The 136,815-nt window shown below is 37.1% G+C and overlaps 2 long non-coding RNA genes across 3 annotated transcripts; both read left to right on the forward strand.

Moving 5' to 3' along the window:
• The first annotated feature begins 29,013 nt into the window (after window positions 1-29,013).
• LOC141742842 (uncharacterized) lies at window positions 29,014-103,352 on the forward strand. 2 transcript variants are annotated; one of them, XR_012586893.1, is made up of 9 exons: window positions 29,014-29,101; window positions 29,589-29,625; window positions 31,769-31,852; window positions 32,374-32,435; window positions 33,183-33,230; window positions 34,117-34,221; window positions 53,396-53,551; window positions 53,989-54,146; window positions 101,439-103,352. It is a non-coding gene; the product is annotated as an uncharacterized LOC141742842 (long non-coding RNA). The 2 variants fall into 2 exon arrangements; XR_012586894.1 differs by lacking the exons at window positions 53,396-53,551; window positions 53,989-54,146; window positions 101,439-103,352 and adding an exon at window positions 49,469-49,604.
• Window positions 103,353-131,657: 28,305 nt separating this feature from the next.
• LOC141742505 (uncharacterized) lies at window positions 131,658-135,569 on the forward strand. Its single transcript, XR_012586730.1, has 3 exons — window positions 131,658-132,032; window positions 135,069-135,229; window positions 135,455-135,569. It is a non-coding gene; the product is annotated as an uncharacterized LOC141742505 (long non-coding RNA).
• The last annotated feature ends 1,246 nt before the right edge of the window (window positions 135,570-136,815 follow it).

A 136,815-nucleotide genomic window follows, 5' to 3' on the forward strand; every position in this document is an offset into this window, starting at 1 on the left:
ATCATCCGTGCACCAAAGTCTGTAGCGTATCTTAGGTCACTACAATACTCAGGCAATAAAAAGAGGCCACGCTCTGGCTTCAAGTACCCATCGGAGAGCTGTGGTTTCAGAGGGAATGGATGTGTCTTCGACATTTTTTCTTTTCCTCCCGAAATATAGGAAATCCTGGAAACAGAGGAGTAGGGAAGGCTAAAACTCACCTACATCGATTTTCTAATCGTTTAAGAAAATAAAACAGGGACAGGTAGTGAGTTTGAGTACCCAGTTCATGTTTATCCCCACCATTTAGTTATTCATTCACTACCTGGCTATGTTTTCGATCTTTACAAATCTGTGCAATACAATTCTGTTATAGAGGGACCTTGTCCTGAGCAGTGAGTTCATCTTAATAAGGCAATCAAACAGCCACGACAAATAATATTTATTGGTGTCCCTTTTCATTGTGAAACAAGAGAAAGAAGAGATACCAATTCATTACTAAGTGCTATTTTCTTGAATAGTCAGATACTTTCTGACTAGTATCCTATTTTATCCTTTTCTTTATCCTTTTTGCATTTTTTGTCATATGTAAATAAATAGCTTCAGATGGTCTTTCACAGGGGAATTCTCTGTGATGGGAATTGATGTTATTAAGAAGTAGCACTTAGAATGTATGTAGAACTGAAACGTTTTATTGCTTTTCTTTAATTTGATAAAGGAAAGTATTCACATCAGGCAGGTTTCTTAACTGAAGTCTTTTTAATGACTGTTAGTATCTTTCCCATTCAATGTAAATGCATTTTTAAAAGTTCAGGCTTAAGGTTTTTCCTAAAAATCTATGCCTACCTGTGTTATGGAGTTCACATATTTTTTTTATTATTTTTTGGCCACATTAAATAAACCTGTTATTTAACTTGATATTACAAGATATTTATATCCTTCTCAAATATCTCATAAGTTTTTATTCGTTAATTGTTCTTTGACAAACTTACGAACCTAAAAAGACTTTGCATGACTAGAGGAATATTAAATTGATTATATTTCACTTACCAGTATCCCCTTACTAATTCCTTTTTAATTCAGGCAGCTCCTACAATTTTCCCTCCATTGTTTTGGCCTAACTGCCATTTGAAAATCTTCTAGGACATAAAGGTTGGGCTATATTGTTGCCTATCAGCTTTGGTAACTGTGACATATCTACGCTTGGGTTTTTTGTATAGGGATTATTTTCAAGTTGTGATTTATTTGAGGTTAAAAATTTGTCATCCATACATAACTTAGTACACCTATTTATGTGCTCAGCTATGGTGAACTAATTCTGTCATATTCTTTCTCATTCTGTCATACTTCTGGTCTTTATTCAGCGTTAGGTCAGTATTTCTTCTGTTTGAGTGACTTGGGCGCAGAGTGTCCATGTTCACAAACAGGATTTCAGTATCCACTAAGTAAATAATATTGAGGGGTAAATTTATAGCTAGACCACCCAGAAGGTTCTTTTGTTCATTGCGTCTCCTGACCACTTCTGAAGGTGCCTTCTCAGTTCAGAACCCAAACTCAGTCTCTTACGTGTCAGAGTCCCAAGTTGATGTGACATGGTCTGCCTTCCTTTGCAAACACATTTTTCGTAGAATACTGCTAAGGTGGAAGTCTATTCTCTATGTTTTTACTCACAAAAACTGTATGCAAATCTGGATTTTAGCAAAGCTTTTAAATGCATCCTCAGCTTTAGTAACTGTTACTTATAGAAGATTCATTTCCTGTATCTTATTTGAGCTCTTCAATGACTATTTTCACCAAGGAGGTCCTGCTTTCCCCAGTACACTCTTTAATAGACTAAAGGAACTACTGTAATTTTATCTGCATCTGATAATAAAAAACTACTCAAAATTACAGGTTTCAAAATATAACTTTGTGTACTTCACCTGAATCTGTCCTGTAGCCACCCAGAGGCTCGAAGGCATGAGAGATATTACTGGACACCCGTGGATTCTGAAAATCCAGAATAAATGCAATGGTGCTCATCAAAGCCGTGTTTGATTGCACAGACTAGATCAGCTGTGAGCTGCAAATCCATGTAATAGGTGGGATTTTGCAGAGCAATCGTGATTTTACTCTCTGAAAATATACTGATGGGCTTTTCCTGTTGGGCTTTTAGTATTGATCTGCCTCCTAAAAATATTGAATGGTCATCACAATGCTTTTGGTGGGAAAAGGATGTTTATTCTATATTCTTTTTATTACTTAGAAATGTTCTGTAGTCTAAGGAAGTGTTATAAATATTTTGAAACACGGATAAAGCTTAATTCCTCTGTGACCTGTGCTAATTCGGCAGGATGGTATAATGATCATGCCTTTTTTCTCCAGTTGTATTAGGCTGAACAAAAAAGCGATTTCAAGTTCTATGTCCATGTAAAGAATATGTCATGTAGTGTTTTTAAATGAAAAGAGAATCATTTTAAAATTAGTGAAGTTTGTAATTTTTAACAATAGTCAAATCTAGACTACAGCTATGCATGCTCTTGAAAACACTTCTAGATGTGAACAGCTTAGCCGATATGAATGTACTCCACTGAGTTCCCTTGTGGAATGACAATATTGTTTGCAGAAACTCTGATTTTTGTTATTAAATCTCAAAGGTGGGAACTTTCTTTAATTAGTTGGACTGGAGTGTAAGAAGTAATCTTAGCTAGGTGAACAAAAATAACATTTTAATTTCTTTTTTTTGCCCGCAAGTCTGAATTGAGATGACTCAACAACTGTGAGTTTTACTCTGTTTTAAACAAGACGAAATAGTACAAAAACATATTAAAGTTCACTTATGTGCTGTTGAGTTTCTGAGCATACTGGTATTTATTCAGAAAACCTTAAAGATAATAGATTTAGAGTGTTATTCCTTACACTTTCATCAAGTGCTCAAATACATTTATTTCATCTCATCTTTAGCCATTTTGTCTTTCTAAAATGAAAATAATATTTACAAATATTACTCGATGGGGAACTCAATGAGATGTGTGAATTCTCTTATAGAAGTACATTTACAAAAGTAAGGTCCAGGGCAACCGTAATGTAGAACTGTGCGGTGGTGATGGTATGGTTTTCCTGAGACAACTAGCAGCCACATCTCTTTTCCCATACATAAATGGCAGTCAGCAATAGCTAGAAACAAAAGACCCCTCTCTCACTCTCTGAATACAGTGACATTCATTCTCAGAGAAGCAGGGGCAGCTTTTTGAAAGCAGACTTCTTCAGTCCAACAATAACACACAATGAGTTATTGACTTGTTTATATATGGAGCTCTTTTCAGTAACTAACTCTGACTCCCCACAGTCTGGACAAATGATTGATTTCGTTGTTAGAAAAAGAGAAAGCTCTTGCACTAAACTCTGTAGTGCAAACTACTTTTTCCCCATTTGTTCCCCCGCTGAATAGGACCTTATTAAAATGCACTTTCCAAAAAATACCTGCAGCTGGCCTTTATAAGCATGTTTTGTATATATAAATAAGTAATTTGTCCCACTCTTTTGTATGGTAACAAACCATTGGAGAATCTTGTCAACATATATATGAAGGTTGAGTGTCATAGGATTTTGGTTAAACGATATTATTTATATTGATATCTATACCAAGCGTAATTTAAAAAGTATTTACAGTAGCTGTTTGCTGTTTTCCTACAAATACTGACTTTTAAATGTTAATAGGTATGATTTTTTTTTATTGAGAAATTCCTATATCCTTTTGATGCCAGTTGTTAAAGTAATATGACACATGCTTTGATAGTTTAGTATATATGACCAACTAAACAAATATTTGCATAACTGTTAATTCATCTAACTTTTGCACATTGTTGTAGCATATAATCTATTATGTTTTATTTTTTGATACACTTTTTGTTAATTCTTCATATACGTATATGCACACCATTTTATTTTAAAGCAAGTGAGTTTTCTTATGTTCTCTTTTATTGCTATGGGTTTTCTTTAGTAAGTAAATAACTATTTGGTTTCTTTTTATAAATTTAAATACTGAGACATATTACTAAAAAATATGCTGCATTTGTCCAACAGCTGCCTTGCAGGAACAATTTTTATATAGCAAAGAAAGGATGCAGAGTTCTACTGAGCCCTGCAATTTGCTGGCTACAAAACATTGTGGGAAGTTAAGTGCTCATTAGGATTTTGCTGAAGGTGTGTTTCCAATGCGTTTTATTAATACATATAGAAATATTATGAAGAATTAATGGAGTTAATACCACATTACTCCTGATTCTCCAAGTTCTTGCACCTGTGAGGTTGTGCTAGCCATGGAACACAGAATGTGAACTAGTAGCATTTTACTGCACCTTGACGTAAACTCTGTTGAAAGCTACTCAAGTTAGAAGGAAATAAGGTGTCACATGCCTTGTGTCCATGTGAATATTCCTTTAGTTTCTTACAAGATTTAATGAAGTGTGGATTTTCGTTTTAGGTTTCTATGGCTATAAAAAGAAAAATGGGAACGTGTAAATTGTGCGTTTCTAATCTGGAACATCAGTCTTGAAACTTGCTGATTTTGTTATTCTAATTCTGTGAGTTAAGCATGTCACACCTTGTTTTTACAATTTCATATTCTGTCCATCTTTTGTGTATGAATTTCTTGTATCTGCTTTCTTTTCATTCTTAATCTTTAATTTGTTTTCCAAACAAAAATATTTTTGCTTGTCATACTTGCTTCCTTTTTCTTTAATTAATGTATTTTTTCTAGCATAGTTTAGCTCCCTTTTGGAGTGCTAGTGCAGATGGGCCACCAGTTTCCACCTCTCATCAATCCTGCGTAGGCAGAATGTGATTCACAAATTATATAATATTAACAGAATTTATGATGTGATATCAGCAATGATATTCTGATGTTCACTAATCCTTGCTAGAACCTAGTTAGAATTAGCAAAGATTTAATTTTTAAAAAAATTCCTAGTGGGTAAGTTGCAAGGGGAAAAAAATTAACTAAACGTCTTTGCCCTTTTCCATTTTCCTATGAACATCAGGGATTAGCATACTTCTTAAAAAGGATGTATAAGCAGAGCAAAGATGACTTGGAAAGAGCTATATTTTGTATAGAAATCCGTGCATAGAGCAGAAATTTGCTGCAGAAATTAATGCCTGTCTTGTTATCTTTAACTTCTATGTATCTTGCTCTGTGCCTTCTGGATGTAGATCAGGCACTCATAGTAGCATCGTTCTTTACTGGATGTATAGGGTCAGGGGAGGAAAAGGAAGAGCTATTCTTCTGTGTAGCTTCTGTAGCCTTTTGTGAAGACCCAGAGATGCATCGGATTTTCCTGTGATCTCAACGTATCCATACTTACAATTGACTCGTCCCTCCCCCTGTGTATCTGAATGTCCTGGGACAGACCCTCAGCTGCAGTGAAGCGATGTCAGTTGAAGTTGGTGGCTTTTTACTCATTTAATTGAGTGACATGCAAACCTGGACTTACGCCTTCTCCACCAAAGCCATTCAGAAAATCTCTGAACAGAAGCTTTGTAGAGCTTTTTAGCTTTTGTCTCTCGTACAGCTTCAGGTGTTACGCAAGGAAACAAGGATGATCAGAAACAGATCCTGGTCTTTGAAAGACATTATGTTGCAATTATTTAAGTGTATTTGTTTTATTGGACAAGTTACACTCATTTGACTGGAGAAACATATCTATTTTCCGTCTGAAATGTAACCAACAGTTTAAATACTTTTTCAGTCAGTATAGTCCCATTTGACAGCAATACGCATGATACAAGAATAAAATTAAAGGTATGCTGAAAAAATAGGACACTGTGTTTATATCTTTCATTTTCATTAAACAGAACTAAAGATGCAGTATGCAAACTTGCGAAGAACTGTGCCTTTAAGCAACTCCTTTGGCTTAAACTTTTGTTCAATTTTTTAGAGGTGTTTTACTATATTTTTAGTTATGCATTAAAATGCAGGTCTATGTGTTCTGAAATCCTTAGCAGTGCCATAGGAATTTGTCAAAATTAAGTTCTCAGATTCTGTGCAAGTGTCCAGGCATTTTCTCATGTATTTAGAGTCAGAATTTTAACAATATTTTTTGTCAAATGGAAGGCATGTCATATATAGCTAACTTTGTTATCCGCTTGCTTGTGCCAGGAAGAAAATGTTTCTGGGATAAGGCTAGTCACAAGCATCTTTAACTTTTATAGTAACTTAAAAGCTTGCCCATCTGCTCCCAGTTCTGTTTTTTCTTTCAGCTGTAATTGCCGAAGACCAGTGGGTGTACTAGTGTCAATCAAATCGCCTTGTGACAGCAGGCATATACAGACCCTTTTTTCCTTTCTAGAGATTTCATTTACCACACTTAGATGGATAGTTTGAATTGTTTCAAACTTTAGGACAGTAGATAAAATCCTGGTTTCATTTAAGTTAATAACGGATCCTCTCATACTCATCCATTCGGACAGGTATCTAGAGGAAGGCAAAAACATCGTGGAGTGCCTACTGGAGGAAAAGTAGTTTTTGGCCTCACAGATGTGAGGCCAATCCCTACCTTAGGTAGGGTACAAGTGTCGTTTAAATAGGACCCCCTCAATGAGTAGCAAACTGAGAGATTTAAAGAACCCACACAAAAGCAATTGACTACCGTCAAATGTAACGTGGTCTGAATTTTTTTTTAACCTCGTCTCTACTGCATATAAATTAGACACTCTTTCCCCAACTTTAAACTACTGACCATTGAAAAATGTATTGGGGATCCACGAAGTTTTTAGGTTATTCATTCTGAAAGGTGGTTTTTTATAATTACATTGCAAGCCAAGCCAACCTTAATAATGTTTTGAATAAATACCTTTTCAAGTTGATGCAGAATAAAAAAGAAGTGTACATAAAAATGCTCATATGAAAATGTATAAGAAAATACCGTATATGTTTGTATGAAAATGCTTCATATGGGTTTTTAATCCATGCGTGTGTACTGTTATTTTTCATTCTTGAGGTGGAGTTTGCTATCATCAATGTTCAGAAGGTAAAAATCATTAGATACTATTTCAATGATAACAGAGGGATTATAAAGTCAGATTAGATAAGTAACTTGTATAAAGTAATTCTGTTGATAAATAAGAGAAAAAAAGACCATAAAGACCATATTTGAAGGCCAGAAAAATTATTTTTTGCAGCTGACTTTAAAGCTCATTTTGATCTCCACATAAAAATGGGACAATTTTCTATCACTATGCTTTTTGATGACCCAGTAGAGGAATTGCCAAAAATAATTTCAGGATACATATTTCTCAATCTTTAGATATACATCTTTTTTCTGTGGAGTATTGTGATCCCCAGATGCAAACAGATAGAGCAAGAGCTGTACTAGGCAAGAGCTAACAACTTGCTATTCTCCTGTGCATTGGCTTTAGGAACACACAAAAAAGTCTCCAGGACACCTATACATGTGTGACCCTATTTTAAACTTAGCCTCTCAGTGGCTTATGATTCAGTTCTACTGATAAATTCAACCATGCTTATCAGAAACAAATATATACCTCGGAAAGTTCTTATCAACACTGACTGGCACAAAAACCTTATTAAAGTGAATAAAGTTTATGAGGAATGATGGCTTTCATGAATAATTTTGTTAAAAAAAAATGGAATGTCTCTGGATATTAGGCATTGGTCACTTTGATAACACTGTATCTGTTAAAACTTGTTAAAACTTGAACTTTGTAAATTTTTTAGGTTAGTAAAGTTGGTGACTGTTTGATTTACTCTTTTCTCTGTGAAGACAACTATTGCATTCCCCCCCCCCATTTTTTTCTTTTCTATCCTCCTAATCCCATATTCAGTGGGTCTGACGTGGACTCTTTAACTTTCTTCTCTTTTCTGTCCCTTTCTATTTTCATGCTTTCTACAGTGTAAAAATACATTGAAGATTAACTTCTAGCTCCAATTAATTCAATGGCCAAACAAAAAATGAATAGTGTCATTAGGACCCATGGTTACAATCAGGTATTCCTTTTTGTTGACATCTAACATTGATTAAAAAAAAGTAAAAGTTGCTAGTTCTGTGTAAGTAGCAGTGCATAACTATCTATTCTGCCCTCTACCAGAATTTTGGCAAGTGCAATTTCATTTCTGTTACCTCATTGTGCCAGAATGGAAATAAATTCCATTGACCCTTTTACTTGCACGGCTGATTCTCCCTCATGACCAGCTTCAGTACCTTTACTTGCATGATGAAAACGTATAGCATGTATGTCCTCTTTCCACTGCCAGCCTACTTTCTGCCAATGGGTTTGGAACAAAAGAAAAATCCCCGGTGGTTGGGTGTTCCCCCTCAAAGGATGGGTGGGAAGCTTGAAATGAGGTAAAAATTCAATATAGCCCAATACATTCAGTGTAGTAGCTGTAAATATGTTTAATGTCATATGTGACTGCAGCACTGAATTTGACATATAGAGGATGGATTCCTCCTTCCTCTAGAGCAAACCTCCCTGACTCCAGTGAGTATGAAAAATTGATCTCATATTCTCAATAGAAGTTTTGGTTTGTGTCATACTGTTTATCAGTTCTGCAAATTTCTAAAGAAATTAGGGCTGTTTTGTTCAAGGTTTTTTTCCTACATTTTTTAATATGCAATTCCTTGTGCTAGTAAAACAAATTTTAAAAAAGATTTTTCACCCTAGCAAAATATTTAGTATTCATTTAGGAGTTTAAGTCTCTGTTTTTGCGAGAACTGTGTTGCTGCTCTAAAGAAAAACATTAAACTCTGCTCTGATCTTTTAGGGGAAAAGCGTAGCTTACAATGTGAAGATTTAGTAAGTGAATCGTAAGCTTGTGCAGGAAATATTATAATGAAAAGCTATTAAATAAAGCATTTTTCTTACAAAATCTCATACTGTGAAGTTGACAGCATATTCTATAAATGAAACATTAATATAACATTGGTGGCAGGTAAAAGTGAAGAATGATTTCCTCATGGGTTTCCAGATGGCAAAAAACCCTTATTCCTTCAAGTATAATAATATTAATACATGCACCTTATTGCAATGCCACCAGGAAATACCTCTTAACATTTAATTTATTGGAATAATTAAAACTGTTTTTAGAACTACCTCAATGATACTTCATTTTCCTACCAATAACTTGTGTTTGACATCATTAGCTGTTTTTCAGTAACATTACTTTTCCTCATTATCTACTGATCTCTAACTCTTTTTTTTTTCTCAAATAAATCAGGCTCACTTACGTGTAGATCTCAGTCTTGAGCTCCTTACTTGGGCAGAAGTGCTAAACTATCTGCCTGAGGTTGGGATGAATAACATTTCCGGTTCCATACGCTTGGTAATTTTGTCTCTGCCTACTGAAAGGCACATACCAAATAAAAAGCTTTTAATGACCCATCACTTATTACCAGAAATGTGGAGACAGATAACAAACATTATTTATAAATGAAAATACTGCCCAGAACCATCCTTGAAATGCTTAAAAAAATAAAAAGGAACAAAAAAATTTATGTAGAGAGAGGGAAATATGTATTAAGTTTACAAAATATAAAACATCTTTTTAGTTTCAGATGCTTAAGATCTTCCAGTACATGTTATTCCATTAAATTACAGACACTAGATTTTCTATTTAAAGCTTGCAAATGAACACCCTGCATATACAAATCCACTTAATTTATTTGACTGTTTGCAAATCACATGCCATAGCCGTTCCAGTTTTTCACTAATCTTCAGCGGGGTGTTTCAACTGTCCTCCTAAAGACTTCAGGCACACTGCAAAGTATGGAAGCGGTGCCGGGTACTGCAACACCCAAGCGCCTACTACAGGAAAGGTCACGCTTCTGTTCGGGTGGGTCCGAGTCTGAAGGGCAGGACTCACCACTACTCCTGTGAGCAGCTTTAACCTGTGTGTGACCAACGATGAGGGAACGAGGAGGAAGTAAGAAGCTACTCTAAGTGGTAGAGCCTGCAAAGTGGTTGCGGGGTGGAATGTAGTCACAGTTCTCTGGTTCTCTTCGGTGGAATTAAAACAGCCATGGCTCAGAGAATGCAAGCCCATTTATTGTGTCTTTTGAATAAATCAATCGGTTTTCAATGTTTCCTGTGTCCTTCGATGTGGCGTTAGCTTTAATATCGCTTGACATTAGCGTGAATACCAATTCAATAATACTACCAGTTAAATGATCCAGCTTTATCTTTAAATAGTCCTTATTTTTATAATTTGTCTAACTAAATAATTTCTTATAAGTGTAATTCGCATAAAAGATGTTATATCTCATTAGTGGGCATGTTAATTATCAACTGTATTATGGAAAATAATGAAACATAGATATAGTTAGTCAATCAAAGATTAGATTTTTATTCACTAACAACTTAATTCAAGGTAGCAAACAATGACCAATTGTTTAACATGATTGGCATCACCGGGGTACATGGTACTTTTCATATTATTTAAAAGGTGCTGAATCTGAACATTTGCATCCGTAGTAAATCAGTAATTGTGGCACAATCACAGCCTTACTCTCAAGTAGTTTTTTCTCTTTTCTGGTTACCTATTGAATAGTCTTGTTTCTGTTTTATGACTAAAGTAATAAAGGTCCATGAAATTTCCATTTCTTACCTTCCTTAACAGTCCTCCTCTGAGATTCCAGAATGTGAGTGCTGTCAAAGCCATATTTGGAAAGCATTTGGGCATATGAAGATGCAGGTAGGTACAGGATGTGATTTTCAAAATCTGGGCAGTATTTCCTTTCTATTGGGAGTGAAAATGTTGGAAACTTTGATGAGGAAGTCATCATTTTGGAGAATTACTTCACTCATTACTTCTTAAGAAAAGCCTTCCTCGTGATCCCTGATGCCATTTGTTTTGCCTGGTTTAGAAATAATTACAGGTGCTGAGCTCAGATCCTAGTATAAATCAATACTGAAGCTGCTGAAGCTTGGCTGATCTATACCAGCTGAGGATTTGTTTCACTAAATGTGAACTCTTATTGCTATTCTTACAATTGTGTATCTCCTGCCCCTTGTTCAGATTTCAATTGACAGGTTCAGTGCAAAGTGGCTTAGAGCACTCTCTGATAACATGAGTGGACTCTGAGTAATGCAGCATTTAAACTGACAGCTGGCTTTACAGTGCCAAACTAAACAGGAGAGGCATGAAGAGATACTGATGATACATGGACTTTACATAGAATCATAATAAAAATTACTGATACTTTTATTTGCTGTGGATTTGCAGTAGCACCAGTAGTCTTTAACTTATAAAATACCTTACAGAGTTGTCTTGAAACCTATGTACTGTATAATCATAAGCAGTTCATTAGACTCTAAGATATTATAACATTATATTATAAATATTTCCCCGTCCAGCTACAAATGACGGAGTCATCCCTCACCTTGGTAGACAGAGTTAATGGAAGAAGAAAATCGTTTTAGAATAGCAAGAAAAACACGCTTCTCTCATAAGGTAGAATTTTGCAAGCCTGCAATGCAGACGGGACCCCAACCTCTCTCACAGCAGCACGGTTACCCTGTTACATGCCAGCCAAGGAGATGCCCCTCCTATATTTTTAGTGAGAAAAGTAGCGTATTCTTTGCCTGTGCTTTTTTTTTGCTACGTTGTGTTCATTTACCATTCCCTCATCCAACTCCTGTACAAGTGTCACTTCCATGATGAGTTTTCCTGGAGAACGAGGAGTAAAATGTGTAGGCTCTCTGTAGCACAATGAAAGCATGCATTTTTTTCAACTTATGCGTACGTAAGCCTTCTTTTGTGAATAAGACTCATAGGGTCAGATAATGTTTAAAGGGAAAGGCTTTATGTCTCTCAGGCCTGCATGTTTCCACATGGATGCTTCTACACACACACAGATTGAATTATGAACAGACCTATTAATGCTGGGATCACAAAAGGTCAAGTTTTGTCTTCTTTTACCTCTATTCAGAATTGCTTTTGAAAGGGGGGAAAAAAGGGATTTGCAGAAAAAAAGATTCATGATGAAGAATTTTACAGGTCTTTTTTTCTGTCCTTTAGCAACATCTGGGAGTTGGAAAAAAAATCTTATTATGTAAAATAGTCCGGGGCTATTGTATTACTAGATTTTAATATATCTCACTTGGGTCACTTGTAGGGTTACCTTATGGAATGACCTGCTACCTAAGTAACAAAAACAATAAAAAGGAACTTGAGCAAATTTTGTCTGCTACTATAGTGCGTATGTTTAACTGAAGAAAAATCGTAAAAATATTCCAAGAAAAAACTTTAGGTGTTTATTTTTTTTATAATAATAGAGGTCTAAACTCTAAAATATTTTCTTAGGAAAATCTTACGTTGAAGCTGAGTTAATCCTTCAGAACCTTCAAACTATTAATTCAAAAAGTTATAATAAACTTCTACATAGAAGTGGATATTACAAATCGCTCTGCCCGATCTCACCGTAAGTAACGTTTGTATTATTTTCACAAATATCTTTGCAAGAGCGAAATCAAATAATATTATTGAAGAGTTTCTACTGCTGTATTTTCATGTTCCATATCCAGCTATGCAGTCATGAAATCACTCTAATACCTAAAAATATTTTCTGCTATATTTTCTACAGAAAACACGGTTGAGAAATGGAGAACTAAGACTGAAATAATAATAGATGCTTTTAAGATGGCAAAAGGTTAACATCATTCCCTAAAGCTCTGCATTACACTTGACATCTTTTTACGTATATATGTTTGCAAGTGTTCATGAGGGAGCGCAAAACTTGCAAGTATGGGTCTCTACAGTGCACCACTGCTCACTTTTTGTAATGCTAAAAATGTATTACTATGTCTTTATGCTTTGTTTATGTCTGCAAAAAATGATACAAAATATCCTGAAGTAGAAAAATACACAAGTGATACAGAATTTTTAAGTGTGATTAAGTCATACAAGTTCAGAGAAACCTAAGAAAGCTAAGGAAACGGGTGTTACGATAACAAATTAAATGCACTAATAGCAAGCGTGATACATATTGGAAAGATTCATTCGCATTATTTATACAATTTAAAAATTACAAATTCAAATATTTATTGTTACTTCTCAGTAAAATCATCTTAGAATCCCTATAGGCTGGATTAAATGAGAGTAATGAAAGGAAATGAACTCTGATACTGTATAAAATTAGGAAAGAAAATGATAGCAAAATATTGTAATGCTGTTATACAAATACTACCATCTGAAATTTCATATTAGGTTTTGGGTATTTTTTCACAGGGATAGGAAAGAAAGCTGTAGTAAAAATACAAGTTGCTTAGTCTTCAAAAAGAGTACAAATACAAACATTTTATTTAAAGTAAGAATTAAAATACTATGGCTCAACTAGGATGAGAATAAAACGAAACATAATAAAAACCCCAGAAAGTTACAACTTGCATAAAATAGATATACCAGATGAGATTCAAAATAAGGCCCATTACTTTTTTTTTTCCTTCGAAGTACTTAATGAAAATCCAGAACTCTCATTTGCGAGATATCATTGAGTCCTGTACCTTTGTTGTTTGAAAATAAGCAAGAATAAACAGATTATCGTTGTACTACTTCAGAAAATCTAAGTTTGCGTAATATGGGGCAAAAATGTGTAATAAATCATTAACTTAGTAGGGCCAATACTTCCATACAGGATGTTTTGTGTCTCTCTGTAGCAAGGGTCAGTGTCAGAGACTCAGCTGAACTGGACTGGACTGGGTTGAGCAGTACGTGGCAATGTTCATATTCTTTTTTAAAATGCATGAATCTGTAGGTCTTCTGTTTTCATAATTGATGTATTTTATTAATAATGGAACAAAATAAGAGATATAATAATCTAGTAATAAGGAAGAAGAATCTGTGTTTGAGCTGTTGGAAAACCTTTTCCCTTCAATATATGTTACGATGTCCTTCAAATAAAAGGCAGAATAAATGAAACTGGAAGATGTCATACAATTCAGGACTTCGTGGCTGCCTTGATAGTGTGAATATGGTTTTCTGTATGTACATACGTACTCTGCAGTAAAATACAATAAGAAAATCATGTGATTGCCCATGCAATACAAAGCTATAACTCTTCAATTGGCATGCACAGTCTGTCCTGGTTATTTCTTCTGAGCCATTAAAACTAATGGTATATGTAATCTAATTTTCTTTAAGTTAGACGCACAATTACATATGAAAAATGAAGTTGGGAACACAAATGGAGACAGCTAGAGGCATCAGCTCAAACATACTGTGGTCCCAGTATTTTATTTGTGTTTGTACATGTAAAGCTTACCTTTTTAAGTAAGATAGGAAGTTTTACGTTTCCATACTGAAAAATAATTCCAGAATTGCAGTCGTATGTTTAAATTACATAACTGGTGTATGACTGGTGAGACTTTGCAAATCTGAAACATGAAATTTCTGAAACCAAAAGGGTTGAGGGAATTTGTGTTGGCTTTCTGGAAGCATCCCTCTTTTTAGCAATCTGCTGATGTTAGCCCTTTCTGAAGGCTAATTTCATTAGCATTTCTTAATGGTTTACAAAATTTAACATTATGATGGTGATGATTACATATTTTACGTAACCAGCTATTTTTAACAGCTCCAAGAATGTAAATCCTAAACTGTAACTACATTGTTACTATGTCCATTGAATATAAATATTTCACCACTTCAAAGGAAATGTGAGGATAATCTTGATTTTTGAATGTATGGCAGGGATGATTTTGACTTTATATAGACTTCCTCTGTAGTTCCTTGATTTGAGACACTCTCTTGTCTTTACCAAATTCATAAAAAATACATATGGTTATTATAGTAATAAAAATATGGCATGAAAGGTGTGTAAACATATTGAAAATATTTTAATGACAGATGGAAGAATATGTGCTAAATGTATTCAAAGAAATATGTATCGCCGATACATATAACTTCTTGGGGAGTTAAAGAATTACATAGTCCTTTTTTATTTTAATGTATGTTATTTATTTGTGAATATGGAGTTTGTAAATTACCAATCATAGAAATAATGAAATTTTTTTTCCAGTTATTAAAGGTCATTATAAGTGTTTAATTACTGGTGATTTATGTGGTTGTCTATGAAATGCAAAATAAAGGGGGAGGAAAACTGTGTTTATTCCTTGCATTTGCCACTCGTGTGTGTGGCTCTGCATACAGTTATGCCTCTTTCTCTAGAGGCGTAAACATATACCTATAGATCTGTATTAGAAATAGGTTGATATGTAGAAATTACACATATGTATTATATGTCCTATCCAACTTGGAACAGTAAAACCCCCATACTTTCTGTAGGTTTGTGAAGGAAAATCTGATACGTGTGACATTAACATCAGCTCTTTCTAGTACCTGTTGTAATTTAAGCGCTCAGGTGAGGGAGCTGATTGATGAATTACAAGCAGCTGCCCACAGCTATAGAGGTCATCTCTCTAAATGTGCTCCACTATTACAGGCTAAGCAGGAACAGTTGTGTCTTTTGTATCTGTATCTACATATAACAGAGCAGTCTACAAATAGAAGTTCATTGCAGGACCTGTATCTGAAGCAGGGTATGTTTCAAGAGTTGTTTGGGGGTTTTTCTGGTCTGCTCTCTTGATTTAAAAAAAAAATTTAGCCTTCTGCTCAGTAACATTTTATATGTCTCTATGAATTCTGAAATGTATTTGCTCAATAGAGTGCTTTTCTCATTGTCTGGGGGAAGTACTGGTTTGTAACAGCCGTTAACCTAAGCCAAAGTTGTTAAAATAAGTAGAAACGGTCAATTCATTTCACCAATTAGTTTTGAAAGTCAGTGAGCAGAACATATATGCACCTAAGCTCCTTTTGTTTTTTGAAAGTTAAGCTTCATGAAACTAAACAACGCTTCCTAGCAGACTTTCCTGGAACATTAAACACCTTAACAGAATTGCTTGAAGATCTACGGTAGTCATGAGAAAAAATACAAATAGAACTGTGAAAATATACTTTAATGCTTAAGTCTGTTCAAAGCTATACTCAATTTTACTTTAACAGATAAATATTCCAGGAAATTGTGATCAGTAGCATATCTGCTTTAGATGTGGATATGGGTATGGATATCCACTTTGACCTAGTGGATAGGCATGTGAGAACTAAAATAATTCAGGATGACTTCGACACAGCAAGGTTTGTTTTACGGTACATAAAGAGTGTTTGGTACCTGTTATGGGATCTACCGAGCTCAAATGAAGAGAATAGGACCCAAACTCTGGGTTTGGGTCAACTTTATGAACAGCTTAGAAACACATTTGGAACTTGCTGACTTAACGTTTTTCAACTTGGTCTGTCCTTACTTCTTTCAGCAGTTTCATCGCTATAGTAATGATAAGTCTAAATCTTGTTTCTTGAATTCTGTTATGCTAACAGTGTAGCTGGTATCTTCTTTCTTTCTTCCTTCTTTCCCAGAAAGAAAGTGGGTGAATATGCAGGTTTCAGTTGTTTATTGTTTCCTATAGCAAGCTGTCTACTGAGTACTGTGGGTCTGTCACACATCTACAGGAAACACATAGACTTCATTGTTATCACTCAAGAAATCAACTTGCCATACGTTTCCAGGAAAGGCTAGTTCTAAACACAGAGGTTTTCCTTTTTGTATTATGGCATTCTGCAATACCATAAACTGTGGTAATTTCAGACTTTGTTTTGGAAAAAAACTTCATATTTTTTACTTCTTTGCCAGAGAAGAAAACAAGAAGTCTTATGCAGGTCAAATTGTGCTGGTGTCATTTGACAGGTATTTCTGGCAAAATCTCTAGAAAGAGTGTATAGTTTGGTTGTACATCGGTGGGGAGATATTACAAAGACTGATGTTTAATATCGAACATTCAGAAAATTAAGAGAACTTTTTTATTTCTGACCATGATGCCCTATCCAGCCTGTAATAGGGAGTGAAATATAATGTGAGGTGTTTCTCCAAGTTAAAATCAATCACAGTTGGGTTTTGGTTTTTTTTTCTATGTTCTGGATGTAAGAAACTTTAGTGAGAATAAGAAAATCTGTGATGGTGCCTGTGAGGGCTAGCCTGGGAATAGTTAGCTTTGAGGACTAGAGCTTGCAGATGTTGCAAGTTAAATATCTTGTTATTTAGTTTGCTTTAGTTCTCTTTGTGCTTGTGAAGTGATTGAGCCTCGTACTACATAGCAGTACAGACTGGGAATTAGATTTATACTTTCCTATTTGGATATTTGTTGCAACTAAACCCAATCCATAATCCCACTTTGTTCTTCAGAGACATTTAGAATGGACTGCTGGCTGAAGCTAAAATACTTGCCTATCAATATAGACATATGTAGTTAACTTCTATGTTTTTCTGAATTGATAAGTAAGAAAATAAGTTTTGATCTTGCAATGTTCAGCTTTATACTATGCAAATCTTCTGGCTTTCTGCAGCTGTTCCCAATGTCTTGTAATCTAACCAGGCAAGAATCAGGGCACCTGTTGCCTGAGGAATTGCAGTACTTCTGGATTATTTTTGTAGGTGGGGCTCTAGGTGCTGCTGGAAACTACATGAAAAGTTTGAGCTTGTGTTTTGTTGTTTTGGAGGTTTTTATGCCACTATTGGAAATTCAGGAACTCTTGAGGCAACTTTAGATATTTTGGGTATTCCATTTGCTTAAAGCAGTATCATTTTTTCAGGTGAGTCATAGTAGGGTGAAAGTAAGCCTCTTCCACTTCTTTGTGTGGTGGAAGTGTCCTGTAGGCAGGTATATTATTGTATACCGCATGTGTATGTTTTCAGTCCGTAATTGTCAGTCATATCAGTTGAATTTTTTGGCTTTCTCAAGCTTTGGTGTTTTTCCTAAATACTTGAAAGAATACATTTTTAGCACTACCTAGGTAGTTTTCATGTATAATGAGTTATATGATTTTGAGAGTTAAGGAAATGTTTTTCCTAACTTGAAGTACATCAATTTGTCACTGAAAATAATTTCTTTTTATTACATTTTAAGAGCAATACTTTCTTGTTAGAGTATATTGGAAGCTTAGGCATCTGTCACAAAGATAACTGCCAACTTGTATAAGTCACTTTTTTAGAGGGGAAAGAAAAAGCCTCCAGTTCTTTAAATTTGGGATGACAGTTGTCTTTAGTGTACCCCTGTTGCACCTGGGCTGAGTATGGCATTAACATTCTTATGAAAATTTTAACACTTTCTGTCAAAAGCTCTCTTTTTTTTTTTTTTTGGTCAGGAGGATTACTTGTAGTTTTAATGTCAGAACTGCGTAAGGAGAGTAACTTTCAACAGCACTTCAGGCAGAAACCTTTTCTTCCCTTTCTTGTTTCCATGAACCATTTTAGTCTTCAGAAGACTTGGTGGGTTTTTCTTGTTGATATTTCAAGCAACACTTCTGATTTTTATTTTAGGACTGTACTCTCTTGAGGTACTTATGATGGATACATTGTAATATGCTCAAATATATTTTCACGTTATGCATAAGAAGCCCAGATGGAATCAAATATATTCCACACAAACATCAGCGCTACACTCGCTAACTTATTCATAAATCACAATAGAACTCTGCTATTGACTTCAGTATGAGCAGGAATAGGGCTTGAATAGCTTTTCTTTGAAACATCATGTATGTGCTCATGTTCAATCAGAACTATACTTCAAATGTATTTCAGTTGTAAATCTTTTCCAACAGACTTGTGTGTTGTAACAATAAGGCTTAATGTGTATTTTTTGTCAATGCTTTTTCCTGATGAGAATTTTTTCACTGCCTCCATAGAAATTAAGAATGCTTCCTTACAAGTCCCTTATAAGGACTCTTCAAGTGGTTAACAACTCACAGGGTCAACTGTTTAATTAAAAAAAAAAAAAAAGGGGGGGGTGAGGGAGGAAAAGTGGTTGCACATAGAGCTGAGTTGCTAAGTGAGATGCTTATTTATTGGTTTTGGTACAATTTTGACCTCTGATTTATGGTTGCTTTTTATTTCATTGTTCTGTGGTTCATGGTTATTTCTTATTAGATTGCAAAATAGATACACGGTAGAAAGTTTGTTTTATTGTGCATTCCCCCAACGCTCCTCCAGTACCCGGTAAATATTGTCTAACCACTTCCACAATGCTGACGCATCTGGCTGTCCACCTTAAATTGTCATTGAATCGAGCATTGTATATGTGCAGACTGACTCTTAATTAAATCATATATAACTAAACCATACTGTAGGTAAAGAAGCATATTCTGTGGCTTAAAAAAAAAAAGATTTGAGATGAATGAAGAGCACAACACACAATGCATTCTTGTCATAAGTGCTGTGCAACACAGTCTGCTTTAATCCTTCTGTGCTTGCACTCACAGGTTAGATTATTCTTAAGTGCCAGTGCTTGCTTCTGTGGAATTCCAAGATATTATGTCATGTGTCTACAGGGAATATAGGTCCTGGTTTGTAGACTAAGGTTGTTTAGCTCTGATTTGCATGCATGATTTTGTATGACATTAAAAGATCTAGCTGCATACATACTGAAATTATAAAAATGACACACTTCAGTGGATTCTGCTGTTTTAGGTGAATTCCAAGCACACAGGTGTCACCTGAGAGTATAGTACCTAATTTTTGTAGCTGTTTGTGTAGCAAGCTTTGCACTGGTTATCTGCCATTTTTCATCAAGAGGTGGCATTATTTCATTGATGGAATTATGCATTGACTATACATTTTGATTAGTGTTTCTTACCAATGGCCTGAATTCTCCTCATGGATTACAGGTGAAAAGTTCAACTTGGAGCATATAGCTGCAAGAATCTAGACTTTCAGTTAAAAGTAGAGTTCAGTTTTTCTAATTTATTTTCTATTGCTAAAATCAAACGCAGATATGCACATATAAATGTGTGTGTATGTGTATTTGTGTGTGGTATGTACTTATTTAAAACAACAAATAAATTCTCTGTATCAAATTCTCATACTTCCCAGTTTGTAAAATGGAAGTTTGTAAACTGCTCTTCAGGCTTGAATTCTCACTTTACCTCTAAAGTTATCACTAAAGCATAAACTTTATGGGTGGTCTGTGTATCTGTTAGGAGTTGTATTGCAACAAGTATGGAAACTTTCTCTCGCACCGCTTGTAGGTAACCGCAGTGTGCTCACAGCACTGGCTTGAATAAAGGGCCATGAGAACTGGAAGCTATAGATGGCAGCTTCTGTATTGGCTCATAACAACTGAGTGAACTGGTTTACTTGAACTGATTGAAGTTAATATTTCTTTAAAAAAAAAAAAACAAACCTAAAACATGAATTCTAAGACTTTGATCTTTAGTTGTGATTTACATACAGACCTTTTTCAGAGAACTAGTCCAATCTGGCCCTTAAACAAGTTTTACTTTAAACCAATTTGTTTTGTAAGAACGGGATTAAACATGTAGTCTTGTACCAAGTAGTCGTTAAAAATATGGAAAATAGTCTAAATATTTTCTGAACAGATTAAGATCTGTCTAGCAGTAAATGAATTCACTTTTATCTAATTTTTGTTCTTAACACATGCTGTAATATGAAAGGAAAATAGAGATGGAGAAAGGAAAGTTTAAATCAGTGGGAATGAACAAATAATTGTTTCCTCTCTCTTAAAAGAATCAGCTTAAATGATAAAGGTTGTAGAGCTTTCTCTATAGATCACTGTAGCAATGACATACTTGTATTTGACTCGAATGGTTTGCTTCAAGCTCCCCAAAAGTCCTCTGCATCTAGTTTTTTAAGAGCTGATCCTTGCGTTTGTTCTGCGAAGTGCAGTAAAACACAGGTTCATCTTTTTTTCATTTCCTCAGTCTTTTGAGTTATCTATCTCTGTTTCTCTTCAACTGGGTGCAAAGTTGCTTTGGCTGTAATATAGGAAACATGTGCTGCCCACTGGGTCTTGGTGTAACACCTACTGTGAGACTTGGCAGAACTCTTTAACAGTTGGTTTAGTGGTGCTGGAAGTGGAACTGGTGTGGGCCATGTGTATTGTCCAGTAGCATCACCCTTTAGGTTCATGATTGGCAACTGACATGACCTTCCCGCTGTTCTTCAGGGATCCTTAGTTCGGCTGCACCGTGGCATCTAAAGACATAGTAGTAATACTTGAGGGGCAATATCAATAGCCTGTTCTTTGTCTTCAAAAAAAGCCAATGACCGTGCACTCAGCCTTTTGGAAAGGAAAGACTTCTCAAAGTGTTTGACCTGACAATTTTTTTTAATGTCATCTCTGTGACTACTCTCATTAATTCCTCTCCTTTCTTTACTTATCTTAAATCCATTGCTCTGTTTATCCTGATGTAGGAAACTGTAGCAATGCTTTCCCTTCAGTACTTAGGATAAAGAATCAAAAAGATATCTTCCAATTAACATTCAGTTTATCAAATCGGTGACTTCATTTTAACTTCTTAACAGTAGGTCATGAAGTACAAATTCTTACTTTCTCTAAGACCCATTTGCTGTGATCCAAGTCTGCAATTCATCTTCATTGTCCTTTACCCATAAGGGTTAAAAGATTGGATCAAAGGAAAACTTTCAGCTGTGCCAGGCATTAAGAACTTTTGTCCTCATTGCTTAGGTGTTTTGAAAGGATTGCCTCCTTAAGTTGTATTCACACTGTTCTTGAGCATGTTGTGGTGCTGGCCACCTGCCACTCTCCCCCATCCACAGGTTGCACAGGCCAAAGACACTTTTTATCAAAACCAAATTTATTGTGAGAGGAAAACTTGTTGCCAGTCTCGGAGGACTATCCTTCATATGTTCTCCTTTAAAGCTGTCAGCATTTATATGCTGATATATGAAGCACAGAGCTCATAGAGAAAGCTCTGAACTCTGTGTTGGCCTTGCATTGCTTCAGTTCTTTTGCTGAAAAGAATATTATGAAGTTCTTTCATATGAAAGAGAAATAGTTGCTCTGAGGCTAAAATACAAGGTATGGAACTTAAAATTTGCAAAATATCTGATAGATTTAAGGAATGTTAGGCTTTATGTAACTGAGATACTTCAGAAAATTTTATCTAAGACTATGAACGGCAATGGACTATATCTTATAAACAAGAAGTCCCTTTATACTGTATTTTTCATGCAGTAGTATAGTACGTTGTAAGTGAACTAAATATTTTAAGGCAAATAGCATCAAAGAAATGCCAGGAGTTTCAGACAGTGTCTTTGACTAGCAAATACTGTGACACAGTGGCTCTAGAGAGCAAAGGAGTGGATGCTTATGGTCCTGCAAACACTTTAAATGCAATTTGGTAGGTTTTACTTGATTAGCTGCTGTGTGGTCTGTAGACCGAATGCCTTATTTGTGATTGGAGAACATCAGATGTGTTGCTGCAGTGCAATGTTCTGCTTAGCTTCGTGCAAAAGGAATCCAGTTCCATGTTCCAAGACTGTGGGGTGAAATGAAATGTGGGAAGCGGGGATGGCTGGGAGATCCGCCTCAAAGGTGCTTCTCTAGATATAAATTGACATGTTAATGTAGATGCACTGAAATGATTACTGAGAGCTGATTGCTGTTTTATTTTGCATCTTTAACTGGCATATATTTGTTCTTCAGCTACATGAAGATGACAAAGGCATATGGGAAGTACTACTTTATTAATGAAAAGTAACTGGGGAAATGACTCTGAGAATCAATCCAGAGGTATTATGAAAAGAGTAAGTAAATGACCACTTTTAATTCAACTATTAGATTGTTCAGAATTAAATGATTTTAGGCTTTTACAGCTCTGATCAGTGACTACTAAGGCTACCACAGGGGATCAATACAAAGGACCCTTCCCACATCAGAGTGGCAGCAATATCCCTTGTGCAGTTGGACACTTGCCAGGTAGAGATGCAGGACTTGCTGTGCTCAGGCATCTGAGATGCAGTCATAACACTGATGCGCAGGAAGAATTCTCAAAGGACGAGTGACAATAGAACTAGAGCCCTGGTACAAGCTTATTCTGGCATTTCTACTCCATAGGTAGTTAATGAACGTAATGGGCTTAGCTTCTATCAATGTGACTTTGAGTGAGAGAGCAGCTGACTTATCTCCTGCCACGTTATCTGAGCTCATTCCTTACACAGCTAGCATATTTTTTTGGTGAAAACAATGTGTACAAAAATATCTTTATTCTATCTGTTGTCTGAACAGGTAGTCATATTGTATCACTTTGTTAATTAAATTTAATTTTGTGTCCAAGCGAACATGTCTAGCTTTGAAAAACATTGCATTTTCTTTTGTGCCCCTTCTGGATAGTGCTTTTACAAAAGTGGCAAATGATTTACACTTTCATGATAACTATAATACTTTCTTACAAGTTGATGGCAACGTGAACTTACAGAGTAGTTCTAATAGTACTCCCTATTCTGTAGCTCAACACTCATGCAGAGAGGTCTTTAAACTACAGATTCATTGTCAATACACTCACGAAGTTGGTCCAACTGCCGTTTCCATGTAAATTTCAATATTTTTTTGGAGGTAGGTGTCTTTCCTTTATCTGGAGTTCATTGTTATATCAGCAAAATAGTCTGGCTCCAGGGGAGTCTGGTAGAACCTACTGCCAGTCTGACCTGTGCTCAAGTATGACTACTGGAAAAAATGGATTTAATGGATCCATTAAAGAATTAAAATTTGAATCAAATTGCTCTGGCATCATCGAAACACCATTATCCATAAAAGCTAGCTAGTGATCGTTCTTGTTATATGTTGAAAATTCATCTGCTCTGAAAGCAGCTGGTAGAACCTGGCTCAATTCCTGGAGCTTTTTATTGAAAATCTCTTTAAGCTAGTGACAAATTTCTCTTTTCTTTCTGAGAGAGTGTTTTTCAGTGGCAATAATTTCTGGCAAACAACAAAAATATGTCCAAAACTTGTTTTTAAATTGCATTCAGGGCTATATCCAATTTCCTATATAAACTAGTTTTGAATATCACTTTTATCAGTAGTTCTGTTTCAAACAGCGTTCTTCTTCAGAATCAAGTGTCTATAGGAATATTTATTGTAGCTGGGTCAAAATACTAATTTGTTACTCCAGCTGACAAAAAGCCCGGATAAACTGAAAACTGTGACAAGTGAGACTTCTACCTCAATTATCATGAACAAAGTGCACTGAACAAAATTTGTTGGGAGGGGAATAATAATCTAATAAACACGTGCTTTAAGATATTTGAAAGCAGCTTCTTGCTGAATTCAACAAAAATGCAATTTGTCTAATCCAAAGTCATCTCTTTCTGTCAGTGTTTCACCAGTGTTGTTTCTATCACTGTTCTTCATTTTGCATCATAGTTTCGCCTATGGTGTTTTACTTTCACTAGGGAAATTCTTAAACTTTGCCACTGTTAATATCAATTCTGCCCTGGCAATACTGGAAACAGTAGAAGTCTAGTCTTGGAAGCCATTAGTGTCAGGCTTGTTTTTAAGTATATCTGCTCAAAGTCATGTTACATGACACATAACATTATGTGCTGGATTGTTACCACCATTGACTGCCAACAGCAGCTGGCTTTGCCGGGGCTGGGTACGACGATGTTAAGGTCTGAACAGAAGCTCACCAAGAGCTCTCAAATGGTTATCATATCTTGGTTGAAGGGCAGTGACAAATAGCTTAGAGCAATTTCAGATTTAATATTCTATCATTTTGGATAGAGTATGTGACTACCTCAGCACAGCGTGCTTATGATGTCATATTGTTATGGTATGTTTGTGAATAAAGATGCCTTTCATGTGAAGAAGCTTTAAGATACTGTTCATCATTTTTAGATGCTCAGTTCTCAGACCAGAAAACCAAGAAGGGCGGCTGTGCTCAGAATTTTGCCTAGTGATTTCTATATAAGTCTTAATGTTTAATTGATCCTTGCCTTGGAAAGATACCAGTCAATTTACAGCTTTTGTGTATTAAAGAATCCATCATATTACTATGTACTTATTTAAAAAAAATAAAATACCTGCTGTTTTGTTTTTCAAATTGCGCCTGATTTGTTCTACTTTTGTCTGCTAGATTAAACATCCCTTTATATAAGGAGTCAATCCACCACTCAATGTCAATGAAACCCACGTTATTTGTAGATGAATGAACCCACATTTTACTGTAGGGGTCTCTGGGGATGGAACCCCTTGCTTCTCTTGTTAAAACAACAGGGATTGCTACCTATAAGCCCTTTTGTTCCTGGAATCTGTGAGTTGATTAAAGTTCAAACGAAGGATTATTTATTTATTTCCTCCACACATAAAAGGCACATAAAACAAGTTGTAAAAATAAAAAAGGACCCCTATGATCTTACTTACACTTTGATCTTTTCTCAATGGCTTCTTGAAGTTCATGTCAGCTTCTTTACTATTCTTTATGTAACATGCTCTATCTTTCCCTGTAAATTTCCTTGCTGGTATATATACTTTTATCGATATACCCTTGATTTCCTCTCACTGTTTGCACAAACTCTTCCTTTTTTTAGCATTTTAATGCTTAGCATCTTCAATCCTAGATTCACAGTGGAAAAAGTATGCTTTTCCTAGCAGAGAGACAAGGAGGCATTTGGCAATCCCCTACTTCCTCCCATTGGGGAGTTATTTCTCCTTCTGTATTTATCATTGGGAAATCGCTTCTTTCTTCCTCCTCTTCACCTCTCTTCAGCCACCTTGTTCACGGCTACAATAATGAATTGGATATGCCTTGGGAGGTTTAAGTGATCTGCTTAGCATGCCAGTCCTCTTCAGCTCAGGTCCTAGTTCCAACCTTGGTAAGCTGCCTGCTAGAGATAAGGGAACATGATTTTGTTCCCAGCTCGGTCAAGGTGCGTAAGGCTTGCAGACCTCTGCCCGTAAGTGCTGGCTGACAAGGCTTCAGTGTCCTCAGACTCAATGGTTCCAAAATCCCAGTGAGGTTTGTGAAGACCTCTATCTCTGTTACTGCTTAAATTTTTGGGCCTGTGGCCACCACCGTAGATGTGTTTGCCATTTCAAATGTCAGTGAAAGGATTTCTAATTGAAATAGTTTGATTAAGGTGGTGGAAGATGTCTAGCTCTTATGGTAGATCTTTCTTATACAGGTGGGGTTTTTTGTTGTTTAGCACAGGGTATTCCTATAGATACTGCCTAGATTTCTCTTGTGCTTGTTTCCTGACTTCATTTTAACCAAAAGAAAACTACCTGGTTTTCCCTTTGGCCTTGCATCTCTAAGAATTAACCTGTCAAAACTTTGATGTGAGAAGGGCTATTCTTATGCCATTCCTATTGTCTCTTCAAGAGTTGGGGTTTTTTTGTTTGTTTGTTGCTGAGACATCTGTAGGCATGGCTATCTCCATGTTAAGATGTGTGGCTGGATGCATTAGAGCCTGTTGTGAGTTTCCTGAGGGTGGGGGACTTGAATAGTATCAGATAAGCTCAACTGGTGGCAAGATGAGGAAGGATGTGGCACAGATGTACTTTGCATGGATACTTCAAAGGCAAAAGCTCCTCATTATTAGATAATGAGGTATGTTGGCAGCCATGATTGTGAACTCTGTTACTCAAAGTGTGGCGTATATGTCTTGTTATTCCAATGTTTTCATTATAATCAAAATATGTAATTTGCATGCAAAAACTTCTTGCACTGAAATTCGTGCTACAATCCTTCTTGTTTAAGACACTGTAATGGCTGGTTGGGTTTTAGTCTCTGCTAATAGCAATGAAGTACCTGATATAAGCTAGTTGTTGAAGCTGTTTATGTTCTCAATGGAGAGAGAGATAGATAATGACGCCAAAGGTCTTGTTTATCCTAAATCCAGTGGGAATTGCCTCAGGTAGGTGCTGGTCTCATCTCTAGATTATAGAAAAACCCTAAACAACTAGCTTTGACTAGATGACTTCTAAAAATCTCATTTCTTCTAAATGAAGCAAGAACTCTTAAACTGGTGGCTGAAATAGCTTCAGGGGTTACTGAAATTTAAATCATCATGCTTCCATTTGTTCTGTAACTGAAACGAGGAAAATGCACTATCCATAGTTTTTACTTTATCTTCTCCTATGTGTGTCTCTGATATGTAAATTAGTGGTTCAATTAAACTTAGAAACATGTTTATAGAAGAACTGAGATCTCAAATAATAAAATGCTTTTTTCATATTGCTACAGACTGTTGAAGAAACATGTTAAGATTAAATGAACAATAAAGGTAACTTCAACTATTAGGGTACTATCTTTATGTTTCTGTGAGTACTCGTTAAATACTTCACAGATTGATTTGACCTGATTAATATTCATTAATTCATAGGTATCTTAATACCAAGGCAATTGGTATAACAGTCTGGAAAACATTGTTTGGTATCTAGTGCTCACTTTCAGTATTTAGTTTCCCACCATCATGTAGCTGGATTACATGTGTGTATATATATAGGCTTCCATATTTTTTCATGTGTGTGTATGTACCCACACACAGAATTCTGGAGCTCAGAACTTTACGTAAATGCATGAATTTTATCTATTGCTCTACCTAGCCGTCTTCCCCTTCCTTTTCTTGTGCTCCTAATGTGCCTCTGCTAGGTGTGAGTAAATGGCAAGTGATGAGCTATGGAGTGTGAGGAGGTAAGACGGGCATGATTAAATATTTACATTTTTCTTCTGGTGAAAAAAATACGTTGAAGTAGTCCCTGTCCTTGGTGCTTCCTCCACATATTAATGCCCCATTTCCCCTTATTTTGAGGAAGAAGGATGAGTTTCCCATCCTGATTTGTCACATGGCTACAGAACCAGTTACACTGTCACAGGTGAAGATGTGAAGGGTTTGGGAACAAATGCACGAGAGTACGTAGAGCAGGAGAAGGGATGGGAGCTTGCACCAGAACTGTGGCTGAGGAAAAACAAAATACAAGTAACCATGCTTCAAGAGTTAGTGTTTGCAGAGAAATTGCTGTTTAGTCAGGAGAGTGGCAAAAAAGAGGACTTGAGATTCAGAATCTTTATGGTGTGATGAAATAGCAAATCATGTATCAGTGCTATGTGCTGGAGAGCTAGATGCCCCGATGGAAGGGGGAAGTCTATAAATGAAATAGAATCATAGAATTGTTAGGGTTGGAAGGGACCTTAAAGACCATCTAGTTCCAACCCCCCCTGCCATGGGCAGGGACACCTCCCATTAGATCAGGTTGCTCAGAGCCCCATCCAGCCTGGCCTTGAACACCTCCAGGGATGGGGCTTCCACCACCTCTCTGGGCAACCTGTTCCAGTGTCTCACCGCCCTCATGGTGAAGAACTTCTTCCTAACGTCCAGTCTGAATCGTCCCATCTCTAGTTTTAATCCATTCCAGTCCTACCATTACCCGACATCCTAAAAAGTCCCTCACCAGCTTTCTTGTAGGCCCCCTTAAGATACTGGTAGGCCACTGTAAGGTCCCCTGGGAGCTGCCTTTTCTCCAGACTGAACAACCCCAACTCCCTCAGCCTGTCCTCATTGGAGAGGTGCTCCAGCACCTCTTCATTGCAAAATACCCTTTGCAATGAAGATTCGCATCGGCTACTGAAAAGCAGATAATGCCATACGCTGTGCCTGAGACTCCCGGGCACTCTCATCAGGGCGACGCTGGGTAGGGCTAGTTAAGAGCCGCAGTTGGAAACTGTTAAATGAAGCTTGCAATATTATTGTCAAAGTATTGATCACCCAGGGCTTGGTGGGAAGGAGAGGAGCCCTCCTGTGCCAAGCTGAGCAAGCTCGGCATGAACACGGGTGAAAGCGTCCCGTGTGGGCGGGCTAGCGGCGGGGCTAGCGGCGGGGCTAGCGGCGGTCCTGCCGCCCCCCCTGCCGGCTAACGGCCTTCCAGCGCCGCGCCCGTTTTTTAGTATTGCGGCTGAATTTCATTGCCGTTGGGTTGGGCTTCTCCGGGTAGGGAGTAAAACCCCTTTCCCATAGATGTTCGCCCTGTTAGTTTATTTATTTTTTTTCACTATTGTTGGCGCGATTTGGGAAAAACTTCGTCGCTTAAGGTGCTTAACCATCTTCCTGCTCACATCTTCGTGCTCATTTTTTTTGATGACTTACAAATAAATCAGAATTACATAAATTACCCCCCTCCCCCCCTTTTTTTTGCCTGCTCTTCAATAAAAATTTTTTAAAAAATGGGTTTCTTCTGGTAGAGACTACAGGTAGGAGCTGAATGTTTGTGGCTGTCGGCAATATCTTCGTTGTCAAACTAACACGAGGGGAAGTTTGATAACCTCCAGGTAAAAGCCCTTTGATTTTTATTTTAAATTCCAATAAAATTTTAGAGGTCTTGTTTGAGGCAGGATTGTTTGTGGAATATGACATCTCTGTCTCTACTTTCTGTCTTAATGCCTTGTCATAGTTCTTGATGTCTGCCTGTCAGCACAGCAAGAGGGATTTTTTCATGTCTGAATAGTCACCTTAATGATAGCAGATGGAAACACCACAGGGGGTCCAAGCCCATCACACTGTCATTGTCACAGACTGCCCTGACCTGTTTCCACTCCTCTATTTTTTTGTCCCTTTTTAAAGGAGAAATGGATGGTAATTGAAAAGGATCTTAAGCAAGACTTAGGAAGCTGCAGACAACATGATTCCCTGCTATCTCTCTCTGTTTTCACAAATAAAGTCTTAACCTCTTAAGCACCAATAAGAGTAGAAAGAAAGCTAAATTGGTAAAGCTTTATAAAGATTGGCCTACCAAAGCTTTTTCTTTTTCCTCCTCAGGATACATCCAAGCTGTGTTACATCCTCATCATGGTTGGTGGGTGTTTAATTCCTTAGATGTATCCTTTTTTGCATAGAATTATTGATTTCCTAATGAAAACTGCGTATGCACTTATCAGTCCATTGCTGTGTTATCCGCTTTGATTGCGTTGAAGTATTGTTATGCACATCAACAGGGAACTTCGAGACTTATGTCTAAAACTAGCTGTGAAGATTTATAAATTCATAGTTGTTTGCATTGGCATTTTAGGATTATTTCTTAAGGTTCCCTAATTTGATTTACAATTGTGTTAAATTGCAAGCAGTTAGACTTTAGGTTTTGGTTTTATAATAATTTTTTTATTAAAAAAACCAAATCTTTACATCATTACAACTTTAAGGAAGTGATATGTTAATGGAATAGTGAAAAAGAATTTTAGTTCTATAGCTTTTGTTTAATATCACATAATAGTTAAATCTCTCTCATATCCCTAGAGGAAAAATCAAAATCTCTGTGTTACTGGATCATAAGTAGCTTCAGAAAGTTAGACTGTGGTGACTTACAGTGAAAGTGTGAGTTCTGAATTCCCAAGAAACCTTTGTACGTGTATTTGAAAGTCCTTTCTGCCATACAGAAATAAAATTCTTTTTCCAATTTTCAGCGTTATAGTAGGTTTAAACTATTTTTCAGCGCAAATATTTTTTCATAATTCTAGTTTCTTAAATGTATGTTTTATCACCCTTGAAACTACTTAACTACATTTTGGCTGGAATATATATATTGCATTCTTAAGTTAAAATAGGGTCATATAGTGATTATCTCTATTCTTACTCAGAAGCTAAATAAAAATGAAGAATAGGATCAAGCTAGGTTAATTTCTTAAAATCTTGGATGAAAACAAGTTCAGGATACAGAAGAAATAGTGAAGTAAATGAAATAATTTTGTGGAGTATTCCATTTAAATGGAAATGGCATGCTATGACAATTACAGGTTTTTAGGTAGCAAAAGGTGAGATCAGACACTTGCTGTTTTTTTTTTTTTTTCAGAATCACCTTGGAAATGCTTACATCCAATTAAATTAAATGTGTTAAGTGACTATGCGCTTTTGAAAAATCTACTAGGCACCTGTCTAAATCCTTAGGCAATGAGTTACCTTCAAAAGTCTGGCTGTGATCTGGAAGTCTGACTGCACCAGTGATCAAGCTAATTGATTATTTTTTTTTAAATGCCTGTGCTAAATCTGTGTTCGGTAACACTCTAGGTAAATTCAGAATTGATCAGAATTGGAAAGTAAGCTAAAAAATACTCAGTGGCAAATCTTCCAGTCATTGTTCAGAAAAGACTGAAACGTGTTATTCCTTTTATCTTATCTTCTTACTTTCTATAAGCCAGTTTGACTGGATTTCATATATCAGAAAATGATTACTTTGGCTATCCTTATATCCATACTCAAAAGTCCAGCTTTAAACCAATAAAATGTACTAGTTCATAATTTAATGGAAAATGGAAGGTGGACTATTACGTGTTTATTAATAATGATTTCAAAGGCAGATTTACTGTTTGCCCCATCTGTGATAGACTTCCTTAGAAGAACGTTAATATATTCTGTAAATAACATGTTTTATTTTATACATTTCATAAATTTTTACTTTACCTTTTTTGGTATGCATTTCTTCTTACTGTGCTATGAAGTTGTATTTCAGTCCATTATAGAGTTTTGATTAGAAGGTGAGCTGGCAACTAATACTGCCTAGTTTCACTGGAGTTGATTAAAAGTGTTTGGTTTTTTAAGTTGAGCTGCCTTCTCCGTACCCTTGCAGTAAAACAGAGCAAATAAACCCAGGGGGAAAAAAAAAGAGGATTGAAAACAAACAAAAAGCCTCCTCCCAAAAAACAAGAAGCCCCCAAACTGTTAACCTTGATTTCTGATTATCTGCCTGAAATACCCAAATTGACAACGGGAAGATAAATGCCGGTGTAGTGGAAACCATTTATGTGCAAAATACTGTAAAGTGTACACAGTGGAAAATGCTGAAAGAGAAAATATGTAAAATTATTTATTTTTAATTTATCTGAATAATACTTATCCTAGCTGTGACTTGTATCTGCAAATAATCAATGAATTTTTAGGACAAGTCTCTTACAGTATCTTTAATTTTAAAAAAAAAATACTTTGTTCCTGCTTTTATTTTCTGACAGGTTGAATGCTTCCAGATATATAACTGTATAATAGATCATCTACCGGTGGTAGTCTTCAATGGATATTTCATCATTGTAGTTCAGGTAAATAATATTAAAGTATGCATAATTTCCTGATATTGTTTTCTAAGACATTTATAATGCTTGTAAATCATGAACAGTAACCAGCCACCACCTTTATCATCAGTGTAAAGACAATCATATAGTTCAAATATTTTTCTTTAAAAACAGTTCTTATTTGTGCCAGTATAAAACCTAGTACTGAGATACCAATCACGTTGAATTATTCCCTATAATTTATAGATTAAAAAAACCCCAAAAAACAAACAAACAAAAAAACCCAAAGAAAAACACAACAGAAGGCTGGCTGCTGAGAGTATCGAAGGTGAAAGTACCTGAACTAATACCAGCAAGTGGCTGTTTGGTTGTTAGTTTTCTGTCCAACATATAAAAATGCAATATAGGTGTTCGCATTTCCGTTCTTAATTCATTCTGCCGAACATTCATTGCTATGTTTACTGCCTATGTATATATAATCTCATTACTGGCTTTGCAGCCATTTGATTTTACTCAAAGGTCAGCTTTGATGTTATTTCTATTTCCAGGCCTCCCTTAAATCGTGTTCTGAGGTTGATCTTTGACAGAGCGACTGCAGCTGAAAACAGTGGTATTCCAAGACTTTTCTGAATCCTAATGTTTATCTGCTGATTGGATGTGACAAGTGAATTAATTCCTGCTTTGTCATAGTTATCTGATATAATAAAATAATTGGGCTTAGAGAAAGAGTGGAGGAAAGGGGGTGGGGGGGAGGCACAGACACATTGAAAAGCTAGCCTTGTGAATCTCCCTAGAAATGTCCTGCCTGATAACAGTGTAGCACAACACTACTTTATCATCAGTTCTTCATGCTTTCAATAGGTACAAAATTTAGGTAATTTATTACATCCTTCTTATAACAGGGTGTGTCCTACAAGGAATAGGAATACCATTTCCATTCCTGCCTGCAAAAGTCTAATAAGTTGTTTCAATTCAGCGCTTACTGGAAAGTGGAAAAAAAAGGATGACACTTGTTTTGAAATTTGCTAAAATGTATCTTAAGTAAAAATTGCCAAAAAGCTAAACAAGAAGCTGCTTAGGCTTCTTAATACCTTATGTGCACTTTTGTCCCCTGTATAATCTTGATCCCGTAAGTGCTTGTGCATCCAAGTTCCCAGTAGTCAACACTATGTATACGAGTAGCTTCATTCAATTTAATGAGAATGCTTATGGGGTCAGAACAGGCAGACATAAACGTATGTGTTCTGCAGAATAAGAATCTATATTTCCATTATCACATGTGCGTATTGATTTTTAAGTACTAGCCAAGAAAGTCTGTTATCTACAACAATAATAACCTAAATTTATCTTTCTCAAGTCTTTCGTTGCTCTTGCTCACTGGCTGGCTCTCTGAAGGATAGTTGAGGTTTGTACAAGCAAGTTCTGTTTTTATACAATTACTTAACATAATGCTCATGTATATCTAAAACAAGTAGTCACAATGTTTGCTTAGTTGAAGTCTTTCTTTTCCATCATCTCTCCCATGCCCAGTTTTTCCAAGGTGCTGTAAGCACAGTTTTTCCCGCGGGAAGGCTCTTGTGTGGGTACAGAATCCACGTGTATTCTATAATGATAAAATCCTCAGGAATATATCTGCCAGCTCAAACTTTATTTCTATTTCTGTAGTGGTAAGGTGTAACACTAACTTTTCACGGGAGAAAGTAGAAACTTCAGGAAACGGAACATATACCACTTGATGTTGGTTACTGATACGGGGGGCAAGCCTGCCTGTCAGTGAAGCTCACAGAAAGATTCTGAGCCTACAAGAAACCTTGTGTTCCCCTGGATATGTGGTGCCAGAAAACTGTTTCACTATCAGCATCTTCCTCTCTAGCGCTTGCAATTTGGGGAAAATATGTCTGGACATTACTATGCTCATAATCCCTGCAGCCAGGATCACTGCGATTGTTTGAAAAAGTTTGAGGACTGTTTCACGCTACATCTGGGGTCAGAGCAAAACGAGAATTAGATGATGATTTCTTTCTTCTTTGTTCCAGTTTAACTGGAAGTATGGCATGGAACTTGTGTCCATTTTTGTTATGGTTTCAGTTTACTTCAGCTTTATGCTGATTATTATTAGTTACACTACCATAAAACACTTCAATTATGTCTTATTGGTACATTTCATTCTGTTTTCTCAATAGTAATATGAGGCCAAAATGGAATTCTTATATGAGAAAGCACTTATTTAAGGAAATACATCCTTGCCAAAGCTCTAAAAATCAATCTCTCTTGCCTTTGCTTACCCTTAGTTGGAAACTTATTCAGAACTCCCAGAAAATTTCTGGTGTACAGACTACCATGCGCTTCACGTCTTGGCCAGGATTGACACGAAAAGCTGTTATACACAGTAGAAGGTCAGTATGTTCATTTTTGTTGCAACATATAAAATGAATCTTACTGAAGAGTTATTTTCTTCCTGTTTTCTTGCAATTTAAGATCTTGATTTTTCCTTGTATGGCCCGTGGATCCGCAGGATCCTGTTACAGTTCTGTTAATTTTTACAGATGTACCATAAGTTCACCTCTTCCGTGGAGTAAAGACTTTACAATATTTGTTTTCAAGTAAGATTTGGAAATGAATGCATATCAAACATATCTATAGGAAAAGGTACTGGAAGCGTATCTTTGTATTTTATTTATATAAAATAAGATTTTAGAATATTAATTTAATACCATAATTTTTTTTACATAAAGGGTCTCAATGCAGAAGTAATTAGCTTATGAAATCAAGTGTATTAATAACTGAATACTCAAGTATTTAGGTACAAATTAAACTTTTTACTCATGTAAAATCAAGAGGCAATTTATCCCTAAGAAGCAGGTACTGAACTAGGATTGATAACCCACTTGGTGTAAAGCTGTTACCTACTCCAAGCTATCTAGACTACCTTTATTTTTAGGTGAGGTGAATAAGTATTTGTAAAGAGCTATTAATTTCATCCTAAAGTAAATTTCCAGACAGAAGCATCAATGGAGTGTAATCCAGGAAATCTTTCTCATGAATGGCTATAGAGATGGATTGCTTCGCATGCAGATATCTGAAGTGAACTGAGATGAACCTCACTTCTCTGGCTATTCCCGACTCAATGATGGACAAGCCACTTGTCTTAGAAGAACTTAAATAATTTTGGTTAGAGGGTCTTTATACAGCAGTTTGCCACTATGATCACTGTAATGCCATCGGTTTTGGATAAATTCCTGATCTGACTCTACTACTGTATACAAACTCAATAGACAACACTGGAACTTAGTTCCCTTTCTTGGTGGGAGGCAGGAATGGTGCACGCAGGAGAAGCTACAAGTGATTAGTCCTTATCTCACTTGAAGGCTTGAGTTTTACCCAACTTCGACCTGGACAGGCTGGAGAGCTGGGCAGAGAAGAACCTAATGAGGTTCAACAAAAGCAAGTGTAGGGTCCTGCACCTGGGAAGGAAGAATGCCAAACACCAGTATAGGTTAGGGGCGGACATGCTGGGAAGCAGCTCTGAGGAGAAGGAGCTGGGGGTCCTGGTAGACAGCAAATTATCCATGAGCCAGCAGTGTGCCCTTGTCGCCAAGAAGGCCAATGGCATCCTGGGCTGCATAGGGAAGACTGTGGCCAGTAGGTCGAGGGAGGTCATTCTCCCCCTCTACTCTGCACTGGTGAGGCCACAACTGGAGTACTGTGTCCAGTTTTGGGCTCCCCAGTTCAAGAGGGACAGGGAACTACTGGAGCGAGTCCAGCGTAGGGCAACCAAGATGATTATGGGACTGGAGCACCTCCCTTATGAGGAAAGGCTGAAAGAGCTGGGACTCTTTAGCCTGGAGAAGAGAAGGTTGAGGGGGGACCAGACTAATGTTTACAAGTATCTAAAGGGTGGGTTTAAGGAGGACGGAGCCAGGCTCTTTTCAATGGTTCCCAGCGACAGGACAAGGGGCAATGGGCACAAGCTAGAACATAGGAAGTTCTGTTCAAATACACGGAAAAACTTCTTTACAGTGAGGGTGACAGAGCACTGGGACAGGCTGCCCAGGGAGGTTGTGGAGTCCCCTTCTCTGGAGATTTTCAAGACCCGCCTGGATGCAGCCCTGAGGGATGTGGTTTAGGCAATCCTGCTCTAGCAGGGGAGTTGGACTAGATGATCTCTAGAGGTCCCTTCCAACTCTGAAGATTCCGTGATTCCGTGATTCATTTAGACAATGGAATAGTAATATGCTTAACTTCTTTTTTTTTTTTTCTTCAAAATAGTCAGCTTAAACAGCGTTTATTCATTATGCAGTGGTTTCATATTTCACCAACTCACAGTGACCTAATATCTCTCAATGGCACTTTATGATCAGGAACATTTGAATCTTAAGGGGGCCTACAAGAAAGCTGGCGAGGGACTTTTTAGGATGTCGGGTAATGGTAGGACTAGGGGGAATAGATTAAAACTAGAGATGGGTCGATTCAGACTGGATGTTAGGAAGAAGTTCTTCACCATGAGGGTGGTGAGACAGTGGAACAGGTTGCCCAGAGAAGTTGTGGCTGCCCCATCCCTGGAGGTATTCAAGGCCAGGCTGGATGGGGCTCTGAGCAACCTGGACTAGTGGGAAGTGTCCAGGTTGGGGTTGGAACTAGATGATCTTTAGGGTCCCTTCCAACCCTAACAACTCTATGATTCTATGAATATTCCTAGTGCAAATATGTTATAAAAATGAAAGGAATAGCTAATACAAACTTAAAAACAGAAATCGTGCTTATATTTTGTGGCTTTGATATCAGAAAACAGGATGAAAGAATCCAACAGTTATGCATCTGGAATTAACACTATATTATAATTTGTAATGTGATATCTTCAAGAGGGAACCTTTAAAGCTAAATTCAAGGTAAAGGTGCCAGATACAGCATTTTTATTTTCTGAATCTTAACGTTCAGCGAGGTGCAGAAAGCACTAAGAAGATTACACTAAGAGGGGAAAAGGCTCAGGTGCATGTTCTGGATGTATATGCTTTAAAAATGTCTTCAGGTCTAGGTATTAGAGCTGAGCCCCTGGCTGTTACTTTTAATCTTTTATTGCCAAGTAAAACCTTTCCAGCAGAGGAGAATTCAGGATGTATAATCCTTGTGCATAAGCCTGGGATTGTAGCTAACCTTGACAATTACAACCTGTTGTTCTTTTATCACTATTGAGAAAGATGATCTATGAACCAGCAAGTTGGGATAGACAACCATCAGCTAATACAATCCCTCAGTGTTCTGTCTGCTGGTTTGGGTTTTGTTTTTTTGTTTTTTTTGGAAGGGGGCTGGGGGAGAGTTGTTGTTGGTTTTTGGTTTTTTTTGACAAATAAATATTGCCCTTGTGGAGTTCAGCAGTCTATTTCTGCTAGGAGTTTTGGAAGAGTTATTATGTACCCCTCTGTGTTCTTGATCTTTTGCAGAATGTGGAACAATTTAAACTTCTCTGCAAAGGTTACTAATTTCTTTCATTCATAGAGGGAAACTTTCAGTATTTTATGGATAATTCAAGTCTGACTTTCCATCATGCTTTTGCATGTTGTGTCTAACCATTCAGTCAAGGTATTTTGAATAGAAGAAAGCACAACAGATGAAAATAATTGAGACTTGCTTGTGAATTAAACACCTTAAGTAGAGCATTAGCCCTTTACTATGAGTATTCTGTGAAACTATAGTTACTAGAATGAATGTTTGTCAATATAAAAAAAAAACATAAGAGGGAAAAACTTATACTACCTATGGTTTTGATTTGACTGCACTGGCATTCTTTATTGAAGTCGTTTCCCCTGCAATATTTTTTTTAATAATACAAACTAACTAAAACTTTTTTTAATTCTCTAATTTACATTTTTTTTGTTTTATTGTATAGCTTTTTATTAGATGCATATTATCTTCTACATTTCTAAGTTTTATAATTTTACTAAAGGGGAATTTGGTATTTTGTCTTATGCTTAAAACTCTGATTAGTGCAATAAAGGCACCTTATCTGTATTGTGTGATATAATAGTTGTGTGGCATGATAAAACAATCAGCGTAACTCTGCTGCTGCTGTTTGCAAACTTTTTGAACTTTGTTTGCAGCTTTGACCGCTCTAACTCAGCTAATGCCTGTCATGGGCTGGTGGTCTTGAACAAACTGTAAAATAAATTGAAAAAGCTTAAGTCCCCAAGAAGAAAGTTAATGGCCAGTCATTTCTATAGATGCTATTTCTTCTGGTTCTGCATTTTTAAACACTTCAAGTGGGATAGGAGGAGCATGATGTTGGCTCTTTTATTGTCACAGCCATGGTGCCTCTTTGCATTCCTGGGATTTGGTCTGTGATCAACCACTAAATGAAATATTAGAAGATTAAAGCCTTTGATCTAAAATTAAATCATTAATATTAGAATGCCTCAGACTTTTCTCCATCCCTTGTGCAAATAGGCCAGTTCAGTAACTCTTGTATAAAGAATATCATATCCACCAGAAGATAGCTTTGCATTATAAGTCCAAAGTGCATTTTTTATTATAGATACACTATGACTTTGTTAGCACAGTAAAATTGTAAGTATAATAACATTAACTTATTTTGATAGGCTTAGGCTGATCCCAAGGTGGTTTGTGCCTTTGCCACTGAGAAAATGATGATGGCACTTCCCAGAGAAAACGCCCTCAGATACCTCAATGGCACCTCAATGGCACCTCAAATTGGTACCGTTGATGTTCTGGCCTCTGGCTAATGTATGACTGCTGACTAGCTATTGTACCTGTAGGCTGTGATACTTCCTTTTGTGACAGTGTGAAAAATCAGCCATGAACATAAATTGTGTGGGTATCTGAACTGGGCTTTGCACTTTGACTTGTTTGTGCGAATGTACAATATTCTTATTTTGTAGGATGATGTTATAAAAGCTTAAAGCTCATCAAGGTTTCATGAGAACTGTATTAGATTTTTTTGGTCTGGTTTCCTCCAAGAACAAGGTGTATCTCCATCTCCCTGTTCCTGTGTTTTTATTTTTAAGATCATGAAGTTATTTCAGTGTAAAATTTAACAGGTAAGATATTTTTTTAAAAAAGGTCTTTCAAGTCTCGTGAAAATATACTGGTTGTTAGAAAGAGCAAGTCTTAGTACCAAGCAATCCACAAAAGAATGACTTGTCTCATGGCTGAGCTGTTGAACTGCAGTTTTTCACCTTGCCTACTTGTACACTGAGAATCCAACTCAAAGTCATAAATCCATAGGAAACTAAGCTTTGTGAACTCTGTTTTCCCGTAACTAGTTGCTCTTTCCTTCTGAAGACTGAATTTCCTCCATACAATACAAATTGCTCCAACTTGTGCTGACCAGCAGAGATTCTGCTACATTTTTGCGACAGCGAACAGGAAATTATCAACCTGAACAGAAATATTGTCCCTTCCATCAGTCTTACAAACACTGATTAATATCACAAGAAGATACAACGAAACATCTGTTGCAATTACATCATTGTGCAAGTGTGTTACTTCTAATGAAGGGTTGTTCTTTTCGTAAAGGACTCTCATCTTCCTGGCATCACAAGATCTTGGGAATATACCATCTCTGCTCCCAACAAGTGTGGAGGAGATGAGAGGAAGGGCAGTCATTCTGATCCTTCTATCCGGTGTGGGCTGTAGAAGGCTTCAAAGTGCCCAGTAAGGAGGGCTGACTCTTCTTTCACTGTATTTGCACCCTCACTGGATTTTGACTTTTTCCCACATGACAACAACAGTGGTTTTGGTACTACTTCAAAGTTGAAGAGGATAGATTGATTTGAATTTCAGAGAGAATTTAATTTTATAACCTGGGAATCTGTCATGCAGGAAAAAATAACCTCTCAGGCTAAACCATAAATGATATATTATAAAAAATATATATATTCCTTAGTTTAATTGTTAGGAGATAATCTCTAGTTTTTTAGTTTTGCCAGTGTAATGATTGCACAAGTCACCAGGAGGAAAAAAATATACTTAAAATGCTTCTAGTGCAAATAAGTGTCTCAGGTTTTTCTTGTGTGTTTTGGTTTTTTTTTGAAGTAAAATATTACAGGGAAATCTGAGCCAGGATTTATGGGGGGAAGGGGCAGGGGAAATTGGCTGTTGTGTTTGGGTTGTTTTCCCCTTTACTATGCTTGGAAGGAGTTATAGTGTCTAAGCCTTGTGGTCACAGAAGCATAAGCTGATGACAGAAAGTAGTCATGAGAAAAGTAAAGACACAGCTGAAAACTTCTAACTAACCTTTCCTTGAAAAAGGCACGGTTGAAAATAATACTAAAATTTAATGCAACATATTGTCCTTATAAATACCTTGTAAATACTGATAAGGAATAGAAAAATAACTGAATATCAGATAATTCCTGAAACAGGAAGTAAGTTATCTATTTGAAATTGTTACCCCTCCTATCTAATTTTAAATTTCATTTACTTAAAATACGCCTTTGCAACTATTCAAACGTTCTGGCAAATCACGTAGGTCAGTAAGTTTGCCTAGAGAAGGTATAAGTCAGTCCAAAGTTCACTTGATTCTAGGCTTTTATTCCAAATCTCTTGTTCAAAATCAGGATTCAACTATTACATTTCAGTTCTAACTTTTTTCCTCTGTGATTTAGCCCTACGTTCCTCTCATTTCATTGGAAAACAAAACAGAGGTTAGATTTTTTTTTTTTTAGATTTTCACATCATTTAGTAGCTGTTTCTCTTATTTCCAGCTTGGAATCTTCCTTACTAGCAAAGTGATATTTTGAAATTTCAGTAACAATAACTTGTTCTCAGCAGGAAACAAGTTATCTGTACAGTTTTAATCATTGTTTTTTATAGTACGAAGATCATCTAATTAGAAATAAATAATATGGACCTCTAAGTTCATGAAACTTTTAGAAAAATACAGTAGAGGTATGTAGTTAAGATTTGTTTTTTTTATGTACTGGATTTTTATTTTTTCTACACCTTTTCACTGCAGGGCGGTGTGGGAGTTTTACTGTGGTAGCAACTTCTATAGTTGCACTTAGACTGCACAACAAAGAATGATACAAGGGAGAGTGAGGAGGGCCACCGAAATGACGCAAGGGCTGGAGTGAGCGCAAAGAGGCGGTGGGAGGTGACCCTGTTCAGCCGGGAGCAGGGAAGCTTTGGGGAGATCTGGTAGCAGCATTCTGATACCTGTGAAGAGGCTGGTGATCCCAGGCTCTTGGGATAATGAAAGACGATTCCATAAAATGAAAGAAGAGATTTAATGATATAGATGAAAAGTATTTCCTTTAAGGATGATTAAGCGTTGAAACAAGGTGGCAAAAGGCTTATGGAATCTCCATCCTTGGAGGGTTTCAAGACCTGAAAGGACTAAGCCCTGAACAACGAGGTTCAAATTCAGTGTTGACCCAGCTCTGAGCAGGATTTTTGGAGTAGATGAACTCCTAAAGTCTCTTCCAACATGAATGATTATGTGACTTAGTCTTTTTTTTTTTCTTTGTCACCAAGCCTTACGAAAGCATTTTCTTGATGAAACGTTTTCTAGAAACAACGGAGCTGACGTGATCCCGTATTTCTCTGTGGCCTTCTATTCTACTCCAACAATGCAAACGGGGTAAAAACAGCTCCCTGTGATGTGTCTTTAACAACTGGACTGCCTTAATAATCAACAATTATTCCTGCTTCTCTGTTCTCTTAACTGACAGCAGAGGGAGCATATTCAAATGAGAGTTCATATTCAGATTCTGGAGAGAAAGTTAGAGACGGTGGCTTTGAGACAGCCAGAACCAAGTTATTGGCTAGCACAGAGTAATAATTTTATCCCTTGGCAAGGGTCCTGTTGGAGGTGATGGAAACTGTGGGGAAAAACTGCTGTTGCTGTCCTGTTCTTGACTCATCCTCACTGATGATAGAGCATAACCTGATGCCATAAATTGCAAATGCAAGCATTTCTATAACTGATTCCTGAAGAAAAGGAGAAAGCTGGTTTTTGCCACTTTGTTGTACGCGTTAATTGAAAACAAATGTATTGAACCTTTAGAAAGCTTAGAAAAGGCTTGGAGTATGCACTTGTGAAGATCAGTACAGCTTGGATAAAATAAAAAAACCTGGAGTATATTTAAAAATTATTTCTATGTGAAAAACAGATGATATTTCTTTATAAAATTAAAATAGTTTTGTGATATGTTTTTTTTAAAGTGTATTACATACCAGTTATTACTAAAGCCTTGCTTAGCCCACAGTCACATGCCAAGAACCAATTATTGATGTTCTGAATATTAATTGCTTCCACCACATTATCTTTGTTATGAAGCTTCACCTCTTGATGAATGTAACTGGTCGCTAAATGCCAAATCAGTCCTATCAAGTTCAAGGCAAAGGTCTGGCAACAGCAGAGCCATTCCACGCTCATCAAGTAGATTAGCACATTGCCGACTTTATTGCTAAATGTGAACTACTTGTACTGCGCAGATTTATCCGAAAGGAGGTGGTGATACTGTAAGTAGCACATCAGTCAGTCAGCAGAAGGAGTATTAGCCGGTTTAGCCTGAGAATAGCGTTATACTGACTATTATTTGGAGGTTTGGTTTCTGTCTAGAGTTGCAGGACAAATTATACAAATAGCTCATTTTGGGGGGGTTATACTTTATGTGCTGAAGTGATTTATAGGGTTTAGTTAAACTCAAACTTGGTTATCTCTGCTATTCAAACATCTTTTTTACAGATCCACTGAAGTGGAAACCTTCTTGTTTACCCGGCATAACTGTGACCATCCAAAATCCATTCCTGAAATCTCAGACTATGCCTTTTCTAAATTTACTATTTTTACTTATAGTTTTCCTGTGGCTTATGGGAGAGATTCACAGTACACTTGAAACATGTAAAAGTAAACTGGATTAGTTTTTAATAATCCTATCAAATCTGAATGTTGATAGACTTCTGAAGTGACCTGAGATCAATCCCTCTGCTTTGCTTTCCTGTAAAGTAAAACGCATGTACTTCAGTATCTAATTATATTGTGGGGCAAAATGAATTGAATGTGTTTTAATAGACCATTTATCTTATATAAATTTGTCTGAATAAGAGTTTGCCTTGTAATGCAAGTCCTTTTGTGGTTCCAAGATACATGATAAACAGCATAATGCCTCAATTAATTCTCCAGCTATATTATCCTTATCACATTTGAGTATGGACCAATGGTCATTGTGTAATGAAAATACTAATATTTGTGAATTACAAGCTTTTTTTTTTTCATTCTTTCAAGACACACATTTCTCCCTTTGCATTTCAATATTCTGCTTAACTGATGTTTACCTGATTTATTATTTTTTTTTGCATGAAAACATTAATCTAATGAGCTGTGAAAAGCAACCCATATATATTAAGCATGTAACTGGAAGCCAAGATTGACACAGGACCCTCAGAAGTTCAGTTAAGTAAGCACAGGGCAGTCTGAAAGCTCTTTTGAATCCACCTAAAATTGCTTTTCTATGGAAAGCTCATGCGACTGGCATTTTTATGATTTCCAGTATTTTTTGTTGCAGTCAAGCCAGCAATTCAGGAAAAAAAACCTATCTCGTGGTGTTTCCATTTCTGGCCTCAGCTAGCAGGAGAAAATGTGAACCTGTGAAATTTCAGATACAAAGCTTTATCAGAACTTAAAATCATTCAGTCCAGTTTTTGGATACGCCCCTGAAACATTTGTTTTCTTACTTAATTGAATGAAATACTGTTTTGCTGACATTCTGCAGTACATAGGTAAACTTCAAGTATCATTTGTTTGTCTATAGCTGTTTTGTAGCATAATGTTGTCTGAAATGTTTTCAGGTACTAAGCTGTATTCATACAGCAGGTTTTTTAATAGAAATGGTAAACCATCTTTGCAGACTGATGTTTTCATAAAGTTAGCTCTTAATCAGCGCTTCAGAATGATGATTTATGGTTGTGCAGAAAGATGTACAAGTAGAAAACACTCATAGAAATACATATAGAAAACATATCAATATTCCCAATATACAATAGTTGTTAGTGGCATTTCTCTGCTCTAATTTGTTAAGAAGGGCTGAAATTTGCAATGATGACAGTCATTGTAACTGACAGGGTCCTTTATAGAACAGCCCTGTCCATTCCTAATTTTTATCTTACCCTATAGCCAGTGTAGTAAAATGTTGCGAACAAAATACTTTACTAATATTATTACTGTAGCCATTGCTATTTTAAAATGGAGTTTAATGAAAACATATTTTTGAGCCATCGGTTTCTAGTAAATCTTTAAGCGATCGGCTTCTGTAGTAGATGCGCACCTTGGAAGCCAAAGCAGTGCAAACGGGACTTTCGGTGTGCTCACCCAGCGTTGTTTCAGACTTGGACTAAAACTTTATATTGGCTCAAAGAATATAGATTTGCTGCAATCTTTGCAGTTCACTGAACTTTTTTTTTTCTGTGCATACATATTTCAAGTAAACTCTCTAGTTATAACAAGTGACACGTTATGGACCCTAAATCGTTGCACTGTGAAATATGCACAGAAAAAGGACAAATGAAGATATCAAGGGTCTGTTCCATTTTGCACTGAACTGTAAAATGCCACCCTTGTTGTACAGAAGATCACTGGTTCTGAGCAGGGCTCATTGACTGCTAAGTTGTGGATAGTGTTTCACTTTCTGCAACTGTTAATATCCTGGGTTATCCAGGCATAATGACCTCTCTATTTGTGACACATTGTTGAATTTTCTGGTTCTTTTAACTTATTCAACAGCCCCCCCCCCACCACCCCCTTTTTTTTTTTTTTTTTTCTTTTTCTCCATTCATGGGAAGGCTGGAAGGATTCTGAATTGAGCTGCGGTACAGAGCTGCCTCGCTGTTGGTCAGCCAATTGCAGTTGCAATCGGTGGTCGTGGCATATCTGTAGGTGAATATAAACTAAAGTATACCAGAAAGGTACTCTATATTTGCACTAGACTTTCTGTATTCAAGGTAATGCATGTTTTGGATAATATTGGAATATCTGCAATATTATTTGGTTTCAGCAGTTGTTAAATCTGATAATAGTAAGTAATCCCAGCTATAATAATCTATATTAAGTTATAGCTGACACTTCTTATATTTAATTTCTGACTGGAAGTGAATTTCAATTTTATTGTCACTGAATTACAATTGAATACTAATACCTTATCTATTAAATATTTTAGGTGCTGATAAAGATTTATATATTTTAAGAACTTTGCAGCTTTAAAACATGAATTTAAAAAAGAGGTTACATGTAGTGTATGACACTTGGTTTCCAGACCTGAATGCTTCCTCTGACCTTGAAAGGATCTGGAGTTAGTGAGGTGTACCATTTTATCTGAGATAGGACCCATGCCTATATTTCTCTTCTTCATTGTTCCCCGCAAGAAAGAGTAGTGTTTATTTTGTTTTTATTTGTGTAGTATATTCTGGATTGCTTCAAGTTTACTCTGGCCCTACAGTGAGTAAGCTGCATTTTGGAGGGCTGTTTTAGCTGCCTCCAACCATAAGGAGAGCGTGTTTCCGTATACATGGAATATGTCAAGTATGTAAACATTTTGCTTATCTTTAGCATTGCTGTCTCTCTTCTATGCTATATTTTCTATGATTTACTCTCTCATAAGATCTGTAAATTTTGCCAAATTTCACTGACATAATAGAAAAAATATTTGCTAATTTCAGAGGGCTTTGAAACCCTGGCTCCATATAGCGAATCATAGAATCGCCTAGGTTGGGAGGGACCTTTCAGATCATCTAGTCCAACCATCAACCTAACTCTGACAAAACCCACCACTAAACCATATCTCTAAGCACTATGTCTGCCCATCTTTTAAATACCTCCAGGGATGGTGCCTCAACCACTTCCCTGGGCAGCCTGTTCTAATGCTTAATAACCCTTTCAGTGTGAAAATTTTTCCTAATATCCAGTCTAAACCTCCCCTGGTGCAACTTGAGGCCGTTTCCTCTTGTCCTATTGCCTGTTACCTGGGAGAAGAGACCATCCCCCACCTCTCTACAGCCTCCTTTCAGGTAGTTGCAGAGAGCGATAAGGTCTCCCCTCAGCCTCCTTTTCTCCAGGCTGAACAACCCCAGCTCCCTCAGCCCTCCTCATAAGACTTGTTCTCCAGACGCCTCACCAGCTTCGTTGTCCTTCTCTGGACATGCTCCTGAGTGGGCCAAAACTGGACACAGTACTCGAGGTGGGGCCTCACCAGTGCCGAGTACAGGGGGATGATCACTTCTCTAGTCCTACTCACCACACTGCTCCTGATACACGCCGGGATGCTAAATAATATGGTGGATCTAATATTCAGTACCAAAGCTTTTTCTCCTAGTATCAATCCATATTTTCATCTCAGTCATTGAAGTGTTCTGATGTTCTCTGTTGGTGAACAGAAGCCTCTATGATGTGATGAGATTGTACCAGAAAACGTATATTTCAAGTTCAGATATTGATGTGTCTTCCACATCCTCCAAGAGCCTTAAAAGAATCCAATTCCATAGTCACTGTCTTTCTATGCGGCTCCTGTAAAAGCACCTGAGTTTTGCTATAACTAGGCCTAGGCCAGCGCAGAAGGATCAGGGGGAAAGATCTCGTCATAGATTATACCTATTAACTTGTTCAGCATGAGAGATGACTTGCTAAGATGGATGTGTTCCCAATGGCATAGCTCCGAGGGTCACCGTGCCTCTTACGCCCGGACTTCGCAGAAAAGAAATGACTGCATAGGATAGGGTGAATGTTTTACTAGACCATTGGGCACATTGATTTTTATTTTCACGGATATGTAGATCAAATTGAAATAACCTAAAGGGGCTGATGTGATACCCTGGGACTGTTAGGGATGTCAAGATTTGTAGTAAGTCTGTATGTTTCTACTTCTTGGTACTCCCTGTAGAAAAATAGCATGGGGTGTCATTGAGATCTGTCACTTGCTGACACTTGGGGGGAAAAATAACCCCTACCTCTGCTAGACATTAACAAGACGTGTCCCAGATGAATAAGATCGTGTACTGAACGCATGATCCTGGCTGGCTGATATATCCTTAAGCTACTGTCTCTATATTGGCATGCGAAGAATTCCTCCTTGCCTGATGTAGGATGCTACTTCAGAAATGTGTTTTTGTAAACACCCTGAAACTACAGAGCAGGAATAGCTTCTATTTCAAGACTTGATAAAATTCCATCTATTTAAGCAACCTCTGTCCAACTGTCACATTAAAAAAAAAAAAAAGGCGCTATTTAGACAACTATAAAATGTCAAAATTAATAGAGAATGAAGAAATACAGAAAACTGAAATTGAGGAAAACAAAACAACATAAACTAATTTGAAATTCAGACTTTTGAATTTGTCAAGAATGTTATACTTTGAATGAATATAAAGTTTTACATGAACATGTTTCCCTAAGCTTGGCAAAAAAACTGTTATATGGGTTGTTTACATCTCGGAAATATGATACTTTCTTATGTATTTATTAAATATTTTATTAATATACTTGTGAAATTAAATGTTACACACACTGATATTAAATGTTACTGATATATATCTTGGGATTCAGAAGGAAAATAATATATCTATATATACGTCTTGAGAAAACTAATGGGGCTACATCTGCCTGGTGACTGGTCACCAGTGATGTTCCTCAGGATTCAACTCTAGGGCCAGTTCTGTTCAATATCTTTATCAATGATCTGGATGCAGAAGTTGAATGTGCCTTTAGTAAGTTTGCTGATGCTACCTAACTGGGAGGTGCTGTTGGCCCTCTTGAGGGACAGGAGGCCTTGCAGAGGGATCTAGATAGACTGGAGCATTGGGAAATCATCAATGGCATGGAATTTAACAAGTCCAAATTCCAGATGTTGCACCTGGGACAGGGTAATGCCAGTAACAAGTATAAATGGGGAGAGGAGTGGCTGGAGAGCCCTGCAGAAAGGGATCCGGGGGTGCTGGTTGACCACAGGCTCAATATGAGTCAGCAGTGTGTCCTGGCAGCCAAGAGGGAGAACCGCATCCTGGAGTAAATTAAATACAGCATCACCAGCCAGTCAAAAGAGGTGACAATCCTGTATTCAGGGGTGGTGTGGCCTAACCTTGGGCACTGTGTGCCACACAGTTTAAGAAGGATGTGAAGGTCCTTGAGTCCATCCAGAGGAGGGCAACAAAGCTGGTGAAAGGGCGAGAAGGCATGTCCTATGGGGAATGGCTAAGGAGTTTAGGTTTGTCTAGTTTGGAGGAAAGGGAGCTGAGGAGCAACCTCATTGCTCTACAGCTTCCTGAGGAAGGGAAGTGGAGAGGGATGTGCTGAGGTCTTCTCCCTAGGTGATATCTCCAGCGATAGGACACGTGAGAACAGTTCAAAGCTGCGCCAGTGGAGGTTTAGCCTGGACGTTAGGAAACATTTCTTTGCTGCGAGGGTGGTCAGGCACTAGAAGAGGCTTCCTAGAGAGGTGGTGGATGCCCCAGGCCTGTCACTGTTTAAGAGGCATTTGGACAATGCCCTTAACAATGGGCTTTAACTTGGTCAACCCTGAATTGGTCAGGCAGTTGGACTAGATGATCATTGTAGGTCCCTTCCAGCTGAAATATTCTATTCTAGATAGAAAAAGTATTTCCAGAAATCTGTTCTCTCTTAATGAATGTGCTTTGGGTTCAAATGCTGTTAAACATTAATGGAACATGTAATAACTTGGAATCCGATTTAAAAATTCCAATGTCCTTGGTATCACATAGAGCTAGAAAACTGTTCTGGTTGAGGTAGCTTTTCTGGTTTAGTTTGCATTATTATAAAAACTAATTCATTCCTTTTCACTTCAAAAAGTCTTAACATATGACTCATTTCCCATTCCTTTTATTCAATAGAATAAGCTGCAGAGGACTTATTATTTCTTTTCCACGTCTTTATTTACTGCATTAGATGCTTATTCATGGTGTTAGTTTCAGATATCAACTGTTTTTTCCTTGTGAAATCATGCTATTTGAAGTGTAAATGCCATTTTCTCTCTTAATTTATTTTTGTGTTTTGGTAAAATGAGACATAACTCCTCGGATTACTCATTTTGTAATGGAAACAAAAGCAGCATCTATCAACAGTGGGTTTAGGATATAATGGCTCCATCTACTGTAAAGTATGGAATTATATCTGTATTTGCTGAATACTGGATTTTGGGGGGGTTTGCTTGTTTCTTACGATGTGTTCCCTTTTCCTATATGAAAACTTCAACAAATTATATTTGCTGTTTTGATGCTGTGATAGCAATATATTATTTCCTGTTCACATTATTTTTATAAATATTTTCTATTTAGAGAATAAATAGAAACATACTGCATTTTATTAAAATGGCTTAAAAATTAATGGAACCAGTTCATGATTTTACTTGTGAGTTTTCATTTTTATTGTTTTTAGTGCCTTTGTTTTTGACTTGTAGTGCACACTTATTTTATTTCAATTACATAATAAAAATAGATCTTATTCTTTAATTAATATAGTAACTCTTGATAACTAGAAGTTAATGTGCTGTTGGGGAGAATTTTAAAATGCAGTCCTTAAGGTTGTTATGGATGAATCTCAATGAGTCTTAATAAATTCCTTTGTCAAAGCAGGTGTCCTAAAAACTAGCACTGAATAGCAACAATTTTTCTTTTTCTCTCCAGGTCTAAGCAGAAATGTCAAATTTCTACTCCCCTCAGTGAAGGAGAAAAAGTAATTGCAGCGGAAGCTTTTTCAAAATAATATTGAATTTCCATTTGGTTGTGCTTACTGTTACGTAGCTAAAGAAAACAGCGCTTTAAAAACAGATTGTTGATTAAACCAAAATATGTTTCCTGGAAAAATATGTTGCTGAGAGGTTCCTTTCTAGTACCTTTGGTCCGACCAAGTGTTTGAGCGATGACAAAGACCAGCATGGTGCGAGAGCACAGATCTTCTGTGCCCAGTGCTGGCAGAGGAGCTGTTCTTCGTTCGTGCTTGTTACGGCCGGGGATCTCGGGCAGCAGCTTGTTTGAAGTGTGATGCTTCGCAGGTCAGCTGGTTCATACAGGTTGCTCTCAGGAATTCATGGAGAGCAATGCAAGGGGTGGTAGAGTACTCAGAAATGTGGGGTTGTCCCCAGCAGCCTTTTCCTCTTCGATTGAATAAGCAGTTTTGCATTAGCGTACCAGTGGGTTATATCCAGTGATTTGCGCCTCTGAAGATTCTTTAAGTTGTACCTTTTTCTGAGCATTTGAACATTTTGAAGACATTCACAGAAGTGTTGGGAACATCTGCAGCGTTATATACCCTTAATCTTGGGAAAACTGCAGAGGACCACTGTCCGGAAGGAAGTCAATACCAGATGCTCCTCTCTAGCACCCACCTTCCTTTTTCATCCTTTTGTCTGGTGATTAGGTTAGATTCTATTGCTCACACAAATCCAACAGTCTGATGAAATGGAGACTGTTCCCGTTGCTTCATCTGTTATCTGGAATTATGCTAGAATGATTCAGATCATCGTTAAATAAAAATACAGTTGTCAGCTGCACTGATCTTTATACGTACTGTTTGTTGTTTACTGGCACATAAAAATTACTGTAGCTTGTATATTATGAGGAGAGAGGTTTCTAAAGTTTCTGAGAGTTAATAACTACAGCACTGTTCAGTTCTAGCCTGTATTTCTGATCAGGAAAAATGCTAATAGCTAGTACTAGATCTCTTTGAAAAATGGTGTATTTCTCTATATATTTCCTATCGCATTCACTTTATCTGTAGTGTCATGTTATTTTAAGTTGCAGCATATGTAGGCCAACAAAAACTGACATAAAGGAAAGCAGCATAATACAATGTAATGATATGTGACACATCATTCAGATTGAGAAGGAAACTCACTTTCTCGGAATTAATACCTACTACTTACTGTGTTTGCCATTAACAGAGTCTCCTCTATGAATACACTCTCCCCTCTGTAATCAAGGTATGGTTTACTTTATTATATCAGAGAGTACTGGCTTGTTCTGAAAAAACCATTAAAATTATCAAGTATTTTTTAAGATGTTGATTCATAATTCAATCCTGATATTGCTTTCCCGTTTCCCAAACTATTCTTATGCAGAAACAACAAATTAATCTTGATATTTTTCCCCTTGCATTTTTAGTTAACAGACTAATGATGTCCATATTTGTGATAGGTCAAATTATATACTTTTATTCATGTAAACCCTTATGGATAATGTAAATAAAATAAAAGTATTAGTAAATAACACTATAAGTCAGTTACAATTCCAGCAAGTAAGCAAGAGAAGCTAACAGTGTTCTTTAACATGCTCTGAGTTTTGAACACGTATTTCCCAACAGATTTCAGCATGCGGTGTGCACTGGAAGCCACATGTATCCTAGACAGGCTGGAATACATTTTAAACTAGAAATAAAACTTTCCAAATATCGTATTGGCTTAAGGGAAGAAACTAGCTGGGAAATTATTTTTCTTGTCCTGGGAAGGCTTGAGGCTTTTGTCGTGTTCTGCACCGTGGGTTTGGTTTGTTTCTTCACTTCCCTGAAAAAGAGAGGTTCCCTGGAATACCTGCAGAAGCTGTTTGGCATAAAGGGGGTGCAGATCTACAGCCCTTGAGCTGGAGCAAGCAGAGGCGGGGACTCCCGCACCAACTTCCGTGCTGCCTGGCATTCTGGCACGAGTGTGCCGGGCAGGGAACTGGATTTGAGTACACATTACGGGTAATAACTATCATTTTACTGTGTTAATTTTAACTTAGGTCACTTCTGTTTGTATTGATTACGCGGCTGCCAAATGCTTTCTTTTGGCACAGAAACAGCGATGGCACGAGGTTGGGCAGAAAAGGTGAAAAGGGAGAGAAAGAAACCAGAATCCCTTTTCTCAGCAGCACTAAGTAAAGTGGGCGTGATGTGCTTGTAGAGAAAGACTTTGTTATTGAAAGAAATGGAATCTTGGCTCGTTATTCATGAAGCCAAGTCTGAAAAATATACCAGGACTCTAAGTTAGTGTATTACATCAGAATTAAAACACAGGTGGAGCTATGAAGAAGAGGAGAAAAGTTTCATAATATATTGTCTATACGAGGTGATAAACAGCAGGGGAGTTAGTATTATTGATTGGTGAAGAATTTCTTCCCCTCAAGAAATAAAAGCATACCACTGTTTGTTGTACTCTTGCTGTTATTGTTAAAATAAAATATAAGTGGTCCTAAACTGAAAATATCTGCACTCATGGGAAAAGTCTGACAAAAGGCTGAAGAAAAAGTGAAGCAACTGAAGCTAAACCCTCAGCTTTATTGTTAAGAACGTCTAGTAAAATTCAAGATCAAAACAACAAAGTATTTTAATATTACAGAGTATTATTAAGATATGAGCAAAAGTCTCAGAACCTGAGGGTAGGTTTCAGTTTTGGTATTCTGCTTTCCACCTGAGCTTAGAAGTTTCACCGAATCTGTGGGATGTCCATGAAGAACTGGCTTTGGAAAATATGCCCAAGTGCTTAAATACTGTAATATTACCTGCCCTATGAAATCGCTTATGTTTATTCACTGATGAGTGGTGGAACAGAAAAAGATGACTATTCTTGTACTTGTGAGGTGTTTCATTCTGTAAAAATAAGGGTTTAATAGATTATTGATTTCAATTTGTTAAAGTATTAAATGTCAAAGTATTTGAGTAGCTCTATATTTACTCTAATTTAGTGCAGTTAATATCTTTACATTTTCTATTAAAAATAGTGCAAGTTCTCACAGAACTTTATACTACAATTTTCTTTATAAATAAAAAACATACTTCACATAAAGGAAGATTCTGCCCACTTCATCACGAGGACAGTGGACAGGCTACTGCTTGAATTGAAGTAGCACGTGAGCAGCTGCAATGCAGTCATTTCACAGGCTGAGCTAAAGAAATTAAACTTATCACGTTACCATGGTACAAGATCTGGGGCTTATGAGGTTAAATAGCTGAGATGTTAATGTCTCAAATTCAACAGAATGTAACTGTTAAGTTGTGATTATTTTTATTTGGGGGGGGTGTGTGTGTGCGTTTTGCCATGTAAGTAAGGATCAAAAGTGGTAAGGAGGCAATTGACTTCAACGATGAATTAAAGCAGTAAATTGTTGTGGTTTTTTTGTTTGTTTGTTTTTTTCAAAACCATCAGGAAAGGCTTTTTCTGCATGTAATGTGTCTTGATTTCAGAATATGTTGTTTTAAATTCTTTTAATATGTTACATTGAAATGCATACCTAAATGTCACCTATACTTAATTAAATTTACCTAAAGACAGGGATACAAAATCTTGTTTCTTCCTTTTTATAGAATTTTCATTTTGAGAGCTGATGGTCTTTATTCTTAAACTGACACATGATGATCAAGTTTTTTACGTGTTTTTCACTTTAGTGCATGCGAAAAGGTCGTTCTTTGACTTTGAAAACTTTGTGAAATACAAAGTTATTTACATGCAGCAACTTCTGTGACATTGAGTAGATCAACACCCGCTTTTCCCATCGTTCCTGGTGTTTAGACCGTTGCGATTCTGCTGATGTAGCTGATGTTTTTCTTCATTATTCCTCTGCCTTTGTCCTTTCCTACAGGCTTACCCTGAGTTTGTCCTGACCTACCTAGAGGAACTAAATGAAAGAGAGGTGACCCAGACAGAAAACCGCATTCACCATGGGGCCTGGTCTGCAGCTCATCAGGAGATAGACAGCAGCTCAGCAGAAGAGGTCACAGCATTAAGCCAGAGGCAGGTCAGAGACAGTCCTTTCAAAAACACGTTTTGAAAAGAGAAATATCAGTGCTGAAGTCAACTTATTTCCTTAAATAAATAACCTCATTTGATTTCTTAATTTAATAAGGTGTTTACGTATTAGACAAATGATAGTTGCATACAGGGTTTTAATGAATAAAAATTTATATGTGTTTGTGTCTCAGAACAGTCTAAGCTTATAGCCCACGTAGGAAAAATTTTTGAAATTTCTTATTTCCTATGTGGAAAAACTCAAAGAAGGGAGGGAAACAAACAAAAAAATCATAGATCTCTAGATTTGTGCTTCTTGATGCGTCTTGACATAGCTATTTGTATTTCTGACATTTTCTGCTAATCAACAGCCTTACTTGAAAAAGTAGCCACACATTATTTTAATTAGCAATATATAAATTACATGGTTGTACTTCCATCTCTTAGGTTCTGAAAAAAAATGTCAGCAACCCCAATCAGAAACAACTTTCAGGACCTTTGGACGCCCATTTAATGCCTGCAGATCCCCTAGGGGAGACTACACAGCTGGCAGTGGCACTGGTGAGGAAACTAGAAGAGAAACATCCTAAGGCCTCAGCTCAAAGGTAAGCCACTGACAGAACTGATATTTATTGTTCAATGACATTAGATGTTTTCCTTCAGTTTCATGTAAGATTGATTTCCTGGATATTATTGAAATATCTCAGAAACCCTCTGGCTGATAAGCAAACGGGGATTTTGACCAAAATTAATGAAAAGGGGTGACATTTATGTGCTTTTTTTTTTTATTTTGAAGATTGATGGGGATGATGTTTGGTAGTAATTGCAAATTTACTTTTTAATTTTTATCTACAAACCTCACATCACACAAATTGCGTAAAGAAATAGGGCTAAACAGGACTTGTATCAACATTGTGACACGTTTTGTGCCACAAGACGTAAGTTGAAAGGGTAAAGGTTTCGTTAGAATAAAGGTTTTGTTAGAAACCTGAAAGTCGTGCTGAGCCAAAATGCTGTGACAGAGTTTCAATATAGGACTGTACTTTAATTTCTGTAAGAGATAAATAGTAGTGTTCTTAATTACTTCTATTTATAACAGGTAGAAGACTTTGCCTTTCTGTAGGTAACTGAATCTCTCCTTTACAAATGGCATTTGGCTAGTTATTTTTGAGTTTTTGGGTACTTTTAGATCAAAACACTTTAAAAATGGACCTCCTATTCAGATGGAAGACCATGAGACTACTTGCTGTTAGAATGAAAGTTGAACTAGTTAATGTTGATGGTACTGCTGGCAGTAAGTCAATAACAGTAATTTACAGGTGACTGCAAGCAACAACCAGATTCAGTTTATCTAGGTTATTTTAACTCTTCCCTTGGATGTATTACCCTCAGAGAACCCATGAATATGCTCCTCTGGTCTTCCTTCAAGGACTAGTACTTCTGGTGTTTCATTTATAATGCTACCGTGCAAATATTTAGCCTGCGAGTATTCAAAATATTTCTCAAATGTGTCTGCAGACTATGACATAACTGAGGTATCTGGAGGTACTAGCTACCAGTAATTTTGGGGGAACTGCATAGCTAGAGGTAGGTTACCTGTATTTTGGGTAATTTTGGTTTTTGATGAATCAAATAACTTAAAAGCTTTGCTAAACATAAATGATTTAACTACTAGTAAATACTGTTGTATGTTTACAACATAAAATAAAGTACTAAAGTTAATATTGATTATATTAGGTCTTTCAAAAGATACCTTCTGCAATGTACGGTGAAGGTTTCTAAAAGATCATTTTTCTCTGCAGTGCTTTGAGTATGAATTGTTATGCTCTAACTACGCAATGTGATGTCAAGGTCATTGCAGAGTATTTCCCTTCGTTTAAGTAGGATGGGATAAGTGAAATTTCTTCAACTAAATGTCCATGCTTTTAGCCTCAGATAACAGTATATAAATACTAAGCTGAAAACGTCAACTTGCAGAACACAGACATTTGATTTAGAAAGCTACCTGCAGTCAAGACAGCCTTTAAGCACTGAATGCTTGACTTTCTCTGTCTTTATGTATCACTTCCCACCAAAAGTGGAGTTACGCAGTCTAAAGTATTTTCCTGAACTAGAATTAAGTACAGAAACAATATACTTTAATACTAAAATAACAGTATTTTACTGTCAGAAACATTTGGCATTAAATAGCAAGGGTAACTAATTCAAAGTTTCTGCAGTTACCTCTGTTATGGAAGGTACTGAGTGATTTAAATTCTCTTTTGCTGCTACTTTTCACTAGACTGTGATAAATACTAATGTATTCTGTTAAATAGCTGCCACATTGCACTCTGTCGTTTGTAGAATGCTTTCAGTGCCTGAAAGGTGAGGTAAGAAACAGGAGACAGGATTTTATTTATCCTTTGTGATTTGAAAAGCTGTTCAATTTCCAAGTAGCAATGGAATTTGCCTTCCTTTACAAAATAACATGAAAAATTGTCATAAGTGAAAACGTGGTATGAATTGTATGCTAATAGAGGAAACTCTGTCTCAGTGTCCTAGAATTTTTGTTTCAGGAGTTGCTCTAGCTATACGGGTTGATAAAGTGAAGGTTGTGATTGCTGTTCCTGCTAAGAAGTTCAACTGGTTTTTATAAAACTTTTTTTGGTTGACTGCCTTGCTCAACACATTTGTGGATTTTTGTAAATTTTTGTCTTACTGAGGTAAGAGAACTGTGGCTCTAAAAGGAGATTTAACTGGCCAGAAATAGGTGTTTAGGGTAATTTTTCGATGTTGAGGGGTAGATCACCAGGCTTCCAGCTGCTTCAGGTTACTGCAAATCTCCTGCCAGCCCTGTGTTGTATCTGTGAGAACTATGCAGATCCTTCGGGTATATTGGCAGTCTCAAATATCACCAAGAGTCTCTTCTTAAGCTGTTGAGTCCTGCCCTGAATGTTTCCTTTTCCAGCTTAGTGTTTTGGAGGAATATGCATCTCAGAGCTGTCCTTCTCCGTGCTTTTCTGGTTTGGTTTCTGAGAGAGCAGTCACACTTTCATGGTGAGCCACAACAGCGTGGTCAGCCCCACGTTGAAACAAGTCATTCTGTAGGATGTTGTAGGAAGAACCTTATGAAAAGGATGAAGTTTGAAAGAATGTGGTTAATTAGATAGCAATTTTGTCTGTTTGCAACAATTTTTATGCTATTAGACTTTCTTACGTAGTTTTGCTGGTTGAAGGCTGCAGTCAGACCCCTTTTTTCACCTGCACATTGTTTATCCAGTTGCACATTATTCGATGATACATGATCGTAAAGGTGACAAGGAAATGGGCTTGTTTGCTTTTTGGGGTTTTTTTGGTCCCCTGTCTTAGTGGTCTCAGCATGTCCTTAGTATCTTTGGAGACATCTTATTTGGTGTTCTTTCCAGTGTTGTTTTTCCAATGCATCTCATACTTTTACTAACATACAGGATGCCGATACGGTATGAAAACCTGAACCTCATCTCTGATTTACCCAACTGAATGCCTGAGTTTCTATGTGAAAGATGAAAAACTCATCCATTCCAGCAAATACTGTTGAGGGAAAAACCCTTTCTAAATGACAAGTATTGCTCCAAACAGACCAAAATCCAATTATAATTTAGCTGCCAGACATGGAGGGTTCAAGTTGCTGAGAAGATGTGGCCTTTAGGGTAAGGATGAGTGGAGAGGTGAGCTGTATGACGGTGATTTATGTACTTCCCTCAGTGCACAAGAACTAATGACTTAACTATAGAACTAATGGCCACTAATTTCCTTCCCATACTTATTCTCATCCTAGCTGTTTGTGTATGGGAAACAGCAAATCCATTGTCTCCTTTCACCCCAAAATGTTTTTTTAAATGGACGCTTGTAGAAAGACATTAGGTAGTATTATCTTTGCCTGGGTCAAGCTAATAACTTAATATTTGGAGTGTTACCTTGTGGAAATGTAACCCCTGTAACTTCTGACAGCATTTTAAATGATTTCTCTCATTCTTACGACCTTACTTGTTGGGCCCAACTAAGAAAGTAAGAATAGTAAGACTTAGAAATCTTACTTAATTCTTAGAAAGACTAAGAATAGTAAGACTAAGAAAGTCTTGTATCATCAACTGTAACAGATTTGTGCTGTCCTAGCAGAACATTCAAATGGTGAATTGTCCCTTTAAAAGGCGCTAGGCATATTACTAAGATTAATTACCTGTTTTAATGTAGTTTTGGTTGCAGGCCTTATTGGATCATTTGCTTCCATAAGTAAGCTTGATTTCACAAGTTTCTGAATATTTTGTCTGCAGTCCAGATACGCTTTTAAGTATGCTCCAAGTTAAGTACATGCTGTGTACAAGCATTCTTGGATCTGGGTCAGAATGCTTATGACCTTGTCATACTTAATACTAAGAAAGATACATCTGGGGCAGTTGGTTTCATTTCATCTTTTTTCTGAATCAGTTGGACAAATTCAGTTATTGCTTTTTTAAAAGACTTATTAGTGTAGGAAAAATGACTAAGGAATACCCCTAAGGAGATGGAAATATTCTCCCGCTTCCATCAATGACAGACCTACGAATTGGTACGATTGTTTGTAATAGCTAAGCAAATGCTTGACCTTGATTCTTTATACACTGTTCATTAATTTTAAATTCCAAGTGGGCAAAACACGGGTAAAAGTCATAAGCTACATCTGTATGGTAAATTGATTACTCCATGAAGGCAAATGAGAATGTATAAAAAAAAATTAATTTGTGACTGGATTATTTTTAAAATCTATTTATATATGTTCCACAAAAAAAAGCTCTTTAGACTCTATTTTCTGCACTTAAAAAGTCTGTATTCAGTTTAAGTACTCCCTCAGATTTCTATTTGTGAAAACTCCTCTATGAGAAAAACATCTTTTCACTGAGTTGCAATGATTCTTCTATGATATATCTGCCACGTAAGCGTTCTAAAGGTTAAAGCTTTGAATTGGTGACAAATTAGCTTTCATTATCTGCTTTAGTCACATCTTGATAAAATTATTCTAATAGCTGTACCTGCTACAGATACAAATCCAGTTTTCTCTGCTCATCATGGAGAGGAAACGTTACATATCCATCTGAAAATGAAGGGAAGGTATAAAAAACATTACATTCCCATTTTCAGAAAGCATTTGAAGATATTTGTTTACATCAATATACCAATTTGAGCGCCTTACCTTTATTTAAATGGAATAAGAACAGAGGGGTGAGGGGGGGTGGGGGAAGACTGTAGCAGCCGACAAAGCATGGTGACCCGGCTTGTCACCCAGTGACCTGTGAGAAGGAAATAATGAACTGTGAGTAGCTGTCATCTTAACTGTTTCTGACAGTTTGGCTATGGGCACATCTGTGTTAGTTGCATGGAAAGGCCTTTGTTGTTTTCCCACTAGTGACTTTGCAGACCGCTGTGGGGTTTGCTGGCTGCCCTGCTCTTACACTTCCCCTCCTTTTTTAGTAGTAAGAGCAGCTGCCGCTGATAGAGCTGACATTTCTTTTAATGATTTACTTGGCATTTATACCATTAAAAACAAGAAATTAAATTGAAATAGAACTTTTGGTTATTATAAGTGAAAATATTCTCTATATTCGTGTAAGATCTGTTGTAAGCATGCCTATAACCGTTCTGTCTTACCTATGTTGCAGCAGTGTTCAATGTCTGTTGGTACCCTTGCTTCTTAATATCTTGTAATACTTAACTCTTTTGATTGAATTATTGAGTCTACTGGTAATAACGTCTTAAATAATCCTGCATAGAGTGAAACTAGGCAGCTTTTCATGGTTAAATGATATATTACAAAACAAACAACCAACCCACCCCTCACTTATTTAGTATTGTAGGAGGCAATTGTTTCCCTTTCCAGATTGACCGAGGTACGTGTGTCTTTCCTGGTACAGTAGTACTAAATCTTGGATAACTTTGCTCATGCTATTATTATCATATTCAGCTAGGAGACTGTTAAATATAGGCATAATAGAGTTGGTTGATTTGTGAAAGATGATTGTTAAGAAAAACTTGAAATCATGACTTATGAAAAATGAATGACTAACACAATAACTTACAAAGTGTAAAGCTATCTATTTTAACAAAGTGTAAATATTTTACACGGTTGATATACCTTATTGCTTTTATGTTATGATATGCTTGGAGTAGGCTATTACAAATTGCTTTGCAGGAGTTGAATATTAAAGACTTCACTCACTAGCCTGAAAGTACAGCATGCTAAAGCTGAAATCTTTTTTGTGCTAACTGTTTTCCTGGTGTAGGTTTTGGGGAACTTAAATTTGCCTTCTCATATTTGCACATTTTGGCTCATTCTCTTTAGATGTTTCATGTTCCAAGTTCGACTTGTACTCAATAAAGTTCACATGCAAGGGAAAATAAATTTGTATTTGAACTCTGAGGACACAGACTTGTGAACCGGTTCCTTTACGGGCTGTGGTACAGCGTCCAACATCATCTAGAATACAGGCCACAGTCACTTGCCTAATTGTGTGGTGACGGAGCCATTAGATATATGGAATAATGAGTCCTATTGCTCCATTTTTGCTATATCACTAGTGCAATCCTCTGTCCTTGATTATTTAAAAGCGGTGCAAAGGCATGTTATGGTGAACAGGAGAAGGTGCAAATGCAGCATGGTTCTCTACTGTGTCATATATAGTTCAGAGAAGTATTGTAGGTGCCTTCTGAATCCATATTTTCACATATGTATACCAAAAAATCCAAATCCAACTTTTTCTTGCATGTCAGTGCTGCTGTTCTAATCACAATGAGATCCACTCTCCTGAGGATGTAGAAAAAGATGGTGTGTTCTCTGAGTAGGTAAGTTATCTCTGTATACCTAAAGCAAGCAAGGGATAGATGGAGAGGATGCTGGTATCGAGCGAGGAGGTGACCTGCCTTGGTTTGGTGAGCAGTGACCAGCGGAGTCAGGGTGCTCCGAAGGGATGCTCTAGTTCCCCGTCTGGTACCTGCTGGACCAGGGTATCTTGGCTGTTTAAAATTCTCTTGTGCCTCCATGTAGCGTGTGTCACCTGGATGCGATGGAAGGGTCAGTGTGCCTTGTACCCCACCCCAGCCGCGTAACTTCCTTCACAAACCGGGAAGTGCAGTGACACTTGCAAATAAACGATTTAAATTATTTATATTTTTTGGGGGGGGGTTAGGTAAATATGCAGGCCAGTCCACAGAAACTTGCAACTTACAGCCTTTCTCTATATAGCGTATGAAGCGGTTAATCAGTTCCGCACCTCTGCATTGAGCTATTCAGCTCTAAAAACCTTTGTGAAAGGAAGGTGAAGGTATTGACAAAAACTTGAAAAAATACTTATTACTTTTCGTGGTGGAAGTAAACAAGATCTGTGCCACCAAGGGCTTTTTTTGAACTCACTGAAGTCTGGTATTTCTCTTAACAAATGTTAATGCCATAGAGAAACTTAAATATTGATTGAAGCCATGGAGTTGCACAGAAACATCCATCAGTTTCTAAAACTTATTCTTTGCAGAGACATTGCCCTGCTATCGTTTATATGTACGTGTATGCATTTAACGCAGCTTTGCAAGGTTAAAGGTGTTCTTTTTCTCACTAAACTATTGTTTAAAAAATAATTGTACGTTAATACATATTACAATGCTGCAAGGATGGTGTGCATCAACTTTTATTTTTAAAAGAATGTTATTGTTTTTATTTGTGCCACTTGCAAAAGCAAAATACATATACAATGTGTTGTCCTCACCACTGAGTGTTAAGGCCAAAAAAAAAAAGGCCTGTGGATCTTAGGACCCCAGCCTGAGACTTTTGGGGATTCAAATACCTCATCAGAGAAGTGATTAATTTGGAATCTTTAACTGGAGAAAAGGGTTTCAAATTCATCAGTCCTCTGGGTACGTTCATCCTCCGCAAAAAGATTTAAGGAGAAGCAGTTAAAAATAAGAACATCCCCTATGGGGTTTTTGTTTCCTTATCCAAGATGAAATTAAGAGAAAATAATCTGCTAGGTAGTTTGCGGTATCTCGGTAAGGATCTTTTCGGTTGGTTAGTTGGTTGCAGATTTTTTGGTTTTCTCTGGTTCTGATGAATTGCTAAACTTGACCCTGGGGAGACGTTTGCAGTATGAAGTGTGCTGGCTGAGCCAGAGGAAGGACGTTGCCTCTATTTAGAAGGTACAGGGGCCCTTGTTGTTGGGAACTGACGGTCTCTGTACAACTCCCCTTGGGTTTCAGCGCGTTCACTATTTTTCTTACAACTTAAGGCTAAAGGGTTCCGTTAACATTAGGATATCTCTGTCAGAAACTTCACTTCAGCAAGAAATTGAATAGTAAATGCGCATTTTGACAGAGTTTCGCTTGGAAGCTGTATCCCTTCTTTTTCAAAACTTCTAAATATTCGTTCGGGTTGCCAGTTCAACAGACTTATGGAAACAAAAAGATGTATTTTAATATGAGCGCTAAACTGTTATGTAGGTAATGAATTTGAAGGAACTGTTATTTGCTGTCTGGTTGGACACTTGCTCGTATAACTTTTATTGCTTGCAATCACTGTCTTAACAGAACACTCATAATTAACCACCAGTTATAAAATATCAGCTGTTTGAAAATTGGTAAATTGATCTTAAATTCCCAAGTGCAACAAGTACCTCTCTTGACAGAGCCTATGAACTATTTAAGCTGATGTTACTGGAGTAATATGTATTTATCAATCAATCTCAAAGGATTTAAAGAAAAAGAAAGTTTTCAAGGAAAAAATAAGGCTACACTTATTTTTCAGAAAAATTGGACAAACTTCTACACATATACACACACATATATTTTTATATAAAATGCTATCTTAAAATTTTTCCTGTGTTTCAAAGAAAATTACGAAGAAGGTAGAATCTGTGGTGCTATAAAACTTTGGAGACTGGAATCATGCAAAACCCCTTGCAATATTTAACAAAATGAAATGTCTTGCTAGGTAATTTATTATGTTTTTACAGATTCAGTTTACCCATAGATAAGTGCATAAGTCTATGTAGACTAAAAGACGACTTGATTTATATGATTTTATCTAAGTAACAATCCAATTTTTTAACTTTCAAAATATATTTTAATGGCATTTTTGTACAGATCTCAATCATGTTCGCAGTTGCTAGTTAACGGATAAATAGTATTATGTACCCTACTTTTCCTTCAAATTAGCTTAAAAAAAGCAAACGAGTTTTTAGGGAAAAAAGTCATCTTTTGTAGGTAGATTGTGCTCGAAAGCATACACCTATCTTCATCCAGGTTCCTGTATTTATCAAGTGCTTATTATCAAGTGATAATAAAAACAAATGGAATGAGTTAATGAACTTGAATGAGCAAGACCCCAGCAGGAACTGAGTCCCTGACAACATAACTACGGTTAGCAAAGCTTGCTGCTTTTTTAATGCTTAACATATTGGAATAGGAGACAGAAGGAAAAAAGGGTTTCCTAGACAGCCAACGTGTGGCAGGTATAAATTGAGCTACTGTTGCAATCCTTAACGGTTTGTCAAAATTGAAGGGGAGGTGCTTTGGTGACTACGGAATAGAAATAAGCTCACAAACAATCTAACCACGGTCTTGTCTTATTTGAGTCACAGCCTCTCAGCCCGTGCCAGTCACGTTTCATTATTTCAGTTTTCTTTCCTCAGTCCATTCTTGTATTTGAGGTAATTCATTAACCAATAACAGCAATATCAAGTTATTAGTTGCATTTAAAGGAATTTGGAGAAATTTATTTATGAAGAAAAATGGGATATAAAGAATACAAAAGAACTAAATAAATAGTAAAGAAACTTAAGAGCAGTGCACAAACACTCTCCTGAGATGGTTTTTTGTCACAAGTAGTAGTTTTTGAGACGGTATTTTTTGTTTGTGGGGTTTTTTTGTGGGTTACTTTTGCTGGTTTGTTGTTTGGGAATTTTACAAGACGTAAGTTTATTTCTGGGTAAAGTGATACACAGGAGTGAAGAGAGAAAAAGAAGCATGTTTATTCTTACCTTATATTTTGAAGTAATCGTATCTCACAATCCAAATACAATTTAATTGATAAAGGATGAGAATTTATCCTAAATTACAGGACAAAGTAATTGATATTAGGTTGCATAATAGTTAAATAATCCTTGTTTCTTGCTAAAAAGTTGGTATATCTGGAAGCCGCAGTGAAACTGTTGTATCCGAGGAATTGTGCTGAATTTCTTTGGAGATCAGCTTTTAAATGCAACGGATGAGGTGGTGTGGGTTTGGGGTTTTTGGTTGGTTCTTATTATTTTTTTTTGGTAGTATGGGGAAATCCTGAGACTTAAGTCTAAGAACGGTTAGAGAAAGTGTCAATGACTCTGAAATGGAGAGAATCTGATGGATTTGTAGTACAGTATGTGACAAAAGGATTGCATAAGAAAGCTTCATGCCAGTAATCCTCACGTCAGTGAAAAGTCTTAGGATATTAAAATTGAGAAATGTTGTTTTACTTACTCATCTCATTATACCCAGCATACACCCCCCTGACAAAGCTAAAACTGACAAATGCGCAGCCGATCTTCCCACTCCCAACAAAAGACAAGCAAATGAGCTCTATGGGCTGTTGGAGTGCAACTCCAGGATGCTGCAACAATAATAGAGATTAATTTGTAATTGTGTGTTGCCCCCTGCTCCTCTAGCCATCTGTAGATGATGGAAATGGTTGTGAATGGCAAGAAACAGGGAGGCTAGCAGGGAGGAAAACCAACGGCAGACTGAGATTTCCCTCCTTGCTATGCGTGGTCTATTCTCTTCCATTCATATTCATAAAATGACAGAAATTAGAGATGGGAAAGATGTAATGGGTGATATTAAAAAAAATCTTTCAACAAGGGCTGTGTTGTTTCCTACAGTATGTTTCTTCTTGTGCATTACCTAATTCATTGTTAAAGGACTGAAGGAACGAGACTTCTGTCACTTCCCTTGGGGGTGTCTTTTCTACAGTATAATAGTCGTCCTCTCTGTTAGGAATATTTTTTCTGACATTCAGCCAAAAAATATCGTCTGCTCAATTTACTCCCATCACTCCCTTTGTACTACACAGGTTTGCACCTTTCCCATATTTTTGACAGGAATTTATCCCACTTGATCCAATGGTGAAGCTTAGTTAAGTCATTCGTGGTTACTTTGCTAGCCTATTTAAATAAGAAATGCATCTTTCTAAATTTCTCACATTACTTTGACTCACTTCAGTTCTAGGGGAATCTTGCACTTCATTGCAAGGGTGCGTACCAGGGAAAAGTTTGTTTTCTGAAATATCTTAACCATTTCTTTTTCTGCACTCCAACTCACGTGCCTTTCTTTATGCTGTTTTATGTTATAAGCCCATTTGAGAGGCAATTCTGGCATTTAAGAGCCTTAACAGCAAGTGGTTTTTTACGAAGCTTATGCTTGGGTTTACAAATATGCATGGAAATGTAGGGTCCAGAATTCAGTGTTCCGAAGCGGCTTCAACACACTTATGCACAGCTTTAATTGAGTTTTCAATAGGGCCAATATACGGTCTTAAATATTTATACTATATTCAAAGTGAAAGGTAAATGGTAAACGCTGGCAAATACTTGTACCACCTCAGCTTTTGGGCTGCAAGCCTTATTCAGGCTGTTGTTGCCCTTCTCATTTTGACTCTTATGCTCTGAGATCACTTTCACTCACTCAACCTGTTTAACTGCAGTTGTTTTTAATAGGCCTGAGCCGATATATTAGTGTTCCAATGCAGTTTAATGTCTTTATGTTAGCAGAAAAAAAAAATCCAGTTAATCTAAAGTTTGTTCTAAACACATCCTGGTTTTCTATCAATATTACTATATATGAGGGTACTATACCGACTAGGACAGTATTCCTCGTGCAAACACATTTATATCAACTCGTTTAGGCTTTGTGTCACCGCAGCAGTGCTTCTCTCTATTTCCCCCCACCCTCGAGTAAAAGGTTATGCTGGTGAAAGCATGTTTTCTGTTTTCATTTCAATGTTGCTGTATTTGTCAAAGATCCTGCCTTTTCTCACTTGTGAGGGCTTGACTGTGCTGGCAGAACCTGGGTAGTGTAGATGTGCTCTTACAGACCACAGGGATCACTGGTCTTGGTACAGCAGGTAGAGAGGTCTAAATAGCCCTTGTCTGACGGTGACCACATATTGAGTCATGGTATTAATCGTAATGGCTTTTCACTCAAAACCACTCAGAAATTATCAAGTCAGTGGATAGATTATTTTGACAGTTTTATTTTTAGAGCACTGAAATTTTCCCTATGTTACACAGAATAAAATTGAGAATAAAATTGTGAGTTTCTTTTCCTTCTATAACATATTGTATTTTCACCAACTTTCTTTCGGGGTTTCAACATTTCTTTTTTTGTTCTTTGTTTTGTTGATTTCGACTTTTTTTTTTTGCTGTTCTGTTTTTATTTGTTTGCTGTCATTTTGTTGGTCATTGCTGTAATAACCAAAATCATTACAGCAGTTTGTAAATGTATTGAAGGTTAAACTGGGCTTTCAGATGCACTTTTATTTGACTGTTAGAATATGGGGGTATTTTTAGAAATAAAAAATTCCAAAAGCCCAACACTAAAGAAGTTGTCCATTTACAAATTTAGCTGTTAAAATAAGTAAGTGTGTATATGTGTTGGCATTTCCGGGTGTATAGTTGAGTGCATATATAAAGGTCCCAGGCCTGTAAACGTTTGTCACAATAGGTGACTTGATTAGCGGGACCTTCCCCCGCCCCCCAAGAAAACCCACAAAAATGAACGCCAAAAATCCCAAAACCTCACTGCAGATGCTCAGAATCTTAGAATCCTGCAGGATGTGGTCCTTCAGTGGCTGATTCCCTGTATTATGTTGTCCCTTTGGAGGCAGTAGCACAGGGACCAGATTTTGTAAGTCTATACCAAAGGAATCTGCAGACTCATACATCTTTATAAGCAAGCAAAGGTTTGTGAATTTAAATTGTAATTTTCTATTCCAGATGTTTTCAATATGGTTACTCACTTCTAGGGTTTTCTGGGATGTATGGGGAAGTGCACATTTCGCAGGATGTAACTGCTATATGTGGCTTCGAAACACTTTCCACCTGAAAAAAACCTTAGATGTCTCATTAAACACAGCCAGTAGGGCATTTTCCAAAATACCATTATGGCACCTGAAGAGGATTGTAAACTTTTCAGGAAACACAGAAAATAAAGATTATAGAAGACTTATCCCTTATAAATAGCACACATCTCACCGTTTCTACTGATCAGATTAATTTTTGTTCTGACTTATTTTCCCGTTAGCTCCGTATCTTCTACACCTAACTGTTGCAGTTCCACCTGAACTATCATGTGCTGCTCCTTCTGGCTGTTGCATATCTTTCCCAAAATATATCAGGAAGAATGATTACTGGTATATTTCCCATTTAATGTATTTCATCCACTTTCTTTTTCTTCTTCCAGCTTAAAATTATGGACTTCAAAATAATGTTAGTTGTTTGCTTTCAGATAAGCTTTGTTCTTAATTTAGTCCTCACTGGATTTTCACTAACAAGTTCATTTTTAGGTATCTTCCACCACACTTTTAAAATAACTTTCTTACAAACAGAAACACTTGTTCACACAAAGACAGTAAGTTAAAAATTTTAAAATGTGACAGCTAAGAGTCCCTCCTGATCTGGTTCCCAAAAGGCAAAAATAAAGGTTACTTAATTTTTACTCAATTATAAACCTCGATTTGAATTAAACAAAGCCACGTGACTTTTAATAACAAACAGGTTTTATATTGTAATTATTTTGATAGGAATTGATAATGACACATGAAATTGACAACAGAAATATTTTTCTTTTACCGGACCTTCATAAATCTTGTAGATAGATGTAAAACAAATTTTCATTAGCTAAATAACAAAACTATCAGAAAAAAATTTATTAGCTAAATAACAAAACTATCAGCACTCTAGCTTTCTTTCTGAACTCTAGGGCAGTCATTTTTAAAACACATTTTTCACAGTGGAGCTTTTATTCCTTTTTCATTTGACTTTGCCAGTAGGGACCTCTGTTCAGTGTTTCATCCAAAGAAGACACCTTTGACAGTGTGGTTGCTCTTCCCCTACGAGCGCTGTGCCTCTGTCATCGCTGAATTAGAGCCTAAGTTTTTATGTTGTCCTTCAACCCCTGACCTTCTGGCCTGAAGGCAAGAATGTTACTAGCACAGCCATGCTGAAACAGAAAGCAGGGAGCAGACAAAGATGAAAGTGTGGAACCAGTAAAAACTAACCGTTTCTGTACATTTTCCTCTTTAAAAAATAAAAAAAAAAAGGCAAAACCTTCTTTCTTTTCTCTTGAAGCTTGAGTCTGACTTTAGGCAGCTTTGGCTTGTTCACTGACCCAGGAACAAGTACCATCATCCTATTAGTACCCTGAACGTGAGATAACCATACCATGACAGTCTCTTGAACTACAGTGTACACACATGTTTTGAGGCCAATGAAGATAATGTATTTGGGTTTTTGAGGGGGTGGTGGTGCTTCTTCATGGTGACAATTATGATTATTCCAGTCCATTAAAAAGAATTTAAAGAAAAAAATCTTATGTAGTATACGTAATGAATCATTCAAAAGAACATTGCAGTAGTGTTTGTTAGAATATATGTTTTTCGATCTGCTTCGTATTGTTGAAATGAACCGTTACAAGGATTTATCAGCATAATGAAGGTACCACAGACTTTTAAAAGCCCAAGAAAAGTTTTACTCCATGACTTTGTTCCAAAAGAATAATCCTTTAGTAGCTACAACATTATATGTCAAGTTATTCCACAAGTTAATTAGATACATAGAGAAATGTTACTTTCTTTGTTCTGAAACCTGTAATGGCTTGCTCCATCCGATGACCTCCTACTTCTTATGTTTAAACAGATGGCAAACAGTCAGGCAGCCATCCTTCAGTCCTTTCTCCACGCTCATCTAGTAGATTTCCATCGTATTCCCTGTCTTCTCCTCCAAACTGAAGAATCATGTTCTAATCTACGTGGCTTTAATCACACTTGGACCTCTTCCCGCTGTTTTCTGGTTTTTCTCTACATTCCTTTTCAGATGGCAAGAACCAGAACTGCTTGTATTTTTTCAAGATGCTGATTCTTCATGGATTTAACAGTCACATTGGGATATTTTCATTTTTGTTCAATGCTCCTTTTCTAATACTGCATAAAATATGATGCACTGTCCTGACACCAATGTACTGTGCAGATGACGTCTCCACAGAGCCTTCTGTTGTTGCAATATCTTGTTCTACAGCAGGGAACTGCAGTTAAGCCATTACAAAATCCGTAGAGAATACTGTAAAGTAATATTCTACAGAAGCATAAGCCTCAGCAAGGAACAAAAAATTTATTTTTGGGGTTTTTTTTTTTGTCCCTTTTACATATGAAGATTTGGTCTAATAAAGAAGACAATGTTTGGTAAACGCTGCAGAAGCATCTCTGCACTGTCCGGTTAAACTAAAACTGTGGTGGCTGTGATATGCAGAGGTGTGATAATGGAAGCTAGGAAGAGGGGTAGTGTGAGGCACTGCTGTAAGTATTCCTTTCTGCTTACAGCCTCTCAGAGACACTGCTCCAGCATTTAGCATTTCGTAAATAAAGATAAGCAGTAGCAGGTTTACAGGACTAGCAGGGCAACCTCCTGGAATCCGAATCCTCCAGCACACCTAAAGTGTAAAGTGTGTAAAGAAAAATTCTAAGATACGTAAGTTAAGGAAGCAGTATTTAAGTAATCAAAATATCTAGACTAAGCTTGTTGTTGGAGTTTTTCAACTGATTGGGAAGGGTTTGTCTGGCTAGAAATGAATAAAGTTAAAATCAGCTATATAAAACAAAGGAGCTGAAGGTTGGAATTCAGATTCAGCCTTAGTTTCCTAACTGTTAGTTGTTTTAATTGAGCGGTCTTATTTTCCAAAATATTTGTTTTTCATGGATTGTAAATGACATTTTACATCAGCGTATGAACTTTGCGAGAATTTAGTGTTATCCTAATAAAATTAAGCCCCAAGACCTTAGTCTTTTTCTTTCTTCTCTAACCTGCTCTGGTACTGCACAACAGTTGTAAAGCTGATGAATTTGGTTTCTGGGGGCTCCCGGCATGACTGGAACACTGAATGCTTGCACCAAAACTGCTCTGGCGTTTTACATTTGTTCTGCAGTGTAGCTTGACCGAATTCAAGGGACTGAGCGTATTTCTTGATTGAAATTGAGAAGTGGCAGTGAGATGGAGAACGATGAGGCCCTTTTCATTTTCCATTCTAACTCTTTTATGCTTAAACACTCCCTATAGCTTTAAGTTAGGGTTAATGTAACAAGACGTTTTCTTCTTCCAAACCCTTGGGAGAGATTCAATTCCTGGGGCATTCCCGTCCTTCTTCCCTGATTCTGGTACTAAGCGTACTTATTTTGGACTTTGCAATATACTTGTGGTAGAAAAGTTTTTTCTTAGAATGCTTATTTCTCAATCTGAAAGAATTTTTACTCATCCTCCCACTAATCTCATCTCTTTGGGGAATGGAAAGTTGGGATGAAAGAGGAGCAGGGAAAGGAAGGTGTCCATTTCACAAGGTCCTGGTTTTCAATAGAGAGAGAAACGTTCACAAGAAAAAAATTGATTCCTTGATTATGTAATTTCAAAAGTGAGATTCATCAGTCATTTAATAGAGACATTTCTCAAATACTTTATATTGCTAATAAGCATTGCTAATAATTAGATGCAAAAGAGCACAGTAACAGGAAAACAAGAAATGTTTCTTTTCACATACGTTTATAAAGATCAGAACAATGCAATTTTCTGAGGAAGAAAAGCAACATATCTAGCACGCTCTGTAGTTCTGTACCTAGATACATATGCTTGCAATAAATAGTGGAATTTATTGTAATTCCAAATTTTCATGAATTTCTTAATTTCTGAGAAGAAATTCCTTTTGCATTTTGTTTAAATGTTCTTTTTAAAGAGCCTTATATATATGTTAAAAAAAAGTTAAGATATGTTCAAAAAAACCTCCTAAATCTAGGGTTTGAATAGATGCAGCACTTGTATGCGTACTTAAAATGAAACAGTTTTAATTTCTTTTTTTTTTTTTTAAATCTAATGCTTAATTAGATTTTTGTTTGTTTTGTATGTAAAGAACAGCTCTATTTTCCACTGTAGTGTTTTCTTCAGACAGGTAATTTCCTGGAATGTTACAATACCTTGCATGCATTCTGTCCAGTTAGTTTAAATGAAAATTCGGTGTATCGTTTACTCTTCTTATTTAAAATGTTGATGGAAATGGCTTGCTCAACTGTTATGACCTTTATCCTTATGAAACGTGTAGTGTCTAAATGATTAATCCATTCTGCATATTTTCTACTGTACATTGTAGCAATGTAAATGCCTGGAGAGGTGTTTCTCTACCGGTCATCATTTTCAATGTAAAACATATCACATGCGCACCGTAAGATTACTTTTCATATGGACTTATACTACATATATGCATTTTTCTAGGAAAAAATATAAAGAGGTGCTTTACTGCAATCCTTACTGCATTTTCCTTAAGAACTCAGTAACACCATATTACTTTCAAGCTTAGTTGGAAATAACGTGTAGCCAACAGATAGAGATATTATTTTTTATGCCTAACAGAAAAATGAAATAGATTAGAAGGAAAATTACCTAGGAAATACAACATGTTCATTTTGTTCCAGTGTGGTTGAATATTTAGCTTACAATGATAGTTCAGCATTTACTGGCAACTTCATAAAAATAATTGTATAAATAAGTTGAATTCTAGGAAAAAACCCTTTTTTACTATGAGCAAGGTAATCTTGCATTTGAAAAATCTTGCTAACCCTAATGCTGCTCTGTGGGCTTCACCTTGTGAAGCTTTTTTGTCAAATATAGTACAGTGTCAGCGTTTTTGTCAAATATAGTACAACCTTTATGCATCTGGTTAATTGAATGGCATTAATGTTTGATTTTTCGGGAGGCTTTTCAGATGCAGGCATTTGCGTCGCTTGATGATGCTGGTTTGCTCGGTACCAAGCACTTTGTGTAGGACTCCCAGCTCTGATTTGTCAGAGTGCAGAACTGCAGTGCAGAAGGAGAGACTCAAACTGCAGGGAACTCCTAACTACAGAAAGCGGTGCCTAGATCTAGTTCTGTTCTCCTTCGTTTGCTTAAATTATAAGGCAGAGCTGCCCCAGGTTACTACTTTCATTGTATTGCTTTTCATTACGGAATGTCAGGAGTCTTGGATCACCCTTCTGCAGAATAAACATTTCTGTCTTTGCTAATTGAGCAAGTTTTTATACATCTCTGTTGGATGTTTGGTGGATTTAACTCTATGTTCGTAGCACTGTCAGTAGAACGGCTGCTGTAGGACTGAGACTATCCTGACTTTCGATTTGTAAGAGCAAGCTTAAAACCTGCCTTTTTCCTGAGTACTGGTAGAACTGAAATAGTTTTTAATGTGTCCATAAGAGAAGCTAACTAGAGTTTTTTCTGTTAACTAACACATGAAAAATCTGATCAGAAATCCTTTTGTGAGAGAGTGTCCCAATATTTTCCTTATTCACAATGGGCTCCTTGGTATGTCAGATGAATATGGAAGTAGGAAGGGGGGGAATTCCATTTTACACTTTTAATACATAATACATCATCATACTGTGTTATAATTTTGTTTTGCTTAAGCTCATAAGAAGCCAGGTAAAAATAACCGAGTTCAGAAGTAGTTTCCTCTGCTTAACAGACTCCAAGGGAGGAATCTCTAAATTAGTTTCTTCCCCCCAAGCAAACACACAGCCCTTTATGTTAGTCCCATTAACGTTCGGTAATAAGTTAGTCTCCAAATATCAATAAGATGATGCGGTCTTGATGGAAGTTAAATGTCCCTAAATCCTATGAATTGATCTGCAGGAGCTGTTTTCCACATGAGCGGCGCCTTCACCCAGGCGTACATCCGCAGAGCAGCGGAGGTCAGGGTGAGGAAGGAGGAGCGGGCTCGGCGGCACACATGCACTCTATTCCTGACAGTGTCTTGCTTCAGCAAAGGGAAGTGAAGCGCGTATACCATGCTCAGTGGCATTTCCAAATGCAGCTCAGCTGGGGGCCTCTGCTTATTGCATCAGTGGCACACACTGAGAAAAAAAGGAAATACATAATTTTGTCAAAGTAGTAGATCACAATCTCCCCCTCCTCCTTCAAAATCATCACCGGCACACACTAATAGCTCTAATAGATACAGATTTTATGCATATTTCAGTCACAGCAGTATTTCTAATGCATATGTGAAAGGGTCCTTAATTTATGTCTACCAACTGTGTGGTGCCCTTCTTTTGGGTAATGTCATCATCCTAATGGTGTTTCTATTATACTCAAAGGTAGCAAATGAGGCTTATTGCAGGAAGGTAATTGATTTTCACTGAGTGAAAATGTAAATAGCCATAAGAAATCCTATGAAAGACAAGCAGTTCAGAATTGCCAGAAAAAAGAATTATTCATATACATTACTTACTGGTGTTAGTACCTGTAAAATGTTTCCTATTATAAGAAACCCACAATGACTGTATTTCACATTATTTTATTTCAAATGGAAGTAAAAATTGGAGAATTTAGATGATTTTGTCTTTACCGGTTTGACTGTGCATTTTATGAAAATTACCATCCTGTTCAGTAAGGGTGCTTCATTTTGTCAGGTTTCTCTCAAGTGGAAGTGAATAAAATTCCCGATATAGACGTGTAAAGAAAAACGGTTCTTTGGGATTTCAGTGGTAAGAGGTAGTCATTTAATGCACCCTCTTTGTGGATTGTCAGTGTGAGCTTTCCTTTGCATCTTGAAGGGTTATCGGGGATGGTGCCGTTTACTCAGACCTCAGGATTCCAGAAGAATGCGTGAGTTAAAAAGAAAACATGCCCTCCATGTTCTGGCTGCATCAGAGCCACCGTTTTAGAGAATTGTTTTAGGTCAGCAAAAATAGCCACCTGTGGTTACAGTCTTTCTGTGTATTTTGCAAAGTGTGTCTTTTTTTTTCTTTTTCTTTCCACTCAGAATATTGTCTTCCCATTATTTTTGCTATCCACAGTGTGCTCCTGATTGCCAAAGTGATACCTGCTACGAAGGGCAAAGATGATTAGATGCGCATTTATCTCCTTTCAATATTGCACTGAGAGTTTAAAGTTCTGTGTGTTTTATGATCAAGGATGGGTGGCAATGGGTTATTTTTCTCCCATGAATAAACTGTTTTTCAGATCTTCCAGTGAGTAAATGACCAGGAAATCCTGCACATTTTAATCCCTGCTGGCTATATCCATTATCTCCTAAGTCATAGTTTTGTCCCAGCATAATTGTTTGGAGGTTTTTGCCATGTAATTATTATTTTCATAACAAAAACCTCACTCTACAAATAATTTATTTTGTTTAGTATTGGAACACTTTTGGCTTCCTCACTAATGAGTATTTATCTTTCCGCAGTTTGCTTGGAGGAAAATAAAAAGCCCAGTAGAGATTTAACTTAAACTATGGAGTTGAGAATGCCCTGAGTTTTAATATGGAATAACAATACTGGTGTTAAAGATGAATGTAAAAGGTCTCATATTCAAAAGGTCTTAGAAAGTTGCAGATGAAATTGTTATTTGTTCCTTTGGCTTTAATTGGCCTCTGCATTTAGTATTTTCCTGTACGTCTATCGTGCGTGTTCTGGCTGGCATACATAAACATAGGTCAGGCTCTGGAACGCATGTAACTGCAAAGCAAATGAGAAAGTTCTCTAATTTTACAACAGCAGAAAACAAAAATTGTGTGGGGTTTTTTAATGTCAAGTACTTGCCTCCAGTTTTATGCAGCCCATTGCTTGACTCTTACTAGTGCCTACAGGTTTTTAAAAAATAAATCCATTATTCTTACGAACAACTTTTCACCTTCTAATAAAAAAAAAATATTACATCTTGACTTTCAGAAACCCTGTAGAATTACCAGTATTGCAGCCGTAACTCTTTCACATTTAGATGTACAAAGTGCCTGCCTGTTATTGCCTGTTTCAATTTGGCATTAATCAATGAAGTTTGAAAACAAAATAAAAATATCATCCATGAATGTTGTTTACATCTTCATGTATGGTGCTTTTTAGAAGTATTTTTACAGTAAGTCTATTTTTTGTCTCTGAAGGAAATCTGCAGATTGTCTGATACACTTGTTTACGGTGCACTTGACGGTCTTTCAATTTGTAGGTCTTCAGATTAAAAAGTAGAGAAGCTTTTTACAAAAAATAAATAAAAGGACCGAGGGAAATGAATCTGAATTGCATGTTCTGTGTCCATACTGTCGGTAGCGTGGACTGTTCAGGCAGATCTCTACTAATAAAGCCATGGAGGGATCGAATACAGAACAAAAGGAAAACTTCTGTTCAGCAGAGAAAACCAACTCAGATAAGCAAATATTTGGCAAAATGCTATATCTGTCCAGGCATTACATAAATATACGGCTGTACTATATGGCGATAGGTTTCATTGTTCTAATTATTGCAATCTAACAATAAAGTTCAACATCATGTATGTTTTTTCTTAAAACCAAAAGGATAGCTGGCAGTGTGTAATTCTGTGGGAGAGATTTGAATCTAGAAACTTGAATACTGGTTAATTGAGAGTATTTGAAACTTGAATCCAAATGCTTTTAAAAAAATCATGCCATTTTGTTGTTTGACACTAATTTTCTACCCAGCATGTATCAGCAATGACTGAAATTAGCTCCCAGTGAATTGTAGTTAAGCTATTTTATGCCATCTGCAGAGTTTCTGACGGCAGCACTATCTGTTGTGTTGGGTTTTTTTAATTTAATTCTCTGAGAATTTAGAGCTCATGGAAGGTGAAGTTGACAGCCTCGTAGACTTCCAGCTTCACAATACCAGTATAGCATGGTTAGTGGAGTTTCCACCGTTCTAGGTCTTAGCCCTGACCTAGAGATACAGATTTAGACTGTAACCTGGTACTAATTCTTACGGCTGCACCGAGCTCGGCTAATTTGATGAACTGGCAGTTTACACCAGGTGAGGGTTTGACCAGCACTTCAAAGTGCAAGCGGGCTTTACGGGGTCATGGGTGAAATCACAACCAGACCAAGATCAATGCGGGTTAGTTAGCCTTTGACTTCTGTGCGACCTTCCAACTGAACTGTTAGCAGTAACAAGATTGTCAATAGTGCCAGGGCTGATGGCGGGTTTCATGATAGAATTCGTCACTAGAAATTGCGCTATTTATCTCACCAAATCTATTCTTTATACTTCACGGACTTTTCTCAGGCAGTATCAAAGTACTTAGGTATTAAAGACTACATGAAAAAAATAACCAGAACTAGATTGCTGCTAGGTTGGTAGTTACGTGCATACCTTCTGTAATTTTATTATATTTTTTTTAGCCCCAGGCATCAGAAGTTTAACATTTCTATAAAATCTACGTGTCCTAAATTATCATGTGTTGGATGATACACGGTGTGCACCCATTTTGAATCATATTGCGTACTACGATCTAATAATTGTCTAATGGATATGAAAAATATCCATATCTCCTGGAAAAGATAATTCTTCGAGCTCTGAACATGCTGGGTTTTATACCAGGAATCTGAAACATTACAGTAAAAAATCACAAAAGTTCTCTGTTTTCAGATCAGGACCTTTATCAGGCAAATGAATTTGCAGTGGTAAGATAAAGGCAGTATTTGACCTCCTCCGCTATTCTCCACCCCTGATAAAGAAAATAAATTATGGTGGCTAGTTATTATTCATAAGAAGTCACCAAAGAGATGATTTGCCTTAGAATAAATATGATTGAATTAGAAATGCACAGTACTGATACCCTGACCTCAAGTAAATGGGTTCCTTATTTATAAAAATGTACTTAGATATACTTCTCTCTTAGTCTGTTAATTATGCCCGTATATTAAGTAAATATGTAATTCAATTCCAAACTTAATTGCAAGGTTTTATATAGGAAGATGAAAGGGGAATGGCAGTTCATTCAGACTTTTGAAGAAACTCATCAGAATACTCTGAAAATTGATGCATATTTGCATTTTAAAATGTGAAATGTGTCTGCTTTTTATAGAGTAGATCTATTATTTTTAGGACTTTAATTAGAAAAAATGATTGCAAATCATTTTGAACTTTAGTAAGGAATTAATGCTGAGCTTTGGCAATGCTGTTTCTTTAATATTGTTCCGCAGTTAACATTTCTAAGCTCTGAAACAACTGATAAAGTAGTTGAAGTAAGTAAATAAGTAATAAAAAGCACATCAAAGTAGTTATGATGAGACAGCCAGATGGCAGAGAATTGCAGTTCTTGCTGTAATTTTATCAAAATTACTATTGTCATGGCATGTTAGTTTTCATAAGAATTTGTACAGTCACTGATCTTATACAGACAAATTAATTTCAGGTTCTCTCATGTGTAGTCACATAACAGCTATACTTGAGCACGCACAAAGGAAAATTAAATAATCATAGTCACATAAACTTGAAAAGCGGCACAATTTAAGTTTACTATTCCAGAACGTCTTGGGATCAGTGATCATTTTTCTTATGGTAGACTCAATTTGATCTACAGCAGTTCTGCCATTATATAGTTTCTGCTGCATTTAATCTTCATTATGAAAAGATATAGTATCATCTAATAGCGTGGAATTAGTAGTAATGCACAAGCATTGTAATAATTCCTAGGAGTTATATCATTTCATGGAGTTTCATACTTTTTCCTCTCTCATAAAGCTACCCTGATGAAAATAATTGAACCATTTAAATTTCATAAATATGTTATCATTACATGTTCTCTTCTTTGGTGAAGGATGTCCTGTGTCCTATAAATGCTTGCAGAGGAGAAAAGATTGAGAATTGCATCCAGTGAAGGTGTAATCCTGGTTTGATCTGAATCCCAGGTAGGATAATGGCAGGCTCGAACCTGCTTGTGTCTCCACCACCATGCGGCCCAGAGGAGGAAGCCCCGTGGCAGATCACGAGGGGGTTCCTCTCCTGAAGCTGGGCTTTTTAGGCAACTGGTTTTTCCTGCTATTTCCATTGCTACGTGTTTCTGTGTGAATCCCCCTCCATTAAGAAAAGGTGGGTAAAAGAGGTGTGTAGGTATATAGCATTTAATCTAGTTGTAAATATTCATGTAGCCTGACCACAGTAGATGTCTACTGTAGCCTTAGTCAATTTAAGGCAGTGTAACTAAAGACTACCATTTTTTTGAGTTGCTAGTCCTGAGGCTTTGGGACTAACTTTTTATAGACTCAATTTCTCTGTGTTGCAACGTGATCTCCTCGATAAAAAAGGCTGAAACACATTATGGAGAAATAATCAGGCTGATCGTTGTAGACCTTTATGGTGCTGGAAGCTCATCAGCTTTCTTAGTAATGCCGAGAAAAACAACAGAAGTAGAGGAAACTGAAATCTCAGTTACCTTTTTACTTTGGTGAAATTTTATTTACTTATTCCAAACTTTTAAGTAAATTGTCTAATATTTATTCTTACTGTAGTGGAATTACTAAATCAAGACTTTCGACCGTTTCTTTAAACATCTGTGTCAGTTAGGTTTTTATGCATATACTCCTTACCTTTATCACTTTCTAAAAGGTACAAAAGCATGTCAGTGCAAGAATCAGTTGTTTGATGGGATGGTCATAGCGGTTGGCCCAGAGGGTAGCACCAATGAATTAAAACTGAGGGTGTCTCAGTATAGACTGTGGTATGCTGAGAGTACGAAGATACAGATGTACCTGCCTCAGAAATCCACGTGGTGTTTGTGCTGCCTTTTTTAGTGTTTTTGGCTAACTCCTATTCCCGTTGCTTCAGAGACATTCTTTATCTACAGATATTATTGGTGGTTTTCTGAGACCTTAGTGTACAAAGGGAAATGATTAAGAGCATCAACACTTCTCTTAGAGAATGATAAATTAAAAAAAATAACAACAGCAGCACTCCAAGTAAGCATGAAATAGTAACTAAAAACAAAAACGTGGTTATCAACAGATTACTCCTCATGGCATTAACATTCGAAATGTACAAGAAATATCTCTCTATATATAGATAAAGACATACGTATTTGAAGGCATAAGAATATATACGTGTATATGAATACATACCTTTAAAATTTTTATTCACGTACATGTAAATGAGAAAATGTTATGCTGTTACTCTAGGTGTAAAATCAGTGTAAGGACACAAATTTAGTGCTGCTCTTTGATCAGGTTTCTTTTTTGCATGCCTTTGTAGCTCCTAAATTTTAAAAACTTCTATCTATGCAAACAGTCAAATTAGGTTCTGAGATCTCAGCCTGTGGTTCTCATGGATGTCAAAATACTCTAAGATGATATTTTAATCACTGAAATTCATTACGTTCTAGTGGCTGTTTAGCGAATGTGTCATCACAAGAATGTAGCAAAATACAACGGAAGCATATTGGAAAATCAAATTATTTCTACATAAACAGTTTATTATCGACACATCTGAGAGTACGTTTGGCATGGGAAATAGTTATTCGTATAATTCCAAGAGCAATCGCAATTTGGTGGGCAGGCTCTTTCGTTTTAGTCCACTTCACTCGTGAAACTGTCTGAGCGACACAAGTTCTGCTGGGCCACTATAATGCGACGGGGCTGGACCTTATTGCTCCCTGGAGTACCACACTGCAGGACGCTTACCTAAGTAGGCTTAGCCTGAAGCCAAAGAATTGGCTACTGAATGGTTTTTCCAACTGCTACGGCACAAAATAGCTTTTATAGACAGCAGCTTTATTTGTCACGTACCTCGTGCAGTTTTTATTCTGCTTGTGGCGTATACTGAACGTGACTATGGTTTCCAGCCTGCGGATCATCTGCAACTTACATGTTGCAGAGAGAGAGAAAGATTATCTGCTACCATTTAGAAACCCACAAGCAAACTCAGAATGGGAGCGAATATCAATGTAATTCTTAAATATAAATTCCTAAATACATTGATTGCAATGAGCTGATGGTATGTTTTCTTGAGATTGTAACCAATAAATAGAAAGCTGAAATTATGCTGTAAAACGAAGCTGTGTTCAGCCACACATTAATCTCATGTATATTTATGAAAAAAAAAAAAATCACTCTAACAGGAATGACAATGATCTGATGAGATTATTTTAATTTAAAATAGCGACGATAAATACGCAAAACCTACCGACATGATGTAAACAAATCCCTGCTTGAGAAATCTACCACGAAATAGAATAGTTGAAAACTAGCACTGAAACACCTGGAGGGAGGGAAGATCGAAAGAGAAAAAGGAAAAATTAAGCAAGTAATAACATGAACAGCTGGAGACAAAAAGAGAAACAAAATAGCAGCTGATGAGGGAAAGAAAAGAAAAAAAAAAAAGAAGCATTTGGTTGAAAACCTATTATTACCAAGAAACAATTTTCAATGTGGCTAAAAATCATGTTTAACAACAAAACCAAGACTTAATTCATTAAATACCCAAAAGCCATGAACCGCTTTTCCTGGAGGTTGGTGAAAATAGTTTTAATCCTGTGCTTTTTTTCTTGTGAAGTTGTGTAAAATTGCAGTAACATTTATTTCAAATAAATGCTTATGTTTATCTGTCATTTGGTGGGTAAGTTATTGGTAGGAATGGAAAATCAACAAAATCAAACAAATAATTGTAGCATATGGGACAGAGTGTCCCCGACATCCTGGGTACTGATTCAGTAAATTTTCACTTGTATAGTCAAGACAAATATACAGCATGTTTTAGTCTATTAATTTAGCTATATTTTTAACAATTGATAATTGAGCTCATGAATACGATCTAAAATAGGATGTGTGCTGCGACTGACTTTCACCTTGTCCCAAAGAATCCTGAAGAAGTCAGGGCAGATCCGTGTTTGAACAGCAGTTCACCTGCAGGACACGCATTACGGTTTAGGTATGTCTCCTTTGCGTTGGCATATATGCTCACTAGTTTGACTATTACTACTAAAGCCTGCTAAAATGACTTTTATATTCCACTTCTCCCTTCTATTCTCTGCATCGTCATGCTGTTGCTCTGAGGCCAAGGATATGCCTGGCTTTGCCTTCTTTAAGGGTAAGGTTGCAGTGCATTGGCACTCCATTTGAAATTATTTGAAACAAAGGCGACAAAAGGGTAGAGTGTATCTGATGTACTTTAGAAGAGCTGAAGTAGACATTTCCTGCTATTTCCTATTGAGTGGCTCCTCACGGAGAATCCATGTCCAGTTTTGAAAACTTCTCAGGGAAGCTTCTTGGCGATTCTTCTCATTTGAAGTATCAAAAAAAAAAAAAAATCCTTTCCGTGCTTTTCTCCCTTTAGGAGTAATTGTGAGTCCTTAGTATGGCTCAGGGTGAGTGGAACATATCTTGTATAATTGAAATATCTTTATGCAGCTTCTTTCATTAGCTTCCTTTTGGTCTTGGATTTTTGTTTCAAACAGTGTCTGCTGAACAAATAAGGGATTCTGGGTTATTGCAAATACCTGACTAGGTGCTGTCTGACTAGCAGCAAAATTTCTCCTAGAAAACATGTAGTTTAGATTAGAACTCTTCTAAAACGTGTATTAAAAAGCAAACAAAAAAACCCACCCAACCAAAAAACCAAAACAAAACCACCACAAAAACCCAACCAACCAAACCAAAATCAGACACAAAGTAAATCTATTGAATGTCCAACGAAAGCAACTGAGATGAAAAATTGATGATAAACAAGGACATGCAGTTTTCCTCGTACAAAAGCTATGTTAGTTCTGTAAATGTTGCGCCGCTCCTGTGTTTCAGGAGGATTTGTGGCCGCCGTTTATGGAAATGGCTTTGTATCTGTAAGTTGTCTTCCCCTCAGCTCTTCCTCCTGGCGGTTCTGAGAGCAGCAGGGCAACTGTCAATGACGATCAAACTTTCTCCAGGAGAGGCCGTGTAGAGAATCTCCTGTTCATAAAAGGAACAGCCGGCCTCTGCCAATGGCCGGTGCCCTGAAGGGCAGCGCGGGAAGGAGCAGCAGATAATGTCAGGGGTAAGGAGGCAAAGCAAACTGCCGAAGGTATGTTTTAGCAATACTGCTTTTTGGCACATTCTATGTCAGAAAAGTATATAAGCAGTTATCTTTATACACAATATATGCTTCTATATGGTGTTTTGCCTTTTACATACAAATATGTATTTCTCTTTAATTTACCAAGCCGAGGGCTAAAAAAGTAATTTAAAATGTTTGGTGGTTGTTTGGGTTTTTTTTAAGCAAAGGACCTCTTCTAGGAAAAAAGCCAAGTTATACAGCTATTTTGTGTCGAAATGACTACCGTTTAGCTGTATGTAGTCACAGTACCCAATACTGATTATTAATTACTGGAATCACCAGTTCCTAACGCAGTAGAGCTTTATGCAGGAGCCAGAGATCATAGCAATGGACAGTGAGATGTAGAGACACAATCCTCAATGTCTCTGTACATTATATTTCATTGGCCTTGTGGCCAGCTACAGAATGCCTGCTTGCTGTTCCTCGGGGAAAAATATTTTTAGATGTGTTAAATGAAGCGTACTAGTGTTGTTTATTTTTTAAAGGACCAGAAGTACACACAGCACTTCACAAATGTGGACCAAAGCAAAGTTCCTGCCCTTGTAAGCACCTGATGCACAAACAAATCCTTTAATTGTATGGACTAACTAGCAACAACTACCTGGAAACAGCAGAGAGAGAGGAGGAAAAAAACCCTTACTATCTTTTATTAGCTACACTAAAACAACACATAGTTCCACTGTGTATGTATTTATCATACTAGTTATCTGTAGCAGGACGAAAGACTCTCTTCTGGTCCTTGTGCTGATTTGGGTTTTTTTTCCCCCACAAATAATAATAGTTAAAAAAATTACTTCTCTAGGCTACGCATGAAATTGGGCATTATATTCTTCGCAACAAGCCTTTATCACCAAATTTAGAGAAAATTCATGTATATTTTCATCTGCAGAGACAACACCCTGAGGGAATCATTTATGAGGAGGCCCATGGCATCCTTAAATAAGATCTTAATGGACAGATATGCACTTTTGAGGACATCTAGAATACACTTTTAAATTTTATTTTAGACTCTCATGCGTACCTGTGCTTGACCCACTTGTGTTCCTTTATAGCTTGTGTGACAACACGACTTCTGGGCCCTTAGGCTATCCCGAGAGAGAGTTCAGACAACTGCTTACCCTTAATTTATGGTCAACAGGGTCTGTTTCCTTAGAAGTCCCCAGTCAGTTGTTTTGGCACTTGGATTCATAAGTTTAGTATTTCTAACTTTGAAAGCAGAATGTGTTTTTTTTGAAAGCGCCAGAGAGGTGTTAACTTCTGACTAGAACTCTCGTTGAAGTACAATGTCCTCTTCGTTTGGAGTCACGAGATAGCTACAACAAAGCACTCCTACTGCTGTGAGGGTATGCAGTAGTGACAATTTCTAAGGAGGAAGGTCATACTCCAAAATCTATACCATGTATTTTTCCCCATGCTTGCAAATTGTTTCTTTAGTTGTTTATGGTTTCATAAAGTAATCATACTTTACTAATAGAACATACCTGCCATTCCTTCCAATGCTTTCTTATTGAGTTTGCAGTGAACGCTAATTGTTTCATCAGATGTTTTAACTAAGAAAAGAAAATGTGTGACTACTTTTAGAAAATCTACAGAATTTAGTATAAACAGATTCAAAAATTTTCTTTCATGCCTTTTAGCCCTTTGGGGTCAACAAAATAGACAAAAGGTCAAGAAAGTAGAGTAATGTTACTGTCAAAATATCCTTTAAGGAGGTGGAAGTTTATGAAAGCACAAAACAGTGGCGACGAGGCTACGATTTCTCAAGTATTTTAAAAGTAGTTAAGTATCAGCACTACGTTCATGTTCATCCTGTAAATGGGATATTTCTCCCAGGCCTAGCCTACTTTCCTCTTATTGGCAAAAAAAGTTATGGAGCTATTAAATTATTGCTTAGAACTTTTCTATTTCTGTTTTGCAAAGAGACAGCCAGATGCTTATTGAAGTATATGTCTCCCTCTTTGTGGTTTCTCTTAAAATTCCCGATAGGATAAATATATATCCTTTGTAGTGTATTTTAATATTGGAAGTAAATTTTAGGAATATACTTTAAAATGAAAATTGCTTTCAAGCTTCTTAACAACTTTTGTCTGTTGCATGCAGGCTTCTCTGTTCTTATATGTAGGGAAGGCTCTTCTTGGAGATCAGTCTTGGATAACCTGATTCTGATTTTGTAGTTCAGAGAATTGAACCTGACAGAGGAAAATATCCGTGGATCTGATAAAACCTGTTGTCTTCCTTTCATTAAAAATTGCTACGTCTATAGGGACTGTAATCGGTGAACATTAGGAAACTTGCTGGATGGAGGTATTCACATAACACACCTATTTCCTTCTGGATTCTAGTGAGCTCCAGTACCGACTTTTCCTTCAAGGCAAAGGCCCTGACCTGAACCTGTCTTTTTGTAGCCAAAGCAAGGAACAATCAGATGGAAACACTTCTCTTCCTGCTTTTATTAGAAGACCATACCTATCGTTAATAAACCGGTTAAGCTTTTGCTGTGTTCAATAAAGGACACTTGTCTACTTCTCTTACCAAATATATATTATCTTTGCTCAACTTCTACAAAATGTTCCCAAACTTGTAGAGACCCTCCCTCAAATATATAAGGACTCGCCTGTGTACAGCTGCCCAATGCTTCTTAAAACTGGTCCTGTGCCTAAGGAGGGATAAACTTACAGCTTTCGTTACGAGGATCAGGATGAGAAAGTGGAAAAGGAGTTAATGTTTGAAGCAGATTTTTCATCCTGCTGTATGTCTGGAGTAGCCTCAGAGTAACTGAGTCACTGGGCTATATTAGTCATTTTCTTTTGTAATCTCTTTGTAATTTTCACTGCTTGTAATTTTCATCCTGCTGTGAACATTGCCTCCCTGGCTAGTCACATTAATCAAGAAGAACTCATGATGTTCAGGCGCTTATGATATAATGATTTCACAGAGACCAGGCAGCTCATTTGATTATAGAAAGAGGAGATGATGATGATGATGATGATTTAAGTCATCCAACCATTCATTTAATCTGAAAGGTCCAAAGCCAAAGTGTCCTCAAGTTCAGGGTCTGCCTGGATGAATTAAACTGTATATCAAGGTTGAGGTACCAGAGTTCTGGAATCATTGAGGTTTTGGTTAATTTTTTTAGGTCTGAGTTTTCATGGTCACTTTCTCAGTACAAAAAAACTATGGAGTTTTTGTTCTTCCCAGTCCCCCACCTTTCAGACTGCTTGTTGATTCCCCTATCAGAGATCCAAAGAGTTTGTCAGAAGGAATGCGGAAATAATTTGTCAGAAGGTATTGCTGTTGCAAATGATGCTTTTTCTCTTCTTGGTTCTTCAGACTTCTTTTAAAGACAGAGAAGTGGGCTGTAGGTCTTTTGTAACCTCAGGCAGGACACTCAAATCTACACACAATGTGCATGACTGGCCCGAAAGCCTAACTGCTTTTAAATTGTTCATAAACTGCATGACACTACTGTTACTGTATCAGGGAGCAGAGACAATAACTTTGAAGGAGTTGACTAAAGCAGCTATAGCATGATAAACCTCCCTGTAATACGCACATTCTTGCTAACTAGACGTTTAAGGACAAATTATTACTGCTACCAAGGAATTTGATTTTCTATAAAATACTTTAGCTTAGAACAGAAGAACATTCCGACAATAAAAATTAATTTCTCTGGGTGGTACGAAGGCTAATAAATGAAATTTATTGTAGAACTGTATAATTGGGTACTACTGCTGGTAATACAGTTCTAATAGCTCTAATCCCTAGAAATATCTATCAGAGACTATTGTAAAAATTAAGTAATTTAGAAAATGATGTAAGTTATAGCGTTGTTCCTGCGTGGAAGGTACTACATCCCCAAGCCACGTAAATTTAATTATGACCAAAGCCAATATGTTAAACAGAAATCAGTGTGTTACACGGTAGGGAATGCTATAAAATCGACTGACTCCAACAAGACACTCAAACATATTTTCCATATTCCACGCCACTAGTTTTCTAGCAGAATCTCAAGTGGAGTGTGTTGCAGTAGTCATTTTAGTAATGGTAAAGGTAGAGATCAATGCTGAAAATCTGCGGTATTAAACAACCATTAATGTCTTTCCTAAAAGGAATGGAAATGTAAAGGAAATCTGGAGTCCAAAATAACTTTAACACAGGGTGAACATGCTCTGTCTGTAGTGTTTGATGCTTCTTTACTTGCTTCTACTCTTTACAATCCTCTCTCTCGTCTGTGGTAATTATGACTGTGTATATCCCATTCTGCTAAAACGAATATTTAGAGATGAATGACTCGTTCACCTTCAGTGTCTTAACGATACCAGAGGGTAAGTGAGCATGCTTCGCGTTCTCCGTTTAATTTTTAAGGTTGGAAAATACTGGTCTTCAGCAAAATAAAGTGGTATTTGCAATGCTAGTCAGTAAAGCCCAGAAACTTCCCTCGGGGTTTTCACGGGCCATTGGGAGCAAATGCCCAGCTTGCAGGTCAAAATCCGCAGCACTGCTAGAACCTACGTACATAAAATCTGACGTGCTCCATTGAACACTGTATTTCTCCTGTCTTGTTTTGACATTACTCACAGTGAAACAGCCAAATCAATCTAGATCAATTCAATCCTTTCTGGGTGGAAAGCAAGAAAAACTGTCTGAATCTGTTACTTTGCAGAGATTTGCAACGCTCAAAAATGCATATAATTTCCTTTAACTTGGAGATCGTGGTTATTGTAGAGGAAGGGCAAAAATTCAGGTTCAAAGCTAATAACCAAATTCTCTGCTAGGATTCAGCTGGTGCATTTCCTCGGAAATTTTGTTTGTTTCTTGCAGTGGACACAATATGGCAATTATAGCCAGGTTTTATCTTTTTGCTAACTTGCCTTTTTAGGATGATGCAACACCTGTAAAGCTTCCACATCGTCACGTGAAGTTTCTCCATGCCCCAATTACATGTTGTGAAACTGACACTTCACGTCTATGAGCAAGTGGGAAGCGTTCAGGAAAAAAAGAACGATTAGGAAAAAAAGCGGGACAATCTTCTGCTACCCCCTAGATAAGCAGTAGAGGTTTCCTAATAACTCCAAAGAGAAAACAAGCACAGAAGAACTTGCTAACCATTGTGCATTGAGCTGTCACCTCCAATGTACCTTTGAAATACTGGCTGTTTCTTAAAGGGGAAGATGGGAAACAGAAAGTGTATAGTTTCATTCGCGTAGACTTTGTCAGAAAGTGCGGCTGTGATATGATTTCTGTCAGAAACAATCTGCTTGAAATTTTTCTGTCTTTACTTTTGAACACGGAGTTGCTTGTCTGCATTCTAACCCTAGGTGATGGGATCTGCTGCCTTGTCAGATAACATTTGAGTTCACTCACTACCTGCTTGTTGACTAGCGCACAGACTCACTGTGGTGGCAGGGAAAGCCTTAAGGCTACTCAGCATCTGTCTCTTCTTGTAATTAGTTGCAGCCTTGTGTACAGAGCAAAACAGAGATTTTGATTTTTTTTGATTTATTTTTTTTTTTCCTGTGAAAGAGTAATGTGCGCAGACAGGAGTTTTTAAACCGCAAAAGAGTTTGCTAGTGTTTGTTGTTGTTCTTCTTTTTCGAGAGGAAATAGCTTTTTACCTACTGAGAATAAAGCGTTGAGATCCTTTTTTCAAATTACACCAAGGGCACACATTTTTGGTAAAGGTAACTCCAATTGTAAATCTGAATAACCAATGCTTCTGCTCTTACATCTGACGGAGCCTGCGTTGGTGGGAGCGCATTGGTGATTATTCTTCCTTAGGCTCCTGACAAAGTGATTTTGTTGTCCCAGGTAAGAGTATGCTTTGCTGGTAGTCTGAGGGTTCGCATACTTTAAGCAACCACCACACGCTGTCATCACTGAATATTTCTCAGAGAGGCTTTCTTAAAGCAAGCTTCAAGAAAAAAAACTTATTAGAAGAAAAAGACAGTTTTGAGTATTTGGATGCGCGTTTCACATACTAAGAAGGCAGTTTCATAAAGTCAGCAAGTAAATGTGTGTGTGCATTCCTGGGATTGATTTTGGTCCTCATATAGTGTCACAATTAATTCCTCACAGAGCTGTTACTTGTGGTAGTTTGATGTGAGAGCAGGAGACATACTTTTTTATGGTTTTTAGAAGGATTTGATCTATTACTGTAGATTTGAATCTCTTGCAGCATCATATTTTCTCTTTTTAATGTAAAAATTATCAAGAAAAAAACCTGTGAATTGTGATAATGCTTAAAATGTATCAAAAGGGTGAGCAGTAGCTTGGTGTAACACACGTAAATCATCATTTTCAGATGTAAACCACCCCTAACTAATCAAGATGGGGGCAAACTTTCTGGAGAGGCAAATCATTCTCTAATTGCTTGTAGCTGAATTCCTTCTGCAGCAACCGTCAGCGGTGGGACTTGGTGGATAAAAGTGTTGCTATGGCAGTTCCTAAATATCAGAATTTTAAAGACCTTATCTGCATCATTAACAGTAATGAGGTTTATGACATTAAAAAGAAAATCATGTTTCTTCTATGTTACACTGTTTGCATTTTTCAGGTTAATCCTATGTGAGCCATAATTTGGGTAATTTCCATTCTTATTTGAATGGACACGAGGCCATTTGGTTTGCACAAGTAATACAAAAACAACTGCATTATTTTAAAAATCTGTTCTCCAGATTAAAATATGTCATAAAGATAGTTCTGACTTTATTTTGTCGAATTCATTTTTCATCTGAGGGCTGAGCTAGACTTTCCAGTTAGAATTTTGAGGAGAGTTAAACTAGATTTTTGATGTGCTGCAGCGAAGACATATTAGATCTCTAGATGGCACTGTTTAGATATCAGATTAAATAATTATTTATACAAGAATAATAAAATGAAAAAGTTTGACGTCCTTTTAAGATAGTAGGTGACATTTTCTAAGTTCCTTAGAATTTAGTGAGTGTTTTCGAAAGTTGGTTTAGGCACATGGGAGCCAAGACTCAAGTCAGTGGGAAACTCTGGAGAGTTTTAATCTGTACCGACTTCTTCCTGTGTTCTGCATTGTGACACTAGCAGCAGCCTGGTTAGATAAATGTGGCTTTGTGATCAGGCCAGTAAGATTCCAAATACCTGGTTGTGATCCCTTGCCTCTCCTATACTGCTAAGTGGATGGGAGACTCACACTAGATGTTCTGGAAAAATGGCTCCCAGCGTGTGGAACGCTGAGGATTACTGAAGTAGTGACATATTTTTCTTTCTTTTGATTGTGTTATTAGCTAAAGCCAAATATTAAAAGTCAATAATTTAATCCAGATTACTTTGGCGATGACTGAATGTTTATTCTTCTAGTTCAGCTCTGTTCGTTATATGAAATTGATTTGGTCTTAATATAGCTTGCGCTGGACAAGTAGAAGAAACAGAGCTCTCGGCAACATGCCAGAAATAGTGCTGACTGACATGGCTGATCGCTCACTCCAGAGGAGGAATGGTATTGTTTTTTCAACCTGTTCATCTCCCTGTCTGATGCCTGCATTCTAGTTTAGTTTCTGTGGCCTTATCCTTTGAAGCACGCACGCTTGCCTTGAGAGCTTCCTACACTTATTAAATTTCATAGAATCATAGAATCATTTAGGTTGGAAAAGACCCTTGGGATCATCGAGTCCAACCATCATCTCCACTCTACAAAGTTCTCCCTTACACCATATCCCCTAACACCACATCTAAACGAGTCCTAAACACATCCAGGGATGGTGACTCCACCACCTCCCTGGGCAGCCTATTCCAGTGTCTGACCACTCTTTCTGTGAAGAACTTTTTCCTAATGTCCAGCCTAGACCTACCCTGCTGCAGCTTGAACCCATTCCCTCTTGCTCTATCGCTAATTACCTGTGAGAAGAGACCAGCACCAACCTCTCCACAATGTCCTTTCAAGTAGTTGTAGAGAGTGATGACGTCTCCCCTCAGCCTCCTCTTCCTCAAACTAAACAGTCCCAGCTCCTTCAATCGCTCCTCGTAAGATTTAGTCTCCAGGCCCTTCACCAGCTTCGTTGCCCTCCTCTGCACTCGCTCCAGCACCTCGATATCTCTCTCATATTGAGGTGCCCAGAAGTGGACACAATGCTCAAGGTGTGGCCTCACCAGTGCTGAGTACAGGGGGACAATCACCTCCCTCCTTCTGCTGGTCACACTATTTCTAATACAAGCCAGGATGCCATTGGCCCTCTTGGCCACCTGGGCACACTGCTGGCTCATGTTCAGCCGCTTGTCAATTAGAACCCCCAGGTCCTTTTCTGCCAGGCAGCTCTCCAGCCACACTGCCACAAGCCTGTAGCGATGCATGGGGTTGGTGTGGCCCAAGTGCAGGACCCGGCACTTGGCCTTGTTGAAGCAAGGTCATGTCATTGCCAGGACATGGTGTTTTTTTAATATTTATACTGAGTTTTGACATTGCCTGTTTCAAGTTGTTGTTGTTCATCATATCTCATGTAGCACTCGGATAATTCTTTGTAGTTGTTACAATCTTTAAGGACTGATAGATTTATGATCCCTTTTGTCAACTCTGCTGAAAGTCTCTGAGGAGCATGAAAAGGATTGAACAGGCAGAAAAAATGAATTTGGTTGTAGTGCCTGCTGATCTGGAGAGACACATGGGCAAATGTTCTGTTATACAGAACTGCCCATCCTGTACCATTTTATGCAACTGTACTTTTTTTTTTAGGTTATATAGTACTGGGTAGAGAGCAATCCAGTGATATCCAGCACCAGAGCATTGATTATTAGCATGAGATGGGTGAGGATCTCAGCCTTTTGGAAGACAGAACATTAGGGCAACGCTATCGAGAGAAATTTTGAGGAAGTGCAAGGAAGCACCCAGACCTTTCTTTTCTCCCTATTCAATGGGTACACCTTAGATTTTCAAAGATTCTTATTTTAAATGTGCACGTATATTCCTACCTTTGATCACAGATTACATTTAAATGAATGATATAGGCTATTTTTATATTTTGACATTTTTAGTCTTTTTAGTTTCAAACTGAAAAAATAGCCTCCTTAGGTAAGGCGATTTTTTCATAACTTGTAATGAAGACCTCAGTCTTCATTCACAAAGTCAGAATCTGTAATGTAATTGTTGCTCATAGTATAGGTAGCCCACTGGGCAACTACTTTATGGATACCAAAGCTTTAAACGTTATATATACTAAGTAGTGGTTTTTATCAAGACAATTGAACCCGAATTTGGTTTTGATGTATCTGGAGTTATTAGAACTTTACAGATGCATTAAATTAACCATAATCCTAAATGCGTCTTGAAGCAGTGCAAATAGAGGACGTGCTACTTGATACAGGACTTGGATTGCACAAATTGCAATAATGTTCGGTATTTTGTTGTCCAATAACTAATTGGAGATATTACAGATTTCCAGGGAAGAGGCAGCTCTGATGCCAAAACTGATTCACGTGTATTCGGAAAGGTAACAGAAACAGTACGTGGCCACTGAAATGCTGAGTCTGAATGTACTGGTTTGTGTATGACTGATTTTATAATAACCAGGAACCTCCTGCTTCCATAACAACCAGGATTCATTTCAAAAAAACCAATGCCAGTAACTGACAGGTACAAGCAGATTTGCATTTCTCGAGTGCAGTTTTAAAGAGGTGTTTAGTCTAGAGGCTGTAATCAGTACACTTGTTTCTACGGATCTTGCTCTTAGAATAACTTTTCCTAGTACTTGCTGCTGAGAAGCTCAGCCATGAAGTTCAACAGGAACTACCATGCAATTTAAATTCAGTCAGCAAGAACCGAGTAAAAGAACGGTAGAGAGAGCAGAGCTAAAAAGCCAGAGAGAGTGAAAAAATGGATACAAGACCAAGCAAAGCAGAAAATGAGTACAGGGAGACAATTAAAACAAAAACCCACACCAAAAAAAACCCCCAATACCACTAAAAAACAATCCATATATAATTCCTTCAATGCTCTGTGCTGGTTGCCATGGTAGCCTACCTCTTCCAGGATGCTGCGTCAGTAGTGGGGACATCCCTTTGACTCACTAAATGGAAAAAGAGGAAATACTAAACCTCAGAGTTGTGTGTGGTTTACTCTGGACTATTTAAATGATTCTTCCTCTTTTTTTTTTTTCCTTTTTTTTTTTGTTAATGTGACTTTCTTTAGAGATTATCTTACCAATATTTTATAGTATGTGCTTTCTGGGCAAAATGATTATATGTGATTATATAGTTAGAAGTAAATATGTAGAAAATGATAAATGTCTACTTTCCCTGACATTCCTTCTCAGTATCATTCCATTTTTAAATATAACCACAGCACTCTTTGCTATGTATTAGCATCTCTCTCCCTCATTTCAAAGAAAATATTTCTGTCATGTTATGAATATTAATTTTATCTTCCTGATATTTTGACAGTAATACTTGGCTTTCAATAGAACTTTTCACTCTATGATTGCAAAGGACTTTACAAATCAAGGTAGTACTTTCTTTTCAGAGGGGAAAACTGAGGCATGGATATATTAAATGATTTATCAAAGGCTAGCAAGAAACAGAATCCATATTTCTTAACTTGGAGCCTAGCAATGAGTACAGACGTCTACATAGAGAAGTCTGCATTTAAATTAGGCTGATTTTCTCTTTCTAATATATTAAATTGTCTGTATTTGACATTTATTCTTCCAAGACTATTTTGATTATAACATGGAGTCCAAGAGTATTCCCTCCATCACTTCAATTGCCAAGATGATTAAGGGACTGGACTATCCCTTCTATGAGGTGGGGCTGTGCAGCCTGGAGAAGAGAAGGCTGAAGAGCACGTCTTATCGATATTTGAAGGGAGGGTGTAAAGATGATGGAGCCAGATTCTCTTCAGTGGTGCCCAGTGACAGGGCAAGAGGCAACAAGCACAAGCGGAAACACAGGAGTTTCCTCCTAAATGTAAGGAAACTCTTACTGTGGGGGTGACAGCACTAGCACAGGCTGCCCAGGGAGGCTGTGGAGTCTCCATCCTTGGAGATATTGAAAAGCCATCTGGGCAGCCAGCTCTAGGTATCCCTGCTTGAGCAGGGTGGTTGGACAAGGTGACCTCCAGAGGTCCCTTCCAGCCTCAGGCATTCTGTCATTCTGTGATTCATGGTTAATAGTAAAGAAATGAAGAATGATATATTTCTTAGTTACTCAGTTATCAATAAATGTTAATAACTCCACCAAAATAAACATTTAAGTTTCCAGGTAACAGCAACAGGAGTTCGGGAAAGTGTGTGAAAGAAGAAAAAGAGAAATAGTTTAGCCAAATAGTTATCTCAGTAAGAATTATATGCAAATATATTTTTTGTCCAGATTCATAAAGTCCCATTTCCAATTTATTCCTGTTTATTTTCTCCAATAAATATTTTCCCGGTTCCAAAATCTTTCTTTTCCACAATACCCATATTATTTCCAGAGCATAAAACCTTACTAAAAGATATTTTTCCTGAGCGTCCAGCCCAGTAAAAGATATTTTAAGGACATTTAAGTTTGGTCCTCTGCTTCTGGGTCACCACGCTTATATCCAGAAAGGAAAGTCTGTTGCTGTCTTCCATGCAGCATTTCCCTCTGAGCATTGTGCTTTTAGTACACGGGCCTAATGCCAAAGGTTGGTACCTCAGCAGCAGAAATGGAGCAACTTGCCACCTGACTTCTGGGAGCAGGGACATGTCACAACAGCATCGCTTTGATTCTTTCCTTTTCTTTTGCTCTTTTACATTAGTTTTTGTAATACCTCTGTCTCCCTGCACTATTAGAATATTTTTATATTTTTCAAAGCTTGGTCCCTGTGCTTGGAGTCCAGCTGTCCCCTCGTGCCCATTCGGCAGTTGAGAGCATCTCTCCAAGCCAAGGGAAGCCGGTGTATTACTGAGGGACATGCTAGGTCTTCTACATTAGGGTGGCAACCGTCTTTGACTTTAAACTGCAGATGAACCAGTTGAAACCACCTCAGCTGAAGCCCTGTTGATGCCAACAGTGTGCCTCAACACAACTGTTAGCAGTTCCTCATCTGCTTCCTAGACTGCCAAAAAAGGGACCTTGTAATCCATATGTATGTGTATAGGAAATCTGTGCGTGTGTGTGTATATATACATATATATATAAAAAATCTCTTTAATAAATATATAAATATAATAAATAAATAAATATATATATAAAATATATAAAATCTCTTTAATATATATTACTTACTTGGTTTAAATTAAAGGATACATATGGACTTCTTTTTTAGGCCGGAAAACACTGACAACGTTTTTTTCTTTTTTGTATTCTGCACATTTTATTGTAACTGGGAATACAGGCACTCATGTTATATAAACACTTACTTTTCTTTGTTTTTCGCGCTGTTTTACATTCCCACGGCAGGTGAAGTACCAGCAAATAGTCTTTGAGAGGAGAGATATGCATACATTGTGTTTTCTAATCCTTCCTTTCCTTGCCCTAAAATGTGTGCCGTATGATCACATGGCATTAAACAACTGATATTTTCCATCCTAGAATGCGTGCCAGTGGCTGGTAAAATAATCTCTTTATGCCTCTCTTATATCCCATAAGATTATTGTGGTAAGTGTTTGGAATTAAACACCAGGACATCACTCTTAGTTTATTCAGAATCCTCCCTGTAAGCTGCTACGTAGTACTTTTTCCTATATTACTTATAATAGCAGAATTATTCCAGTAGGATGTCATGACTACAGCTTATAAGAAATTATACGGATATTGAGAGATCTCTTATTGTATTAATGCTTTCATAGAGGATATCTTCTATAGAAGATGCTAAAGCCTGTGGAAAGACAGTGAATGGTAACTATTTTAACTTTGGTTCCATTTAGTAGGATTTTAAATAGGTTAATTGATCCTGTAATATTTTTAACAGGTTTTGCTGCCTTTATCACTTGGTCTTCAACATCTTTTTTTCAGGGAAAAGATTCTTTTTTTTTTCTTTTTTTCTTTCTTTTTTTTTTTTTAACCATTAACCGTCTTCACTCCTAATGCTTTAGGTTTCACTTTGGTTTTTTTATGAATAGCTGAATTGTATCATTTATGCAGTCAACCTGTTAGATATGATCCCAGCTCACTACAGTGCGGTCCTTCTCAAAACTCATAACTGGGGGAGGCAGAGGAGTGAAGATATGAACAATAAAAATGATGGGTCACGTATTGTCTGAGGTATTTCGGAGCATCAGTTGGGGTGTTCTTGGCTGGAGGCCGGGCGGAGGTTGGGTTTGTCGAGAACAGTATCGGGCCTCCTGGTGGCTTTGCTGCAGTACTGATCTCGCCCGTTCTGTCAGTGGTTTAATAAGTGATAGGGGGCTCGCAGGATTCAAGGGGAAGGGCTGAGCATAAAATTGATCATGCCCACACGTGTGCAAACATATATTCCATTTGGGTGTGAAATAACGTACATTTAGCTGTACAGTTTAATGAAAGGTAACTCATTAAATTGCAGGTTAATCAAACCTATAAAATTACAGCTTTCGTATGTGTAATACATAAGGGGACATCTTTGCTCTAATGCCACAAGATCGTCTGGTACACAGGCCTCTTCTTTTTCAAACTCTGATAAAGACCGTCTTTTCTCCATTACACATCACATTTACTCCTCTGGGATTAGCTTTAGGGATATCGATTTGTGGAAAGACTTGTAAAATGAGCCTCTGAACTGACATTACATATTACAATTTTCAGAACACAGTTCTGAAGAGAAACTGCCTTTTCAAAATGCAGCTTCTTTATGAGAGAATGCTTTTCATGAGAACACGTTCTTATACCTGGATACAAATTTCAAGTGCAAATTAGGGGGAGAAGTGCTCATATTTCTCAGGGTTATTTATCTTACAGCTATAAAAATTACAGTTGTGGCTGGTAGTGTTGCCTTATTCCTTAATGCCACAAAGAAACGATATTGTTGCTTTCCTACAGGGAGAGAAATATAAATTTGTTTTAAAATAAATAACAAGATTAGTTTTTCCCACTTATACTCTTCACTATTAGTAACTATAAAATGGCCATCAGTGTAACCTGCCAATCCTAAATTACTTTTAAAAGCCTGTTGTTTAGCAAAGTCTAAATTTCCAGTTTTGTGATAGTCAGACACATATAAATATCTATATAGATGCTACAGTGAGGCAGAATGTATTCAGTTGTAAACAGTACTTACCTATTCATGTGTCTTACCAGCTTTTACTCTAACATGATCAGATTGTTTACGTAAGGTCTTTTCTGCTGTAGTGTACCACTGGATGACTTCTTGAATTCTATCTAAAACTGCAAATAAACTATGTGCTTTAAGTATGCTAACCAGTACAAATTTTTTTTCATCACTAAGCGATGTATTTTTTTGCAAGTGCATTTGTTTGAATTCTGAAATTGGAAAAATCCCCTTATGTAGCATTCCCACAGTCAAATGTTCACAAGGGCACAAGGAATATAAAACAAAGACAATTTTAAGGATTTTGTTAAGATTCATGTTTATCACAGTGTGGACAAAAATGCAAAAAGACGCGTTTTCTTATCTATTCCTGTTACATTAGAAAAGTTCATGCCCTGCTCTTAGCATTTTCCAACACAGCTGTAGAGTAGTTTAAAGCCTATTTTTTAAATAAGTGATGCTCAATTTGTCTTTGATGATCCGCATGATTCAGGTGAGATGGGAGCATGGTCGGGCCCTTATTTGCATAAAAATTAATCACAGAAAAATGTAAATTGATAAAATTTTGCCTGGCTTTTCCCCCCTATTCGAGAACCCATGGATGGCTCCCAGAAGCAATCATCTCAGTATGGTGCCGCGTTGGATGCTATACAAATGATCACATTTGTGTTGAATACTCACTCATTTAAATGTCAGCACTGATGGGGCGGTACATCACCAGAAAAAATGAAAAATAAATACACAGCAGCTGAAGACCATCAAATCCGTGGGCACTCTTTAGAGATATATGATCTAATGTGAAAAAATTGTAGATTAATTATCCTTTTTCAAAATGGTAATTGTTTTAGTATCACATCAGAAAAAAATCTGCAATTTATTTGGCATCAAACAAAAAACAGTAATGTTAAATACGTCATTACATCATTGTGTTTATTAGAAGGCTACAATTAATTCCTGAGGCTCCTTTGGTCTCCAGAACTGCATAAAATGAAACAAAAGAAGATTGCTATTAATTTTCAAACACGCTTTAATCCGGCAAATGAATTGCCCAACAAAAATAAAGTAGTAACAATTCAAAAGTACAAACTTTGGAGTTTTATCTGCAATGCGTTTTTTATTTTTCTAAACTACGTATTTGCATGACATTGCTGTCGTAAAATAGCATCGCGCAATCCTTAATGCATTTGTCATCTTTTCAAAGGAAGAAAATAATTTTGCCCATCTCATCGATGTGCGCCCTGGTTTGAGGTAGCAATGTGTAACTGGAGCGTACGTACTGTAGAAAAATTGCGAAAGCTCCCAAGAGTAGGCAGCACAGGATCCAGAATTTGTATTAGAGAACTAAACTTGCTCCTGCTTCCTTATGGCGTAAATTTCATATGGGGGAGTAAATAAACTGGGTGCCCTTGTTATGGCTCCAAATTCGTATTTCTAACTGAGCTAAATCTGTCATAGATAGAAGAAATGGTAGTTTATACTTTTTTTTTTTTTTTTCCCCACCTTCTGGCTTTAAGAAGCAATCTCTAGAAAATTATAGCAACACAAGGACTTCTCTAATTTATAATCATCTGTAATAGGTCAGCCACAGTGCACTGGATTAGTGCATTAGATCTTCAGGGGCTGGAATGCAGTGTTTCAGCAATGCAGCCTGAGTCTGAACCGAAAGGACAAATTTTAAAAGCCATTTATTGTGCCTGCATTGGAGAGCTTTGAATATTAGTATAATAAAAATTGTAGGTTAAAAAAAAAAAAAATTCCTCTTTTCAAATTTTTTATTTAGGGGGATCTAGCAGTAGTTGCATGTGTGAATTATCAGGGACATGCCCCCACTTTAATTCACATGCTTTACCTTCCATACCATTTACTGTGCTAGTAGATTAAAAAAATATATGTAAAGCACATTAAAAAAAAAACAACAAAAAACCTTACCATCATTTCACAGACCTACATCTCACTCTGTGCAACCATATTAAATGCAGAGCAATAGTTCTACTTATGGGTAGAATAATATATTTCATATTTTTTGGTTTTTGTTGTTGAAGTCCCTGATTGAAATCCCGGCTGCACTGAAATCAGTGGGAGTTTTGCCAGTCGTTTCAGATCGGCAAGAATTTCAGTAAGGTTATATATTATTTATTTTCTGAAAAGGCAAGGTAGTTGTAGTTTTTGCACGTGGGTAATTGTATTTATAGACTGTAAATGATACTGTGTGGGAACAGACTACATGGCTGATGAAGAGGTCTTGAGGAGTATCTGACGGCACAGATACTGTGAGAATGCTGACGTAGTGCCTTTTGCTGTTGTTTGGGGCATTCGTAGGGATTGTATGGATGGGGATTTAACCCCGTACTGGGGGTCTAGGGATTTTTTGAAATTACTGTCCTGTATGTTGTTCGCGTATATAGCTGTCAGCTTTAGCACTGTTGTTCTATCTTTATTTTTTGTATATTTTATATTTTTCATCTATTTTGTATATTTAGAATCATAGAAAGTGTTGGGTTGGAAGGGACCCTTAAAGGTCACCTCATCCAACCCCCTGCAGTAAGCAGGGGCATCTTCAACTAGATCAGGACTGGTTTTGACCATTTCGGTTGACTGCTTTTGTCCCCACTGGTCTATGGGGCACGCAGATAATTCTCTCATACTCCACTGTGTAACAACCACTCTTCCTTTGACCTCATGCCTACGTATTGTCTGATCGTGCTTCTGTCCCTTACTTTATTCCTGATGCATTTAACTCTTAAATATTGATTGATATCAACAAGTGGCCACATAGGTAATTTGGAGATCTGCAAGACTTCCGTTTAGACTATACGCAGCATGAAGGGATAAGTGTGTGTGTGGAGGAAACTGTGACCGGTGTGAGAAACGCTCCTTATCCAATATCAGCGGCTCAGGCAGTGAACAATACGAAGCACATTTTACTTGAACATTCTTGCAAGAATGGGTGACCTAGCAAGTAGGCACACTTTTGGTTCTTGAAACACACCTTTTTATTTCCTAATCCCCGGCCGAATTTTCCCTCCCCTGTTTCCTATTGGTTATGTACTCCAGGGTTCACAGTCTGCGCGAGGTGCCTAAAATCCTTCACGGCTGTCTTGCCTCTGTTTATTTCTCCTTATGCTACACCTAAAGGGATTATCGGACTAGTTTATTTCTTTCCTTTTTGGTAAAATTGCTTCATGTCATTAGCCCTGGTTAAATGTTTGACTACCCTTCTAGTCACTAATCCGGTAAGAATCAGTTTGTCCTTTTGTCTGTGTGATAAGAGATGTTCTACAAGCCTTTGCTGGAGCCTCTTTGTCTCAGTCGTTCCCTTATTGTGTCACCTCTGATGGAAACGGCTTTTCTCCTCTGCAAAAACAATAACTGCCTTTCTTACACCGGGAGCAGGAACACGACTGCCTGAGAAGGATGTGATTAGCACGTAAGCGATGCGCGGATAGCATACCCGCCATGCATAGTTTACTTGAGGGTATCTGCACCCCAGATAGCTACTTGAGATTCTGTGTACTGTGTTTGTTTTCCAAACTGTCAGCTCTCGCTGTCTGATACCTCCTTTCAGCCTTAACGGAGTGGGTATGTCACCACCTCTTTGGGTCACCTCCCCACCTTCTCCTCCATATAAATGGAAACCAGAATAAAGCTACGCACAAGGCTTTTCTGCCCTCCACAGTAAACAAGGAATGCTAACTTTGTCATCCCAGCAGGTTCCTGAAGAACTGCACCGCCCAGGCCAGTGCGGTGGGTGCCACATATCGCTTGCAGATCTGCAACCTATTGCCGTCTCTCCCTCGGCTGTACCGGACATCTTAGTGGGGGCTGACTCATAGCTATGGCAAGAAGTAAAAGGAAGATCTAAAAAAGCAATGACCTTTCCTAAAAATTTTCTTTATCTCTAAAAACGAAAGGGTTTTTTTCCTTTCCTTGTCCCTCAGCCTCCTGCCTGTAGAGTCCAGAATACCTTACTTAGGCATTTTTGGAGAGTTATTTGTAAGTAGCATAATACTAGATATATGAAAAATACCACGGCTTACAAGTGGAAGGGAAGTATTAATTTCCATCACATTTCATGAAATGGCTATATTTTATAAATATTAAAGATAGCGTATAATTTCAATGAATGGGCTTATTTTAGCTTATATTTCTTTAAGTCTGTCTTTACAAGCCTACATTTTCCACCTACAGTTCCTCCTGCCTTCTAGGCTCCTCACTAAGGAGTCTTTGAAAATCTGATTACTCCTTGTTACAGAATTCAGAGTGCAACTTTAAATAGCGAGGGCTGAAAACTTTAGTCTGTATTAAACACAAAGAAACTAAAGATGGAGAAAGAAAAAAATGGGCACTGCTGTGTGCAAGCTGAATAACTGAAGAAAAACATTTGTCCTTGGCAATAACAAAGTCCTAATCTGTTAATTTTTTCATATGTGTTTATTAAAGACATGCTGATTGGGCTACTTTGGGTTCACCAAAGTAATTATTATATACAGTATTATATTCAAATGATATACTGCACTGCAGTTGGCTTCATTGCGGTGTTAGAAAGAATATAATTCTTTCTTGACAGCAGATTGAAGGATCCTCTTTTTATACCCTAATTCTTTTATTTTTAATCCTTTATTTCATGTCTGCCTTTCCACACGAGAAGAAATTCATGTTACTGTCCCCATGTAAGGGGAGCCTTCTCAGAAAATACGGGAGAGAAGTGGTTTGCTTTTTTTTTTTAAAACTAGTTATTTCATAGCTGGCTTTGAAAGAGTTCATCCTACCAAACAGGCATATCTACATCTTATTCAGAGTGCTTAAACTCAAATTACCAAGGGGAAAAACACTGCTCTGAAAATCATTCCACTGTCCCCAAAATCAAGTCCAAAGCATGTGGTTACCCTGATGCTCTTCATATCCTATCATGGATTCTCTGATGGTCTTTTATTCTCCCTTTCCTCTAGTTATTGTGGATATACATACCCAGCATGGCTTGTGGAAGTTTTTTATTGTCAGGAAGGCAGACTGCATGTAATTACCTCCTCCTCTTTGAAAAGGAAGTAAAGGAAGGTACTGTGGGCACATCCAGAATAGCCATAATTCAGAAACAGGCTAAAAAAAGACAAACACAAACTACCTAGTCGAAGAGGGACTCTGGCAATGTAAAATCACTGCAAATTATAAATAAACACTGTAGTTGCTTGAATATAGCAAACCACTCAGTGCAGGTGGGTGGCTGAATAGGTATCTACTTGTTTCCCTCAAGCTTCTCTGTAACACTTTCCCCTAGAAAGGTAGAATTAGGTTCAAGTTTTTCAGTAATAAGTAGTCTAGTTATATGAAATACGTGGATGAGTCATTGAAAAAAAATGGAACTAAGAGAAAACAAGCTGGAACACAGCAAGTTCCGATCAAATATGACAAAAAAACTTTACAATGAGGGTGACAGAGCACTGGAACAGGCTGCCCAGGGAGGTTGTGGAGTCCCATTCTCTGGAGACTTTCAAGACCCGCCTGGATGCAGCCCTGAGTGATGGGCAATCCTGCTTTAGCGGGGCAGTTGGACTAGGTGATTTCTGGAGGTCCCTTCCAACTCTGAAATTCCGTGATTTGTTTTTGTTGTTTGTTTTCCAGGCACTGAGGACTAAAATAAGCTGGTGGTAAAATATTCTGGAAGGACAGCCTGGATTTTTTTCAGTATGCACTGCAAATATAAACACAAATCCTCCATGCCCTGACTAGGACGTTCAGAAGTCCTCTTTGGTCCATTCCATATGTCAGGTACGCTTAGGCATTTGTTTTCAGGTTGAATGTTTTTAAGATGTTTTAAAGACAACAACAACAACAAAAAATTAAAACTGCTAGGAACCTTCTCATTTCCAGAAAAACTCAACATCCTGATTAAGCTATGAGTACTTAGATGGAATGAGGTGGAAGCACACATTAATGACAGAGGTTCGTTACTTCCAATAGTAAATTGTGTCATAGATAATTTTGGGGAACGGTTAGCAGGGAGATCAATGTATATGAACCGATCTCAGCCACTGGCTTTCTGACCCTCAAGCAGCCTGCCCAATTCTCTTTTTCCCCTCACACTAGCCAAAAAGCTGTAGGACAGCTGCAGACCGCAGCATCACATTCTCTGAGACATCTCTGAAACATCTTCCTTGCTTGAAAATCAGCCCTGCATTTTCTTAGTTTGGCTGTGCCGTCTGTCTCATACATCAGCAAATTTTAGTACATTCACTTCTTAGAACTGGATACCTCGAAGGTGTCTCAGATAGGTGAAGTCAATTCACCATTCTCACTGTTGAACAAAAGTCACAAAGGCTTCTACCAGCACAGTAAGAATTGACACTTCTCGTCTTTTTGTCTTTGAAAGGTGCAGTAGTGCACACAAACCCAAAGAAATCAGCCCAGGCTGTATTAATTCCAGCCAGTTTGTGATCAAACGTCAGCAGGCTGCTAGTGAAACTTGCCAAACGCCTACTATGGCTCTGCTAACTGGAGCAGATGTTTTCAAGAGGATCCTCTAGGATGTATTGTCCCAGCGTGGCTGCATAGACTGCAGTCAGCTCCAGCTAGGCTCAGCCAAATTCAGAAGTCGAAGTTTGATTGCCATTGGGAAATTAGCCCACACTCCAGTTCAGTGTGTTTAAATGATTTTTAAGTCAAAACAACGTCACTGCCAGGAGGTCCCATCTTTCAGGCAATAGGGAGATAGTACACCCGCACAAGAACTCCAGCTGCTTTTGTCTTCAACAGCAGCCTAAATAAAAGGAATTACTATATGCGTGGTTTTTAACTTTTTATAATCCAAACATGTCAGATTTGCAGACTGTGCTGTGTAGTTACTTTCTGCTAATTACATGCTGTCTCACGCTGATGCCATATACCTTCTTCAATCACTAGCCACCTCTTAAATTTTAACCTGAAATATCTGCAGAGTGGTCTCCTGGCAGTTGTTTAGTTGCACGCAATTATGTTTCCCGGTTGGTTTTTCTCGTTTAGCATCCCTTAAGTGTTCAAAACTGGTTCATATGAAGTTAAATAAAGGGATGGCATGTGTGATATCAATCATTGCTCCTGACCGGCGTGCGAGAACTCTCGCTGCTAATTGGGAGAGCGTTCAGTGGTAAGGACAATTAAATACACCTTGGTAGCCTCAATATATTGACTTCATGTGGGGAAAGTGAACTAACACGTATGGATTTATTTTTTTGTTTATTTCCAGGAATTTCAAAGGAATCCTTGAATTCACAAAGACTGGGTTTAATCCAGTAGGAGAATATATTTTCTAGTTAAGAAAGTCTATTTCAAAATATGGGTAAGGATTTTTTCTTAGGCTCAAAATATGATCGTAGTTAGTGTGACTAAATAAATTTCACACATATTAAGCCTGGAAAGAAAACTCTGGTGCTTTGTTTATAGTTTGCCTTGAGTTTTGTGATTTACATACGCATACGTGTGTGTGAAAGAGACTCAGGGAGACCTGCTAGCTACTCGAAGCGCGAGTAATTTTATTCCGCTTTCTTTGAGACAACCACTAAAAAAAAAAAAAAAAAAAAACAAAACACAAACCCACCCAAACAATTGTAACCCTGCAATCTGTAATAAACTGAATTCAAAAATGAAATAACATTAGCTGGCAGTGACTGTGGTTCAGCAGCTGGAAAAGTGCCTGTCAGGAAGCATTGTGTGAACCGCTGTCTCCACCTAGTGCTGGCTGCAAGAAGTTAGACTTCTAAACCCTCAGTGACAAGTGATGCTACAAGTGATGCTACAAACGCTAAGAGATTCTGTCATGATATTAATTTTTTTTTTTTGCGTATATCTAGTTACTATAACTGCGCTCCTTAATTCATTATAGTTTAAAATATGTCATCTTTTCATTTGCAACGCGCAAAGTTTATGAATTGGCTACAAAAATTCACCAGGTGTTGAAATTTGCCAGCCTCAGGGTTTTCTGCAGAGACCTTTTGGCACACGTTCGTTAATATGTTCATTAATAATAACACAGAAAACTTGGCAGAAACTTCACCGGAGCATGGAGCACGCTCCTTGAGTGTCTGGTTCGAGAGCCTCCTACTAGTGCTGTTCGGAACAGCAGAAGGTAAAGATAAGGACTGATTTCCAGCAGAGGAAGCAGTAAATCACCGAGAGGCTGGTACATCGTAGGCAGTGCACAACTTAGTTCGAGGAATTAAAACTGACACGATTGCACTACAACAGCTTCCTAAAACAGCCAAAAAATATATGCTCTTTTTTCACAACGCATTTTACTCCAACACCAAGGTAAAAAATAACTGTGAATTCAGTGTTGCCTACATTATCTCCTCTACTTATCTAAGAAACCTTCAAACCTGGAAGAAAATTGTTGTGAAATAGCATCCGTCCCTATGAATAAAGCATCCACAAAACAGAACTTCAGCTTTCCTCTTAGCTCAAGAGACATTATTTTGCAATAATTCCAGAACCAATAGAAACATGGAGTCAAACAGTAACTTCAATCTCCAACGTGTTTTAGGTGTTTGAACACTTGTTATGAATTCTTACTACAAATCTCAGTCTTGGCTCTGTATACTGAACCTAGCGCAAGTAATTAGCTTGTCCCCTTTTAAGGAATCAGAGATGCATGTAGGTGTGACCGATGGACTCCCGGATTTCTGTGCATCGATACATATTCCAACAGACTCTGTTATTTAGCCTAAGAGAGGACTGGGAGCTGTTATAAAATGTTATAGTGCTTTAAAAGGCTCAAAACAAGACTAAGCTTCATGGGGTTTTTGGTGGATGTATTGTAAATTTTTTATTTTTTTTTTTCATTGTGAAAGTTATAACAATGAGGAAAATTCATCCTAACTCTAATTTTTATCTAAATCACTTTTATCTCTTTGGATAATTTTAAGCTAATGTTTTTTTCTGATTATGAACTGTGACTAATTTATCTAATCTTGCTCAAATTAGGTAGCGTCGCATCTCACCAGTTTTGTAGGACAGCTTATAAACTTGTGTAGTAACAACTTAAATAAAGATCAAGATTATAAATCTTTGCCATGAGTTGTAAGAGGTAGGTTAAATAAGCCAAGATAAGAATAGTAATGAATTGCTTTTTTCTCATTTAAATCAGACTTTGAGCATTGTTTGGATCTAGTTTCACTGGTTATTATATAAAATGCATGTAATAAGTGGAAAGGTTTTGTCCTTGTGTTATCCAGACACTGGAGACAAAAAATGTGAGACAACTCTGTTTTACTGAGTTTACTGACTCATTGGGAACGTGTAATATAAGCCTTAAGGCTCGTATTAGGTACTTTCCTACATCTTCCACCCCAAGACAAGTATGTAAAAACAATTAGCTATCAAAATGAACGTAAACTAAAAATCGACATAATTGCTTCAAATAATTCAAATAACTTGCAAGGTTCATTTAAACCTCTGGGCTTCACTGTACTGTCGTGTAGACCTCTGGATTTCTCCGAGACGGTCAGGTAATGACACGTGGATTAGTCTTCATTTCGTCTGGGCTGAGGATGCAGCTGTTTAATCCTATTGCAATTCTGGCTAGTCTCCCGGAATGAAACAACTAGGTCAGAGACCCTTATATTCCCCTGTCTGGGATTTGAAGAAAGTGCCACTTATTTTCCACAGTATGTTTGAGGAGATAACCACAGGACGGTCTTCTAACCGTTTGTGACCGCTGCTTCCTATTGTAAACAAGTACATCAAAGTTCGGGCAGTCTCCAGCAACCCAACTCGGCTAAAGCCTAGCTCTCTGCCTTTCTGTATACTGGAAACTAATGTATAGAAATTAAAATCCCCTACGAGAAGTTAGACGAGGCCTTTCCTTTCTGTTGCCTGAGTGTCAGAATTGCTTTATCTACCTCCTTCCTTTGCGCTTTGTGACCAAAGTTCTCAAACGTTCATAAACCAAAGCAGTAGCCTGTAGCGACTGTTGTAAGGGTGCATCAGAGGAAAAAGAATAACTGTGTGTTAACAGTTTGTCATCCCAGGGACTTACTAACTTGTGACAATAACTCAGGCAAAAATAGTTTCTAAGGAAGCGTCAATGAACGTTTCAATACAGAAAGTATTTTAATTGATGTTTCCTTAAGATCCTTTATTTCAGATTGTCTTTTATTTTAAACATGAGGTGATGTTAAATTAACACCATTTATTCCTCTACATCTTTCTAATACTTCATTTTAAAAGTCTGAATGTCTGGTGTCATAGATAAATTATATTCTGATTTGGAGATCTTATATTTTCTGAGGATTTAACTGAAACTCTTTTATACCTTAACTATACTTCAGTGAAGAAAAGTGAGACTCTTAAAGCCTGTAGAATTTCACAGAAACTTATGGAAGGTAAGGAAACTGCCCCAGTAATAAAAAATACATGCCTCAAATTAAAACATACTTCAACTCCAGCTTTGATTCCAGGGATTTTAAAGTGATCCGGGATGAGTAACTGAGGTACATCTAACATTCAGTGAACTTTTATGAACCTGAGATCTATATATTGAAGAACCTGAAGCGAAAATTTAATATGCTGAATCTGTCTGTAAGTGGTCAGTAGAGTTGACATTATAAGGCAACTCTGGCAGAACATTCTATTAAGTCATTTAAGTGATAAATCAAATATAAATTTAAGCACGTGCGTGAAATTGAGTCTACTTCTGTGAAATTTCTAAATCAGGCCTATATTTGTGTATCTGAGAAAGGGGGGGCCTCTTTTAAACAGGTAGTGCAGTTGAAGCACATGATGATATTGTTAAATTGTTATTAGTGGTATTTCAAGCTGCTAATACATACCAGCCAATCCTTTCTTTACTACACAATATTTACTATTTAACACTTACTTCAACATTTGTAATTAACACATTAACATTTATTTTAATATGTCGTGTATTTTCACATCTCAGTGGTTTGTAATGTCAAGAAGCTATTTAAAGTGAAGCTCAAAAATCAAAGCTCAAATGGTAGACCTAGATGAAAATGCGACGCGTGTTCTTGAAAGTAAGTTCAAGGGCATGTGATCAGCCGCGGAATCAGGGTGTTGGTACAGTTCAGGTTATGTTTTCCAACAATCTGTGGGGCTGTATCTGAACATGTCCTTCAGCACGTAATGCAGACTTCAAGCTTCAGAATCCAGACTTTCCATTTGCCCACGTGTAATTTCACAATATGTTTAATGAAAGAATGGAAGAAATTTTACTTTAACTACTTAATAACCATCTTCTTTCACGGAATTTTTCATGGAATTTTTCAGAGTTGGAAGGGACCTCTAGAGATCGTCTAGTCCAACTCCCCTGCTAGAGCAGGATTGCCCAGAGCACATCCCTCAGGGCTGCATCCAAGTGGGTCTTGAAAGTCTCCAGAGAAGGGGACTCCACAACCTCCCTGGGCAGCCTGTTCCAGTGCTCTGTCACCCTCACCGTAAAGAAGTTTTTTCTCATATTTGATCGGAACTTGCTGTGTTCCAGCTTGTGCCCGTTACCCCTTGTCCTGTTACTGGGAACCACTGAAATTTTCTGTTGTAATTTTCTAAGACTTAACTATATTTTCAGATGGCTCTGAGGGAAGAAGCATGAAGGGACAACACCACCTGGCCAGTGGGCACATTCCAAAGCAGAGAATCCCTTGTGGAACGAGGTACCATACATGTTGCCCATCCTTCTAAATGGAGAATTTAATGTAGTAATTGTAGCACAAGAAGAAATATAATTTATGGTAGTTTTAGTTTACGCTAAATCTGACAAAGCAGAGTAGGTTTAATTGTGCAGACATGTCATGTGAAGGTTGCCATTTGAAAAAGAATAAATGAAAACAGTCTGTGGTTTTGATAAATCACAAGAAATATAACGAAGCTTTGGGATTTGCTCTATTGCCCTTTAATGCTGAAACACCCTTTTCAGAGACTATTTTCATAACAGCATGATAGCGGGTGTTTAGTGTTTTTAGAGAAACTTTTTTCCCATTATTTATTTCATCAATGTTGATCTGTACATCAGCTAAAGTCACCAATACGAGGTACTTTATTAGCACAGGATGAACTTAGCCCAGTGATATCCTTTCATACCTGTGGTACTTATTTGCATTTAACAATTTTATGTGCTTTTTTAAATATATCCTGTAATCTTAAATTACAGTAGCAGCGGTTTTATTGCTTGAAGAACACAGCTTCATTCTTAGACACATTGGCATACTTGTTGCAATCAGCAATCAGTAGGTGCAAATGGAGGGTGTTTAAAGGTGACAGAACTGGACTCTGAATGATGAAATTTTACAACTGTATTAAATCTAGACTCGATAGATTAACTTTGCTCAATAAAATAATTACTTGGGAGTTGAATCAAAAGTTGTCCGCTTGAGTAGGTGACTGTTACCTGTCAGGCTGTGTAGTTTTTGTAGCCTTCATGTGCCAATACATCTATTCAAATAGAGGTAAAAAAATATATATTGAGGAGAAGAAAAGGAGACAGTACAACGCTTAACACTCATTGAAGAAGAGAGAAAAGGCCAGTCACATCAAAAACTGTTTATAATAGCCAGATACATTTCTAATAGTACTTTCCACCAGGGATGTTGTACAGTTGCCTCTGATCGTAAAATTAGAAGGCAAAGTATTCTGCGAGACAGCAGAACCCCAATCCTGAAAAGACTTAGTTATGCTTGATTTCTGCAAGCCAAGGGAACTCTTCATGGTAGTGATGTTTAAAAGGTGTTTCCTGTGTTAGAATCATAGAATGTGTTGGGTTGGAAGGGACCTTTAAAGGTCATCTAGTTCAACCCCGCTGCAGTAAGCAGGGACATCTTCAACTAGATCAGAGTTGACAGAATGAAGGTCATACATAAGATGTAACAGATCCTGTGGAATATTTTGAAACTTCAGATGGTTTTGCATGTTCATTGCTTCCAAGGTTGAGAAGATAGAAGTATTTTCCTTTGTCTATCAGCTTGTGTGTTCTAGTAGATTGGTTGTTATTACTCTGCATAAAGATTTATAAACAATTACAATATATTTGTGTGCGGTTAACTTTAAATACACAGTGTTCTCTGCAATACAGTAAATCAAAGCAGAAATTGAGAAGGTTTGTTGAAGCAAATGTACCAAATTCGAGTAACGTTTTGCTCTTTCACTGAAAGCATTTTTACTAGCCGCTTGAAGTACTGCTCATTCTTAATAGCCCATTCACTCTCGAAGTCCCAGTCAAGAAGTCCCTTATTGCTCTGTGCCTGTGAAACAGCAAGCGTGATGTAACGGAGACAGAGACAAAAGCTAAGCCATCCGCTATTATTGGATGAGATACCACAAATGTGTTAAAAAGACAAGAAGGAGACAGTAATTCATTTTAATAGAGGTATAAAATTAATTTCTTTGAACACAGTTAACTTTAACTTGAGTACATCTTCAACTAGAAAAAAAATCAGTTACCCATAACTTAATCAGAAACTTACTCCAAAATTCAGAGTGCAAAAGTCACCACTTTTTATTCTGTAATGAATTAATTTCTTAGCTCAAACAGACATTAAAAATTACCCTTTGAGCGTATCTTACCTTGTCAACGCTTTGCATGTGCATAGTTTTTTCCTTCAGGTCTCTTCTGTTCATTTCAGAAGTAACTTCTGGACTTCTGAGCTAGAGTTGACTCCTTTCTTGACATAGAAAGTGCAAGTCATATAGGATTTGGGAGGATTTTATTTATTTATTTATTTAATATTTCTTGCTCCATTACCGTTTATATGACCCGTGAGTGTGAGGCAGTGAATCCAGAAAAAAAGCGTTGCCTGTTGGCACACCTCCGATTCCTTTGGGCAGTGACTTTTCCAGCTGGCATGGCGTGCCTTCCAGACTAACCTAACCCATTGAGGTTAGGTCTGTGGTGGCATTGAGAGAGTTCTGGCTTTATATCCACAAGATTTTAACCCATGGAACCTGCTGTGAAAATGCTCTTAGAAGGTGGCCGTTGGTTGGTTGGACAGGGACTGACATCCCGTCTGCACTTCACATGGAGCAACGCTGGACAGCAGGGCTGGGACTGCTGCCTCAAAAATGCACGTTTTTCTCATTCATAGCTTTTGGACAAATATTTTCTCATGTCTAGCTGTCTTTGTTAAAACTAAGACGACATGTTTGTCATTGCGTTGGTGGCCTTGAAAAGATTAAAATAGAGGTTCATGTGATGGTTTTATAAAGATCAGCTTTGGATCTTAATAAAAAGGGGGTTGCAATACTTGCAGAAGCATGTGAATGATTGAAATAACTGTCCTTGTTGGTAATTACCTTATTCTGCAATAACTAATGCACTGACAAATGGTGAATGATTGAAATAACTGTCCTTGTTGGCAATTACCTTATTCTGCAATAACTAACGCACTGACAAATGGTTTAATGATGACCACAAGGACTCTCCTGTCAAAGGTTTTTGCAGCCAGACATCTAAACTGCACATCAACTTTAAAATAGTTATTTAAATATCTCTTAGCAAAACATGGAAAACTTATTTGATCTACTATATATACAAAATTTTTAATCAAGGGGATAAAAAAAACATATTTTACATTGTAATTTTACATGAAAAAGGATAATGTGTATGCCATGAAATACCTGGACGTAAAGAATAAGTTAAATACATTGTTTCTCATATTGTTAGCAGAGATGTTACCTTTTGACCTTCCTTTTGAGATTTTTTAGACCATTTGATGCTTCTGATAATAGTTTAATATTACTTTCTTCACATTGATTAAATACACTTCATACATCACTGAACAATGAGTAACATTCAAATAAGGCTGTCCACTGAACTGCCTGCAAAAATGATAAAGTAAAAAATTAATCTCCAAAGTAAAGTCAAGCCTGAAATTGAAATCTTTGACGCATACATTTCATAATTAGTTCATTCTGCTATATCTAAAATGCAAATACAGTGCTCTTAAAATAATTCAGATCTTCTTGCATGGAGCGTTAATGAATTGTTCTAAGCTTCTGCACCTCTGACTTCAACAGGTTCTGGAGTCGTTTGACTTTGTTGTCATTTCCTTTGTTAAGTTGCTGGGTTTTTTTTTCTTATAAGGTTACTTAAAATAGTCCTCCTTATCTCTTGTGACGCTCTAACATTTTTTTCAGTCAGTGGATCCACGTGTCAAGGAAAATGAATTTCACAGAATATGTGCAGAACAAGGATATAGTCAAAAGTCTCCCCGTTGCTCCATTGTTAGCCAGTTGTGACCAGTTTTTTAATGGTCTAACTGTTTGTAGGACTACTCTCTGAACCAGAACAGTGAAATTATCCTGTCATGGGAGGTTTTGTTGTTTTGGTTTGGGTTTTTTTTGCATGTGTGCATGCAAACCAATTTCCTTGGTGATGACAGCAGCATTAACCAGGTAGAAGAAGGTGTTTGAGAATAGGCAGGAATGTTGTTGCCATACCACGTCTTACCAGAAATCTTCTGGCAGGTACGATGCTCTGTTTGCATTCCCGCAGCAACGATCTTGAGTGGTAACATAAGAAATAGGACATATTTGTTGTCTTTTGGCTTTTCTAGGCTTAATTTGTGTGGAGGTTTCCAAGATCAAGTTTTGAACATATGTCCCTGAGTCTCGCTTAGATGTCTACATCATCCTCTGGATCTGGCTGAGTTCCCGTTTTATGTGGAAGTGCTGACTAGTTATCAGGCTAAAACCTTGCAAGATATTGGGAACTGAAGGGTTAAGTCATAGGTGGTAGCTGTTTTAAAGTAATAAGTAGATAGTAATATTCTTTGTGTGTCACTTCTAAGACAATTATTAGATTCAAGGGTGACAAAACTGCAAATAAATGATGCAAGTCTACTGATGAGCTGAAGGAAAACAAATCTTACATTTTACCTCAAAAGACATGGCCTTCTTCACCATGTAAAAATAAGTCTTCTGAAGGAAATGTAAAAATTCAGCTTGTGAATAAGGACGGTCGTCATTTCATAACATCTAAGAAAGAAAAAAAATTACTAAAAGAAATTTTTAATGCTTATGAAACATCAACACTCTCATATGTTCTGAGAAAGCCCATACATAAGCTGATTAAAGCAGAAAGGCAGAAGGCTGACTTCCACCCAGCTCTACGGTACAAGCGTGCGATCTTATTTATGTCTCTGTCTCTTATTTACCCTGGCTGTAAAACAAGCGTTTATTTCACGGATGTTCTCCTGCAACTTAACGAAACAGTGTTCAGGACCGTGGGGGAAAGCTACACGCAGCAGCCTGTATAAAAGTTGTCATCTTTTAAATATATGTGCAACTCTCGTAACGTCAGTAAGAGAAAAGGTAAGGATAACAGCAGAGCACAGGCACAGCAGGAAATTAGAACGAAAATACTTTACGGAGATAGATAAAATAGATTGAGGTCTTGCAATGTACACCTAGAATAACTCTATAATTTTGCTAGTGTCTGTGTTTCAGAAGTAGTCTTCAGGTCTGGGGTTTAGGATATAGACAGAGGAAAAAAGGTCTACATCTTTAAAAGTTCAGAAAGCGTTCTGGAGAATGTGAAGTTGGGATAAATGTTCAAAATTATCACACTTCCTTCAAAAAGCGGGATTCTCACTGATTTTTATGCAAAAATGCAAGTTCATTTTTGTCAATAATCTAGCAATGCCTTGTAGTGATCCTTTTTCAGCAGTAACAAAATAGTATTTAGTGACCACTGTATGTATCTTTGTATTCATAGCTAGGTATAGAAGTACAAGGCAAGTACGGCTGGAGCCAGGTTTTCTGTGGACAGATGTTCTACTGCTTTTGAAAAAGAAAAAATTAAATAAGGAGCTGGAGAAGAAATGGAAGAAATGGAACTAGAGGGAATGAAACAGGTATGATTTGGAATCAGGAGGGTTGCAGAAGACTGAAAAAGAACAGGAAGGATGAGGATGGGGAAGTTAGAGCAGGAGACCTTTAATCAGAAAATCAGGGCCGGAATAAGAGTAAAAAGCGTTTTTGAGGGAACGGGTTAAACTTGCACTGAGTTTTGCTTTCCTCTTGTGAAACCCAGTTTGCTCCATCTCCTGCCCCATCAGATGTGTGTCTCTAAGAATTCAAAACCAAAGTTTCGAAAGCAGATGATTTGAGTTTGAAAGACCCACAGTTCACCAAAATGCAGCCATATTTCTCTAGCCTTCTATACCTTCATATACTACTTGTATGTGACTTTCATTGGTTAAACAAGAATCCAGCACAACTTGACCTGAGAAGTCAGAAGTGTGTAAGCTAACTGGAATAAACCGTGGCTAAAGCAGAAGGCTGTAGACACCATACATCTTATTTGGAGTTGAAGGATGTTTGTTTTGCGTGGATTTTTTTGTTTTGTTTATTTTCTTGGCCATTAAAAGATTAAATGGTGAGCCTAAGTATCTGAGTGAAAAAAAAAAGAAAAAGGAAAATTTTAATATATAAAAATATAAAAGCCTTTCTTAGATATTGTGTATTAGAAATATTAGAAAGAGCACGTGTTAGAATAAGGTTATAATTCTTTCCAGGTTCTTCTGTATTGCAAATTCTAAACTGTTTCCACAAGAGTCACCTCAGGCCATTTGTTTCATTATAGCATCAAGGTAAAGAGTCAGGGATTTTGAAGTAACAGTGACAGCACTAAATGCACTGTTTTTCTCAGCAGTGCGATGGTTAGCCACCTCAACGGCTAATCTCTAACAATTACAGAAATCACCCTTTGCTCAATGACATGATTCCCATAAATCCTTAACCAACCCCATTATTGAAAAAATAAAAGCATTATGCTTGTTTCAACAGTTTACCATGTAAGTTCATGGAAATTCATTACGCTAGTGTGAAGCAGGGATAGCCCAGCTTTTTCTGAAAAAAATTGAATTCTTGTAAGAGCAGAGGTACGCAGAGGGTGATGAAAATCAGTTGAAAAAACAGCAACTGTAGAAAGTTGCTGCACTTACTGCATGGAGCAACAGATGGCGATATTTTCATACATGTTAGGAGAGTTAAATACCATATCTCACTCTAATACAATTATAAATCATATATTGACAGTTATTGAAATCCAGCATAAAAATAGCTTTTCAGAAACTCAGTGCATCTGTCGCTTATGGATAAATGTTAATTTTAGAAGCAGATTATACTATAACTCCCCCCTCTTTTATATATCCAGAATCTAAACATAAAAACATCCTAAAGCCTTTCCCTGCTAAGGTCGCTCTCTGGGTTTAATTACTGCGTGGCCTTTGGGCCCAGAGGATGATATGATGTGAAAGAGCACCAGGAAAAAGGTGCTCCCCGAGGAACACTGTTAGTATAAGGGTTTTACCTGTTTAGAAAAGATGCAGCACACAGGTCTGCGAAAGGTGCAGAGGATAATTTTGCTACTTGCCGAAAAAGACTCTATAAATTTCCTGTGCGGCAACTGCACATGTACTTGGCCTTTGCCTGTGAGCGGGAGGAGGTAGCTCTTAGCAAAATGAAAGACCTTGTCCTGGCTGCCAAGCCCTTGGAGTGCCCAGGGAAACACGCGGCGAACTACGAGACCGTGACTTCCTCGAATATTCCCTGGTAGGTGCCTGTGTGAATTGCCATAATTTCTTCTGCCTTGCCCATAAACCAGGCCAACTGGGAGATCAATATTTTAGCCAGTTTTTCTCTAGTATTTAAAATTAATAAAAACGGAGCTTCTCCCGTCTCTAACATAGAGAGGACAGTAAATCATACGCGGGACTATTACTGCTCCTCGCTCAACGTCCTGCCACATCAGAAACTATACTGGGTTCTAGTTCCTAGAAAGGTGTATTCATGCATTAACATAATACTATGGGGAAAAATAATAAATTTATATACATATATACACACACATATATAAAAACTAATCCTTAGATTAAATCCTGGATGTCTTACAGAGAACCGAACTCTTGCCATTCATTGTAGAATACGTATTTCATCACTTTGCATAAGATATAGAGATACCTTTTTCTTTTTTTTTTTATTTAAGCAATTCACATACAAAGTCAAACCATAAAGCAGGTTCTTGCTTTTTAAAAAACAAATACTCTTCGCAAGAACGTGTTGGTGAGTTTGATGATAAATGTGTATCCTCAAAAGACAGGAATGAAGAGTCATTTGGAGATGATGAACTGCTAAAACTCACAAGACAATGATATCTTTATATTTTCTTTGGAATATTTTCTCATCCACTTCCCTTTCCTCTGCTTTTTCTGTTTTTCTTTTTAAATCCAACCTTCCTGTTCTATCTCCTTGTCCACAAGTATGCATTATACTTACTTTTCTAATTTAGTTCTCATAAGGAAGTCAGAAAGCTGGGCCATAAAAAGCAGAGACTCTGAAGACTAATGTCTGCGTATAGCACTCAATATTTTAAGTTCACAGAGCATTTTATCAACCTGAAATTCAGCTGTTTATTCAGACCTCAACCAAAGCTCTCTGCAGGATTTAAGAAAGTGCAACGCAGCAGTTTGAGTTCAGGGACCAGCACATTATAAATCATGCCTTCCCAGGCCCTGTTTTGGGGAGTGTGGGATTCTGACCTGGTTGTTCGGACCGAGGTTACATGAGTGGCAAAGCCACCGGGTGGGAGGGCTCACACCGGCTGTGGGAAGAGTACGACGGTTGAAAGTGTTATGTTGGTTTGTGTTTTAAGACTTGGTGTTATGAACGCAAACCGGTTTTATTATTTCTTAGAAAATAAATGCAACTTTATAGATGGTTGTCCAGCTGTCCTTTATGGTGTTTGAGAAAGAATTGAGTTCGATGCTTTAATAGGTAGGGCCTCAATATTCTTCTGTCATTTCCTTACTTTATTAGCCACTATTTCCTGCAAAGAATCTCACAAATGAATTTGCAGAAAGCTAATGTGCTAATCTAATGATGGATTGCTTTCAAGACTGATCTCAAGGAACTTTCTTCCCATCCAGTGAATGAATCCTAGTCATTCCGTAGCGGACCGTCGGACAGGTAGGTGACGTGCTGTTTGCTTTAAAGCTCTCCCAATATGAGGAATGATCTTAGGACCACAATACCATCAAATAAAAATACTATGCTGTTATAGAGGCTCAGATCAGTATTAATATAATAAGCCCAGACGCTGTGCCCTTCAAAAACAGAGAGAAAACATCAGCATGGATGCACCATTTGCCTTTAGTCACAGGGACCTACTAAACCTGCCCAAAATGCCAATAGGTTTGTAGATCGCTGTGCAGTTTACTACTCTCTTTCTCTACTTCTTTCCCTTAAGAGATGGAATCCACAGCAGTAGCATGACAGAAGATACATTACACCGGTCACTGGACCCATGAAGAGAGAAACTCCGTCTTTTTGCAGTAACAACAGAAATTCAAAGTAGGTTTCTTGAATAGAGAAAAGTGTTTGAGTCCAAGAGCCACGTTCCCTTTGCATCTCCCGTAAATCAAAACAAGCCCACAGCACTGAAGATTTATATGTCCAGGACTATATTTTCAAGTTCTTCTATACTTTTCTGATAAACTAACTTTTCATTATATCTCAACTTGTACAACTATTTTGCGCGAAAACTAAAATCCAAAGAAAACTCAGCGGAGCTCACCTTTTTAATACTCATTTATTAATTTTAATAAGGAAATGCTTTTACTTCCCTGAACCCCTCTTGATTCTTACCCTCTCAAAAATAGAACCACGTGATCTTTTTCTTTTTTTTTGGTTTTTTTTTTTTTGCATCTGTAGGATCTGACATCCTTTTGTCTTCATGTCATAACTTTTTGTTTTTCAGAGACAATGCTCTATGGCTGTTATTACCAAAATATTGAATTTTGAGCTGGCTGTCTGCGTCGTATGAACTGTAGCACTGCAGAATCGCTGCTGCAATTATGCTGCAGACGCCGTTCGTGTTTGGCGAGGGAAGCTGCCGTGGTCTTACACTCCCAGCCCTTCTGGTGGCCTCTTTTTGGGAAACTGAGTGTGGTTGGGTCGCTCTTTGCAGTCAACGTTAGTAAAAATGAATGTTACTAGAAATATCGGAATGTACATATAACATTAAGAAAAAAATGAACAATAAAAACTCTTTCTTGTTCGCATCAGGCAGAAGCAGCTGTAATCTGTGTGCAATCAGGATGTAAAGAATAAGAATTAACTTGGTTAAAGTAGCTTCTCTCAAGTTAATGTGGGGAACAATGCTGCCTTCTCAAGCTGTTGATGTTTCTTTAATGTTATTATTTATCAGTGCTTGAGAAATGGTTTCTGATTAAACTATGTGCTGATAGACTCTAGAAACTGTGCCAGAAACTATTCTAGAAAATAATCTAGAAAATAACTAGCAGACATCTAACGATGTAATATAGGACTAAACTATCACTGGCTGATTACCTAGTCAGAGGTCTTACCTATTTTTTTATGCAAGAAAGGCACATACAACTTTTCTCCTTTGATTTTTGCAGCCATTTTTCAGGGGCCAAGTACGCGTTATCCGCCCGGGTGCAACGGCTGGTAAGTTTTCTTAGTGGAGTGAAAGACTGTTGTGAGAGGTGCCTGCTTTTCAAACGTGAGTAATTTGAAAGGATCAATGAATGCAAATTGTACTAATAGAGTGTGGGTTACTAGACAAATCTAGAACTATAGATGGATACTGGGGATAATGGACATGTTTGTGTCAACATGCAGATAGCATTTCTATTGCGGTTTAAAATAAACTGTGTTAAGGCATCACTCAATTTCTTCAGCTGTAAAAAGTGGTTGAGAAGAAAACCATAATCCACCTAATTACCAGAAGAAAAAAGATTTAACATTGAATTACTGCTATTTATTGTTAGGACATGTCACCAGATGAGCAACTTAATGTCGGCAATATATTCGATGCCCAGAAAACCAACTGTGTATGAAAGAACTGAAGTGAGAACTCAAGGGTGTCCTGGTGTCCTTCAGGTGAGATGGGCGGATTTCTTGAAGCAAAGGCTACCATTTATGAGATATATATCTTTATGTAGAGATTCTTGTCCCAGCTGTTGTCATTGAACTAAATATACTTCATATGAGTTTTATATATTTATATTTGACCAATTTTGCGTGTGTTATAACAACAGTGGAATTCCAAATGCTAGTTCTGTTGAAAAGAATGTAAATAATTACATAAAATAAATAATCAATTAAAGAACATTACGTTATAATCCACAGTTTGGAAATCATAAGCCAAGGCTTCACACATATTAGTTTTAAAATAAGATACGTATAAAGTTAAATGAGAGAGATGTGTACGGGTATCACACTTTTAATCTCTTCCCTGACTGATAAAACCATTCTGTATTTTCTAGTTCTGAATGTGTACAGTACCAACCACTTCTCTCAGTTTTTGTTTGACAGTAACCACTGTGCCATAAGGTAAAGACTGATCATTCTAGAAAAGTCTTTGCTTTTCAGGTACATGGTGTGCGCTTTTGCTTTTCCATAGCCGCTTCCTCTCAGTTCTTGCAGCAGTTCAACCTCACGGAGCTGAGGAATACTTCCGTGTGTGAGCACAGACTTGTCTGAATCGTCCGCCTGTTTCTTTCACGCAGATAACTTGCGTTGCAAAACCTTTGTAAAATTTGTTCCTCGGTTTGGGATTAAAATAGTTTTAAGATTTTGTGCATTACAATAAAAGCCAGTGATGTTCATCTCGCTGAGTTCCTCTTCGTTCAGGCTAACTGAAGTCATTATATGCTCCGGTGGTTTTCAGGGGTGCTGGCTTTCATTTACTCATTAAATCAAATGGGAAGACTCACTTTTCCTCTTATTCTCCCCTTTGCTTTCAGCCTTTCATGGAGCAGTGACGTTATTAGTTGCTACAGATGTTTAATAGGTATCCTTCCTGTGCCTCAGCACTGGGAACAGGTGAGCTTGATTTGCTTGACTGTATATGCTTTATTGTACTGCACTCAGATGATTATTTCCAGTAAACAAACGCTTTGAAAATAAAACATAAAAATGGATGACTGAGAGAAAATCGTGCTGAAAAACAGGAACAGAGAAAAGGATACCAGAAAGAATACCAAATTTAAGCTACCCTGTATTGGGCTGCCATTTGAGCCAACCTTTCTCTTCTGGGGTTTTTATTATCCAGTATGAATAAAGAACATTCTTTCTGATATAAATCAAGTAATTTGAAAACAATCAGCTACATTTTGCTGTAAAAATCTAAGATGGCATAAAGGAAATTACTTCCCTTTGATTTCCTTATACCGAATTAGGTTCTTTAGGCCTATATTAAGCTTGACAACGTTGTATAGATGACTAAAATGTTCTAATTTGGATGTCAGTTTCCAAAAGAAAGTGTGAGAAAAGGAAACGGCTTTAACTTCTGACTTCTCAAATCCTTTTGTTATCTACTGCCTCCAGTAACAGTCATTTTCTGTCCTTTTTGGTCTTGAAGTTCTACTAATTCAGCTTCATCTACCCTTAGATTAGTGGATTGATTTCCGAAGGTGTTTGCTGTATAAATTGGGATATGAGGGAGGCAGGAGGAAATCTGAGTTTTGCGATGTACGTGTGTGCAGGGTCTGGCTGGGATGGAGTCAGCTTTCTTCGTAGCAGCCCGTGTGGTGCCGCGTGTGAGATTTGGGACCAGAGGGATATCCCGTGCCACAGAGCACCAGCAACAGAAACGGGGGAGAGTTTCTCCAAAGAGTTCATTGTGCGGAGACCGGGGGTGCATCAGTCTGCTGGTAGGAAGTGGCAAGTGATTGCTTTTGCATCACTTGATTTTGTGTTTGTTGGGGTTTTTTTTCTTCACTTAGAATAGTGTCTTTATCTCGACCCACTTTCGCCCTTGCAATTCTCTGCCCCATCCCGTTGGCTGGGTTTGAGTGAGCGACTGCCTGGGGGCTTAGCTGCTGGCTGGGGTCAACCCACCACAACGTGTTTCAGATGTGGTACAGCAGAAGAATATGAACTGTACCAACTTAAATTCCCTTTAGATTGACTTAGATTTACCTCTGAATTTGACCTAGTGATTTTTTTTTTATTATTATTATTTTTTTTAGTCCTAAAGCAGTAGGTTGCATTTTGCGAAGTCCTAAATTCCATATGGTTATCTATTCAGATTTCACAGAACGGGCTGCCAGGCAAGATGAAGGTGGTGGTCAAATGGCTTTTCTATCCCTTGAGGGTCTGATGTAATTTTGAAACTATATAATTTTATACGCTAGTATTTTATTTAATTTCTGTTATTGTATAGTACTTAAAGAATGCTTTCCATGGTAGAAGCAGACTCTTCTACTGCAGAATAAAATATTGTGCCTTTGACAGTAACAACTGAGAATACCAAGAAAAACTAGGAAGGGTTATGGTTTTTTTAGTGTAGTAATAGGATACGGTCCAGGGCACGGATCACAAGTATCTAACACAATGATTTAGGGTACCTGACAAATATTTCCTTCTTTTCTAGTCTGTAAAGACAGCCACCACTTGGTAATTGTGAAAATCTGGACACTGAAAATCTGTGACCTTCTGGGGAGACTCAAACAAGAAACATTTTAGGCCAGACTGTCTTTTCACTCCATCATGAAATTGTAACTCCTTCTAATCCCTCCACTTTATAACTTGTTGACATTTTTACATTTTCCTATCATAAGCAGAATTTTTTACTGTAGAAAATAGAAGGAATGCTCATTAATTTAGTGATGAACTGGGTAAGCAGTACATTTAGAGATATTCCAGAACTGCGTTTTAGAAACTCCCTTGTCCATTTAAAAACAAAACAAAACAAAACCAATCAACCAACCAACCAACCAAACAAACAAAAGCCAAAAAAAAACCCCAAAACAAAATAAAAATGCCAGCTCCTATACAATTCAGAGTCTCCAGAGCCTGGCAGTAAAGACAAAGGCAGCAAATTCTCATCTTACACCCAGAGAACCGACTTTTACCGTCTAGATTGAGGAACAAGCCTCTGTTGCTGAAGACAGTCAAAGCGGACTGGACACATTACCACTCATTTTTGCAACTGAGATTGTACTGTAGTTATGACCAAAGTCTAATGACGGAGGATTCCTGAACGCAGAACTCAGAATGGTTTTTTGCCTTTAAAAAATTTAACTGAACCAATGGGAGCTTCATTAGCTGAGTCAGTGTTATGTTGTACTACACCAAATTTGTTGTTTTCCTCTTAATTGTTCTTTTCCTCTTAATTTTAAAAAGGATTGATGTAAGAAGGTATACTATCCTCTTCACTGCAAATGTTACTTTCTTCTAGGACTACCTGTTCAGTAACCATAATAATGGTAACACCATAAATAATGGTAACTTGAAATAAAGAATGATAGGTTATGAAAGCTAATTCAGCTGTAACCAGACATATGTACGGGAACATTCATTGAACTTTAAAATCTTGTTAGCAAAAAATACCAAATTTTTCAGGACTGAAATCTCTTATCAAATTTTAAAAATAGCTAGTGTCTTGGTTCTTAGATCACTGACGGTATCTATGTGCACAACAGATATGAATACAGCCGCCATTTCAGTAAATCATAGTTTTGATTGAATTAATTTTAAAATAAATGTTGGGCTCGATTTTAAAAATTTACTGTTTGTACAGCATTCAAATTACAAAATCTGGAGCCTCATGATATTTCTTTCTTTTTTTAATTCAAGACTGACTTCTTCACTTTGGAAGATAAAATGCCGTTGAACCTGCTACAAGCAGCTCTGTCCTCTTTGTGGACTGCAACCTTCTCGCAGACGGCCTCAGAATAGACCTCTGCAGCGAGGGACCAGAAACCAGTAAATATGATTGCATATAGGAAAAATGGGCAGTTCATATTGACCACGGCATTGCCTTTGGTAGGTAACAATCCCCAAAATCAACTGCAATGACCTGTCCCTGCTGCTACCCACTCGCTCCTTGTCTATTTTTCCACATTCTCACATATGCTCTTTAAAACTTTCTGATCAGCTTAAGCCGAAATACTTGCATTATTGTGAATAAGCCCCCGAAGGAGAAATACTTGATCTTAAAAAGTCTCAGGTAACTTGTTTTTGCGAAATTGCATATGGGTTGTTTTTCATAGAGCTACAGTATTTTGTTACGGATCTAAAAGGAGACCCTTTCCAAATAAATGCTTAAAACTATTTTTTAGAAATCCTTTACCTTGATTTTCACTTCCTTACAGGAGAATTAACACTATTAGAAAAAATACTAACAATGAATAAACATGCTGTTTATTTTTGTATTTTAATAGGCTCTTTTTAGTTCAATCTTACCTCAAAACGTAGCTCTTTTGGACTAAGAATGAATTGCACTACCTATAGATATTACTTTGAAATGCTTGTGAAAAGTTGGAAGGAATACATCTATAAGGTCAGAATTCTACACCATCCAGAGCAATGATGTGCCTAATTTGAGACCATAATTAATGTCACTGTATGTACAAATTATACTAGTTGCTGCCTAACTGACCATTACTTTTACAAATTTTTAATCTATGTACACAACTGCAGTCATTGCACAGGTTAATTAAATGCTATTGAAAATCAGACTTGGTGTAAAGGTTATATTAAATAAATATCAGACTATGAAAAATTATTAATTGATCAGTATTGCACGCAAGATGATATACATTTCAGAGTAGCCTTCTGAATTATTTTTATGATATTACTGTTAATCATTTTTATTGCTTACTTGATACATCTGTGAGTATGTAAAGATTAATTGTTGTTAATACCTTTACAATAATTAGACAAAAAAAAAACTATTTAGATTTTGAATCCATTTTATACACTAGTCAATCAGGAGAGTAAGAAAAAAGAAAGATTTGAGATTAGTTCAAAGATTTAACAAACATTAAAAACGTAAATAAATTTAACGTTAAATTCACAATTATATTTTAAAATACCATTAATTATTTGGTGGATGTCAGTCATGAAAATTCAGATCACTTCAGAATTTACAACCATCCCAAAACATTATTTCATTTAGTTCCTGCACTATATTTGGATATATATCTAATATTTAAAATATATTTTGACTTAAAAATGTAAAAATATGTATGCTCATACCAACATTGCAGATATTTCTGTGAGAATTGCAAAGGCATAAATAGAGATTAGCTTCTAACACAAGATCCAGAGCATCTTCTACTATTTGCCAACTGGGTAGTGCCATTTATAAAAATTTTCTGTTGTCCACAACAAGCTGATTGAAAGTTTTGAAATCGAAGTCATGCAATCAATGCCAGGAATTGGATACCACAAACAGGTGGCTCAAAAGTCAACAACTTGCTCCCTGCTTCATACGCTATGCCAATTAATTAATAAATTACGCTTAACGCAACATGGATAGGGAGTATCGGAGAGGAGAGACCAGAAACAAAGTTTTTTCTTTTTTGCTTTTTAGCTCGACTGCATAACTACTATGCGGAAGAAGAATAGTCCTTTTGGGGTTTTGTGTCTCTGTCCTCTTTAGTTTTAAATGTGTAATGACCTATTTTCACAAAGGGTGATGAGGTTTCTGAGCAGCTGTGCAATAGGTTGTATTATAAGAGGCTCCTGAGAGTGGGACAACCAGAATTAGGAACCCCACAACTTCTTCAATGACTCTTAACACTTAAGCTGCAATGTAAAACTAGAGGATGCAAGTTACCTACCCTGTTTTTGAATAAAAGTAGCGTGGCTGATTTCTCTTGTGCTCCACTCTGCTGTTCGTTCCTGAAAAGACTGCTCAGATGCGCATAACTAGGACCCGTTAGGTTTGGCCTGGAGATTAGACATTATCTCAGGACTGAAAAAAGCTGAAAGGGGAGTTACTTCCACGCACATATTGAGGCCCAATAGTAGAGACTTAGGCAAAAAGAAGTTGATTCTAAAAGATACAAACTGAATTAAATCAAGGACCTATGAAGTGAAGTAGCCAGTGAAAAGCATGTCGCTTTCTTGGGTTATGGTCGAATTCCTTGGTTTTCGTTGCCTTCCATCTTCGATCCTTTTTTTTATGTACCAAAAGAAATATCTTCGTATCGTTCATGATTCCTGTTGAAGTGCAGTGATGGCTGCACACCTGAATTCTTTCTGTAACTCTGAAAATCTCCACCAAAAGTTATTTCTTAACCCACCAAGCAATTTCTGCTTCATAGTGATTTGATGCATGCCTACCTCATTGATATTTTTTCCCATTTTCCTCATTTCTTCTTCCAGTTCTTAATCAATAGTCATTCCTCCTTTGTCCATCCTCAGGCAGCCTTTACCTCGTTGCAGCTGTATTCTCACCCTCAAATAATTAACACCATTTACCTCTCTTGTAAAAATTATAGAGTTCAATGAAAGGCGATAATAAAGAGATGATTGCATGGTAGTTATCGCTCTGTATATAAAACTAGTAACAGTGGGGATTCCTGACATATCATCCTTTCTTCAAAAACTGCCAATGTGATTTCTTTTTTATGCTTTTGCTAGCAAAACTGAATCGATGGGCTAAGGATGTATACACTTCAACCACCTTTAATGAGCGGCATAAATGCGAGCATGCTGCTCGGAGAATTAATAGATGGGAAAGAAGATAAAACAGATATATCCCTTTCACAAAGCTACGATGTTGGAAAGAACTGCGATTCACTGTACCAAAAATAAATACACAAAAGGGGGAAATCTATAAAGCCAAACAAAATGAGGAAGAAAACCACTTTAAAACTGGGGGGGGGGAATCTTTTTAAAATTTTAGGATGCTCAAAAGTTTGTCTGACGTTGATGTGCTATAAAAAATTGAATGTAAACCCTCTTTGGTACAATTTCAAATGAAAACAGCAGTGAAGTTTTCCAATAGTGAATTTAACATCTTGTGTGCTTTGAGTGTTTGTAAGTGTTATTCCGTGTGTAAACAGGAGACAGATCCTACAGATGATAAAAACACGTGTAGTAGATTATTCAACCCTTTTGGTAGCAGGGAACATTTTTTTGCTTGTGTTTCAAATGCAAATTTTCTCACTTCCCCAAAGAACTTTTGAGACTCCTTAATATTGCGTATTATTAAATTTTGAATTCTAGGTAATTTTAAAATTAATTGCTCAGTTAGGCAAAAACTCATGTATTGATTCTTTTTAAAACTTCAGATACAATTCATTGTATTAGCATTACCAGTGTGTGACTTGGTTACCCGAAAGGCTCCGTGTTCTCTTTATACCTTGTTACAGTACAAAAATATAAGTTTAAGATGAGGACATGCTGGCTTATCTAAGATTTTCTCTTAAAATATCTTACCAGAGCTATCTCAACGATGGTTTAAGAATGCAAATTCCAGAATTGACCAAATCCTAGAATTTGTGTGCTGAAGGGAAGATCCAACATTTTGCTTTTGACTGTATGTAATGCAAATTCGGATGATCATGGTAGTTACCTGTATGACCTACTAATTTGTGTAGTTGAATATTTTTTATTTTTCTTTGTGCTAAGGATAATCAGAGAAAAAGCAGACTTTGAACAATTAATTCCCGATTGCTCTCATTTGCTTCCTGTCTTCTATGTCATGGTTCATATAACAGTATCACTACATAAATTGTTGAAGTAAAAACATTGTGATTCAGAACCAAGTATCAAAACGTTAGCTCTAGTCAAACTACAGAGAAATGACATCTCTTAATCTGCTTCTGTGATGTTATTTTTTGAAATTTTCATTAAAATAGGAAAGTATGAAATATTATGATATTTGATGCTTTTGCTTTGGATGTACCATTCCATGCCATACAGTTTTCACCATAACCTAACCCCGAATTATAATGCCTAAAAAAATTTATAGATTTAAAAGCTGCCACCTTCCCACTATAAATAATCACTGCTGTCACTGAAAAGTAGTAGATGAATAAATCTGAGTCTTTTAACTTCCCTGTTTGTTGTTAAAGCCAAAGTTTTAAAACAATGTTTATGTTTACCTGGCATTATAATATCAAATGTTTCATAAAAAAAAAGAATTGGGAGTTACTGCACATTATGTTTCCATCTTTTATTTATTTAAGAGAATGGTAAGATATTAGTCTCGGTAGGATTTTGTTACTGTTAATGCACAAAATGCCTGGATTGCGTTTGAATTAGGGTTAGTATGTACATCAGAAGTGAAATTTGAACCCATTGAAATGCACAAGACCTTCAAAACCTAAAGAAGACCAAAATTAAAGGATTTGGATACCAATAATTGTTTTCTTATACTGTATAACAGACACAGATAGCCTATATGGAACACAAGCACATTGCAGGAAATACACTGTATAGTTCATAGACATGCTGTTAATTCACACTGTCTTCCCCTAAAGAAATGAATGATTTTGTGCCAGAGCAGACCTATTCCCAAATTTCATCGTCGCTCCCTTACTGAGAGCATACACGCTTTCCATTATCCTTTCCAGGAGGTAAACAAAGAAGCATGGTACGTGTGTGACTGTGGACGTGGGGTCATCAGTTAGCTGTGACTTGCTGGTAGTAAAGCATATGTCATGCTGACGTTTTTCAGTTTTCATTTTCTTGCTCTTCTTGTCTTTGTGCTAAGCATAATATAATGAGAATAACCAAAGTGGATGCACAGTAAAAAGTTATTTTGGGGAGGTAAGTGCATAGGTTCTTTTTATAAGATACTTAACAGTGTCTCAGGTTCATGTATATCAGAGAAACCCATCATTTTTAAGCTCTCTCCAGACTGATGAAGAACAAAATGGCTGAATAGTTTTATGTAGAGAATGAAAGAAAAGGTAACTGTCTTTTCCTTTGTTAAAGATCCTCGCTGTTGTCCATTCTTCAGTGGTTTCCTTGGCAGGTTTAATAATTTCCGGAATTTCCTAGTCTTTCATGAAGTAATTTCTGATTCGTCAAAGACCATCTTCATCTAAAAAACTAAGATTCATGACCTAAACAAAATCCATTCTCAAGGCCTCTCAGTCGTTTCAGAAAACATTACTGAAGGTATATATCAAAAGGCAGTCTTATATTCTAGTCCTGATCTTTAAAAAACCCCCCAACTTATTTGTGTACAAAGCTTTCTTTATCTACAAAGAATTACAATAATTTTTTCCTTCCTGTAATTAAAGAATTATAAAACCTTAAAGAGAAAATGAGACTTTCACTATCCTGGATACCAAAATTTGCTTTTCTGCAATTTTAGTTTAGTTTAAATGGGTTTCAGTAAAAATCTCACAAAAATTCTTTACCCAAAATTCTTCTCTAATCCTATAAGATTTCAGTGGTGCGCCTCCTTTATCTTCCAGCAGTAATGGCTCGGACTTGACAACATTTGCATTCCCATACACAGCTCACTTTTAGCACAAAGAGAGGGGCGTTTTGCACATATTATTGTTTTTTCATCATGGACCATTCTGCAATGTTACCCACCCCTGTGGTATTATTGTTCTATTCTATCTGATGAATAGATTTGTTTCTTTCACCTGCTCTGAAGAGAATGATATCTCTGCATTTAGTAGAGCTTTATATTCCTGAATACTCCTTTTTATTTTTGTCTTACAAATCACTTTTTTTAGTATTTCAGGCTCAATTACCTAAAAGATATTATTTCTGCCTTTGAGAAACAAATAACGGCCTTTAAACCAGATATGTTGGGTCACACAAGGAGCCCGATCCAGCCTGTGGTAGTGAATGCCTGCGGAGGATGGACTAAAGAACGCGGGAACAAATTGCAAAAAACTCATTGCAAATATACAAACTCATTGCAACTCATTGCAAATTGCAAAAACTCATTGCAAATATACAGTATACAGAGGTTTTTCAATACATATTGTGTGAATCTTCTCAAATACAAAATATTTTTCATGCTATTCAAGAACTCTATCAAAGACTTCAAAGACCCCAATGAGATACAGATCAGATAAATTAAACAGATGCTATATATTACATTTTATGTGAAGGCCTTAACAAGATACTCGAATATACAGGCAGTTTAGGCATAAATATATTTTGACTGATTAGAAGTCAAGAACTATGACCTTTACAGAGATTAAAAAACAGTCATATGGACATGTGCATGAATAATTACATATAGGACAATAAAACAGGCCTGATTGTTTCAGTGCTAATAACTCCTTAGGGTAACTGTCAAAACATGAAAAGAGCAAAGAGTGAGGGACTGTTTACTTTAGAGGCCTTTAGAATTTAAAAAGTACTTTTCATCCATATGGATAAGCAGTCAATATTTAGCACCTGGTCGTGCAGAGGATATGTGAGCAGATCTTAAGGTGTGATATATGTAGTAGAACCGGAGAGCGTCTCTCTTTTGCCTTTGGAAACATTTTCATCAAAACGGTTTGAAACTACACGGATTATAAAAAACAAAACAACAACTGGTGCTAATAACCTTAATACTGTGGAGCTTGTTGACGTGTTATATAGTTGTTGATGGTGTTGACATCATGAAATAAGGCCCCACTGAAGATAACAAGTAACGCTTCGAGATCAGACGGGAGAGATTAACTAAGCATATGTTGTACAATATAAACTGTGCACAATACGTATTTCAATGCTGAATATGGAAGACACAGGAAAAGCAGCAATTTTTAATCGAGCATTATGGCAGGAATAGCTGCTTTCTCCGGTATAAGATGTGTAAATATCTAGCCATGAAATATAAATGAAAAATAAAATATCCTAATTATAGGTAAGCAATATTTGGACCATCTGTTGGCCATAATCAACTCCTATATCAACTGGCTTAAATATCACTCAGGAAGATGCAGTCGGCTAAGCATATGTACCTTGGGGTTTTTTTATGATACTACTGAAGTATTTAAAATTGATTGTTTTATCCGTATACCAAACCTAAAATCCTGGGAGAAATTTGTGATAATTTTTGCCACATAGACATATTACTCAGAGTTGCAATTCAAAAGAAATTTTTCATTACTGCTTAACCTACCATCACCCGAACCGAGATGTCTGTGTGATCAACCAGCTGCAAAAAGAGTTGTGGTTATCTGAATGCTCATAAACCTGACCAAGGCATTTATGCCTCAGGAAAAATAATTACAGAGGTGAAGGTACCAAAAAAAGACTGTCAAAAGGTGTGCCTTGGATGACAGAGCAGCTTATAAGACTCAAAGCCCATTGGAAAAACATGGAGATTCAAGGATTGATTTCTTTACTCGACTATTTGCACAATGCTTTGAGCAACCTGGTCTAGCGGGAGGTGTCCCTGCCCGGGGCAGGGGGGTTGGAACAAGATGATCATTAAGGTCCCTTCCAACCCAAACCATTCTGTGATTGCTATAGTGCAGTCAGACCAATGAGGATTTGACAGCGTTGAACTTTGTTGTTTATAAAGAGCTATCCTATATATTGTCTATATCTTATCTTTATGACATCTATTATGTTGTATATATGCTTATCATACAATTAATGCAGAAATAGCCCAAACTTATTTTCTTGTCATTGTCTACTTTCCTTGGGTTCACCTGATACTTCTTTCATCTTTACAACCTAACTAACCCAAAATGGAAAATTATGTAATTACCAAAACAACGATGAAAAAAAAATAATATCTTCAGTGTTATCATGGAAAGAATTTGTGCTAAAATATTTGTGGTGCTCTCAAACAAATACACTAAGAGTGCCTAGAGCTCTTCAGTTTACACGGACTACCGAATTCTCAGCATTCTGTTCTTGCTTGTAGCTGACCCCAGGCACATCTTGGCAACTAGAAGAAGCTCAAATAATCTGCTCCAAGTACTGCACAGAAATTACTTTAAAAAAACCTTTTCTGAAGATATTAACTATGCAACACAGCAAAGGAATGCAGAATAATGCACTATAGGTATTTATTAAATGACATACATGCAGGCTTTTTTTGTAAGAAATTTAATAGAAATATTTTTGTTTGTTAACAAAACCCGTGCAGTCCTGTTCCCTTGAATCCAGGGTAAAGGGAACTATATGGACTATAAGGTATTATATTATTATTGTTTGGATATTATTCCAGAAATCTTTTCCCAGTATTTTTTTTTCACGGTCATTCTACTGATAATACCTTGCTGTGTTCTTTGTCAGTTCTACAGTGGTCTTACATCTTTCTGTCCTCGCTCATCCTTTTACGATGTCCAGTAAAATTTCTCCTTACAGCTGAAATTGTTCCTATTTGCAAAGATACGTTTATTAAGTGAGAGCCTTCTATCACTTATGACATCAGATTCTACAAAGGAGCTTAATGACTTTTTATATTTATCTTAAAAATATACTGGGGCTTGTGCCTTTTCATCCTGCTTCAGGGAGTTTTAAGTCAAACTGTAACAGTGTATTCATATTCATTTTCTGTGTTATAAAACATCCTATTTTACATATTTGGTTAAATATAATACATGAAAGGAGACCTTTAAGTAGCAACATCTTAACTAAAATCGTTATGAAATTTAAAAATGTTGTGATTATGTTATATTGTGGGCAGGATTCATCCACATGATCCAGAAAATAAGGCTGTGATAAACGGAAGTTGCCTACTAGAAGAAAATGAAATAAAGCAAACCAGTCACAATTCTTTTTCCACTTGGTAGATCACATCTAGTTACAGTTCTCGAGAGCTGGTGAGTTCCCATATGCTAGAAAGCACGTACGACTTTGCTGGCCGAGTATACAAGAAAACTGTGCCCAACCAGCAGATAGCGCTGCGTCCGGTGAAGTGGAACAAGAACAAATATTTGTAGCTCGGGGCCTCCCGTGTAAACCAAGGGAATTATTTGCAAGGTTGTCAACTTCTCCAATATTTTGACCACCTCTTGTCTTTTTATTTTGCTGTATCTGTGCATTTCTTATATTTATTTCTTTTGAGGACTTTTGAAGTGAAATCCTAGCCTCTCTCTTTGTAGTGTGAGGTTTTTCAAATATAACAAAACTGCAGCAGCAAAGGTCAATTGTTCGTGTATGCATCAGAATGAAATATCATCTTTGATGTTCGCTGAGTTATTACTGTATTTAATGCACAGATCTGAGCCTTGGGTCATCAGGGTCACCCAAATCGTCAAGAGTCAGATATACCTACCCGTGAAATCACTGCTGTCTTTTCCTCCCACATAACTTATGGTCTCCCCCTCACCTGCAGCTGCCTCCATCTCCTCCCCTGGACCGCTGCACGCCTTGCCTGCCCGCCAGGCTCCACTCGGTGCCCGTGGGTCCACAAAAAGGAAGTCTGAACAGGTAATAAAGCCTTTTTCCTTCTGTTTTCATGCCCAGGGACTCAGGCGGACAGTCTTCTCCCATGGCCAAGCCCCGCTTGGCTGGCCCCGTGCTGCCCACCTGGGCAGGGGATGGGCAGCAGGACCCCACCGAGGAGTGGGCTCTGGTCAGGTCCAAAGGAATACTTCTGCACTTTTGGCACAAGCCGTTAGTTTGGCTTTATTTAACAGCCGGGCAGCAGGACCCCACTGAGGAGTAGGCTCTTGTCGGCTCCAAAGCAATAGTTCTGTATGTTCAGCAGAATCCATTAGTTTGGCTTTAACAGTTCGCATCTAATGCCTGTTAGGAATTATTGAAACCAATATAATAGAGCAACTTTTTACTCTTTATGTAAATACATACTTGCATGTGCATTCATGCTCTTACACAGTTCAAGCGTTCTCTGCTTCTCTCTCTCTTGAATCTCAGTTTCACTAGCTGTGGGGAGTAATATATGATGTTGCAAGATTGTGATGATCTGTTAATGAAATTTGTCAAATAATGAGCTGGATCACCTTTCAAGCCAGAATGAACCAGGCCAAAAAGTCCAAACTGGTATAAAAGAATTCATATTAGTAAGTTATTTGAAAAATGCTTCGTCTTAAAAATATGTTAGATGTCTCTGTTTACAGTGGTACCTGTAACTAGAACGATCCTCAACGATTTCTGGTAATCTTATGTTGCATGGATCGCATCCAAAATATTATTTTATCTTTTTTTTTACCCAGACTCTCATTAACAACTGCAAAAGGTTTGTGTAAGATTTTAAAGCGTGGACCTTGACTGCAAGAGGTATTGTAGCATTTTTTTTACTGGCGTGTGTTCTGTTCTATCATTATACACCAGTGGTTTTTTTTAAATTTATGCTACTTAGAGACTTTAAGTAAAGACTCTATTTTAAAGTTGCTACACCAGCACACGTAATGATTAGTTTCATGTTGTCTTTATTTTATCAACTGCACCTTTCAGCTAAATGTGCAACAGCCCCCTAAAGCTCTTCGTACACCAGACGGTGAACTGCGCAAGCCAGGGGATGAAACAGGGAGCGGCATGGTTCTGTTTGTTTCTTCGGGAAAACCTTTCATGAGCGGAGAGGTAATTAATCAGATGTACCCTTCCACAAAAATTGAACAAGTTGCCAAGTCTTGCCAGATGGCCAGTGCCTGTTACTGAGAAAGAATGGACTATGACTTAACTGTACCCTGTGGGTAAAACCCAAACCCTTTAGAAACCAGGACTTCGTCTAAATTTAAAATATCAGTAAAACCAATCCACTTCTGAATAAAACTCCTTTTTTTTTAGCAAACTCAGTTTTAAATGATAACTTGGTTTAAGCCAATGAACTTAGTTTATTTGATCTTTCTGTTTTCCTTTAATGATTATTTCTGAGATTATTGATATTTGCATGATAAAATATCCTTATTGCACGCAATTTATCAGCTTGGCTGATGGTTTCTAAACTCCTAAATTTATGTGTCTTCAACTGGATTGATATCTGATAAAACAAAGATTATAGATGAAAGAAGCTGTTCACTTTATGATTCTTTAGCTTTGGAAAGGCAATACCATCATTCATCAATTTGGATGTTCTTGAATTATCTTGTAATTTGACTTAATGGAGAAATAATGAGAAACTGAGTGGGAGCAAAGGATGCATGCTCATTCTCTGAAATAAAAAATAAACAGTATAAGAATTAAATAGTAAGAGATACAGAAATTACAACAGATTTCATTGATGTCTTATTCTCTACTAAAATGAAATATATTCCATTCAAGTGATATGCCTGTGGTAATTGGCATCACCAATCATATTTCAAAGGAGCGCTGTGTATGAGATTTACCAGAAAAGAACAGAGAATTAAATGACTGCATGTGAGGAGCACAGACAGCATTTCTCCCTCGTTTATTCAAGATCGAACATAATAACCAAGGAAAACTGATGTAGCTAACCACTTCTGACTTCTGTAAATTGATATGGGATGGAGCTGTCATCTCCTAATCAGATTAAGTCCTTTTTTTAGGCCATTTTTAATCCAGGTTCTACCATGAGGTTTTACGTTAGGGGAAAATAAACTGCTTCATGTTCAGCTACTAAACATTATTGATTTAATCGGATGACCAAAAGACAATCTTTCCCTGGCAACCAAACACTTTAGTTGTGGCATGTACTTTTGTGAAAGCTTATTCCCTTGTCCTTTACAAGATTTTGGATAGTATAAGTAAAATGGGAACCAATCAACTAGATTGCTTGAAACCTGAATTTAATATTATAGCGTGTTTGTTCTTTTGAATTGGTGTGATACAGGAAAACTTGGAACCTAGTCATTAATATAAAAAGACACAGGCATAGATGGGAAGGTAATTTTTATTAGGTGCCTTACAAGGTAGCCTCTGATTGCATCTGCAATTGAAAGAACTCATACTAGGACACGTAAGAAATGCAGCAGCGATACTTACAGACAATTAAGAAAGTAGACTGAGCTTTACTGTGGTTGGAAACTTCACAGAGCTCGACACTGTACTCAGACTCAATTTTAAAATTTTCACTCATCCTAAATTATCAGTGATAGGTCTCGATTATCATTTCATAACAATGAATTCATTTACATTCCTGATGCATTACAGATGCCAGCGTTTTTCTAGGTTTACTGCTTCATATTTCAACCAGAGGCTTACAGTTTTATATCTCCTTGGTTTTTCAACCTCTATAGCTTATAATATTGCAATCCCCCTTATGCTAACTTAAATCTACCTAATATCCCAATAATGCTTGAATTCTAAAACCTGATTATCCCTTCCACTTCTGCAAGGGATGAAATAATGATCCTCTTTCAAGAGGTGATGAAGGAGTAATAGCAATAATCCTAGCTTTTTTAGGATTCCAACAGAGCTCTGTGCAGTCAGAGGTCCCCAAGATTTTCGAAAAATGGGCAAAATTAGAACAAAACATATGAAAGTGCTTTCATGTAGTCTTACGTGTTAGCAAGTCATGTTATTTTCTAGACGGATCTCCTGTGGTCCTTCTGTTGTAGCTGTTCTGCAGAGGCGATTAGTCCATGGGAATGGCACGAGTGATCCCATAGAAAGAGAAGCTCCACTGAGTGTTTAGGGGAGAGACAAACAACACTGAATGCCTTCCCTCCTAAACTGGGACTTGTTTTCCATGATATTTGGGACCAAGAGCCATATCTTCTTTCCTCTGCAAGCACCTTGCATGCGAGAATACAACAATCTAGAACTTCCAAAAGCCAAATTGATCTGGTTTTGTAATATTCTTTTCTACTATGATTTATTTCTCCTTATGTATCAGCTTCTTCCTGTCTGCATGCAGCTGTCGAAAAGTACAAAATTGTTTAATGTTGAAAAGATCAATAGGAGACACACTACCGGGCTGAAATTCTGATTTGTTTCCTTTAAATTCCATAGCAGTTTTTAGTCTGCAATCTGCAGGCTGAAGCCAGATAGTTTATTTTAATGTGTATTCTTGATATTTTGTCCTTTCATCTTGTTGTATTTTTATTTATACAACTCTGCATGTTATTGGACAGAATACAAACTAACTGCATATAATAAATGTAACTCTTTATACATTTCTATTTAAAAATGTACAAATTTTAATTGTTATTTCAGCATCCAAAAGCAGCAAGATCCAGCTGCCACAGATACTGTTGTTTCTCCTCCAGAGAAATATAACAGCCAGGTGTTTTGATATGGGTATTTTACACAAAGTCTAGAAAAGATATGAGTCTACTATTCTCTTTTTCTTAATTAGAAATTATTTATTCCATCACTGTGGCACATCATTAGTAGCTTTATACAGTTTGTATGCTACACCCTCTTACTTCAAACTAATATAGAATTGATCTCAAAAAGAATTAGAAACAGTAATTTAACATGTTTGAAGTTTAGCCTAGAATAAACACAACAGTACGCCTGATAATCAAAGACTTTGACTTTATTAGAAATACGTTTTCCATTCTAATAAAAGCAATAGATGTTTTAAAATTGCTACATATTCAATAACATCCAATAATTTTTTCAACAGACTCATGTGAATCCAAAAGAAATTTCAGTGACGCTGTTTTGGAATTAAATTAATTTGGAATTAAATTAATTGTGTCTGTGTCCTAGGAACCTTTTGCATCATCTAATCTGTGACTGAGACTTCATGGGACTGATGCCACTTGTCGTATTTTTATTTTAATGTGACTTAGGCTGCTTTCTCTTCAGTAGAATTTAAGCAATAAAGCTGTCAAAACAAATACAACACAAGAGCCAAAGAAGTTCTCCAAGTGAGTAAAGGAGCCTGGTATCTAGTTTTTCAGAAGTTTATGTGAAACTTAAAATGCATGAGAAATTTGTTTGTAATGCACTAATTCATTACTAGTAACTAGTTCGTTTCTCTTTCCTCATTTTCCCATCTCACCTGCAAGTAAACTGCAGGCCTGCTGAATGGGTCTCACCTAGCCAGAACGCTCACTCACAAACCTCAATTTTTCCATAATGCTATTTTCCAGGGTGGTCGAACCAGACTAACATTTTGAGCGTAAATGAAATCCCCAAATTCTCTCTCCCTCCGCATGACGCGAGCAGTGGCAATTCCTACCGAATGGCAAGTAAATACCGCACATTTCTAAAGTCATAAAAATCATCCCAGCTGTATGAAATAACTCTTCCCTTTCTTCTGGCACGGCAAGGAAGAAATCCCAGCTTGCAAGGTAACATCTCTTGGTTTTCCTTACTGAGTTCCTCCAGTTTCGTTAAATTTACTGTTAATACTCTGAAACAAACAAACAAAAAAGAGTAAAAATCTTTTGTGTGTCCAGTTCTACAGTAACCCCGTAGTGAAGGGAGATGTAACTGCTTAAAACTGCAGTACATTATTGACTACACAGAAAAACAAGTGTTACCATAGTTCAGTAATTAACCAAAAAGGTGTTTTAAGTGAAGTCTGGATAATGAGATTTCTATAATGAAATAAACAAATTTGAAGTCAGGTTTGTATTCACTCTTAAGTGAATACTTGTCAAGTTATGTATTTTTCCTTCATAAATGCTTCAATTTTGGGGAGTGAAAACATTCCCTGTGCTTAAACCTTACATGGACTCCTTGGTTAAACCTTAACTTGTGGTCATAATTGTCAAGTGCCACAACTTTTTAACAAACCCAGTAATTACCGGAAGGCTTTTAAAATTTTGCATCAGCTATTTGAAAGCCACAAATCAGGTGCCAGTATTTTTAGATGAATGAGAAACCCTGTTGTTATTAAACTTGAAAGGTACCAGCGTCTCTGAGCTTGACAGCATCCCATGGAAGATGTATTTCCTGCTGCTACAGAAACATTAAGGTGATCCAAAGGTAAATCAGCAGTGACAGATCAGTGACCATATTGCACACTCAGCATCCTCAAGAGAACTGTGTTTGTCTGCATATCTCATGCTTTTCTTGTCTAAAGAATTTTCTTATCCATAATTAACGTGGGGATTTGATAACCATAAAGCGTTTATTTGCAAGGTGTTTTCAAGCAAAATAAAAAATAGCTCATGCTGTGACTGCCTCCCTTTCTGTGACTGGACTACAGGTTTGGGCAGAGTGGTACATAAATTGAAGTCTCTGACACTTTAATGTTCCTGTAGCAGCTTCAAAACAAAATACATTGAAATCAATTATAGAAGAAGCCGAGATATGCACTGCATTATTGCAAAATATGCAAATACAGCTCAGGAGTTTGTTGTTTCTCTTATCTCTATAGACTTTATATGCTTATATTTCTACTGATAGAATAACTCCATATTTATACATAGAAATAAGATTTTAAATTATTCATAATTTTAAAGGGACGCTATGGGTAGCCTTATGCCATGGCCTTCTTTCTTTG

The sequence above is a fragment of the Larus michahellis genome, chromosome 4 (assembly GCF_964199755.1).
Source record: "Larus michahellis chromosome 4, bLarMic1.1, whole genome shotgun sequence".
In the NCBI taxonomy this organism is placed as follows: domain Eukaryota; kingdom Metazoa; phylum Chordata; class Aves; order Charadriiformes; family Laridae; genus Larus; species Larus michahellis.